This window comes from Poromitra crassiceps (assembly GCF_964638095.1).
Source record: "Poromitra crassiceps genome assembly, chromosome: 1".
Taxonomy (NCBI): Eukaryota; Metazoa; Chordata; class Actinopteri; order Beryciformes; family Melamphaidae; genus Poromitra; species Poromitra crassiceps.
This window is the reverse complement of record NC_139623.1, coordinates 28,624,546-28,768,724: the sequence shown is the minus strand read 5'-3', so window position 1 is coordinate 28,768,724 and position 144,179 is coordinate 28,624,546. Positions and strand designations below refer to the sequence as shown.

The window sequence follows — 144,179 nt, the reverse complement described above, 5'->3', positions numbered from 1 at the left end:
CAGGGGTGGCCAAACTACGGCCCGCGGGCCAACTGCAACCCGCTGCCCGTTTTTAAGTGGCCCGCCATGCTAAAAACGTTTTTCTGTTTTTCTGTTTAAAAGTTTAAAACGGAAAACGAAAACGAAAAAACGAAAACGGGAAAAAAAACGGAAAAACAAAAAAATAAAGAAAAAGAAACGGAAAAACAAAAACAAATACTGAATGAATGTTTAATACTAATGTTATGTTAAATTATCTGTCTCAACCTGTTGGCACAGGAAAAGAAAATTTTAAAACATACAGAATACCCATTGTAATAGGTGAGCACATCCATAAACTATGTGTCATATATTTATTTAGGTAGAAATAAATTTTTTGATGGCACAAGGGTTTTCTGGTCCAATTCTTTTTGCCACAAAAACTGTCGCGCTTAATATTGTAATATTGTCCTCATATTTTTTCTGTATGCGGCCCACAACCAAAAAAGTTTGACCAACCCTGCTTTATATTGTCCATATTTCAGTGAATCAATTTGTGTATTAACCACTAGAAAAGTGTTGCAGTAAGTGCACTTAATAATATACTGTATATATATTTTTTCCGTCTCAGATTTAGTTTGCCATGATATCCTTGTAGAAGACTTGCACTGTTCAGCAGTGAAAGATTCCTTCAGTTTGAGATGGGTATTGAACCTAAAGCCTAAACGGTTCAATACAAATATGCGTATTGTTACAGCCCTATAGATTGACATGCTGGTACGGAGCGGAGCGGCGGTGGTACAGTGGAGATGGCGCCCGGCCGGGCTGCCACTGCTGTCCTTCACACAGCAGTCTCTACGGTGCTTAACATTGTTACTGTCCTCCTGTCACCACGGCAACCAGCCTGGCCACATCCTCAGCAATGCTTTTGTTTAGGCATTTATTGACTCTGTGTGTGTGTGTGTGTGTGTGTGTGTGTGTGTGTGTGTGTGTGTGTGTGTGTGTGTGTGTGTGTGTGTGTGTGTGTGTGTGTGTGTGTGTGTGTGTGTGTGTGTGTGTGTGTGTGTGTGTGAGAGAGAGAGAGAGAGACAGAGAGAGAGAAGGGATGCTTGTTGTTTAGAATGTATATCCCACACAGCAGAGTCAATCACTACGATCCACATGTCAATAAGGACACAGCGTGGCCTTTAAGTGAATGAATATCCCCAAATTCATTAGTCTACATCCTATCAGGCATCAATGTTATTACACACCTCTCCATCACCCTTGTCCCCCTATTCTATTCCCGCTTTGCTTCCAGTGTCGTTGACTGCCCCCCCTTCCCCCCCAGGATTTAGCCGCATCCTGCCTCTACTGACTGAAGGTTTAATAACACTAAAAGGTTCACCGCCCCCCACACCTTTCTCCCCCCCCCCCCCCCAGTAACCTCGCTTATTACTGAAATCATCAGGTTTGAGATCACTGCAGCTCTCATAACTTGCAGTACCTTTCTACCTGTCCAGCCAGATAAACTGTAAAGCTCTGCTTTGAGATTCATATTCATATATGGGGCGGCTGTAGCTCAGGAGGTAGAGCGGGTCGTCCACTAATCACTTTGGATACAAGAGGTCGGTGGTTCAATCCCTGCCTCCTCCAGTTTGTATGTCGAAGTGTCCTTGGGCAAGATACTGAACCCCAAATTGCTCCCAATGGCTGCGCCAGCACCCTGCGTGGTAGCTTGCTGCCATCGGTGTATGAATGGGTGAATGTACCTACTCATAGCGGTTTGGATCAAAGCGCTATATAAATGCAGGCAATTTACCATTTACCATAATATGAAGAATTCACATGGTACCATATGAAGAATTCACAATTCCGTGCAAATTAGCATCACAGTAATAAGAGTTGCAGTGAAAATCTGTGCAGAGTTGGATGATAAATTCACTCTGGTCAGGAGTTGTATTCTGTCATATCATGGAACTGAGCAGGTTAAATATCTATAATTTATCAGATGGAACTCCAGAGTACTCCAGAATGCAACCTACCCTCTCAGAGAGAGCTGTATCGTTTATCACTATTGAATAATAGATGTTTAACCAGGTTTTGAATGTGTGCAGCTAAAAGCACTGCATTGTATCCCTGCAATACAATACCTATGCATTATGTGCTGCATGAAAAGCTGTGTTTCATGCTGTTGTGTAATGTAGAGTGTTATGACCAGTGAAACCCAGAGCATCAAGTGCCCACAGTATTTTTTTCTTCCCACTAATCTATTTTTCCACTGATCCACCAGCGAGTTACTGTAAAGTGACAGTAATCCTAACTGTTGCCAAAAAAACTGATCCTGAAAGAATGGAAGTCCCCTTCTTCACCTTCTTTCCAATTGTGGTTGATGGACATGATCTCTGTTATAAGGATGGAGAGGCAGTTTGGGAACCGTTTCTAGCCTACCTCGACGAGGTTGGGGATGATGGGTGACTTACCCGGCTGGTTTCTATTGGACGCCTCGTGTGGGACCCTATAATGCACAACACCTCTTACAAGCACATCGGCACCCTACTGTATATGGACGGTAGTACATTGTAATGGCTGTTGATATTATATGTTTTTCTTTGCTTTTCTTTTCCTTTCCTGTGTCTGAGCTTGTCTGTTTGTTTTGTTCATGTATATTGAAAAAAGTAAAATGAAAAAAATATATATTAAAAAAAAAGTGACAGTAATCCTAAACAGCATATGGAAAGCTACTTGTTTTGATCCCACTTTCCAGACAGCTGGCTGGCCTGAGGTTCCCTCCATCAGACTAGCAGACTACAGTCCTGCTGGACTGGTCTTCTCTTTATCGATTGATTGGGTGCCCCTCCGTTCTGCACCACTCCGTCCCAGGTTGGAAAGTGACTGTCTGGTAGGAACATAAGCCATAGCATAAGCCTTCATCAAAGCCAACCACTGGCCAAATCAAATGGGGTGTTGATATTTACGCTTTTTGTCAATGTTTGGGTTTGATCCAAGCCAGAGCCAGCTTGAAGTGTGCACACAGTGGATTATGGCACCAAGGCAATTAGTAGCATACTAGTAATACCAGAAGTAGCAGCCAGTAGTGTTCAAATTCTTTAACTCCTCCCTCTCAGCTTCAGTCACTCTTAGTCACTCAGTAATATAGCCTTGGACTCTCTCCACCCATCCACAAATCTAAAACTGACTTTGATAATGAATATCTGATTGTGCAATAAAACTCAATGTGCAATAACTGCTTAATACTGCAATTTGGGCAATAATCAAATAACTGTTACTGTTACTGTTACTGTCACCTAATGCACCACTGCTGTATACAGTATAAGAAAATATGATGTACCTGTACAGTATATAATATTACGTACCTCACATATCTCACTTTTTACTAAATTGGACTTGATAAGGATTGTAGGAGAAGGCACATCAATTGTGACACTTTATTGTATATAGCTAAGTAACTTCTATTTTATTGTTTTATGGTATATTCCTATGCCTCTTATAATGTTTCGATGTTTATATTTTCCAATGAGTGTGAGCAAATGTAGCATGACTCAAATTCCCCTCGGGGGAATAAAGTTATTCTGATTCTGATTATTAGTAAATGGATGGTAAATGGACTGCATTTATATCGCGCTTTTATCTAAAGCGCTTTACAATGTGCCTACATTCACCAATTCACACACCGAGGGCGGCCAGCTGCCATGCAGGGTGCTGGCACAGCCATCGGGAGCAATTTGGGGTTCAGTGTCTTGCCCAAGGACACTTCGACATGCGGACTGGAGGAGCCGGGGATCGAACCACCGACCTTCTGGTTAGTGGACAACTCGCTCTACCTCCTGAGCCACAGCCACCACATATTAGTAATAGTGTAACGGCCAGCGGGTAGTGCTGTGAAGTAAACCTCACTCTCCGAGACCTCGAGGCCATCTAGCGACAGATGCTAGAGCTCATGGGCTTTAGCCTCCTTGTCGAGCGTCTGCCTCCCATGCCGGAGGTTCCTGGTTCGATCCCCAGCTGTGAGGGGACGACACAACGCTGGTTACAATAGCAGCAGCAGTCGTAGTTATAGCAGTGTTAGTAGGAGAAGAAGCAGTATTTATTTCGTATGTGTCTGGTATAAAACACCTAGTGATATATGTACTATGACCTATACACCTAGTGATATAGTAATGTCACATTTGCACAATTTACATCATGGAAGGAAAAAAAAGTTGAAATGCCAGCAGCACACAGTCAGTAACACTGGATTTACGCTCATGTACTGTATGTAAAACACTGTACAGCAGAAATGATGTCAGTTTTTGCATAATAATTTATTCACGTTTTTTTTCCCTTTTCCCTTTTTCTCTCACATATATATTATTATTGCTGCAATTCTGGAGCCTTTCAGGTATTCACTCCCCATATTCCTATAATGGGGTGCTATGTTCATATCTCATATATCATTTTTCATCTTAATGCATGCTGAGTATTACATTTCACAGGAGCAGGATGCAAATAAATAAAACAGTCTCTTTTTTAAGGTACATGTCATAATCTATCCATTCTAGTAATGCTTCAGTAACATGCCTTTTTCAAAGTCCATAGGGGGAAAACACTTTTGGAACATATAGTCTCCATTAGAGGACGAAGGCTTAACAAAGAGCACGCTAATAATACATAATTTGTTAAAGCTGGCAATCTATGATTAATCTTCAGCACCACCCAAATCCCCCTCCCCCCTCCATGTAAAACCCACCATACCGCATAGGGAAAAGGCTAAGTGTAATTATTACATTTCATCTATGTACAGTAACTTTGAAATATGGCACCAATTTTTCTTGCGAAGAAAAAAAGCTTGTGGTTGTACATGAAAATATTTGTGAATATAGTACTCTTTCCTGTTTAATGGAAACAAGGAAAATCTATAAGGAATTCCATTCATCCTTTCAGACAAGCCAAAGTGGGAAGCGGGAACACTAGCACACATTTCTCAAATGCTTTCAATGGATTCAGAGAGTAAACAGCATGCCTTGCAGGCATTGGGAGTATCGTGGTGTGTAACATACTGTTTTGAAGGTGAACCTTCTGACTGGCTTTTCTGTGGTAGCATAGCAACAATCGCTTGGTTGCCAACTTGCAAGCGAGTGCTCCGGGGCAATGTGGATTCTCGAAGTCTCCAGTCTGATCGTCGCCTAATGCGGCAAATAGGTGGAATAGCCCAATTTTTTTTAGGGAAAGTCTGGCATTGGGGACAGCAAATTGGCATTCCAGTTTATGCCCATGTATAGTTTTAGTGCTGTCTTTACATTGTAGCTGTTTAAGTTTCTTAGAAGGTGATTTACAAAGGTGCTTGTCCCTTGTTTGCCCTCTGAGTAAATTTACCTGCAAAATATGAACATATCAGAAAATAAGATGTTCATTCCCTCAACAGCTCAAATTAGCTTAGCATTCCATTTTCTGACTCAAGTCAGACATAGGCTTATTTTCCCACACACACACACATGCGCATGCATGCACACGCTTAAGCTCTTGCATATGCACACACACTTGGAAAATGAGGGGATTATTTTTGAGCTACAGCAAAGGCAAACGATGAAAGACTTTAGATATGTCAACCTCAGAGCTAGCCTTACAGTACAGTATTTCAATATTATTCATAATTACTCCATTTTATCTCTGTGTTTTATATCTGTTGTGTTCTCATTGAAGGCACCTAGTGTCACCTAGGCAGAGCAGAACTCCCCGTCAAGTTTTCTTACAGCAACACAGTTGCCTCTTTAGGAAGGTTATTCTTGTTTCTTGAAGTGTCAAAAACACTCATTTGTGAGTTGATGCTTCATCACAGAGTGTCTCTATGCTCCTGAATAATGTTGCAGTGGTGAGTTTAGGTTCGTGCCCTAACGATAGGGGGTTCTGGGCCAGGGAAAAGCTCTTCTCCAGAGATGGAGAGTTCTGGGAGCCCCCAGGCAGAGGAGCCTCTGTCAGACGTAGGCTGACTCGCTAGACTGGGTCCTGCCCAGGTTGGGGGCCTGGGACAGGTGTGACACATCCTTCTTGCGAACTTCGCAGATGGACTTCCTGCGGGCCTGCACCCCTCGAACGGCCGTCTTTATTTTCCTCCAGCCCAGGTGGTTGAGCTCGGCCAGGTTGAGCAGCACGCAGATGCCACTCACGGCGAACATAAAGACCAGAAACACAGTCTTTTCTGTGGGCCGGGACACATAGCACTCCACCTCCTTCACACAGGGGTAGCGATCGCACTCGAACATCCCCGGCACATTGAAGCCATACAGGAAGTACTGGCCGGCCAAGAAGCCGATCTCCAGCACGTTTCGGAACACGACCTGGATGACATAGAAGCGGGAGATGCCCGCCTGAGATTCGCCACCCCGCCGCACCTTAGCGCGCGAGGTGTGCGTGAGTCCCAAGGCGCGAGGCTGGTTCGGCATCTCCTTCTCGTAGTCGTGATCCTCTTTGCTGTCGGGGTTTGTCACCAGGTTGCCGTTGATGTAGCGCAACTTGCGGGCGTGACCGTGGTCATGGCCACCATGGCGCCCGTGACCGTGACCTTGTTCCATGTAGGGATGCAGGAAAGAGTAGCTGCGGTCACGCTGCTTGGCAGACTGGTGAACCGAGTATGTGATGAAGCACAGGCTGGGCGTGCACACCAAGATGATCTGGAAGACCCAGTAGCGGATGTGCGATATAGGAAAGGCCTTGTCGTAGCATGCCTGGTTACAACCAGGCTGCATAGTGTTACATATGAACATTATCTGTTCGTCCTCATATACTTTTTCGCCCACGATGCCTACTATTAGAATACGGAAAATCACCACCACTGTCAGCAGGATCCTGCAGAGAGACAGGAGGAGAGGGAGAGGGGAGAAGGGGTTAGGGAGGGGAGGAGGTGAAAGAGAGAAAGACATCTTGTCAGTTTATGCAGAAGCATTGCACAAAGAATTTTGACAAAATAATATAATTGACTGCAAGTCTCAGTTGAACAAACCCTGACTGGTGTTTCAATGTTTTTGTATCTTTGTGTGTCTGAGAGTATTGGTTCTTCTGAGGCTAAAGGACATGGCTTATGTAGGCTACACCTTGTACACTATGTACAATACATACACTATATACATACACAATGTGTGTATATCTTATGTAGGCTACACCTTGTACACTCAACCACAATGGGAGCAATAGCGGTTCTCAGGCCAAGGACGTATTTATCAGATGTGTGTCTGTGCGTGCGTGCGTGCGTGTTATCAGTCATCTGCTGCGGCAGAGTGCGGCGCTGTAGAAGGGTGGAGTTGTTGCGCTCCAGATAGCACGCACACATGAGCTCACTCATCATGAGCGGCTACAAAAAAGGAGTGGTTGTCAGGAGATAACGGTGATTTAACAGCTTGTCTTCACTACTGAGCTGAAATGGAGCCGCCCATTAACATCAGCCCAACTGTATGTGTGTGTGATGCATGCTAATGTCACTTTATCTTATTTGATCCAGTGTACAGTCTGCATCACTACATGAGAGAGAAAGGTGAGCAGAGCGGTGCGGTGCAGGTGGGATGTTATCGCTCCAAAGATCCCGTCAAGTAGAAGACTTTATATGAAGCAGAATATAGTGAATCATCTATTATATTGCCTAAGTCAAAAATTCACTGTTAGTATTTTCCAATAATAATTTCACCCATTCTTCATTCTTCTTCATAAATCAGTGCATTGTTGCACATCATTTTCTAACGCATATTGAAACATTATGACTTTTGTAAATGATTGGCGCTTCTGTCACTACAGGCTGTACAGTTTAATACTAATCAGTGGGATTTTGCTAAATATGTCGACAGCACACATGGCCTGTTTTCTCAATCTCTCTCTCTCTCCCTCCCTCTCTCTCTCTTAACTGGGTGGTCAAGAGAGGGAAGAGCAAGGCATTATTATATGGGTCAGTTGTTAGGAGGCACAATGTCAGCGTTGCCAGGCGAGATTTTAGGGGTGTGCCTGCACTCTGTGTGCTTGGTCAAAAGGGACCGTCAGGGAACGCTGCAGCCATTGGCCTTAATACCGGCAAAATGGCGGTGGCTCCTGTCCCAAGGGTCATAGAGGGTGGGTGCTTATTATTAACGACCTAGCGCTGTCGTCATGGCTGCTAGCTATGGCCATCATTAGCGCGGCGCTGCAGTATCAGTGCAGGGAAGAGAGGCCAGTGGCGGGCGGACGGGGAGAGCAGAGCAGCTGTTTGTCAAGGTTGCTGAGAGACTGCTGTAGTGTGCTACACCGTTATCTTCTGCTGTCGATCCAGCCCGGGCACTGCGGAGCGAGGCTGGGGGGGCTTTGCAGCTGCAGCGTCAGCGTTTTGTGATGAGCGAGGAGAGCCTGCACATCATGGGGCTCCCTCCCTGGTATTTATGCCACAATGCAGTGGCTCTGTGGGGGGGCTGTGAAGCATTGGCCTCGTGTGTGGGAGGAGCCAATTATGAGGAGACGCATCACAACACTGGGCCACCTAAAGCAACCCGAAGGGACAGAGAAGAGGGAGGGAGGGAGCCCCCCCCCCGAGGGAGCTACTAGCACAACTGCTCTGACATCATGGCACTGTTGGACAAGCTAAGGGGAACGGCACTGAAGTCAGGGTTTGGGCCGCTGGTGGCCTCAACCCGCCACAGGGGAGGAGGCAAGCCTCATTGGTTTCCATTTGTGAGAGCTTAGGCCTTGACAGGACACTGGCAGCTACAATACAGTATGGACCTTTGCCAGTCCAACCCTGAACTTCTGGACTCTCTGAGGTTTCCGGTTACGTTATGGCAAGAGTTTCTACTGTACATGAACACTTTGCCATCACAGGAGTTTTTGTGATTTCTCTGAGACTGTTACATGTACAGTATGTACTTGTTACATGTGCAGTATGTACTTGTTACATGTACAGTATGTACTTGTTACATGTGCAGTATGTACTTGTTACATGTACAGTATGTACTTGTTACATGTACAGTATGTACTTGTTACATGTGCAGTATGTACTTGTTACATGTGCAGTATGTACTTGTTACATGTACAGTATGTACTTGTTACATGTGCAGTATGTACTTGTTACATGTGCAGTATGTACTTGTTACATGTACAGTATGTACTTGTTACATGTGCAGTATGTACTTGTAATGCTGAATGAACCCTTTTGGGGGGGATCTGTTTTCTCTTTGGATGTTTTGTCTTGTGGGGGAAATAGTGGCTACTGTATGTGTGAGTATGAGTATGTCTTTTTTAACAAGTTTTCTGTGCTTAATAAAGTACATAAAAGCTATCCTGTTTTTTCAGTCCAGATGTCAAAGGAGATCCCGGTGTGTCTTTACATGATCTCTATATCTCCACACTCTTCCTGGCCAGTTACCACAGCAACCAGTGAGAGGTGAGGATCCGGAAAAGCGTGCAGGGAGGCAAGGAGCTGGAGAAATAGACGTATGGAAGAAACAACTCAAAGGTGTGATGAATGTTTAAACAACTGAAATTGTCTTTCCTCTGGGAGAGTCTGGGACCGTGGAGAAAACCCCCCCCCCAAATGTATCTGATTGGGAAGAGGAGACAGCGCATGAAAATAGAGTGCCAGACATCTCAAGAGAGAAGGGTGATGGTAGAAGTGACGGAGAGACATGTGTTAGCGTGGAAGTGTCTTAAAATAGAGCCGCATGCTGCTACTGCAGGACTGTTACTGCACCACCAGCAAATGCATGCGTGTGAGTCTTTGTGCGGGGAAGACAGGAGGAGAGAGAGAGAGAGACAGAGAGAGACAGGGAGGGGAAAGCCAGCCATGTGTATGCCTTGTGCAAGATGGCAAACGCGTGGGGCCGTCTGTGCTTGGAGCCGCTGCAAGTGTGTACACTACAAACAAAGCTCTGTTTCACAAATGAAATGCAGGTCATGTATGTGCTGTACATACAGACATGTAGTCACACTCTAAAACCATGATGTGCTGTACATACAGACATGTAGTCACACTCTAAAACCATGTGTGTGCATGTTGAGGACTGTGTGCCAGATGTGCTTTGCTGCTCTGGTGGTTGAGCCGCAGCTCAATTGACTGAAGGGCTCCTATTGATGTTTCTCTGCAGTAAAAAGAGCCATTTGACTGATACTGCTTATTGAGATGCAGCTCTTTGGCAGACACTGCTTACTGAGATCAACTGAGTTCAACTAGAATAAGAAACATCAAACTATGGCAAAGCTTCTCGTCATGTCCAGTCTCAGTGTGTCTGCAGCTCTGAATGCTAATGTTAACTGGTTATTATAATCAAGAAGTATCAAATTGCATCATGCACACTGAGTAAGACATTCATATTTTATTATTAGAGGGAATGATCAATGTTATGGAATCTCTGCAAGACATTCACACGTCTCTAACTTCCTGCTGTTCTATGACTCCTCATTTATCACTGAACACTGTCTGTTTGACTGTCTCTGTCTGTCTGTCTGTCTGTCTGTTTGTCTCTGTCTGTCTGTCTATTTGTCTCTGTCTGTCTGTCTGTTTGTCTCTGTCTGTCTGCCTGTCTGTTTGTCTCTGTCTGTCTGTCTGTCTGTCTCTGTCTGTCTGTCTGACTGTCTGTCTATTTGTCTCTGTCTGTCTGTCTCTGTCTGTCTGTCTGTCTGTCTGTCTGTCTGTCTGTCTGTCTGTCTTTCTCTGTCTGTCTGTCAGACTGTCTGTCTCTGACTGTCTGTCTCTGTCTGTTTGTCTGTCTGTCTGTCTCTCTGTCTGTCTGTCTATCTGTCTGTCTGTCTGTCTGTCTGTCTTGGTAAGTCCAACTCTATACCAGTGGTTCTCAACATGGGGTCTGGCGGGAAGCCACTAGGGGTTCTTGAGGGGGTTCCCAGAAAATTGATGAAATAAACTTCTGCATTATTCCATTTATAAGAAGTTAACGCAATTGGAAAATGTAGAAGACTATTTTGATCATAGTCTCACTGTTTCACTCTCTACCTACAATATAGATAGTCATGGAATTGTGGACAAAATCATATCTGCCAAAAACAGTATTCTCGCATTTGGGTCTGAGAGAGAAACTCGAATCAAATAGGGGCCCATGACACTATATGGACTAAATAACAGGTCCTCGATATGAAAAAGATTGAGAATCACTGCTCTATGCATCAGTCTGTGACTGCAGTGCTGCAGTTGACTTGGTGCAGTATGATCCCCTGCTGTCACCACCAGTGTTGGGCAAGTTACTTTCAAAATGTAATATACTACATATTACTAGTTACTTTCATTTGAAAGTAATAAGTTACTTTACAATATTACTGTCTGTGTAGAGTAACTCGTTACTCGTTAAACTACTTCTGCATTACTTTCACCAAAACAACAGCAGCAGCAGAATGACATCGCCGCCTCGGAACATCCCAAAAAATCTTTTCAACCGCCTTGAAGTCAGTGCAAACAATCCAAAATTCGAAATGTTATTCTTTTCCTTTGTTATTGTCATCTATAGTGGTTATTTTTATAAAAAGACAGAGTTTGATTAGGAAATGATTGTATCTTTTTTAAATATGTGCTTTGATTAAAAAAAATGTAACTCAATTTGTAACTTGAGTTACTTGACAAAGTAACTGGTATAATATTACTGAAATCCTATACATGTAAGTAATAAGTTATATTACTGAGTTACTGCTAAAAGTAATGTATTACATGTAATATGTTACTTTTGTAATGAGTTACTTCCAACACTGGTCACCACTAGTGATTGTAATAAAGAGACAAAAACATATAAGTATAATATTACCAACACAGTTAGAATATTCTGACCTTTAGTGGACTTGTGAAATATTTACTTTAGACAGACTTTTCCCATCCACAGCATTTATTCAGTCTGTTGGGCAGTTTGGATATGTTTTAAAGAATTCCAAGACACTGCAAGTATGGTGTGTTGTGGTGAGTGTGTGTGTGTGTGTATCTATCTATGTGTGTGTGTGTGTGTGTGTGTGTGTGTGTGTGTGTGTGTGTGTGTGTGTGTGTGTGTGTGTGTGTACGCACACTTGGGTGTGTGTGTATGTGTGTGTGTGTGTGTGTGTGTGTGTGTGTGTGTGTGTGTGTGTGTGGTGTGTGTGTGCGCGTATGTGTGTGCGCGTATGTGTGTGTGTGTGTGTGTGTGTGTTCTACTGCTGGGTAACAGGATAATCAGCACGGAGCAGATTGCTGCATTAGCAGAAAGCAGTGAAAGAAGGTTATCTGCAAACATCAGTGTTTTAGGTCCTGCAGAGTAACAAGCCCATACTGAGGAAGGAGAACTGCAAGGGTCTATAACCGGCAGAATATTCAATAACCAGCGTAAATGATCAAAAAGATTTTAGAATTGTTAGGATCTCAAACCCAAAGGCAGAATATGCAAATAAGGCCACTTGAGTCTATATACAAGGAAACAGGCACCAAACCACCAAACTCCTTTGTAGCATAGACTACAGATTCCTCACTTCAAGGCTCCCATCAGTCACTCTGCTCACTGCTCATCTCCTCAGCTGGCCTCTTTCTGAAGGGCGTCCTAGAGAAGCTAAGGGTGTTCACCACACCTTTGGAGATGTTCCAGATCCCTAAATACTGTACTGAGGGCTTTAATAGAATTGCTGCATTTGAATGAAGGTGGATCAGTCTTTATCCGTGAATAGGCTCATATGCTCCATCTTGGAAACTCTTTGTCCGATTTTGAAAAACATTGGCTGGATGATGTGTCTTGATATTGAGATCCAGCATTTTCATTATAGAAATTTACAAAGAGATTAAGTGATGGTACTTCACTGCATGGCATGTGAATATACAAACAGTATATACGGTAAGCCAAAGTGGAAGTGCTTGATATTGTTAGTTGTGTATGCACACTACTTGATTTAGACTACCAATTTTTCACACATTACATAAATATATTTCATTTGATGACTACATTATTTCAATTTTTGTATGTACTGGATGTAATCGACTTGCATGGACTGGAGCTTCTCATAGAGTCCACACACATTTTTTAAATAAATGGGCACATTTGTGGGTAACACTTTATAATAATATAATGTTATTTAGTTTAACTGATCCATGTGCTGCTGTTTGACCGCTAAGTTCCAGAGTATAGTTAGTGTACTGGTACTTCCTCTGTAGCTGATGTGTTGGCTGGACATGCAGGCCCTGGCTCTCCCCGAGGCTTTCACACACACGCATGCACGCACGCATGCACGCACGCATGCACGCACGCACGCACGCACACACACACACACACACACACACACACACACACACACACGCACGCACGCACGCACGCACGCACGCACACACACACACGCACACACACACACACACACACACACACACACACACACACACACACACACACACACAGAGGCTAGCAGATATTTAAATGTCTATTGCAGTCCAGTCACCAGAATAAACTGTTGGCATGTTACGTTTCTGCAAGCCACAGGTACGCTGAATCTCAACATTTGTGAAATAGATGTTATCGCTTTCATATCAGCATTTCTAGATAGGCTATGTGTAACCTTATAGCCTAGACCTCTAGCGTGTAAATCAGTGGTTCTCAAACGCTTTCACGTCAAGGACCCCTAAACTGAGATCAATTAGATCACGGACCCCCATTTGATAAGATTTTGTCCAAGGGTTCCCCATTTGCTAAGCCATGACCAAAGTAGTCATACATTCTGTCATTGTGTTACTTGGAATTATATGTAGTAAAAAGCATTCCGCTTTTTGCTGGGGACCTCCTCAAGGACCTCTGGAGACCCCCAAACCACTGGTAAACCATTGTATTTGGGCTGAGACAGATCAAACTTATGATAATAGTTGACCAGCTTTGATTAGCAAATTAAATGTCAGAAACTTTTCAGATCGCCTGTATGAACTGGAATCAATACATTTTGTTAAATGGATAGTTCGGTTTGTTTGAAGTGGGGTCCTATTACTGCAGGTACTCGCATACAGTCAGTGTACTGGGTAAAGCACTCTGGACGCATTGCGCACCAAGATAGGAAAACTGCACTCGAGCTGTGGCAGGCACAGCCACAGAGCTGTCTGCTGAGTGTGAAGGGGGCCATGAGGAAAACATAAAAAAAAAAAAAAAAAAAAACATAAAATGCTTCCATACTGCTCACCTGGCATAATCAAAGTCTCCAAGTTGACTTGAAAAGATGTCATTTACAGCCTGTTTTTAGCTGAAATCTTCACTGTACCCTAGTTGTTGTACTTTCAGCCGCTGGCTCTAGTGCAGATTTCAGCTAAAAACAGGATGTAAATGACATCTTTTCAAGTCAACTTGGCATCTCAGGGCTCGTGGAGACTTTGATTACACCAGGTGAGCAGTATGGAAGCATTTTATGTATTTTTTCTGTTGTTTTTTTCTGTTTTTGCTCACGGCCCCTTCACACTCAGCAGACTGAGTCTGCACTCTGTGCCTGCCGTGGCTGGAGTGCAGCTCTCCTATCTCTGTGCACGATGCGTCCAGAGTGCTTTACCCAGTACACTGACTGTACCTCTAGGACCCCACTTCAAACAAACCAAACTATCCCTTTAACTATATGCCTGTGGACTATTAATGTGTTCAACTTGATTTCTTCCTCAAGCAAAATATTGTAACAAATAGGCCTCTTCGCCACAGATGAACTGATTACATGCCTATTGCCTAGCCACCATACATGACAATAATGCAGTCTGCACAGCCTTACTCCAACCCATTTGTCTTTCAGCCATCCAGAATTACCTTAATTTAACTCATCAATTTCATATACTGTATTATAAAATCCTACTATTAAATGAGGAAAACTCTGTCTGTCTGTGTGTCTGTCTGTCTGTCTGTCTGTCTGTCTGTCTGTCTGTCTGCTTCCATTTATCTCCCCAATGGGTTGCCCAATCAATCTGAAACTGCACATGGCCATTGAGCACTGGCATAGGCAGGGACTGAGAAAGCTGATTTTTCCATTTTCCCAAATTTAAGTTGTTTATTAGCATTTGTGGCAAGTCTGCACATAGTTGTGGTGCGTGCATCCCTGGGTATAGACTAGTTCATAAGTAAGTCTAAATTCAAGCTACCTAAGACAAATATTATGCAAAGGTTCTTGTATCTAAAATATTTTGAAAGTTAAGAACCTTCAAATGACTGATATCAGCATTTCCCCTGGTTCTTGCAGCGCATTTTGCTGAGTGCATCAATATACGATTTCAAAATATTCCATAAATAACATGGTGGGAGGTTATTCAATATTAGGAGCAATGACAGTTCCTTATTTATTTTCTTTATTTATTCAGTTTATTTGATATGGACAGTACATATGAATAAGCATTACTATAAATATGCCAGAGTTCGTCAAAATGCTTGTTTTCATCTACATGTAGTAGTTCATGAACATGTAGTTCCCTTAGTGATCAACACATTTGACATAGGGGGAAAACAGAGACAGGTTTTTGAGTTTAAGACAAGAGAAAGATCTGCATCAAGGTTCTGCACACACACAGTCACGTTGTAATGTACCGTAGTCTATCTCATAGCAATTCTTGTTATCTGTGGATCTTGATTCTTGAATTACACTTGGCGGAATTGTATTGTCCAATGTGAAATGGAGGATTCAAGTTTTATGTGAATGGAAAAACTATTTTCTTCCACCCAGTGCAAATGGTTATATTGTGAAGCGGGACATTGACAGAGGCTCATTCTATCACTGGCTAAATGTCATGGGTCATGGGTCGAGCAGTACCCAATGCTCCGTACCCCAGCTTGCCCAAATCAAACCACATTATGTCTGGAACCTATTTTAGCTCATGTCACAAATGTACCTTCACTTGAAGAAAGAAGTTACTGTATGAGACGCACCAGACTTTCAACTAACTCCATTATTAGACGCTCAGAGCAACTGCTCCCTTCATCCTTTGTTTTTTATTATTATTATTATTATTATTATTATTTTACTTATCTGGGGGGGGTTTATCCCATTTTCTCCCCAATTGTACTTCGCCAATTATTCCCCCTGCTGCCCCAGTCGCTGCTCCACCCTCTGCCGATCTGGGGAGAGCCGAAACTAGCACCATGCTTCCTCCGATACATGAGCAGTAGCCAGCCGCTTCTTTTCACCTGACAGCTGGAGCCTCACTGGTAGGATGTAGCACGTGGGAGGATCACACTACTCCAACCAGTTCCCTTCCCTCTGAACAGGCGCCCCGACTGACCAGAGGAGGCGCTAGTACAGCGACCAGGACAAATACCCTCAAACCGGCTTCCCTCCTGCAGACACAAGCCAATTGTGCCTGTATGGATGCCCGACCAAGCCGGAGGTAACACGAAGATGCAAACCTGTGCCCCTCCCTTCGTCCTTTCTGAAATCGACGCCATGGGAGTGTGACAATGACACAAAATGGTGACGAATGGGCGTAAGTGTTTGCTTCCGATGCCAGAGACCGGGTTTTGCTTCCCGGAGTGTTTGAATCAACCGTAAGTCACATGTAACCAGGGCCCGAAATTAACAACTGCCAAGCGCCGTCGGCGACCAGATTTTATGTTTGACGGGTGACGCTCAGGGGTCTACCCGCCACGTGGCGGGTCCCAAAATAGTCATCATGTAAAAATTAAAACTGTATGTTTTGGTGTGCAGCCAGCTAACATGAGTGCTTTGTGAGATTGTCTCTAGTTTTCTGGCTGGGCGGGGTCCTTCGGGCTAGCACTGTTTAACACAGGGATCAACTCACACCGGCACGCGCCATGAGAACAAACGCACCCAGCAGCACACAGTGACAGACGTGAGTTGCGGACGTGAAAGACGCCGTCTTATAAATATGAAACCTCTACACTTCTTTCCTAATTTTCAACCCAGTGTGAGTAACTTTACTGTTCAAGTGAATTCAAGTCGTTTAATTTGTTTATAACGTTATGAAGTAGCAGCTGTCACGCTGTCACACAGCTCTCTTGACAAGCTCAGTGAGCTTGCAGGCAAGTCCACTAACATTATGGTGAGCCCACCTATAATTCACATTTCGTGGCAAATAATATCTGCACGTCGGAATGAGAAAAGTTGGATGAAAATTGACGATCAGGACGACAGATGAGGAGATTTTGTCAGGAGTTTATAAGCCTGCAAGAAAGATTACTATGACCCGTGGAGCGGACGGTGCTGAGCTGAGAGTCCTTTCAACCCAAGGTGAGTAGCCTACAACTATATAGCGTTGATGTTTGTTGTTCCTGGATCTGTCTGAACACCCTCCCCGGACTTTAGAAACTTTGATTATGATCGATAAGGCCTGGTTTGGGTCCCTCACATATCCAAGACAACAGCGCTATCCGAGCGTCGGGATCACCAGGCGTAAGGTAGATAAGCTATATTTCAACGATCATCAGCCTGCTCTTCCTGTAACCTTTGTTTCATTTTCATGTTACGGATATTGGTATAGTAGTAGATACCCCTAGACGCGAGTTTATTATTATTATCCATGACACCGCCTAACCCAAACCATTTCTCTAACCTTAACCTTAAGTTGTTTTAGTTGCCTAACCATAACCGTAACACAAATTTTGCTTCCGGTCTCGTGGCATCGAAAAATGACGAAAAAGGGTATTCAGTGCGTTAGAAAGTTATGCCAATGGGTTGGGACAAAGTGGCAGAATTGACGGCCTGGAATGAGAATGGGTTGCTTTCCCTCAACCTCAGATTTCCTATACTTCCCACAATGCCTTCCTGGACTTGCAGTTGAGTTGAAGTTGCATTCAGCTGTTGGTTAGGCTACATGTTGCTGGAGAAAGCAGAGCAAGATCACGAGTTTTTCCCAGTAAGAAAAACTTAGTGAAAAGTTTTTTTTTTTTTTTAGCAATTTGAGACGAATACTAAAAAATAGATCAGTGGTTCTCAAAGTTGGGTCCAGGGACCACCAGGGGTCCTTGAGAGGGTTTGAGGCAGTCTCCATAGCAAATTCATGAATTGTTAAACTTCAGCATTAACCTTGATTGACAAACAGACAAGGAACCTATAAAGAAGGAAAAGACTTCACTCACATCACAGTGTTCGAATTTTGCAATCTGTGGAAGCATTTTTCAATCAAAGGTGAAACAACTCACATACTGTATTATGGTTTATAGTGGGACTTTCCATGCCTGCCCCATTCACTTTCAATACTGTCCCCAAAGTCTACCCCCAATGTAAAATGTGAACGCTTTGATGAGAGTGATGTCTCTTCCTTCAATATAGGTTACTTGAGCCCTTTTCCCACATGCGCTTTGTACCGCAAAATGACCGGAACGTGGTCTAATGCCTGCAAGTGAGAAAGACGCCGTGCCGGTATAAGCGCGACCCCGTCGTCCCCGACATTTCACCACTTTCGACCAAGTCAGAAGAGCGGTATGATCTTAAGGGGACGCAAGTGGAAACGGGTGCAGTCATTTTCCGCGACAGCGGTCCTTCAATCATGGGCGAGGAGTAGCCTACACACGTTGCTTAATGTTCCAGCGGGCATAATCTAATCATTCGCGCACATTAAAGCAAACTGGCGAAATGATCTTGTGATAGCCTAATAAGAGCAGTATGTCAGCTTGCTGATTTCCCGAAGGCAACCCCGGACACATCAAACGAAGCCAGTCTGCTTTCTCTACATACAAGCGTTGAGCAGCTTGCAAGCCTTTCTCGCTGTGTCTGTCTGTGGCTGCTGCTCTCGAGCAGACAGGGGAGGGGGTAAATCGGCTGTGTTTATTACGCTGGCGGCTTGACGTTGCTCTTAAGTCAAACGAGTGTGATTTATTGTGTGACAACTGACAAGCGAACTTATTTCGAGTTTTGCCGACCCCCCAAATAAGCTCCCCCTTCCCCCCGCCCCCCCCCCCAACATACAGGTAAATTCGCTGATAGATTCCCACATGCGCGAGCCGAAGTGTGAAGGGAAATGTCCGATATTGACTTACAGGTAATTTTCCGGTATGCATGTGGGAAAAGGGCTTGGCACACAGAGAGGAAGCAAACTTTTGCATATCTGATCAACTATATCATATATCATCTTATTTTTGAGGGCTTTAAAGCACAAAGGACAGATGAATAGATCTGCCGGGGCTATTTTTTTTTTTTTAGATCCGGGGATATTCATAAAACATTAGGGGCTGAAGCCCCAAATGCCCAGGCCTAACGGTGCCCATGCACCTCAGAGGTAAAGCAAAGAAATTTTGTGCCAGTCTGCCAGATCTATATAACTTCACCTTTCCAGCAATCAAATGTTTCTCCAGTATTAATATGGGATCTCCTTTTAACTTTGAGTTTTGTCCACTCAATTTGCTCTCCTAACTCACGTGTGTTCTTTGTTCTGCTGACATGGATATTTAGTGGCCAGAGAGAAAAACAACCTGGAACAGCTCTGTGATGTGTTTGTACGTTCTTCTACGTACTTGAAAGCCATGTGATATGTGTTATTGTTGTTGTACGGGGACACACTGGCGCTTTAGTGGCCAAAAATGTTCATCTTTATTAATGTATTGTGTAGAGTGAATGTGATGAAGCTAGATGGAAAACTGTTGCTGCACTTGTAAATACAATGGATTATTAAAGCTAGAGTGCGTAACTTTTGTACAGTAGTGCAAAAGCTTTGTCTCCCCCTTCTGTGGCTTCTAGCAGAGATAGTATGTGGTGTCGGGAAAATCACTTCCTGACCGTTTCCTTTGCTCTTGTCAGGCAAAACTGGAAACAGCTATCAACGTGCTGTTTAAACACTCTGAGCAATAAAATACCACAAGTCTTCTTTATAGCATTCATGTTGTTTCCACATTACCATTTAAAAGGTCATGAAAACACAGAGGAAGAACGACTTCCCAACTGGGACAATCCGAGCAGCACATGAATGCAGCATTTGTTTAGTCTATGCCGTAGCCTACTCCGTCAGGGCTGTAAAAGAGTGGATAAATAGTTTTGAACATCACACAGCCCCCGTGAAATGACTCATTTCACTTCACAATTTGATACATTCGGTCCAATATCTTTTGGAAAGTCTAGAAGAGCCGCCCGACTGAATTATTTACCCCGTTCAAGTTAGCAGAAGGCTAACCGAAAATTAGCAGGCTAGGCCGGGCGGAAGGCTCTGGTGTGCAGCGTGGACAACAACAGATTGAAAGCTCCGGTCCAACTGTGGAATACAGGGAGAGTTATCTGGCGGCGATAGGCTTATTCAGCATTGTGGGAACTTGTTTGGCAATGGCTTATGTAACAGACGTTCATTCAGTGATACTCAACCCGAGGCTCTAGAGCCACATGCAGCTCCTTTATGGCTAGTTGTGGTTTTTTAAGTAAATATATAAATACAAATTAAATAAAGGCAGGAAAGGGACTTTTTGGGATTGTGGCTCTTGCAAAAAAAGAATTGTCAATGTGGCTCCTGAGTAGGGCAAGGTTACGTACCACTGATTTATATGTAAAGTTATGCATTCTAGCTTTAAAGAAACAGGAGTCTCAGCGTCCTTGTGTGCAATTTCTGTCATTCTCCACCTGTCCACCAGATGCCCTCCAACTGTCCTCCCTTATGTGCTCCTTCCCACACCTGCCCTGCATCAACCCTCATTAGCCCTGCCCTGCTCTCTGTCTTCTCCCCAGCCAATCAGCTCTCCCTGTTTCTCCCCACTCACCAGCTGTCTCTTGTTTAGTTTACTTCAGTAATATGCCTCAGCTACCCTTTTTTGTTTGTTGGTTTGTTTGTCGTTGCTAGTTAGTCTTTGGGTGCATTCGTAAATCCAATCTGATGCGCCAGACTGAAATGAGAGCACGGATCTATGGTACATTACAACAGCCCTCCCAATTTGGGGAACTCCAAGATGTCTATGGTCATTTTGATGAGATATTTTCAGTATAAATAATGCCGAAACAATAATGAATAAATATAACCAGCCATTTTGGAGGTACAGTACCTTTGCAGTAGCTGCTCCCTCTCAGAACTACATTGAATAAGCTATTTGTTTCAGTCTCTGCAAACGGTCTATGGGTCTAACTGGACCAGGGATGATATATCAGCCGTATATCGATATCGGCCCATTATTGGCCTTAGTGGCCTATCAGCAAAAAAGGTGGCATTCACTGATTGCAGTGGCAGATATTTATCAGTTGGGTCACATAATTGATGCCTGGCTACCTACTCATACACCTATAAGTACTCATACACCTATAAGTACTCGTACACCTGTAAGTACTGAAAAACTCTTCTCATTGAGAAGTTAGGTAAAAGGCTTTAAAACAGGGCAGTTTATAATGAAGATTTCTTTGTTTCCATGTCACAAAAGGGGTAATGATTTTTTTTAATATGTTGGTATGGTATCGGCTATCAGCTAAAATGTTTTTTACATCTGTATCATCCCAGATTTTTGCAATCAGGGCATCCCTACATGGGACATCATACTATAGCAATCCAATGCAGACTTGAACCTATACCTGCCTTGGAAACTTCCAGTTTAGATTTGGACATCCTGGGTTGCATAGAAAACATCTAGTTGTCACTAAAATATTGCTGGATCCAACAGCAAAGTACCCTGAAACATGTAAAGCCACCAGCCTCTCTGGTCCTGTGTAAGAACACAGATTTCTTACAGCTTCTGCAGATGTTCTGGCAAGTTATTCATGTGTCTGCCTATGTCACGGTGCCTGGTTGTCACTGAATTTTCTACTTATAACTTTTTTCCATAGCTGCTAGTTTCTGTAAACTGTAATACACTATGAGTTGAAATTGAGACATTTAATTCTGTCAAACCATTAGGGATTAACACCAGGATTTTTCACGCATCATCCTTTTTGCTCCATCTTCCTGCAGGCAGAGACTTTGGGTACACTGTAAAATAAGTTATTGTCTAAATCGATGCAGTGCAATTTCAAAACAGCCCACTCTGAAAATAAAAAGCTAATTGATGCACAGTTGCCACACTATAAAGGAGAAAATGGCACTGCAGGTACAAAAAACACAAGCAGTAGACTAGTGTATGTAGTAGGTACTGTACTTCCCTCACTCACATAACAAGCTTGTATATATATTAGGCCTCTCATTTTGCAGTCATGCACCACAATTATGAAAGTACTACTCACTGCAATTAAATGCACTTAAGCCCTGGCTATTTATGAGCTTGTTACTGCAATAGATGTGTTGGCCTACTTTCTCTTCAAGTTCCCAGTCATTTTGCTTCATCTTTATCTTTCTTTGCCCATTATGACATTTCTATATCAATTCACATTTGGCTTGCCAATACATGCTTCAGTGTTCATTGCACCATATACATTTCATCAACACTCATTTCTATCCATCCATGTTTACTCGCATCCCAATTGATCTCAAAAACCTCTGTTGCCTAAATGAATAATAGCTGGTAGTGAATGAAAGCCGAGATCAGCTTTGCTGGCAAATGTCCCTCTCCAGCAGTTACATCAATAGCATTCAACATCAGGGATTGCTGCATACCGCTAAATGAACTAATGACATCTCAAGATGTGCAGAAAAATGGTTGAATCTGAAAGAAAGCCTGGCCGAACAGGAGGATGGATTACTAACTCTGTCAACAGTGGAGATTTATAGCGTGCATTATGTATTGCTATACAACACAACCTTTTAACAGCCTTCCCAGGGATATCTTTTTTTCTCCTCACAGCAAACTGTGATCAAGAGGAGAAGGAGAAGTAGGGTGTCCTTGTCAAAGTAGGGTACCTCTTTCTTGTGGATATCCTGACCTGTTTTTACTGTAAGAGAAGTGGAGGGTGAGCAAAAATCGTCCAAAAAGCACATTGGTGAGCACATTCTAGGAGGGAATTGTTTGAAGGGCAAACGGGCCGGTTTCAAGATCTCCTCCATCTGTACACATTCCTGCTATTAGAGCAAGCTAGGATGTCGAGATTTGGTTTGACCAAACTTTATAAGACCCATCCACTTCAAGTGTTAACATTGGTTTGTTTTGTTTTTGTTATTTCAAATAGCTGAATGCTAAATCCTCTGCAAATAGCAATAACTTATTTATAGGCTACTGTACATCTCATACTTCAGTTGTTACTTTACAGTGGGCGGTCAAATCTTTATTAATATTTAATGAATGACTTAACTGAGGGGTGCAACTTACAATAAGAGGCCAAATACCCTTTATTGAGATTGTACTCTATGCATCATTTATTAAGTATTTATAATGCTCAAGTAGCGAGTGATAGAACTTAAATGATATATAAAGCTATTATAGCCATACCTATTATATATAAGTAAAAGGAATATAGATTTTCCCATCTACATATTTTTAATAGACACCAAAATGATGCATGTTTAAAAAAAAAATTAAAATGCGTACTTTGATTGAAAGGCAATAATATAACAGGTAATGCATTAAAAAGTCCATGACTTCCCTTTTATGTGCGAGTTTATTTGCCTCAACAATAGAGACCTCCCACTTGTTTATTCAGCCAAAGCTGCATTGCTGTGTTTGCACAGATAGTGAAGATTGCATGTAATTTCTCTCACAGTGTCTCCTCTGTCAATAAACAGCTAAGTCCATTACATTAAAATGAATGTCAAATAAAAATGTAATAGGTCTTGAAAAATCTGCTTATTATATATTATTAAAATGCCTTATCACATGTGCGTGCGCGTGTATGTTGTGCACATGCACGTACAGGTTTCCTCAGCAGCGGGGTCAGTCAGTTCTGACACAGATTCTGCCGGTACTGAGCCTCTGCAGTGGGAAAACTTTCCTCCTTCTCCTCCCTCTCTGCCCTCTTCTCCACTTTGTACCATTTTTGTTCCACCTCTGCAGCTTATATCCTCTCCTCTCTGTCCCTCCATCCTGAAATCTTTAGCATTTTATCTTTCTTAGATCACTCTTGTCCTCCATTATCTCTGCATCTGCTTTCGCTCTGCTTGTCCCTGGCACTGACCTCCCTACAGCATTGCAGTGTAGAAATAGATGCATCAACACACTTCCTTCCTTCCTTCCTTGCTTCCTTCCTAGTTAGACACTGCAAGGTGTCTAACTCTCAGATGCTCATGGCTTCATCCTCTTCATCCTATCAGAATAACATTTTGTATGGCAGACTGCAACCACAGTTGTATAGTATGTGTTCTTGTACATACCGGTAGATCACACACATGCACACATGTACATGTACAAGTACACAGACACACACGTGCACGTGCACACACACACACGCACACTCAAACAAGCAAATTATGTAGTATTTCATTTTAGGATATAATTCAGTCAAAGTAAGATGTAAACAATCATGTCACCTCAAGAATAATGTACCAAGAAAAGTGATCACTTTCTGTCCCCATTAGGAAAAGGGTTTTTAGGACTTGTAGAAAATTCTGATTTGTCCAACTAAAACTGATGTTTTAGGCAGGCTGAGAAGTAAAGCAAACATGTAACCCACTTTTTCTGAAGAAATGACAGTGACATCTCAGATGACAAAGAGCCGACATGGTCCAACCCAGCCCTGCACCTGCACAAAGCACTGCATGCACCAGGGAGGTTGCAGTGATAAAACCTCCTGAATGGAGGAAAGACTAGAGAGGAGCCCCAACGATCTTCAGACACAGAAATAGCCCAAAGCAATATCCAAGATATGGCAATCCCATAGAAATTAAACCTCAGAAAGGGCCTTCCATATTTGGACAAATCTCTATTTCAGGCAGGGTTGCATACAAACAGTCATTTGCTGCACTAGATGAAGCCGGTCTTATTCATGTGTAGGTACTAGGTAGGGAGCATTTACTGGACATAAAGTGCCCAAATACTGGCATAGAAAGCACATTTTTGTTGTGTAACACCAAGGTGCTTTGCTCTAAAAGCCAGTCAACACACTATTTACATAATATGAATATGATTCATTTGCAATTATTATTAAGCTAATCATTTGATCCAGATACAGCACTGCAATACATCCAGAAGGTGGCTTGATCCTCCTACACATCCTAGGACCTGGTGCTTCACTTCTTCTGTGCGCTTATACAAAGTGCATGGCATCAGAATAAACTTGATTTTGATGTCCTCCTAATACTGTACCTAAATGACAGTGGATGTTATTGAAAACCTCCCTGGGATTAGAAAGATGGTTGTTTTGTTACTCGATGGTGTTTGTCTGTTGTTAGTGGTGATGTATGCCTAGCTAGGCTAATAGCACGAGTTGTGGCATGTCAACATCGAGGGCAGAAACAATTAGTTAATCAGCCTAATTAACACACAGAATGAGAGTTAGTATTTGGGTAATGTGGACACTACAGCCTGTGCTGCACAGTGACCTAGCTAATGTGCACAGCCCCAGGGTTAGCCTATAACAGCTGTGACTATAACCAAGCTTTGACTTTAATTTCCATCACTGACTAATCATGTTTACAGTTGTAAACAGTTGTAAATGTGCCAAAGTAGAGGTAAGGCTTAGTCTATAGAAAGAGGAGAAAACGTATGCCTATGAATGAGTCATTGTATATCAAAGAGCATCTTTGAGATAATTTTTCTGACCACTAGAGGGTGATGAAACGGCAACATATTTGTAAACACAGTAGCCACCGTGACATCACCCATTGGTTTGTGGACTCCGTTTTGTAGCCTCCAATTTGACATTTTGACCGTCGCCATCTTGGTTATTTGGAGCCAAAAGCAGCTAGCGCAAGACCGGGTTTCCCACAGAGCCGTCTGCTATTATTTGTCCGCGATAGGCGAGCTACACAATGACTGAACTAGTGACCTGTAAATCATGCCCCAACACAGTCTGCTTTATCATCTATTTTACTCTAAATTGGAATTTACAAAATGAACATCATGCTATATTGAAGAAGACTTGAAATTAGCGATTGAGATCATAAACTCATTAGGAAAGCATTTACTGAGGTTTAGAAGTAGGGTAATTTCCCCATTGACTTTCATGCAATTGGACAATTTTTGGAGCCAGTGGTGCTGGCCATTCAAAATAATGCAGGTAAGGGACTTCCGCATTGGCTTCACTTTTCAGAATCAGAGGTTGCTCCTTGTATGGAGGCCTACTAAAGGTCTCATTATGCTTTCCGCATCAGCGAGGAATGCGAGTGTCCGCGCGGAAAAGTGACGTCAAATCAGCAGACACGCCCCTCCGCAAGGCTCCGTGCGGACGGTTTTCGACCGGCCGTGCGCACGCCAAATTTTGTAACTACGCGGATGCGGACGGGCGGACAAAGTGGAGTTTTCAAGACTCGCGCTCAATTCCGCCTGCAGAAACCCACACAGAGTATACAAGCTCCACACGTTTCCTCGTCGGATTCCGTGTCTCTCATTTGTCATTTCCGTGCGGCCGGCCAAAGCGTCAAGCATAATCCAGGCTTAAGGACAAATAAGGCAGCCTGGTTCACAATGGATGGAGTGATATCACTGATGACATCACAATTGCTTGAGTGACATCACTGATGACATCACAATTGCTTGAGTGACATCACTGATGACATCACAAATTGCTCACATAGACCGTGACATCGGGGAGAACGGTGGATGGAAAAATCCAGAAGAAGGCGGTAATGCAACATAAAGGATGTCAACTGCCATAAAACACCACAGAAGAAGAAGAAGGAAGTCGTTGAGCAGTGAGGGGGGCGGCGCGCTGGCACTAGGGCCGAGAGGTCCGGGAACACGGCGGTCGAAGAGGAGAGCAAGGCGGCTGGAGGGAGGAACATTGAGGAGGGGGCGGACTCCGAGTCTGGAATTTGTGTAATATTCTGCGAGAGGCAGAAATGTCCCGTGAGGCATCTAGTCTGCCGGAAAGCCATTAGAAGAAGAAGTCTGATTACAAGAAATCGGCTCGAACCAGAGAAACTCCGGTTGAGGCAAAGCTAAACACATGAATTGGCATGAGTTTGGTCACACCAAAAAAAGTGTGCCCCCATGGCACATCCTCTCCAGAGTCTCCACCCTAGAAACGAGTTAGTTTGCGATTCTGCCATTACGAGCACCACTTTTAAACAGCAAGGGAGGAGCAAAACTAGTTAAAAAAATGCTAAACTTAATCCCGGAGCTGAAGTTGACAGCAAAGCTTAAAAGAGGCAAAAACAGCAGCACAGCTGGCTGCTGTGTGGATATTGGCTTATCAATGAAATCTCACAATTTCTGGCGTGGTTACAAGGTAATATTGCTTATTGCAGGTTTAAGAAACATTGCTCTCTCTTAGACTTTGGCCTACAGCACTGTCTAAAAGGCTCTCATCACACACAAACTCCAATTAGGATTTGGATTAAAGTCTCCATCTCTGTTTTATTGTTACAGCTAAAAAACAACATTTATCTCATTGTGGAAAAATCAGATCCAGATCACCACCAAACTCTGAATAATCGCTCCTTGGCCCAAGGTCTATCAGTCCACCAAATTTAATGTAAATCCACTCATGAATTTTTTAGATATCCTGCTGAAACAAACTAGTTAACATGAATGCATCGGTATTAAAATAAATCCATGAAAAAACACCTTGCCCAATGCTTTTGATGCATATACCTGTAGTGATTATATAGCAGATGTTTCTTGGCTCACATAGAATAGACAAACAGAAGAGATTGAGGGGAAACTCATTGGAAAGCAGCTCATGTTACAGCTAATGCCTATGGGGCCAACTAGAGAGCCTGGTAGGACAAACAAAGTCTGCGAGAAGCCAAAACACATAGGGATCATTTACCGAGCCGTTCAGCGCACAGCAGTACATATGATACATACATAGATGTCCTGTGGGCATCATACAAACTACTGCCTCTCCGGAGGGCAATCACTCAATCTCCAGTTCAAGTCACAAATTAACTCGTCTAACATTGTTATTTTGGAGGTTGAATGTTTTGGAACAAGTAAGAGATACAGACTAGTCTAACCTACACAATAAGATTAAGAGAAGATAGAAAATGCATTAGGCCAAGTTTAGCCTGTGAAGCATTGTGAGTTTTATTCTATTTTCGGGATCTGGGGAACCCTTTTTTTGCTGGGCCTGTGAAATGCATGATCAACCAAATGAGTTAGCATTACATGAGTGTAGGCCTATTCATTCTCCTGCAGACAAATGGAATGCCGCCTCTGTGCCTCTGACAAATTGTTCATTCACTGATTCGTACGACGATTCATCTTCTGTATTCTTCTTTTTTGTGCTGACATGGTGTTAAGGATTCCAGCTGCCAGGCCTGGATTTGATGTGTGGGAAGCATGCGTTACTGCGTGCAGGTTTCACCCCATCCAAAGAGTATAGCGGGTGATTTCACTGATTAGCCCAGCTTCAGCCAGAGAGGAGGAACTCCCCACTCAAATCAGTCAAATCACCCTCTTGCCTCTGAAAGTAGCAACTGAAATGTACTTTTACACCTATCCTGTGTTGACTTAGTATTATATTTCTCTGTATAATGTAACTCACACCTTCACTGCCACTCTAATACAGATCATTGCCATATGATGATACATACATTGCTCTACACAATTTCTTTAAATTGAAGGATGTACAGTAGCATAATGGTTGCATGTACACACAGTGCACAGTGTGCTCGGTGAAAGCCCTATGCCCTTTAGTCCTTTACTGTAACTCACACCCCTGCAATAACATAAGGGGGGGGGCACTTGGATGGGGGAGAAGGTTAGGCCTGCCCTTGTTGTGGACTACCTGTCGTCTGGGTTAATGAGCACAGCAGTGCAGCATAGCCTCCATTCTCAGACTCAACTGTGCAGCCAAATTCCATGTCTGCCTTTGTTTCTCTGAAATCTAACCTTCAAATTATAAATTTGGTCATCCACGTGTTCCCCAGGCTGAACCAGATTGATTCCTCCCTGCTGTGTAACTATACAGCATTTGTTTCCCAATGTATTTTTTTTTTTACTTTAATCTGTGGAAAATAGCACCTTTCAATTTGATTAATCACACAGAGTTGTTGGAGCATATTTTTCACACGCCAGATTACAGTATGTCCCCAAAGCATGTCTCCACTGCTAGTTTATATGTCCCCAAAGCATGTCTCCACTGCTAGTTTATATGTCCCCAAAGCATGTCTCCACTGCTAGTCTATATGTCCCCAAGCATGTCTCCACTGCTAGTCTATATGTCCCCAAAGCACGTCTCCACTGCTAGTCTATATGTCCACAAAGCATGTCTCCACTGCTAGTCTATATGTCCCCAAAGCATGTCTCCACTGCTAATCTATATGTCCCCAAAGCATGTCTCCACTGCTAGTCTATATGTCCACAAAGCATGTCTCCACTGCTAGTCTATATGTCCACAAAGCATGTCTCCACTGCTAGTCTATATGTCCCCAAAGCATGTCTCCACTGCTAGTCTATATGTCCCCAAAGCATGTCGCCACTGCTAGTCTATATGTCCACAAAGCATGTCTCCACTGCTAGTCTATGTGTCCCCAAAGCATGTATCCACTGCTGGTCTTTATGTCCCCAAAGCATGTCTCCACTGCTAGTCTATATGTCCCCAAAGCATGTCTCCACTGCTAGTCTATATGTCCCCAAAGCATGTCTCCACTGCTAGTCTATATGTCCCCAAAGCATGTCTCCACTGCTAGTCTATATGTCCCCAAAGCATGTCTCCACTGCTAATCTATATGTCCCCAAAGCATGTCTCCACTGCTAGTCTATATGTCCCCAAAGCATCTCTCCACTGCTAGTCTATATGTCCACAAAGCATGTCTCCACTGCTAGTCTATATGTGTCCAAAGCATGTCTCCACTGCTAATCTATATGTCCACAAAGCATGTCGCCACTGCTAGTCTATATGTGTCCAAAGCATGTCTCCACTGCTAGTCTATATGTCCACAAAGCATGTCTCCACTGCTAGTCTATATGTCCACAAAGCATGTCTCCACTGCTAGTCTAGGCTACAAGCTCGTCTGTTCACACACAAATTATGAGAAGTGATTTATTCAGACTTTCACCAAGATTCAGAAAAATGTCTGTCGCGAGGGGCACGAATTAACTTGATTTTTCATCTGTCTCTCGCCGGTTCAGAGTGAGTTCAGAGCCATTTCCTCCAATTTGATGTGAGCTTCTACACCTGCTTTCTCATCATCCTTTAAATCCTCTGCACCTCTGCTCTCCTCTCACTCCCACTCCCCTCTCCTCCTTATGTCCTATTGGTCTGCGGCCAGTAGCATCAAGCTGTATCTATCAATAGCTGGGCTATTAGGTAGTATCAACAGCAGGACCCTATGTGAATTAACCATAATGCCCAGTAAAGCCTACTATTGATTATGTGCAATTAGTTTATCCCTTAATTAATGATGGGTGTGGAGAGAGTGGGGGGTTGAGCAAAGGATGGGGGAGCAAGAAAGACTATGGAGGACAGTGGAGCATAGGGGGCCGCTGAGACAAGCCTGAGGAAAGGGGGGTGTCCTCAGGGAGACCAACCAGTGAGATAACATACAGTACAGTATACTGTACCACACACTTAGAAACAAAGACACCCGGGTCATGCAAAAAAAGAACGCAGACACAAAACAGGGAAAAAAGTCTCACCTCCCAATAACGGTGGAATGGTGCTGGACAGCCCCCTCCAGCAGCCGCTCCAAAATGGTCCACACCATGATTATGTGCAATTAGTTTATCCCTTAACTAATGATGGGTGTGGAGAGTAAGGGTGAGGAGAGTGTGGAGGGTTGAGGAAGGGATTGGGGTGGGGGTGGGTGGTTGGGTTGGTGGGGGAGGGGGGTCGGGGGAGGGGGTGGGGGGGGGCAGGAAAGACTATGAGGACAGTGGAGCAGAGGGGGCCGCTGGGACAAGCCTGAAGAATGGGGGGTGTCCTCAGGGATATGGAGGACCGTAACTGCAATAAATGAATAAATAAATAAATCACTCAATAAATAAATAAATGAAATAATAAAGAAAGAAATGTAGAAATAAAAGGCTAAATTATCAAATAAATGTGCAGGTTAATTTCAAAATAAATAAATATGCACAGAAATAGAATTACTTATTTTTGCATTAATTTAATTATTTCCCAATTTATTATTTTCTCTTTACATTTATTTCTGTTTTTATTTATTTCCCTATTTATTTATGCATTCATTTATTTGTTTGTTTATTTATTTATTTGTTTATGTTTTTATTTGTGTGTTTTTTATGTATTTCTTCACCCATATGTTAATGAGGGGGCATACCTAGATGCCAAAGTGCAGCCTTCCAGAAATGACAAGGAGAAGCTATACGTGACTAGCAATGGATGTACACTGGCAGACAATATAGCGAGCGATGTACGAGTTTTGGTGATGTGGCTGAAAATGCTTGTCCGAACTTCATGCTATTTCAAGTGGAGTGTGGAGGCACAGTTAGACAATTTTAGAGTGATCCGATTCCGAACTACAGACACCTGTATAGGAACATAATAGGACTGGAACTGTACTGTTCCAACTGTACACTTCCGGTCTTTGTGTAAGGGCCTGACACTTTGCAATCTCGTCACAGTGTGTGGTATGTGGGTTTGATTGCTAATGCCTGAAAATGTCAAGACATGCCCCCCATTAACATATGGGTGAAGAAATACAGCAATAAATAAAAACAGAAATGAATAAATAGGGAAATAAATAAGAAAATAATGAATTGGGAAATAATTAAATATCAAAATAAATGAATACAAAAATAAGTAATTTGTCAAATAAATAAATCGACAATTTATAATTTTTTCTATTTCTGTGCATATTTATTTATTTTCAAATTAACCTGCACATTTAGTTGATAATTGCACCCTTTATTTCTAAATTCCTTTCTTTATTATTTCATCTATTTATTTATTGAGTCGTTTATTTAAAGAATAAATTGGGAAAGAATTAAATATCAAAATTAATGAATACAAAAATAAGTAATTTGTCAAATAAATAATGTATTTTTTCTCTATTTCTGTGCATATTTATTTATTTCCAAATTAATCTGCACATTTATTTGATAATTGCACCTTTTATTTAAAATTTTCTTCCATTATTATTTCATGTATTTACTTATTGAGTCATTTATTTATTTATTTATTCATTCATTTATTTATTTTTAACTTGGCAGTTACGGTCCCCCATTCTATGAGACCAACCACTGAGAGAACATACAGTACATTATACCACACACATACAAATAAAGACACCCAGGTCATGAAAAAAGAACACAGACACAAAACAGGAGTCTTACCTCCCAATCATGGTGGAATGCTGCTGGACAGCTGCTTCCAGCAGCCGCTCCAAAATGGTCCACTCTCCCATGGTGATGGAAAGGTGGCAGAACTGTCAGAAGAAGAAACGGTACTCGACTAGGGGGGGAACCTGGCCATCTCCTTCCTCCCGGGACGGGTGGACGTCCGGGCCAGCGTGGCGAGGGTCCACCCGGCCCTTGTCCCGCACCGGCTCCTCTTGACCTCTACACGTTGACCCGTCCGTAGATGTGTGTGCAAATGTGTGTCTTCTTCTTCCTGGCAGAGGAGAGAGAGAGGTGCTAAAGCTGAATGCCTCTTCCCCCCCGCCCCCCCACCCCACCTCCCCCTTTTTCTTTCAGTATCTCCCCTTTACCCCCCTCCCCTGTGCAGTGATGCTTGTCCCCCCCCCCCCCCCGCCGCACCACTCTGTTCTGCGCTATAGCATATGCTATAGCTCACTGTATGACAGCCATGATCACCCCCCTCTCTCTTCTCTTCTCTTCTCTTCTCTTTGCTTCCTCTCTTCCTTTCTGTGTCCCTGTCTGCGTCCTCCACCCTACCCCCAGGGCGCTCCTTGCACCTCAGATGCACTCCTCCCTGCCATCGTCGGCGCAGCCTCTCGTCGCTGCATCGTGCAGAATCCCCTCGGCACCTTTACTCCTCTAACCCAAACACAAGCACACACGCTGCATACAGTTGATCCTCCAACACAACTGAGCGCCACAGCTCTCAATCCCCCACTGTCTCTCCCCCACTTCCTTCTACAGAGGACTGCAGATCCACACCGCCGCGTCCTGCCTGCCCAATGTCATTTTAAAGATAGGAGGAATGGTCACTCCTGCAGCTCCGAGCACTATAAGAACCCATCAAAACCTACGTGTGCACACACACACACACACACACACACACACACACACACACACACACACACACACACACACTGTCACCCAGTCCCTCAGTAATAAATCAGCTGCCTTGCTGCATCCAGCGGGGGTGAACCGCAGCAGCGTGCTGCTACAGACCTGCCGTCCTGTATTTGTCCCTCTGGCTAATTTCAGCACAGTCCAACGCCCGGAGTCATGTCTGCCTGCCGCAGAGAGCGGGGAGGAAAAGCTGTCCTGTGAAGCCTATTTCTGGGCTCCATCATCTGGCATCACCCCCTCTCTCTCTCTACCTTGTTCTCCTACTCCCTGCACTCTTCCTCCTTCCCCCTTTCCTCACGTTTGTGTGCAGAGCTAGGTCTGGCCACTCTCACTATACTGTACCTATAGGTCCTCGCTCTGCTTTGTGTTCTCCCCTCTCTCTCTCTCTCTCTCTCTCTCTCTCTCTCCTCTCTCGCTCATGCAATCCTCTGTCACACTCTGTAAGCATGCAACACCCCCCCCCCCCCCTCCTCTCTCTCTATCTCCCTCCCTCCTTTCCCCTCTGGTAAATGTGCTTGGATTGCTACCCCGATCGCTGCTTCACTTATGCTTGCAAGAATGCCTCCCCTCTGTAGTATGCTGCTGTGCGCCTGTTCTGTTCCTGCCTGATGTTCCACAGAGAGGAGCGAGTGGAGATCATCACCGTGCCTCTATACTGTCCTTCTCTCTGAAATCCTTTGTTTCTCTCTGGCGTTCTCCCTATTTCTCTCTTTCCTTTTTCTCACTCTCTGTTACACATGCAGCCTATGCTCCTCCTTTTCTCCATCCTACTGTACATCGGCTTGACAGGGCTATACATCTCTGCCTGACCCAACCCATGTGCCTTTACTGTGTTTTCACTCTTCTCATTCTGTCCATTTCCTCTCCTCCATTGCACCCCTTCTTGCTCTCTTTGCCTCAGGAGAGATGAGCACCGGATTGTACTTTGCTGTGACATTGAACGCCGCATTCATTAGATTGATATTAAGGTGGTGTGTAATATAGTCTCCCTCTAAAACACACAGACAGACATATGCAAAGAGCATCATTAAATGCATGTTTTCACATGCTTGCATACCTGCACTAGGCAAATATACTGTAGGAAACCTGAAATGGGTGTGCGTATCTTTATAAGACATGAGATGAGGGTAAGAGAAATAAAAAAATAGAGAAGAAATTGAGGAGTTTTGAATAGGTGAGTCAGACCCAAAGCTTTCCCATCTAGCAGATTGAGTCTGTCAAAGTACATGATGTAATGGCAGAATATGACGTGGGACCAGCAGCACACCAGACTGCAGTCATGGCTTGAGGTGACACATTCCCAGTTCCACATCTGTCCTTGTTACTTTCCTTCTGTTCTGACATGATCTTCTAGTCATCGGTTTGTTGGTTCTAGAATGACGCGTGCCTGTGGGATGCTAAATCACTAACATCCTCACATCCAATGCTGCTGTTTGTCTTAACAAATCAGCCAAGGCACTCAATTAGTGGAGAGGAGAGCCAGTTCACAATCCCAGCCCTTACACAGCAAACCTCCACACAGTGAATTAGTGATTGATCTACCGCGTTGTACGTGTGTGCGTGCACACGTGCAAACACCCTATTCTTGTGTGGGTGTGTGTTTAAGAGGGAGAGAGAGAGCGCTAGGGAGCGCGAAAGAGAATTGTGTTAATTCAGCATCTTCAGCTGGGGACTCAGGGGTCTCTCCCTTACCAAGGACATAATGGTGTAGGAGTGAGGGGAGGGGGGGGGGGAGTGTAGCAGGGGCCAGGCGTGGGTTAGAAACAGAGCTTCAGGGTGGGAATGGGGGGGGTTTAGAATAGGAGATGTCATCTAACTGTAATAACAACTGTAAACCACGATTTAACTGTAATAACAACTGTAAACCACTCTAATTTCTCCAATCGTAAAAAAAAAAAAAAAAAAAGTCTGTAAAAAAAAAAGAAAGAAACAGAGCTTCAGAAGCACTGCTGGCATCGGCCGGCTGGGGCTCCAAGGAGAGTTCAGGAGTCAGGACTGGATGGCATGAGAGAGAGAGAGAGAGAGAGAGAGAGAGAGAGAGAGAGAGAGAGAGAGCGAGCGCAGGTGTGTTATCAGTGACCTAGAACAGCCAGCTTAAGCATGCATAAACACACATACTGTACACACACGGTCATACTAAATCACCATATATACATACCTACATGGATGATAACACAAATGGCATTATTCAAATTAAAAATAACCTCAGTGCAATTGTTAGGGCCCAAAGGTAGGAAAAATACCAAATGTGCCCATTGAACAGTACATATTTTTGCATGTGAATTAGTAAAAGAGCGGCAAATCTGCAAAGTCTGATAATGCTTCTTCTAGGAATACAATCCTATAGAGATAGCTTTTAGGAACATGTCCTATAGAGATAGCTTTTAGGAATATGTCCTATAGAGATAGCTTTTAGGAATATATCCTATAGAGATAGCTTTTAGGAATATGTCCTATAGAGATAGCTTTTAGGAATATGTCCTATAGAGATAGCTTTTAGGAATATGTCCTATAGAGATAGCTTTTAGGAATATATCCTATAGAGATAGCTTTTAGGAATATATCCTATAGAGATAGCTTTTAGGAATATGTCCTATAGAGATAGCTTTTAGGAATATGTCCTATAGAGATAACTTTTAGGAATATATCCTATAGAGATAGCTTTTAGGAATATGTCCTATAGAGATAGCTTTTAGGAATATGTCCTATAGAGATAGCTTTTAGGAATATATCCTATAGAGATAGCTTTTAGGAATATGTCCTATAGAGATAGCTTTTAGGAATATGTCCTATAGAGATAGCTTTTAGGAATATATCCTATAGAGATAGCTTTTAGGAATATATCCTATAGAGATAGCTTTTAGGAATATGTCCTATAGAGAAAGCTTTTAGGAATATGTCCTATAGAGAAAGCTTTTAAAACATATACAAGAGTGAAGTTAGTTTATCCTTGCAACAACAGCGCCTGATATAAGATGTAAATGAGAGAGGATCATTAATAAATAATAATGGGAGTATGAATAAGATGAGTCGCTGCTAGAGTATTCAGATGAAAGCGAGCAGAAAGCTCCACCCCCAGCTTTGTGGAGGCCCTCAGTATTAAGATACTTTTTCAATTCACAATATAAGACAGAATTATTTATTATATTTCATCATTATCATTTTTACTAGAGTAAGCCAAGTCCAAGCAAAATCAATATTGAAACAAATATATAAAACAATGTGTATTAAGTATAGAAAATATTGTATTCTCACTTGATCCATGTTTTAAAAGGTTTTTCTTTGTCTCCTCCCTTCATCAACATTGCCCTTGAAGATCAAAATGGAAGTAAGTAGTTGGTGAAATCAATAAGGGATCATCGCTTTCACTTGAATCCACTTGGCCCGTCTATTTCATGAGAGAGTGTTTCTGATAGGCTGATTGATGTTTTCCCTTGATACCTTCTACTTTGGATGTGAAGTAGCACAGTGGCTGTGAGTTTAAGGTATCTCTCTGCTTTAGTTTGAACATGTAAGACGCTTTTATCCCAAGCAACTTACAATAGCAACTGTGCAACACAGTCTACGTCAGCTAAGACTTTTTATTAAAATGAATAGAGTAGCATTTGTAGAAAGTTGTTTTAAGAAGGAGGTAGCATAGGGAACTACAGGAATGAGTCCGGAAGTATACTTCCGTATAGTAAGTATATAAGTATCAGAGATGCTCACGTCATTTTTTGTCCAAGTCCAAGTCAAGTCTCAAGTCTTTGGTCACAAGTCCAAGTCAAGTCTCAAGTCTTTGAGGGGCAAGTCCAAGTCAAGTCTCAAGTCCCTATGGATGAGCATTCTATCACCTGTTCCATGCCATCCAGTGTGCTTAGAACACTGCATAGCTACATGTAAAACGTATTCCATAAACAAAGCATACATGTACTGTATTATCCTCACTCCTTATCTATTAGAAAACAGCGGCAGCAATGATTAGAGATGACATTAGTAGACATTTCCTTAATTTTAATGCACCAATTTTTTTTTAATAAATAATAATAAAGATTGTTCACAAGTCCCAAACCTTCAAGTTCAAGAAGTCAAGTCTCAAGTCACTGTGTGGGTGGCTTAAGTGTGACTCAAGTCCAAGTCTCAAGTCCAAGTCCCCATCTCTGATAAGTATACTTCCGAAGTAGACTTCCAGATGTGTGAGAGGAAAAGTCTATGGGATTTAACATGGGGGTTTTGCTTAAATGCATAAAATAAGGTGTGTGGTTAACAAAGTGTTATGGGAGTCACGCGAATTTGGGTTCAGCATGATAATCTTCACAAAATAAAATAACTTTTATGACTTTTGGAACATAAACATGATTTTTTTTTACGCTTCAAAAGGCATAAACGTGATTAACGTTTGTGAAGATTATCCTTCTGAATCCAATTCAGATGACCACAGACCTTATTTTATGCATTTAAGTGAAATCCCTATTCTAAAACCCCATAGACTTTTCCACTGACGAACCAAATGGCGGCTCGAGCAATTGTCTTTAAGATTAGTTGAGGTGTCTATCTGTGGCGGTGGTGGTGTCCGTCACAATTTATGACAGAAATAATGTCACTCAACTGATCGATAATATTGTATTATACTATAGTATACTATATTTGATTATATTCTAAGCTATAGCCTATAGGTATAGCCTTTTGTGCAATTATATTGTATAATTGTAGAGTATTATATATAATATTGTATTGTATTATACTGTATTATATTATATTGTAAGGCTAGCTTGTTTGGGTGCGGACGTGTCCTGGACTGTGTCCGAGGGCCCGCTCCGATCTCCCAGCCCGGCCCTCGTCGCCGCAGTACGGACGTGTCCTGGACTGTGTCCCAGGTCCCGCTCCGAGTTACTGGCTTGACCCCCTGTGCTCGTTTGCGGATGCTGGCCTGTTCCTCCTGTGGCGTTGAGCTGCACGTGGAGGATGGCCATGAGATGTGCCCCAGCTGCCTCGGGGTGGGTCACCTCCGGGAGGCCCTCTCTGACCCCTGCATCAATTGTAGCATCCCGCCCCTCCGCGTAAGGGAGGAGCGGTTGCGTGAGGTGGAAGGCTGGTTGTTTGGTCACCGCCCACCCGTGGTCAGCAGCCCTAGGCGGTCTCCCCGCAAGCGGCGCCAGGAGGAGCGCGAGGTGGAGGACCGCCGCGTGGAGCGCGTCCTACCGGCCTTGGCTGAGGTGACCCTCCCACCATCGGGGGTCTGCACTAGGTCCGCCGCTGCCGCTAAGAAGCGCAAGAGCAGGACGCAGGTAAAGAACCGTAGTCCGCGGAAGAAGGCGAGGAGGAATATGACGACCCCGGGGAGGATTGTTCCCCGGAGCGGTCGGTCTTGGCGGTTAGACCGGGAAGCACGGAGGCCAGGGACGGCTCAGAGACTTCCCTCAGGAGTTCGGCGGGCACCGAGCGGGGGGTCGGTGCCCAGCCGCTGCGGGCAATACTGCGGGCAGCCCTGGCTAGGGTCGGGCTGGACGACGCGCCGGCGGTTCAGCCGAGCAACCCACTCCTTAGGCCCTTTGAGGTCCCGCCTTTCTGGAGGCACTGAAGAGCTGCTGGGCAGACACGGAGACGCAGGGTCGCCATGCGAAGGATGGCAGGACCCTGGCCTCCATGCGGGACGCGGCTGTACATGGTCTGGCCCGCGTGCCCCCGGTGGACCATTGCATAGCGTCGCTGGTCCTCTTGCCGGACGCCGCGCTGAGGGACAAGGCCAAGTGTCCCAGCGAACAGTGCCGGGTCACAGATGACCTGCTAGTGAAGGTGTATGAGGCGGCTGCTCAGGTGGCTCGGATGGGCAACTCCCTCTCCGTGCTCCTTGTCGCCCAGTCCCAGATGATGCAGGCGACACATCAGGGGGCGGAGTTGGGACACACACATGAGGCGGCCCTGCAGGCCTTCGGGTTCATTCAAGATTCAAGATTCAAGATTTTTATTGTCACTCCGTAGTACAAGTATCACGTGTGAAATTCTTGTGCTGTGGACTCCGTTTACAACATAGCTGACAAACATGAGGAAAAGTGAATCATTGAAGTGGAAAACCACAAAATAATATATGACACGACACATCCTTTTTACAAGGACAACACCAAGCAAGTCCACCCCTCCTCTGCTTCTCCAGTTGGGAACAATGATCTTCTGCCTGTTTGTTGTTGTATTTATCCCACATACAAATTGTCTCGCTCGATTTCACCGCGAGAACGTGTCGGTCTCGTCACTCTAGCTGTCTGGCGGAGCGGAGCCGTGACGTGCTCTGCATGCAGCCGGTTAGTGTTGGCAGAGCACAGAGCACGGAGCAAAACCGGAGCACAGCCGCAACGCAAATGCAACCAGTGCAATCCCGGCGTGAGAGGTCGGGGCCGGCAGTGGGCAGATTCACACATCAGCACCTGGCCTATTGGGCTGCCCATTCACAAGACCCATGGGTCTTGGACACCATGTCCAAAGGCTACAGGCTGCAGTTCCACCGCCGGCCCCCACCACCTTCCGGGGTCAGGATGACCTTCGTCACGGACCCCGCGAAGGCGCAAGCTTTGTCACAGGAGATAGTCAAACTCCTGGACAAAGGGGCTATCACTCTACTGAACCCACGTACATAGAGCGATGGGTTCTACTCCAATTATTTCCTAATACCGAAAAAGGACGGGTCGCTCAGGCCCATCCTAGACCTAAGGGAGCTGAACATACATATGAAGGTCCTCCCGTTCCGGATGCTGCGGATGGCAGACGTCCTCCAGGCCACTCCCGGAGAGTGGTTCACCTCCGTCGACCTCAAGGATGCCTACTTCCATGTCCCCATCCTCCCGGGGCATCGGAAGTTCCTCCGCTTTGCCTTTCAAGGCCGGGCGTACGAGTTCGCCGTCCTGCCATTCGGCCTGTCCCTGGCCCCTCACATCTTTACAAGATGCATGTATGAGGGCGGCCTTGACGGCACTCTGCCTGACAGGGCTGAAGGTCCTGCCTTACCCCGACGACTGGCTGATCTGCGGCCCCTCCCGCACAGAGGCGGAGCGCACAACGTCCAGAGTCTCTGCCCATATCGAGGCACTGAGCATGTCCGTGAATTGGGAAAAGAGCTCGCTGCGGCCGTCCCAACAGACCACCTTCATCGGGTTAGCCCTAGATTCTGTGGCAATGCGGGCGCCCCCAATGGCAGAACGAGTGGAGAGGATCCAGGGCCTGCTCCAGTCTTTCGTCCTGGGTGCAAGCGTGACGGTCCGGACGTGGCTCAGGCTACTAGGGATGCTGACAGCGGCCGCAGCAATCACACCCCTGGGGCTGCTGCATCTGTGCCCTCTACAGATATGGTTCAGCAGCCTCCATATGGATCCTCGACTTCACAGGTGGGTCAAAGTCAGAGTCGCACACAAATCTCTTATCCATCTCCGCCGCTGGCGGGACAGCACGTTCCTGCTGCACGGGGTGCCTCTCGGCTCGGTCCCAGCGCGGCGGGAGGCTGTGACGACGGATGCCTCGCCCCAGGGTTGGGGGGCGGTATGGCAAAGGAGGTCGGTCCAGGGGGTGTGGTGCCCTCGGTGGAGGGGGCAGCACATCAATGTCCTCGAACTGCGGACGATTGACTTGGTGCTGAAGCACTTATTGCCTTCTCTCAGGGGCAAGCATGTGTTGGTGCGCACGGACAACACCTCGGCGGTATTCCACGTCAACTGTTACGGGGGGACCAGGTCTCTGGCCTCCTTGAGGGAAGCCCAGAGGCTGTGGATGTGGGCCCATCCGCGAGTGGCCTCCCTGAGAGCGATGCACCTCCCAGGCAGTGCGAACTCGGTGGCGGACTACCTTTTGCGCCAGAAGCTGCCTCTGGGTGAATGGAGGTTGCACCCTCAGGTGGTGCAGCTGGTTTGGGATCGGTCAAGAGAGGCCCGGGTGGATCTGTTCGCCTCAGAGTCCACAACTCACTGTCTGTGGTGGTTCTCCCTAGCGGAGGCCAGCGCCCCACTGGGTATGGACGCTCTCGCCAACGCTTGGCTGAGCGGTCTGCTATATGCATTCCCTCCGATCCCCCTGATAGGGCTCACGCATCACAGGGTGAGGTCGTCGGGTCACAGGGTTCTCCTGGTGGCCCCCAAGTGGCCAGCCAGGCTGTGGTTCCCGGCACTCCTTGGGCTGTTGGACGGGGAACCATGGCAGCTCCCAACGAGGGTGGACCTCCTGTCCCAGCTCGACGGGGAGGTTTGGCATCCGTGTCCGGCCCACCTTCAACTCTGGGTGTGGCCGTTGAAGGGGACCGGGCGCTCCTGACGGGCCTTGGACCCTCTGTGTGCGAGACGTTGCGTAATGCGAGGGCCCCTTCCACCAGGGCGGTGTACGGCAACTGTTGGGCGGCATTCTCCTCGTGGTGCAGGGACGGGGCATTGGACCCGGTCTCCTGCCCTGTACAGGAGATCCTGCGGTATTTGCAGGAGCTGTTTGATGCTGGCCGGGCTGCCTCGACCTTGAAGGTGTATGTGGCAGCTATCTCCCTCAGTCACGCCTATGTGGAGGGTGTGCCAGTGGGTCGGCAGTATTGGGTGACGCAGTTCCTGCGGGGTGCCACGAGGCTGCTGCCCCCCAGGGAACACCGGGCGGCAGCATGGGACCTGCCGCTGGTCCTGCGGGCCCTGAGCGGGCCACCCTTTGAGCCCATGGCGGGGATGGCCTTAAAGGCCGGCTTTTCCGTGGGGGATATGAATATATATTAAATCTCACGCCCCTAAGGTTTTCGAATCCGTTGAAATTTTTGAAATTGGAGGTTTACTCACAGAGATATCAACCGAAATCCACTCTGTGTGTGTGGGGGGGGAGGTGCGGGTGCGGGGACTCGAAATACTACATTTCCCACAATGCACTGGGCTCGCGTGGCCTTCGTTTCCATGCCCACCCCTCAAGCATTTGGCTGATATCAAACTCCAGTAGGTGGCGGTAATGCACATATATGTTTGCCAACCGCCATAAAACTCAAAGAAGAAGAAGAAGAAGGCTTCGACAATAAAACATACAGAGAAGAAGAAATAAATCGAAAATAAAATTGCCCCCAAATTGCACCAATTTAAACGGTAGTATATATGTCGGGAGATGTCTTCATAAAAAAAAATTCATGCATTTTAAGGCATTTTCGTAGGAGTTACGCGCATCTGATGTTGTAACTATTTTCTGTAAAAATGTGTAAAAACGGGTACATTGCTCAGCGTTGATTTCGTTACTTCAACCCACCTACTACTAGATGTAAAATTTTACGAGCTTTCCAATGCCGCCAGTCCCGTGTCTGTCCGTGCTTCCGTTCCCGAGATCGGTCTCTTTGCAAGGAACTATGGGAAGCTAATATTAGCTACAGCAGGCTATGCGGTTGAAAAAGATGGCTGCCTTTTCGTTTTTGTTGAAGACCTCTGAAGGGGCGTGGAGGACCTCTAGAGGCGGGACCATGGCTCACAACAGTTGTAGTTCATAGGTGCACGACTTCCGCAAGGCGGACTTGGGCCAGATGACGCGAAACGCGTCGGCTGGCCCAAAAAATTTGTGAGATGCTTGATATCTCTGGGAGTGAAGCTCCAATTTCAAAAATTTCAACGGATTCGAAAACCTTAGGGCCGTGAGATTTAATATATATTCATATTCCCCACGGTAAAGCCTTCCTTTAAGGGCAGTGTCGATAAAAACTGCGTTTCTGCTGGCAGTTACGACGGCCAAATGGGTGGGGGAGCTCCACGCTCTTTCCATTAGCCCGACATGCCTTCGGCGGAAGGCGGATGGCTCGGGGGTGACTCTGTGGCCGAATGTGGCGTTCCTGCCCAAGGTCTTGTCCCCGACACATATTAACCAGGCCATAGAGCTGGAGGCGTATCATCCTTCCCCGGCCGGCTCTCAGCCAGGGGAGAGCGACACTTCGCTATGTCCCGTCCGGGTGTTACGGCTTTATATCGAGGCGAGCATCAGACGCTCAGAGCAGCTTTTTGTCTGCTATGGCGGGAAGAACAGGGGACAGGCTCTGTCCAAACAGAGGCTGTCCCACTGGATTGTGGACGCGATTAAGCAGGGCTATGACGTTGCAGGGAAGCCTGCGCCCTCTGACATTGTGTGTCATTCGACCAGGAGTGTGGCCACGTCCTGGGCTGCGATGAGGGGAGTGTCCCTGGCGGAGATCTGTGCGGCGGCTTCATGGACAGCACCCTGCACATTCTCCAGATTCTACCACATCAACGTGGCCTCGGGGTCCACACTGGCGGCGGCAGTCCTGCCATTGGCGGCGATGGACCAGTAGGTGAGTAGGTTCCTCGTGACGCCGCAGGTATAAGTCATCCACAGTTAGTAACTGCCACTTGCAGTCAGGAAGGAATGAAAAAGAACGTAATTTACGGAGGTAACTATGGTTCTGTGAATTCCTGGATGACTGCCAGTCATGCCGGTCACTCGGAACCTTCGGTGCGAGAAGATTCTGAGATGACTTATGGTGGGTCACGGCGCACCTTTATAGACGCGCAGGGACCCCACGTCACATACATGACTATGTTGGTCTGTCGCGGAGCGCGAGATCATTATTCACAGTTAGTAACTGCCACTGGCAGTCATCCAGGAATTCACAGAACCATAGTTACCTCCGTAACTTACGTTTGTTTGGGAAGAGAGAGACTTAAGGGCTATGGTCAGAAATCAATGTTATGGTATTTTGTATCTGTGATGTGGGAGATTAAATGAGAATCTATTAGAAAGTAGTCTATTCTGCTGTAGGATTTGTGGACATGGGAGTAAAACGAGTATTCTTTATCAGTAGGGTGATGAACCCTCCAAACATCCTCTAAGCTCCTGAATTTAATCAAATTATTTAGGACCTGCACTGATTAAATATTTGTGGGCGGGCGTGGGGATAGTCTATCTAAATTCGGGTCAAAGTAACAGTTTGGGTCACCTCCAATTATTATTTGAATTATTGGTGTCAGGGAGTACGTCAAAAACTTTCTTGAAATATTTGGCTCGTCTACATTTGGACCGTAAATATTGAGTAGGGTTGTCCATCACGATTTATAACAGAAATGATGTCACTCAACTGATGATATGCAATTGCCCAACTGTGATGTCACTCAGGCAGAAGTGATGTCACTCGAGCAACTGTGATCTTATACTAAGCAGCCGATTCTATAAGTGACTTCTATAAGTGACTTTGTGTGATACTGCTGAGATGTGTGTGGGGGAGTTCTGGCGAGATGTGTGTGGGGGAGATTTGTGTGTTGTGTGTATGTGTGCGGGGGACAATTGTTCATGGCGAAAGTTCCTGAGATTTGGCTATGGATCCAGGCGACAAGGAAGAGGGTGTGTGTATGAAGTGATGTCACTCAACTGGAAGTGATGTCACGCAATTGCTCGACTGTGATGTCATCAGTGATGTCACTCGAGCAATTGTCTTCTTCTTTAGTTAAAATTGGTTAAGTGGTGTCTGTCTGTGGCGGTGTCCATCACAATTTATGACAGAAATGATGTCACTCAACTGAAATGATGTCACGCAATTGCCCAACTGTGATGTCACTCAAGCAAGCTTCAAGGACCAGAAAAGCTGCTGAGACCACGCTCCTGAGAAAAGGGCTATGACTAGCATATGAACTGCACCGCTTACTTCAGCACCTGGGTGTGATTTTTTTAAAGAAGGATGGTTAGTTCAAGGTGTGAAATGGTGCGTATTTAGACTCTGCAGATAGATGGGCAGTGATTTTGCCCTTCTGACAGAAGGGGGAGATCTCATTCCACCATTGTGGCGCCAGGGACTGAGAAGAGTTGCGACCGGGATGAGCGACTTTTGAGACCACGTAGTGATGTACGGGCCAGGCGATCTGCAAGGGTGGAGGAGCGAAGGGGGCGGTGTGAGGTTTGGAACCTCACCATAGATTGCAGATGGGTATGGGCAGTCTGGTGTACTGCCCTGTAGGCGAGTGCCAGTGGGCTGGGACTACTTCAACAGTCACAACTTCTCCAGGGCAACCCGGTTATGGGGCGGCATTAGCTCAGGAGGTAGAGCTGTCGCCTGGGAATCGGAAGGTTCCCGGCTCAAGGCTGGCTCCTCCCGGCAGTGTGCCGAAGTGTCCTTGAGCAAGACACTGAACCCTTAACTGCTTCCGACGAGCAGTTAGCGCCTTGCATGGTTGCAGACGCCATCGGTGTGTGAATGGGTGAATGTGAGGTATTCATGTAAAAGCGTTTTGGGTAGTCGATAGACTACACACTTATGTGCTCTATAAATACAGTCCATTTACCATTTAACGCTGTGTACAGGTGTTTCAAACACGCTACTAAAACATGCTAAATATGTCTGACTATGAAAGCAATGAATATATGCCGTTTACACCAGATTCGAGGGGATGTCTTTATGAACCTGAATACACAGATGAGCATAGGCGATTGTACGTTGGTGCACCAGATGCACGTGCAACCCCTAGTGGCCAGATTATTTTTTATTGCCGAGTTTTGCAACCCCGCCGAGAATTGCATCCCCACCTTCGGGGAGCATATTGTAATGATTTATACAGAAACTTAACTGTTTAAAAATTATATAATTGTCTGGGTAGACGTGATCTCCAAGCCAGGGGGTCTGTCCTGGGTCATGGAGACCGACTTTGATACATTAGATCCGCGTGGAGGTGACTTCCATGCTTGGGGCTCTCTTCTGGCTCATGGAAGCCGACTTTGGTGCCTAAAATCCGTGTACAGAGGACCTCGAGACCTGGGGATCTCTCCTGGCTTTATGGAGGGGGGTGCAAATCTCGGCAGTTTGTATCTGCCGAGATTTGCATCCCTGTTTTTAAGTTAAAACAGTCCCAATTCTCGGCGGGGGTGCAAAACTCGGCATGACACCGGCTCACCCTACAGGTGACACAGCCTCCTGCCTGGGGTGCCAGTTCGGCTAGGGCGCTCTGTAGCCCTCACAAAACAACAACAAACAAACAAACAAAAATCGCTGGTGTGCGCCCAGGCGCCCCCTCCTTTTCCCGCACCAATGCTGCAGAATGCTGCATCGGATTTTGTCGAACTTCCTTCCAGTCTGAAGGTTTTTTCCCAACTTCCTTGTGCATGTTCTGGGGGTGTAACGTACAGACTGTATAGCTGCATTCGCCGGATGTAGATGAGACAGTCTGTTTTAAGAGACTAGTGCTGACGTGACGTGGAAGCCTATGCGACAGTGTGTAGTTCTGGATTAGCTTAGCTCGAGCTTTTTACTTCTAAGGCTCGCATTTACGCTACAAAACTCATGAAAGTGGTCCTCATGTGTGAAGATTATCCGAGTGAACTCTGGTTCGCGTTTGATTAATCTTGCGTTGCCCAGAGACCTTATTTGAAGCATCGCGGCAAAAACCCATTCAAAAATCCCATAGACAGAAACAGTGAAGAACCAGGAAGTCCGGGACTTCCGTGTTCCGACTACAAAAATACGTCATCCCTGCGGCTCTCTATTGGGTGAGGGTGCACTCAATCGGCTTCAAGGGCCCCAAACACCAGCAAACATGGGAGGGTCGTCACACTACACCTTACCAATATATAGGCTGTCCTATTATGTAGCCCCGCCCACTTGACCCAGTTGTGTTATGACTTCCTGTTCAAAACACCCATTTGTTTTACCTCTGTCACAGGAAGTGTAAACACAATAGGAAGTAACTGGCTGACCCCTGTGTTGGAACGTGTGCATACACAAGGTTCAGATTTGGCTTTGGGAATTGATGGTGCATTGCATACCAAAAAATGTATTGCAAGTACCAAATAATTTACATAAAATGATCATGTACAAAGCACAATTATCATTGTCTGTTCTCAATATCATTAGGTACTTGGTGGGGTTGTGGCATATGGCATATGGCATTACTGTATACATATGAAATATGAGACTGAACAAATGGGAAAACATTTGTGCAGTTATTGAATGCATTTCGCAGGAATGCACTAGACGTACAGTAATGCATATGAGCACACAAGGAGAAGCAATCAGCAGGTTCCATTTCAACGCATACACATTTATTTTATTTTACTTCCATCAGAGTAAGGTGTTAAGTCAGTGGTTTCATTTCTACATTTGAAAGAAAGCATATGTACACATTAAATTCAATCACATTATCCTGAATACAAATCCAATGCACTCTCAATCATATTCATCCAGTAGAGTCTACTGGATGAATGAGTAGACCAGGCTACATCAAGAGATTTGGCTGTACAACTTTACAATGACGAAATGAACATGGCTTGGAATATCAAATACAATTATAGCTGCTGCGCAGCAATGGGTCGTGGCCGGGCAAGTCTCAAGGCTTTGAGCCTTGAGCCTTGAGCCTTGAAATCAGCTCAGAAGTGTCAAGTGTCAATACAAGAAGGAAGGTTGGCCATAATGACAATGAATCAGCACTTCCTGCCGCCCTTCAAAATAAAACAATTTAGAAGGTACAGGTACTGAATGCTGCTATAGCGCCCCCTAAAGGCGAAATGACACAATATTTATCCTATAGGCTCAGAGTACATCCTTCCACACCTGGACCAAGGTTGGTTAGGATCGCACGTTGTGTTCTAGAGTTATGGTGATTCTTGTGAAATTGGCCCCACCCACAGAAGTTTGGAAGTCGAAATACAGCTAATTTACTGCAAGATTTTTCGAAACCCCATGCAAGTCAATGGGGGAAAAAAATATTATGACATCACAATTGCTCGAGTGACATTAGTGATGGCATCACAATGGCTTGACTGACTGATGACATCACAAATACAACCTAATTGCCAAAGGTAATTAAGGTAATTAAGCTATACACGGGGCCAGAATTCAACGTTTTGATGCGCTGTGGGCTCAATTTTTGACCGATCGAAAATCTGGTTTGATACTTTTGTGTAGAACAGTCTAACGATGCAGATACTGAAGTTTGGTGTCGTTTGAAGAAGAAATGTGGGAGGAGTAGGGTTTAATTCGTTTTTGCAGTTTTTGCAGTTTTGCGGTCTTTAAACTTCATAATTGGCCATAGGTTGCATTGTACAAAAGTTTCCCCTCATTTAGGCGCACATTTCGGTGAAAGTTGCAAAGCCGTAGCACGTATGCCTGATTTCTTATGAATTTTTTAAGTTTTAAACTTTAGACGGTCGCTGTCGTGCCACCGTTAGGACTATTGGCCCCAAATTTGTGTCAAAGACATTTGGCATGGGACTGGACCTTTGTGCAAAGTTTGGTTAGTTTTCATCCATGGGAAGTCGAACTTCCCGGGAGGAAGAAAAAAAATAATAATAATAATAATACAGGCAAATACAATAAGTGGCCCTGCCGCTTCGCTGGCCCGGCCACTAATTAAATAAACTCAATGCAGTCAGGGAGAAAGGAAAAGGGGAACCTCATCAGTGCAGACAGAAAATGAACTGAACTCAGGACACTCAAGTGCACCTGTGCCAGCTGCCCAATTAGCACACCTGTGTCTGCTTCCAGGGAGCTCCTGTGCTCCCAATCCAGCAGTCGTGACCACCTGTGCTTTGTTTTCTGTTCTTGTTTTGAGCATTTCTTTTTGGAGGGTATGTGTCTAAAGGTTTATGAGCAGAAGATGACCGGGAGTTGAGATAGGCTACAATATCTCTGTCAAAATTTTCTGTTTTGATGAGAAAATAAGATAATAATTATAGCTGCTGCGCAGCAATGGGTCGTGGCCGGGAAAGTCTCAAGGCTTTGAGCTAGAGGTCTTCGGGTATGCCCGACCCCCCGAATACCCGAGGTTCCGACTCGGACCCGGCCTGGTCTGGGTCCATTCAAAAGAAGTGCCAAACCGCTTGACCAAACCCTTAGAAAAGTCATAGCACACCTGTCCTCAATAAGCTGCATGTTTTGAGTTCGGGCATGTCTATGTGGCGCAGAAATTGTGGGAGTTATTACGCGCCAAAAAAGTGGCTGCTGCGCAGCAATGGGTCGTGGCTGGGCAAGTCTCAAGGCTTTGAGCTATTATGACATCACAATTGCTTGAGTGACATCAGTGATGGCATCACAATTGCTTGACTGACTGATGACATCACAAATACAACCTAATTGCCATAGGTAATTAAGGTAATTAGGCTATACACGGGGCCAGAATTCAACGTTTTGATGCATTGTGAGCTCAATTTTTGACCGATTGAAAATCTGTTTCGATACTTTTGTGTAGAACAGTCTAACGATGCAGATGCTGAAGTTTGGTGTCGTTTGAAGAAAAAATGTGGGAGGAGTAGGGTTTAATTCGTTTTTGCAGTTTTTGCAGTTTTGCGATCTTTAGACTTCATAATTGGCCATAGGTTGCATTGTACAAAAGTTTCCCCTCATTTAGGCGCACATTTCGGTGAAAGCTGCAAAGCCGTAGCACGTATGCCTGATTTCTTATGAATTTTTTAAGTTTTAAACTTTAGACGGTCGCTGTAGTGCCACCGTTAGGACTATTGGCCCCAAATTTGTGTCAAAAACGTTTGGCATGGGACTGGACCTTTGTGCAAAGTTTGGTTAGTTTTCATCCATGGGAAGTCGAACTTCCCGGGAGGAAGAAGAATAATACAGGCAAATACAATAAGTGGCCCTGCCGCTTCGCTGGCCCGGCCACTAATAATAATAATAATAATAATAATAAAAAAGTTATGAGAATATCATTGCACCTAACACTATTTTTTACAATTTTTATTATTATTTTGATATGACTTCCTGGAAGTTTCCCTGCATCACCGCATGTTAAATCGGATGTGGATTTAGTAAATCCACATATAGCATCTGCGGCGACATGTTACCTGGGAAAGGAGCCACGAGCATAGAGAGGCCAATCAAACTGTAGCTACAGGAAGAGTAATAATTAGTGGCCGGGCCAGCGAAGCGGCCAGGCCACTTCTTGTATTTGCCATTATTCTTCTTGCTCCCGGGAAGTTCGACTTCCCATGGATGAAAACTAACCAAACTTTGCACAAAGGTCCAGTCCCATGCCAAACGTCTTTGACACAAATTTGGGGCCAATAGTCCTAACGGTGGCACTACAGCGACCGTCTAAAGTTTAAAACTTAAAAAATTCATAAAAAATCAGGCATACGTGCTACGGCTTTGCAACTTAGGTGCAACAACCTATGGCCAATTATGAAGTCTAAAGACCGCAAAACTGCAAAAACGAATTAAACCCTACTCCTCCCACATTTCTTCTTCAAACGACACCAAACTTCAGCATCTGCATCGTTAGACTGTTCTACACAAAAGTATCAAACCAGATTTTCGATCGGTCAAAAATTTAGCCCACGGTGCATCAAAACGTTGAATTCTGGCCCCGTGTATAGCCTAATTACCTTAATTACCTTTGGCAATTAGGTTGTATTTGTGATGTCATCAGTCAGTCAAGCAATTGTGATGCCATCACTGATGTCACTCGAGCAATTGTGATGTCATAATAGCTTAAAGCCTTGAGACTTGCCCAGCCACGACCCATTGCTGCGCAGCAGCCACTTTTTTGGCGCGTAATAACCCCCACAATTTCTGCGCCACATAGACATGTCTGAACTCAAAACATGCGGCTTATTGAGGACAGGTGTGCTATGACTTTTCTAAGGGTTTGGTCAAGCGGTTTGGCACTTCTTTTGAATGGACCCAGACCCGGCCGGGTCCGGGTCGGAACCTCGGGTATTCGGGGGGTCGGGCATACCCGAAGACCTCTAGCTCAAAGCCTTGAGACTTGCCCGGCCACGACCCATTGCTGCGCAGCAGCTATAATTATTATTATGATACTAGGCATGTCGCGCGCTACGCGCGCTCAATTCCTGGGCTCGCCCACTATGCGGGCTCGCTAGCCTGCAACTCGCCAAGCTGGCCCTGCAGCTCGCATACGCAGCTCGTCACTCAAATGAATAACTCATTAACTCAAATCAACTCTCAATAACTGTCAAACTATTCATCATTCATCTAGTTTGACAGTTATTGAGAGTTGATTTGAGTTAATGAGTTATTAATTTGAGTTAGTGTGGACCAGTGATGTCACTGGTCCACACTTTAACACTCAATAACTGTCAAATTAAATGACAGACTTCAAAACCGTTTACAGTTTTCTGATATACTACTGATGTTCTAATGATACAAAGCTGGTTGAAAATGGGCGGAGTGTTCCTTTAAGTTTACATCATGCCGACATCAGTCTTATGACATCACTGATGACATCATCAGTGATGTCACAATGCCTCCTATGACATCATCACTGGGACAAAATTTAAACGTTGCCCACTTGCTCCCTTTTATAATAAGATAATTGTAAACCTATGGCCAAATCATGGGAGGTGTGATGTTTTTGGTAATGGAGTGAATACGCCCTCTTGTGGGGATATTAGGATATAACACGTTAGGCATGCTTCTCTGCTGCCTGGCGTGCTGTACTCGTACTGCCATACCATACGTCTCACTAAAAAAAGCTAATGTAGTCTTATCTCAATCAAAACCTGTCATTTTGTTACATTCGTGTGTGTCGCCCTGCCACTAGGCTATTAAATCGCCGTGGTTTATAGAATTAATTACTATGCTATGCTATTCTTCCTCACCTGTGGAGGGCAGCAGCATGTCTGACTTGCGTCTAGTGAGTGTCAAATTTCATTTGAAGAAGAGTGGCCCAGGGCAGGCTAGAGTGACAGTACAGCAACTTAGCTGCAGTAGTTATCCAAAAGTGTTTGAACGCTTCAAGGAGCGTTTGTGGACTACGATCCATCGTCAGATTGCCTTTATAGATACTTGGCAACCCGGCAACGTTACGGATCCCAGACCTTTGCTATTTGACAAGAACTGGTTAGCTAGCGTTAGCTGGCTAGCTAGTGAGCTCACGGAAAGTAACGTCAAGGCTTGTTTTAGTTATGTCTGCGGCCGGAGACTTCGGGAACCCTCTAAGGAAATTTAAATTGGTCTTTCTTGGAGAACAGAGTGGTAAGTTTGACGGTAATTTATGTCTCTCGGATGCCGAATCTGAAATGCTGAATTTGATATGTTCCTGTCGGGTGATTAACGTTAACCAGCTAGCTAGCTAGCTGCGTAACGTTAAACTTCAATGGCATTCCGACAACGTCAGCGAGTGCAAGCTACATGTTTAGCTACATGTAACAACTACTTGGACACACTTGGGAACCCCGTTTCCACATAGAAAACAGTGTTATTTGTGTTAGCTTTAACGTAGTAATCATAATCATATTTTTAAATAATTTGCTATTTTGGCCATGTAGCCGACAGGTGACAGTATTTGTGTAGTTCGGCTTCCTCATTCAGAGGATTTAGCGTTAGGATTATGCCATCAATCTCGGTTAAAGTCCATAAATAACGTGGCCTACTGCACTGATTACAGGCACCATAAAGGACTTTGCCTAGGGGACTGTGGAGAAGGGATGTATCCCCTTTACAAAGCTGCTGGGTGGCATTCCTACACTATGCCTTGTCATTTTCCCTTTTCCAGCCAAACTGAAGCGTTTCTGCTTGCTGATGAGGGGAGGGCATGGGGAGCAGTTGCTTGGCTGTATAATAAGAAATTCTGTAGTATATTGACCCATATTTAAAATGTATTTACTTCTATGTTAGGTGGAGTTATTCACTGTTAGCTGTGTGTTCATTTGTTTTTTGTTTTTGTTTTAGCGCGGGGGGGGGGGTTATTAGATAGGACAGGGGGGGACAGGAAAGGTGGGGAGAGAGAGGGGATGCCATGCGGCAAAGGACCACCGGTCGGATCGGATTTGAACCTAGGTCGGGAAAGTGTCAGGTTTAACTGATGATAAACTGCATTACTGTGGAGAATGGGTGTGACAACAAAGTGCTATTTGTTACGGGGCTGGTTGCATCATAGTCAAACAATATTCTCCCAGACTTTGTTAGTTTGAAGGTGTTGCCTTGCCTCATTTACCAGTAATTAATATTCATTTACATATTGGGAACGTTTAAACCCATAGCTACAACTAGCTTCAAGAGTGTTTGTCAGACAGTCTGGGTCAGTTGCGGTTCCCTGTAGCTTTGTAAACACAGCAGTGCAGTTTGGCCATGTCATCATCACTTAGTTGCAATACAATGTAACTGATAATGTAACTTAAGCTCAGCAAAACAATCCTAGGCTGGAGGGAGGGCCAGGCTAAGGCTAGGCCCTGCCAGGCTGCTTAAAGAGCCTGTATGATGAGAGCATTTGTACTGTGGTCTTAATCGATAAGCAGAAAGGCATGTTTTTATGATCAATACCATGGTTCAGCAAGATTATTTTTTTTACCCTTCCTCAGTCGTCCAGGGTTGCTCTGGAAAGTATGCAGGGTTAGCATGGTTACAGGTAGTTGACTTGACTACTGTAGTACTGTAGGTCCTTAAAAAAGGGTCTCACAACCTTGCTGTCTGCACTTAGCCTAATGTTGCTTATTATTGTTTGTGGCTTGATGGATCTTACAATACGTCATTCTTTGTCACTGTGGTGTGTGCCTACATTTCATATTGCCAGCAAGGTCATAAATGAGGCAAACATACAAGGTGTCTAAATGATGCTGTCGGGAAAGTAAGTAATATGCAACTTGGCAGAGATTGACTACTAACCCCAGCATCCCATCTAGATGTGACTAGATAGGAGGAAGAGGGAGGGATCACCTCAGTGGGAGGGATACACACTGGCTACGCTATTTTGGATTATGTTGAACAACTGTGCTTACAGTTCACTTCAACAAACTCCCTGTCTGTGAATGTTGATATGATTAATTTCTTCCTTCACATTTATTCACTTATTGTGAATCAAGTCTCATATTCGGCCTGTGGTACTGTTTGCTTCATATTGAATTTATTTTCTATTAACATGTCAAATATTGCCAAATCTACTCAATGATGGTTATTTTGAACATCAACCTATTATTACCCTACAGTTGAGATGTGTGATGGTTGCACTTGTCTTACTGGTTGTTTGTTTTTGTTTTCTCCCAGTGGGAAAGACTTCGCTGATTACCAGGTTCATGTATGACAGCTTTGACAACACTTATCAGGTGAGACTCACATCACCCCACGTTTTAACCCTCATTAATTTATCTGAATACTGTTCCTGTCACTCTCAGATGTTAACTGACTGAAAAAGGTTATGCACTATCTCTTAACTATTTTATTTGATACTCATTTTCAGGCCACAATAGGAATAGATTTCTTGTCGAAAACCATGTACCTTGAAGACAGAACAGTAAGTTTTATCTTTTACTCCTACTGCTTTTTAATCAATCCCTCATGATTGTTGTTCAATCTTTTCCAGTTGGTAGAACGATATTTCTTCAGTGATGTTCTTTCTTACACACAGACACACTCACACACAAGTTTGTGCCGTCTTCTAACTGTGGAGCACCCGGGCCATCTTCCCTTGTTTCTTTCCTCAACATAAATGTTCTTCCTTCTCTTTTCTCCTCCTCCATCTAATTCACTTCATTCCTATGTTGAAATTAAACACCTTACTTGATCAAGAGAGGAGGGTTGATGACAAGTGAAGGGCGATTTAGTTTTTTCTTTTTTGTTTAGTTTCCCCTCACCCAGGCGCAGGCAGTTCACTCTCTGATGGTCATTCACTACCTGCATGCCATGCACCTGTCTGCTCTCTCTCGCTCTCTCGCTCTGTCTCCCTCTTTCCCATTTGTGTGACTTCAGTCCACTCTATTTTTGATTTTCCTCACTATAATTTTTCTAATTTCTGACATTGGTTCTTCTCATTTTCTTGTCATCCCCCTGCTTTTTTTCTGTTCCTCTTCTTTTATTTCTCCCATCCCCCTCCACAGATCAGGTTGCAGCTGTGGGACACGGCGGGGCAGGAGCGTTTCCGTAGCCTCATCCCAAGTTACATCCGAGACTCTGCTGCTGCTGTCGTCGTGTACGACATCACAAGTAGGTAGACGGACCCACGCAGTCACGCACTCTTACCTGCTCTTCCCACGATAAAGGTGCCATCTTTGTCTTGTCCTCTGTCACATATATTTTCTGGTGATTTTTGAGAAAGAAATGACAGATAAAATCCACTTCTCTTGAACTACTAAAATGCTAACTACGGCTAACAAATGTTGGTTGCATACTGTGATGGGCATGTTTTCACATGCTGTTTTGGAGAGTTTGCAGAGCAGACTGGTGCACAGCAACTCTGACATTTTCAAAATAATTTTGTGTTTTTGACATCTCAAATATGGCATTTTGTGAGCCTGAACCAATCCACTTTTTACAATTGTGTCAACATTACAACAGACAGAAAGATATGTCAATGACAACGACATTTTCATTGATAAGTGATGACAGGCCGAGTTGAGGCACACACACCGCGCTCATTTGAGCTGCCAGCGTCTTTCTGCAATTTATTCTCTATGTAAGGACGCGCTAGCGTGATCCTCTTTCAAGGAACGCACCTGGCGTTTAAACGCTGGTGGGCTCTTCTCCTCCCAGAGGGATCTTCAACCTCCGCTGCTCCCAGAATTGGCAATAATCTGGCTTTCATGTTCACAGTGAACAACAAACAGACGAAACCAGCTGGCTACCATCCGTGTGATCGTTAGGGCTGTCACTTTTCATTCGAAATTCGAATGCAACTTCGAATGTGGGGGAGGGGTTCGTGTTCGATATGTAAATTGACTGTTCGATTTTTTTTTTTTTTTTTTTTTTTATGAACCAAAATTAACCAACTGCTGCTTGCTGGTAATGTTAATCCCATGTCAGAAAAAGTCTCTAGATTTGTCGCGTTAGTCTCTTCTGAGAAAGATTGACTCCAGGGTCTGAAAAGTTGTCTCGAGTTGGATGCAGCCAAGTTTGTGAGGCAGTGTTGTGACTGTGAGCGTCCAAGCTAACACGTCGGACTGATGCCCGGTGGCCTGGCCTGAATTTTTTTTTTTTTTTTTTTTTATTAACCAAAAAACTTCGAATATATTCGAACGAATTTCGGGCAATTAAAGTTCGTTCGAACTTTATTTTGGGAAAAAGTGACAGCCCTAGTGATCGTTGTGTCCTAAACCGTACTGCACGCGACTGCAGGGGCAAACAAAACAAAGCACACAAAAAACGCTCCGTGCACTGTGTTTTGTTCACAATGGAAGCGCTCTCAACATGATTTCCATAGCATTCTTACTGAAAAAAGCGTGTTTGGTGTGAACGCCGCCTTAACATTTCTGCTGGCAAACAGTGAGGAGGACCTGGCCTTCACCTTTCCCTTGCTTGTGGTTAGAACTCAATTTGTTTCAACCTATTATAATTGTCTTTCTGCCTGTGAGGCTGCAGCTTTAGGACAATGTCGCCGTTTTGGGACACTCTTACCCCTATGGCTATCATAGTACTTGATTCATATGTGAGTGCAGTCCCTGCCCCCCCCCCCCCCCACTACCATCTTCCCTTTTGAAAAGTTTCTGAAGAAGTAAAAAAAAAAAAAAAAAAAACTAGAATATCTACATTTCCTACTGAAAATGTAATTGTGCTTGCTGTCCTCGCCATGCACCGCCTGCCTTGCAAGGTCCCTGCCCATGCAATTAGGGGGACTAAGTAGTTATGGGCGGACCTATGTGAGTAGCAGCGGGGAGGAGTGTAGGAGCCAAGGAATCCAGGGGTTGAGAATTTCGATTGTAGATGTTCAGAAGTTATGGGCCAAAACGTGAAGAGGACTGTTATAGCACCACCATCAGGTCAATAGGAGTATTTTTTTTAGATCACAACAATGAATAAAAGTGGGGCGAGCCAAGGAAACCAGAGAAAAAATCATTTTGATTATAGAAGCTACGGTTATAAAGTTATGGACCAAAATGTAAAGATGGCTGTTATAGCGCCACCGTCAGGTCAATTGGTGTAATTTTTTAGGCCAGAGTAGAAGAGTACTCTATGAACATATGGACCAAATTTGGGAACAGTCGCTCTTATGGTTTGTGAGCTACAGCTACTTGATGTTGCTACAGCGCCCGCTATAGGCGAAATGACACAATATTTTTCCAATCAGCTCAAAGCTATTTTCACACATGAACTCCGGATCAGGGGAGGGTTGCTCCCCACTGAGCCTGCCCCGGATGATACGTGAAGTGTACCCTTTCACACATGAGGCATGTTGCATTCTCACATGAGTAGCACCTTCACAGAGTTTGTAAAGTAGAGAGGGGGCGGGGGTGGGGGAATTTGGGCATGACCACACAATGGGGAGTTGTGAAAACTAAAAATACATAATGGGCGATAACTGCCTAACGTTCACGGCATATAATCGTTTGCGCATAACGTTAGTAATTAATTAAACAACCCTACAACTCACGCCCAGATGCATCGATTTCCTCGAGTCGCAAGCACTACAAACAAAACAGGTCTTTGCCATGTTCAGTCCTAAAATGCATCAAAGCTACTAGAATTATACAGAATACAGGAAGCTAGCGTTTTTACCTTCAAAATAAAACAAATGTTGTATTACTTAGTAACAAAAAATCAGAATGTCGACTCACTACGGGTTAAAATTGACTTTTCGAAGGGAGCAGATATTCTTCCAGTTTATCTCCGTTCTGTATCTTTCGAAACACACACAAAAAAACATTACACGTGCATTTACTTTATTTAATTGCCATTATTGCGAAGGTTATACCCGGAAGTTTTCGTTTTATACTGCCTGACTTGACGCTACTTGGAATTTGCGGTTCTGCCATTGAATCTTCACAAACGCTGTGTAAACGTTAAATCAAAGACATGAACGCAACCAGATCCAGATAGCCTACCTAGCGATGTCCAATACTGGGAAGCGGGACGACCCTCGCGTCCAAAAATGCTTATTAAATGTGTGTGCTGTGTGAAGCAGACATGAAATCAGATCAGAGCCATGAGCCTTTCAATCCAGCAATCCAGCAACTTGTTGGCTGTCGCACACGGAGCAGGTTTGAGCTTCATTTGGAAATCAAATGGCATGTGTTTTTTGCTCGCTCATTCACATCGACTATTTATATAATAATAATCTGTCACGATGTCTCTGTCCTCATGCACTCACGAGCTGACTACTTCACGGAGCTCTGGAGGGGGGGGGGACAATCCGCTCCTGCGACTACGGCTGGGGCTACACTTCCCTCCGGATAGGAGGAGGCTCCGCGGGAGCGCGCATGAGCCACATGCACACATTCACACATGACAGCCATCCGCATGGCCTCTAGATAACTCCTGAATTCCAAACATGTGTGAAAGCAGCTCAAGAGTACATCCCTACACACCTGTACGAAGTTTGGTTCGCATCGGACGTTGTGTTCCGGAGTTATGGTGATTTTTGTGAAATAGGCCCCACCCACAGAACTTTGGAAGTCAATTATATCGCAACGGTGTGTTTTTTTCAAAAACCGCAAAATCAGACTTGTGCAGGACAGTACCCACATGATGTCTGCTTTGGTTTGGTGAAGATTTCAAGGAGGAATCGCAAAAAAACTGTTTTGGACAAAATTCAAAATGGGCGGAAAATCTAGTCCGACGGAAATGGGCGTGGCCTAAATCAGTAGATGCGGAAGGACCCAAGGAATCCAGGGAAAAAATAAGTTTGATTGGGGACTCTACGGTCCAAAAGTTATGGACCAAAACGTAAAGAGGGCTGTTATAGCGCCACCATCAGGTCAATTCGTGTAATTTTTGGGGGGATAGTAAAAGGCCCTTCTGTGAATTTCCCTACCAAGTTTACGTCCCAGCAGCTACCCACGGTCAGCCCTCTTAAGTGCCTTTTAAACATGTTATCTTGATCATGTCCTGCTAGAGAGAACAGGATATTTTCAGGTTTTGCCTTTCTAAACATGAGGGGTCTTTGTTAAGAAACAACTGGATATGAGCCGTTTTTTCTGCCAGTGGGCGGCGGGGGGGGGGGGGGGGGGGGCACGGTAGCATCTATCAAAAACAAGAAATGTGATAGGAAACAGCTTTAGCGAATTTGTAACCAAACAAAAACAAATCAAGTCATATCTGGTGGTTTTAGTACACATGTTATTTATTTTTGCCTTAGAAGTCGTTAAATTATTTCCATGTGTTAAGTGCTTGTTATGTCCTGTAGTGTTGAATGTCCCTCGCGCACACACGCGCTCATACACGCACACACTCATTCATTCCATTTTGCCTCACTCTAAGGACCACAATGGAAATAAGCCCTCGGGCTTTGTTGTGTTTTATTCCTTTTGTCTCTAATGATATGGTTGTACCCTGTATTTCTCATGTTCGTTGATTCAATAAAGTATTCAATCAATCAATCAATCAATCTGACTAGTTTTAAATTTATTTCTCCCCACAAAAGTTTGATAGCCTATCAGTCAGTCAGCTCCTATCCTCTCCACAGTGTGGATGCAGTCACACAACACTGCCTGCTTGACAAATCTGGAGACTTCAAAAAACATGTTTTAACGGAGTCCATTGACAACGAGGGGTGGCAATGTGCCAAAAATGCCTTTGTAAAGCCGCACAGTCAAAATAGTGGTCGGACTGTCGTCAATCACTGTGTGTCAATCCGCAGACAAACAGGCAGATAGAGCGGCACGCATTACGCAAAAAGTGTCAGAATCTCGGCTGCTCTTTGTGATAGTTGTTTCATTTGCTTCAGTCATCCTGCTGCCTCGTATTCTCAGGAGAGCGCGTTTCTGCTCCACTTTTCTTCCCCGCTGCCTCTCTGCAGTCAAGCCAGCCCTCACCTCGGAAAGCACGGTCATTCTAGCCCCCACTTAACAATTCAAGCCGTTTTTGCAACACTTGAGGAAACCGTGAGTTTGCTCTTTGATATAAGCGATTGCCCGAACGATTCATTAATTAATAAACTAGCGAACGTGAAGTGAGTCACGAAGAGCCACACCTGCCCACTACGGATATGCGGATAATAACCTGCCAGCTGTTTAACATGAGCTGCGATTGCGTGGAAGCGGATCTTATACCGGCGGTCGAGGTAGATAAGATACGGAGTCGCGGGAGTGCGCATAGGCCGGCTAATTGTTGTTTAACATGCAGGCCAACCGGCTAGGTGCAGGTTATAATACGGATTCCACTGCATGTTAAGAAGTGGCTTTAGGGAAAGACAGGGTCACTCAATCCGCTGCTCCGGAACTACTCTGCCGGGACCGGGAGGCTCTGGCACGTGGAGGGACTGGGCTCTGTGGGTTGCTCCCTGTCCGGGCTCCTCCTACGTCTCACCAGGTCCAGGACCTGTGCGTTGCACCAGACTCCCCTGCTCCAAACATTTCATTCTGGTAAGATATTTCTTGGGCCGTGGTGGTACTGCAGGCTCCACTTGCGGCTTGAATGGCCCTCCTAAAAGGCCTCTCGTGGATTTGTTTGGCTTCTTCCTCACGGAAGACACAGGCTGGGGCGCTGGGGTGCCTGGAGTTTACAGGCACCTGGAGAAACCCAGATCCCACGTGAGAATCTTATTTGCTGACTTCTCCTCAGCCTTCAACAAGATGCAGCCTCACATCTTGATTGAGCGTCTTGCCTCTCATTTTAATTTGCCCGATCAGCTTTTATTGTTACTTTTGGACTTTTTAACGAACAGAATCCAGCAGGTTTTAGTGAATGGACACATGTCCAATTTATTGTTTTCAAGTACTGGCTCGGCCCAGGGTTGTGTTCTTTCTGCCCTGCTTTTTATTTTGTTCACAGACCTCTGCAGGTCCTTCCAGGAGGGCAGCTTCCTTGTGAAGTACTCTGATGTCACTGCCCTCCTGTCTCTTCTTGAGGGCTCAGAGTCTGATCATGGAGATGCCCTTCCTGCCTTTGTCAAATGGTGCAATGACAACTTCCTTGATCTTAATGTGGCCAAGACCAAGGAGTTAATTATTGACTTTAGGAAAAACTGTGACAAACCAAAAGCTAGCATCATACATGGTGTGGATGTTGAAATCGTAGAGACATACAAATATCTAGGAACTGTTCGACTCTCAACTCAAGTTCGAGGCGAACACAGAGTCTATTGTCAAGCGTGGTCAGCAAAGAATCCACTTAATGCGAAAACTCAGTTCCTTTCATGTCTGTGACACCATTCTTTGTAAAAAAAAAAATACCAATCTTTTATTGAAAGTCTTTTAACTTTTTCATTTATTTGCTGGTTCAACGTGTTGTCTGTGAAGGACAGGAATAGCCTAAACGCTATAGTCAAGGTCTGCTCCAGGATTATTGGAGTCCAGCAGAATAACCTGTGCTCCATCTGGGAGAAACGTGTGGTACAGAAGGCAAAAAAGATCATCAGACAATCTAGCCACATTTTGTCCAGTGAATTTGCTCTGATGCCCTCAGGCCGGCGCTACTATGCGCCCCCTAGGAGAACTAACCGGTACTCCAAGTCTTTCTTCCCTTCAGCTGTCAGGCTGTTAAACACAGAGTACCTAGTCATTTTAAATGAATGCCTTCACTTATATGAACAGGCTGTACATATCCTGTCTGTGACGAACAGGTTAGGCTCATTCATACATATATAGATATATATCTTTTATTTCTTATACATGTTCTCATGTCTTTACATATAGAAATATATGTATACTTTTTATTTCTTGTTCATGTTTATATGAGGCTGATCTGTTATCTCTGACATTATTTGTTTATGTTATGTCACGCTGTTACGTTACGTCCTGTCATGTCTGAAGTTTGTAGCTCGCTGTGAGCTTTTGAAGGTGTTGGGTAGGCTGTGAAACTGAATTGAAGGTGTTGGGTAGGCTGTGAAACTGAATTGAAGGTGTTGGGTAGGCTGTGCAACTGAATTGAAGGTGTTGGGTAGGCTGTGCAACTGAATTGAAGGTGTTGGGTAGGCTGTGAAACTGAATTGAAGGTGTTGGGTAGGCTGTGCAACTGAATTGAAGGTGTTGGGTAGGCTGTGAAACTGAATTGAAGGTGTTGGGTAGGCTGTGAAACTGAATTGAAGGTGTTGGGTAGGCTGTGAAACTGAATTGAAGGTGTTGGGTAGGCTGTGAAACTGAATTGAAGGTGTTGGGTAGGCTGTGAAACTGAATTGAAGGTGTTGGGTAGGCTGTGAAACTGAATTGCTCTTCTGGGATAAATAAAGTTGTCTGAATCTGAATCTGAATAACCCATACTGATCCCGGGTGCCGTCTACATTCCAGCTGTCAACTGTCTCTCCAGTGGTCACCAATCTATTCCTGGTTGTCACGTAGTCTATTCCTAGGAGTCACTGGCTAGGCCAGGCTAACTATAAAGAAAAAAAACATCACATGGATGCAACTGGGACGTATCATCAGTGATGTACAAGTTAATGGTAAAAAAAAACTTGCGCTTAATCGCGAATAGCCACTTGACCAAACCCTTAGAAAAGTCATACAGTAGCAACCCTTTACTCAATGAGCCGCACGTTTTGAGTTCTGGCATGTCTATGTGGTGTGAAAACTGTGGGAGTTATTACATCTGAAAAAAAGGCAGATATATACAGTATATATATATATATATATATATATATATATATATATATATATATATATATATATATATATATATATATATATAAATAATAAGTATGTCGGACTTTAAGATTGTGCCTTGCTTTTCAGCAAGCTTCACAGGAGCATTGACATCGATAAAAACATAGCTCAAAAGATGAACATTTGTGGATCTTCTCACATTTCAACATCAGACTTTTTCTAATGAGGCCTTTCTGTCAAGAGGTCATCGCTCCATCTAAGACCACAGAAACAGTCAAAAATTTTAGTATTTTATTTGAAGTCCTGGGGGTTTGAACTGTCTAGAGTTCTGGTTGTCACTCTGAACAACAGGTGGTCATGATTGGCTTCAAGGTCCGAGCAGGCCCAGACCAAACTCTAGACCTGAGATGATCACAGAGAGTTAGTCTGTGGCTGTGAGATCATCCCCAAATCACAATCGCATGAGCCAGACAGGCACTCAACTTGACAATGACTTCAAGTTAAACACCTGTTAACTCTGTTGTTTTAGGCACGGATGCAGTAATAATGTAATTCTTACAATATAATTAGCTAACTCTAATAGTCATGTGTTCAGCAGCTCCACTGTTATTTCCCTTTTTATTTTTCTATGCAGATGAAACAGTGCAAGTTACGATTTAACCAAATAATGTAATAACCCACTTTGTATCATTAATAATCTCAGTAATATAAGCACATTTCCTCAGAGATCTCCCATTTCCTCCTCTGGCAAAGCGCTCTGTTGTGACGCATTTTATGTCACAACGGAGCTGCGGTAATCTACTGGTGAGGCAGAATCTGCTCCGAAGGCGGCTGTTATAGTTTACTTTTTATTTTTTAAGTATGTGCACATCCATGGAGAATCGCATGGAGAGCCTTAACAAGCCTTAATGCCTTGCAGCTGGTGGGGACGGAGTTTCTGCAGGCAGCAGCAGGAGCATTTTTCTCAGTGAGGTAAACGGAAAGAGAAGGTAAAACACTGCACATGTGCTTACGTTACCGAGATTATATCTGATACAAAGTGGGTTGATTACCGGTAAAGCCATCCTTTAAACTGGTAACCATTCTCACCTCAAAACATTTAATTACAGGCCCCAGTTCCGTACAGTACCGGTCCAGTCAGTACAGACCTTTGTCTTGTGTTTTAAGTTGCTTTTCCAATTGAAAAAAATCCTGCTTACAACCCCCCCATCCCCCCATCGTCATCCCTCTTCTTGTTTCAGATGTCAACTCCTTCCAGCAAACCACAAAATGGATTGACGATGTGAGAACGGAGAGAGGAAGTGATGTCATCATCATGTTGGTGGGAAACAAGACAGACCTTGCAGACAAAAGGTAGTCTGTTCTTGTCTCTGTCTCTGCAGAAGTGGTGCTGGGCTCTCTCCGTGGGAGCATACTAATGAAGTCATTGATTGTTACCCGCTGGCCGGTCAATACTCCGCACCTCAGCGCCTCCTGAGGCAGCGTGAGCTCGGTCAATACTCTGCTCCTCAGTGCCTCCTGAGGCAGCATGAGCTCAGTGCCACAATCTACGCCCTTTGTGGAGCTGTGATTTACCAAGCTTTCTTACATAACCGATGCCCCTCTTCCTCTCCCTTTCTCCCCACATTGTTTAAATCTATAGACAGGGTTCCTACGCAGTATGGGAACAGTATGGAACTTCATTTTAGTATTTTCCAGGTCTGGAAAAGTATGGAAACAGGAAAAGAGAGTATGGAAAAAATATGTGTTTCCAGACTATATTGTGACTATCACTGACTATTCGGTTTTCTAAAATATAAAATTCAGAATACTTTTTTTTATTAAAAAATAATACAAGTAAGTGTTTTTTAATGGCGTTTGCAGCAGACAGCCAGCACAGGCAAAATCGGGGCCTCACATTCACGTTAGGGGTGGGCGATATGGCGAAAATATCATATCATAGATTCATATGATTTTTTTCAGGCAGGATCATGATCCACGATCTTATCACGATTCTTTTTCCTATTGGTTTTTAAGACTATTTTGCAAGTTACTGAACAGTACAAGTACATCCACACTAATTTCAGGGTTCGTACGGTCATGAAAAACCTGGAAAAGTCCAATTTAAAATACAATTCCCAGGCCCTGGAAAAGTTGTAGAAAAAGTTTGGGAAAAGTCATGGAAATTTGTTTCATAAATATTTTTTACACTGTTTACAATAATTCATGTTTGGGGTTCCCAAACTTTTTCATCTTGGGACCCAAAAGATAAATTGTGTGTCTCCCTGGGACCCAAACAAACAATACTCTAATGAGTTGCCATGACGACTAGTTGGCGACCCACCCCCCACACGTCCACGACCCAAATTGGGTACCGACCCATAGTTTGGGAAACACGAAGAAATAACGATCACAAGCAGGCATGCGCTCAATAACGTTAGCTGAAAACTAGTTTGGTGGTGGCCTGACCGACACAGGAGGCAGGCAGACTAGCCGCTTGGTTCATGGAGAAATAGGCTGCATCATGCTTACATCATGTCATGGGCAACTGCAACAGAGCGCCCGGGCCAAGCAAAATGCAGGTTGTGTTGGCGCAAAACAATCAATATTTTCAACATGAGAGAGGCGCAGCATTAACGAGCCACGCTCGTTAATATTATTATTATTATTTAACTCGTTCAAAGATGCTAGCCTGCTACGTTAAGTGTGTGTGTCTGTGTTCACATCACAAGTCAAACCAACTCCGCCTCTGTGTTGTGAAAGGCGGGGGGACTTTGGAGTCGTCTTTACATAGAAATGCAACTGATAGAATGTGCACTGTATGTAGCGCAATTCTAACGATCAATTCTAATCGTTAACAATCTAAGATCGTCATATCGCCCACCTCTACTTCACGTGGGTGTGACCCACCTATTTAATTCAAGGTACTCCGCTGCAGTATGAACAAATTGGTTGCATTTGCCCACAACATCCCTGAATTATTATTTGACTTTATTTATAGTTATTTGTTAAAGTGTTTACAAGTAAGTTTTATGTTTACTCAATCTAACAGCCAATGAAGCAAAGTCAATGGGCTTTACTTTTCTTTTCTAGTTCTCTATTAAATTGTACATGAATATCCCTTCTGTATAAGAGGTTGGAGGTACATTATGTTACTGTACTGTAGTAAGAGGTTGGAGGTATACATTATGTTACTGTACTGTAGTAAGAGGTTGGAGGTATACATTATGTTACTGTACTGTAGTAAGAGGTTGGAGGTATACATTATGTTACTGTACTGTAGTAAGAGGTTGGAGGTATACATTATGTTACTGTACTGTAGTAAGAGGTTGGAGGTATACATTATGTTACTGTACTGTAGTAAGAGGTTGGAGGTATACATTATGTTACTGTACTGTAGTAAGAGGTTGGAGGTAGGGGTGCACCGATCACGTTTTTTGCCACCGATTGCCGATCGCCTATGGGAAATATCTGCCCAACCGATGGCTGCATTCCGAGGACAAATATGGTCTGAAAAATCTACAGAGAACACTGGAAATTTGAGTATGGAAAAGTATGGAATTTTGAAAAGGAAAATGTATAGAGACCCTGTGTAGAGACTTAAAATCTTAGATTAAGCTGACAAGTAAAGTGGTGTGGTTCAGCAGTGAGGTGTGATAATATGATCTCAAAGTGTCTTGTGATCCATTCTATCCAACTGTGTAATGCAGTAATCTGTGCATTGTCTTTCACTGTGCTTCTAACCTCTTTATCTGCCGCAGGCAAGTATCTATTGAAGAGGGTGAGCGGAAAGCCAAAGAACTAAATGTAATGTTTATTGAGACTAGCGCTAAAGCGGGCTACAACGTAAAGCAGGTAAGCGTGCGTGTGAGTCGTGCTCTCCAGTCTTGCTGCAGATGCTGCCGCCTGGGCTCGCCTCCAGAGGGCGCCCATTACAAACAGAGGCCAGAGGCTAATGACAGATTTGTCCTACTCTGTTTTCATGTAAAAGTTCATTGGAGCATTCTCCTGTCCAAAACAGACATTGATTGAGTACATTGATGTCATTGTTCCTTTTAAGGTCCAAGTTGCGAGCCTTAGGACAAGAGCAAAGGTGGCAGTAGCAGAAGGAAGGGGCACGACTTGTTCATCCACTTCAACACACTCACACTGTTTTTTGTTTGTGTTGTTTTCTCGTCTTCTTGTGGGCGTGTGTGTCCTGCGTGGTGATGGTGTGTGGGCGTGTGTGTGGGCGTGTGTGTGTCCTGCGTGGTGATGCGTGGCTCATCACAGACAGATAACCACTGAGGAGGGCGAACAAAGAGCGAAAGACATGAATGTTCTGTTTATTGAAACGAGTGCAAAGACAGGCTACAATGTCAAACAGGTAGAGCGTGCACGTTTGTGTATGTGGTGTCCGTGTGCGTTTGTGTATGTGGTGTGCGTGTGCGTTTGTGTATGTGGTGTGCGTGTGCGTTTGTGTATGTGGTGTGTGTGTTTACAGTGCTCATGCTCTCTGCTGACAGCTTCCATCTCACACGCGTGTGCTTTGAACGTCGGCTTCCTCTGGACTAAGTGGGGTTTGTGGATTTGTTTAAAGACTCTCCCCCACCGGTCTTCAGTAATGATCTGTATTGGCCATCCTTTGATCTCCAAGCTCTAGTGGTGGGTCAGGGGTTTGCAAACCCACACTCCTCGCCCCCAGGATTCATTTGCTAATCTTATTGATTGGCGCAGTATCAGTGATTATTCTGTTGCGAAATCTGCATGTTATCAACTTTAAGTCTAGGGGACGCTTTTCACTATTTAGATGGGGATTGGCATGTAAAGCATCATCATACAGGCAAATACTGTTTGTTTGAATTCATATGAATTCATCAGTCATTTTTGATCAAGCAAGCTCTATCAATGGAAGGTCTCAGTAAGGCACAATCACATGCTCGATTCAAGCCACTTATATGATGCCGTAGCAGCCTGTGCACATTCTGCTGAACTCAAATCAATGGCAGGGGAAATGCATTGGGCTCCTTCCTCTGTGGGAGCATAATGCTGAATGTTGTGGTGAGAATGTGAACGCGCACAAGCCTGATTTCCTCTGGTTGTTTCTGTGCGGTTGGGAATGTGTTTGATGGGCTTCTCTTTTTCCCTGCAGCTGTTCCGGCGTGTGGCAGCCGCCCTGCCTGGCATGGACACCACACAGGACAAGAGCAGAGAAGACAGTATCCTTGCTCTACACGTCACATGTTGTCTGACCTCATGGATTATTACATGCAACTTGCCAGGCAGCCTATATACTGAGCTCCATGTGTTTGGACTGTAACTCACTGGATAACATCTTAATCTGTCTGTCTGAGTTGTTAGAGACCATGAACACAGGTAGTTGTTATAGCTGTTTATCCGATGTGGTTAAATCTATTTGGTTTGTCAAAGATCACTGTGTATGTGTACAGAAATTCAGAAAGGACATGGTCACAAAGTCTCACCATTTTTACAGGTTGTCTGAATGAAGCTTCAGTCAAATTACGATAAACCAAAATGCCTTTGATGATAACGCACAGACGCTCTCACAGTCCTAGAGTAGATGAGTGCAAGGAAATCTCATAGAACTCAATATAATTAGACCAATTGATATCAATTACAATTTATGTGTCCCTCTGTCTTACAAATGAATGTGCTACCTTTCCCCTATTCCTCTCACTGGCAAATGATTGTAAATGCACCAACATGTGTGTGTGGAAATGTGATCATAAGCTGTATAGGTATTCTATTCAAGTGTGAAATGATGCAGGAAAGAGACATCAAAAGATCATCTTCTGTCAAAGAATTCCATTTGTTTTTAAATCAAATGAGTCCCAAGGGATTTGTTTGCTATATGAGGTCACACTACACAAAGGCAGAAACAAGTGTTTGTGCTGGTATAGTAAAACATTGTCTTCATCTATCACTCCAAGCACTTACAAAAGCAAAGTGATATGTGACCTTTTAAGTCTGAACCATGTTCCAAATCCATTGTCTTCTATTGAAAATACATTGGAAAGTTTTTGTGTGTTAACTTGTAAGCCTAGAAAAGAAAATCTATTTTCCAATTTGATAGAATTTTCTAACATTTTCACAACATTGAATGCACATTTGAGAATTGCATTTCCCGATCTCTGAGGTTGCTCCTTAACTCCTACCCCCTTCAGTGATCGACATAAAACTGGAGAAGCCGGCAGAACAGCCCGCCAGCGAAGGAGGCTGCTCCTGCTAATACCGGCCTCTTTCATCACTCAATATTTCCCTTACTGGCTTCTTCTCAAACCCTTTTCTGTACTGTGCCCTTCACTCTGCCGGCTCTTCCCCCAGCCTGAATCTGTACTGTGCCCTTCACTCTGCCGGCTCTTCCCCCAGCCTGAATCTGTACTGTGCCCTTCACTCTGCCGGCTCTTCCCCCAGCCTGAATGAGAACACTACATCCGTTGTCCTTGCCGTTGTGGAAATCCACTCACTCATTAGGACGCCCTGAAAGTCATAAAATTCACTTAGGTATAGTATTCGTGTTTTACACACAATACATTGGTAATGACTCATGACCTCGTTGGGAGATGGTATTCACAGCTTGAGCTCAGCCTTCTTTCCTGAACTCTTATCAATATTTCAAATGGGTGAAGATGGTGGCAGGAGAAAAGCGTCATATGAGTCACATTGCTGCACATTGTAGCTGAATACAACTTTGGACCTGGGTTTGAAAATGAAAGCAAGCGATGATATCACTATGGATACCTGGGCCAGGAAAACGTGTGGTTCATGAAGTCAAATCAGGGTCTGCTGAAAAGTGAAAATGTTCAAACAAAGTTGCAATTGCTTTAAGCTTAAGGAGCACAATGTACAGTAGATGTACATTTGTTAATAGACAATACATAATTTCTGCTGTTGTAATGAAATGGCAAGTATTCATTAATGAATGGTTATTTTCAGCAAACGCTCTCCCTTTTGACTGTATAGGGAATAGTTACTATTCAATAGTACAGTATGTGGTAAAGGTTAGAAAGTTGTGTTGAAATGAATGAACATGATGTAAAAGAGCTGAATTTGGACTTGTAGACTACTCGCACAATGCAACTGAGGTTTGAGGTGGCAACAGAGAGCTTATTTTAAAGCAACTAGCTTCCCAGGGCGTGTTCCTCGCAGCAGAGCCACAGCTCTCCCACTGTGTACCAGCATGACGCAATAGAGCTCAACTGTCGTGACGTTTCTTGCCCCAGAAGTGAATTCCCCATTCATTTTCTCCATAGACATTTAGAAAAATCCTTAATAACGAGTTTTAATGCTTGAACCAAGACCACTAGTCTTCCAGAGAATCATGAGTGACCATAAAACATTTCACTTTCAGCAAAAACAAAAAATAAAAGCAGGCGGGGGGATGTTCGATCTTTTTTCCTGAATTTATTTTTTGTTTTGCTCAAAGTGAAATGTTTTCTGGTCACTCACGATTCTCTGGAAGACTGGTTGGTTGACTGATTGCTGATTGCTTGGTTCAAGCCTTAAAACTTGTTATATATATGGATTTTTTGACGTGTATGGAGAAAATGAATGGGGAATTCACTTCTGGGGCAAGAAACGTCACATGACTGTTGAGCTCTATGACTCAACAGCCTGAAACCACACCAACACACACCACTGCTTGGCAACTGCCAGGCAACAACACGACACCTACAAGGGCAACACTATCCCGACAACACTATCCACATCGCCGTCCTCTTACCTCTTTACACTTGTCCTTAGAGATGAGTAAGCTACCTTTACCTTGGCTGCCATTTTCTATTAACTTTTTTTGGGGGAGGGGGTAGATATTTACTTTTTTTTTCTCAAGACTATAATTATCATGGAGACAATAAATATTGCTTTGATGATTAGTGTGAGGAGAATATTTTCATATATTGAGTCATGATCATTACAAAAACAGCATAAACAGTAGACATGCCTTTTGGAGTTTATAGAGGGCTTCCTTGGCGTTGGGTTCACCTAGTTTTGTTTAAGTTTGGTATTGAGTTTTACCAACGTTTTGTCTGCTTGTTTGTTTTTTCTTTGATCTTTTGTTAGTGATTACTCTACATGTGTATTTAATCCACAATGACGTAATATTTATTTCTACTGGATTCATGTTTTCTTTTTTTTATGGCTGTTAATATCTTGTCTTATGGGATGAATCCTTGCTAATTAAATGTGCATCCATCTGGAGCACCTTTTAATATAATCCACACCAGGGAGCCCCTTCACCTCTCAATGCCCATTTGATGACACTGTACAGTGCAATTTCTCTGTGTGTGTGTGTGTGTATCCATCAGTTTTTATTGCATCGTACTCCTTAACGTTTATGTCTGGAATGGTTTCAAATGGAAGAATAAAAGCACAGTTGTCACTGCTGCTGGAGGTCATCAGTGTCTTATTGGCAGCTCTGTTTCAGTCAGAAACAAGACCGTAAGAGATGTCCTGGTTTACCAGTTCCCTGTTCTGTGGCGTACACCTCATAATGTACTTTTGATTGGTTTAGTATTCAGGAGTTTTCAAAGTCTGAGACTGTGGGCCTCCCCTCAGACAAAAAAGGAGCCCCCCCCCCCCAAGCTCAATTCCTGGATGCCTAAGGGATCATGATTATGTTCATCCCATAGACATGATAAGCCAAGATAGCCTGATATTGCTGTTTGGCACTTGAGACTACACCAAATAGGCTACATAAAAATGTCTGTCTGAAGCATTATTTGTTCTGACTGCATGGGAAAGTGGGGAAAACTGTCAAATTCCCCAAAACTAGGCAACTCTGAACTACTAGCAATCTGCAGCTCACCCACTGCGCAACACATTATGCAGCGTGGCCTGCAATAGCTTCACCCAGGAAGGATGATATCACGGATGACGTCATCACTGAAAGGACGGATCAGCGTGACGTCACTTGTCACCGTTTTTTTTACTCTGGGCTGGAACTCTCGCGGCAACTGTTGCCCCTGGCAACCTGTTTAATGCTCCTGATCGGGTGCTCCTTGGCAACGCAACCACAATGCTGCCTTGTGTTTGATTCTGTTAAAGAGAAGTTTACAAAAGCTTACTCAAATTGAGGACAGAGACATCTTACCTTTGATTTGTGAAGTTTAGTAGCTTTAATTCCATAATGGCTATAGATTACTACACAGCACTGGAAATAAACAGAAACGCAGCTGACGCAGATATCAAAAAGGCGTAAGTTGAGCCTAGCTAACGTCAACGTAGTGTGTCATTGACATTGCTGGTAATTTGAGCTTTGTGCACATAGCCCATTTATTGTGACTTGTAGCCTAACTATTTTCCAAAACAATGTAGATATCGACGTCTTGCGCTGAAGCATCATCCAAACAAGACCGGCAATCCTGGAAGCGCCGAGAAGTTCAGTCAACTGGCTGAAGCTTATGATGTGCTGAGCGACCGTAAGTCAAGAAAACCTTGAAAAGTTTGTTTTATTGCATTATTGAATGACTCAGTGGTGGTATAATCAATCATTGTGCCAGCAAATAAATGTCTCCAGTAGCCTATAACAGACTTGTGTGGCGGCAGCACCCTTCTCTCTCTCACACACACACACACACACACACTTTATTATTTATTTGTTTGTTTCCATCCCAAACACAACTTTTATTTTTTCATTTCACTTCCCAACAAAATAACAGACAGCTCAGCATCTTAACAGCAACTAGTGTTTGGTCATCTCTGACAGCAGTGTGCCACTTGTTTATAATTGAACTGTATAACTGTATTTTATGACAGCTCGAAAAAAAGCAATTTATGACAAGTTTGGAGAGGAGGGTCTAAAAGAAGGCATCCCATCGGAGTTTGGGGGAAATGGAGCTTGGTCATCTGGATCTGTCTACCATGGGAACCCAGACAAAACATTCAGACAGTTTTTTGGAGGTGACAACCCATTTGCAGGTATGAAAAACAGGCTAGACAGAAGCCTACGCTAGGCTATAGTTGTACAATTACACACATGTTGGTTTTCAGATTTCACATAACAGAATAATGATCTTTTCCCCCTTATTTTTATTTTTTACAAGACTTCTATATGAATGATGGGAATGAAGTGCCAGTTGGGTTTGGTGGCCTGCAAGGCAGAGGGGTGAAAACTCAAGATTCTCCTATAGAGAGAGATCTGCACTTGGCCCTGGATGACCTCTACCATGGATGCACCAAAAAGATCAAGATATCCCGTAGGGTAAGAGCTATGGAGGATAGCCATCCTTATCCTTGTTGAAATGCACCACTCTTGATTGCATTTGTTCAGACCAATTAACCAATTAATCAATAAACCGGCTCCTGAGAACAGCAGGGTCAGTGTACCATTTGAGTCCACTTGCCCTAACAGCCCACACCTGCTGTTCCAAACATGTGACCCCTGAATTAGAGCTACACTATATAATCCTTGTATGTCTTGTAGGCTATGTATTGTAACAAAAAGAAGAAAAAAGTTATACAGTACATTGACCTGTTTGTAAGTAGTTAGACCACATTAAACCCATGCTGGGGGGGGGGGGGGGGGGGGGAGGATTCATTTGGCTTCTTTTTAGAATGTCACATTCACATTTCACTGCCCCATTCGCTCATTTTGCTGAACAGGTGATGAATGAGGATGGATATACATCCAGCATTAAAGACAAGATACTGACTATTGTTGTGAAGCCTGGATGGAATGAAGGCACAAGTATAACTTTCCCCAAGGAGGGGGATCAGGTAAGAGAGCTATCCAATACAACACTAATGTAGAGGAGACTTGGGTCAGTTGTAGCAAGGGTCACTTAGACTTTCCCCAGTTTTACCCATAACTGTTAGCCCCCCCCCCCCCCCCCCCCCCCCTCCCCAATGTGGTCTAGATTAGAACAATCACAATGAATCAAAATCACCAATGGCATGGCTTGACATATCTCATGTGTTGTGGCTAGCCAGCAGTAAGGGAGGAAGCATAACAGCAATACAATAAGAACCCCAGACAGATCAGTTGTGTAGCAGAGCAAAAATATATTGAAAAATATATACAAAGTGTCCACACACGTCTGTCAAACTGGACCCTAGACCCAGCTCACTAACCAGCAGAAAGGAACAAAAACATGCGGCCTGAAGGGTCGGAATGGAGCACCTACAGGTTCTAGCCAGTGGTGTCCAATCATGAGGCATGAAGTCTGCAGGTTTTGCAGCAACTGAGTTCACCCATTAACACACCTTTAGGCAGAGACGGAGCAAGTAATTAGCTAATCAAATTGTGCAAGGGACTTGACCTATTGCCTCTGTGTCTTCCACTGTCCTGCCACTTGCTGTGTGGGAGTGCCTCAGCCGCTGCTTGTTAATCTGTCACATTTGCCTTTGTGGTCCAATAGAGAGCCAAAGGGAACGTCACTTCCTGCCTTTCTCCCTGTACCAGCGTCAGAAAAAATACAACGGTGGTGAACGGAGAGATACGTTACTTTGATGATTTTTTGATTGAATTGTGCCACGGGGATGTTAAATGAATGTATAGGCATGTTCAATTCTGTCAATTCAAAAGATAACTGTCAAGAAAGTCGCAGTTTGTCCTGACACTGAAACGTAAGGTTTAGTTTTGTGAATCAACTAGCCTACATCTCGTGTCGCCCATTATACATCACACCATCAACAACACTGGCGGGAGAGACGTCACTTATGCGACTGGTTGTGCGTAGTCTTTCTGATTTATAACTAATAGTGCCACAGTTTTGCCACAAACTGCGACTTTCTCGACTTGCAGTTATCTCTTACATTGACAAACATGACGTGTGTGTTCTCCCGTGGCACAATTCAAACGGGATCAAAAAGTTAGGGTATCGCTCCATTCACCACCAAGCAGGAAGTGACGTTCACTTTGGCTCTCTATGGGCTGCAGGGCTTGAATTGGACAGTAGCCTGTGGCGCTGTCATTGGTGCTGATTAACCAAACCCACTCTGGCCTCCTGGATCACTCTTTGCGTCTCTGCTCTCCATAATATACTGTAGTTACACATTCAACTGTCAATGTGCTGTAAGCTGTAGTAGGGGGAAGTGTAGCAAGTGCCCAGTATAGCATTTGTCAGAGCACCATGAGGAAGTTATGAAGGAGAAAGGAGAAACATGAAATAAATAATGAGAATTGGAGAACCTGAATTTGAGAAGTGTCAGAATGTGCATCTGTTTGTGCAGACATTGTAATAGTGCAAAAATAATTGGATAATAAACAACATAATAAGAGGCAGTGACAGTAGTGAGATTTGCAGGCACTTCTATTGGATTGTGAGGAGGAGTCCAGAGATTCTTCATTGCAGGTTTAGTGTTTGGAGGAATGTTCATTTTTGTTGTTATTTTTTCTGTGTCAGCAAGATTGAATCAATACGTTTGCAACAGACCGTTGAATTCTACTCCTTCAAAATAATTGCTCCAAGTCATATTTGAATTATATTTCAACAATAAATATTTGAGATGGTATTAATGAAGCATGACTGGATATTGATCTGCGCTGCTGCCCACAGAATGCAAGACTGGACACTTTTTATTTGCTGGACTATATGAGATAATGGGGAGGGGAATATACATGGGTGTGTAAAGAATATTTTTGGCAATCAGTGTTTCATTTTTCATAATTCAGTTTTATTTTATTTATTTTTTATTTTTTGAGTCATGCTTTTCCAGTAGATCACCTCATCACACAAAGTAGATCTCATTCCAATCCATTCTCTGTATGAAATAACCATGTAGTTGTGAGGGAATTAACTGGTCTCAGTCTACATCTAGCTGTTTAATCAAACAAATATTTTTGTTTGATCCGTAGAATTAAAATTCTCTTGTGTGTATAATTCAGTGTGGTCACTTTTTAACAAGCTATCGATACATGTAACCATTTAACAAGCAGTAATATAGACCCATTCAATCTAGAACAATAACTACTATATCAATAAACTATTGAGATACATTGTTTCATTCCTTTTATTCATTCATTTCAAAGCCCTACTTTAGGGGACAGAGCATGGCTACTTTGTGATTATTTCCCTGTGTTTTCCTTGTAGGGACCAAACAGCATCCCTGCAGACATTGTGTTTGTAGTGCGACAGAAGAGTCATGCCTGGTTTGTGAGACAACAGAATGACCTGGTGCACAAAGCCCAGATCTCTCTGGAGATGGTGAGTCAGGTTAATGTCTCCATCCACAATATAACTGCTCATTGGTTCATCATGTTTCTTGGTGTGTGTTTTTTATCCATCAAGAGATGCTTTTAGTAGAATAGACATGTATTATTCCCTTCCCCTCAGGCCTTGACTGGGTTCTCTGTGGATGTGGAGACACTAGATGGCAGGCTACTCAACATTCCCATCAATGACATTGTGCAGTGAGTGCTTTGCTATGTTTGGGGGGAAAGGGGAGGTTCAAATACAGGTCAAATTACATTACTCTATTATATGTTTCAATCTGATTAATTTGGCATTAATCACATAGCTACTATGAATAACCCAAAAGAAAACAGATCAGTAGATGTCTCATACAGCTGTGGCACGCAGTTATGGTCTCATACAGCTGTGGCATGTAGTTGAGCAAATTCATTTGCACTCTAATAAAGTGATTTGATGAATCCAGAACAGTGAACAGTGATTGTGAATATACTTTGGAATTAAAATAGACTAATTTACATCAGTGGGGTGAAAATCCCCTAGATTACAGGCTATGATCATAATGAGCTCAAACACTTTCTAAATAGTCCACTTAAATTGGGATATTTCTAACCATTTGTCTAACTCAAGTGAATCACACATGATGATGTATTCTGGGTTTGCACATTACCTTGAATCACCTATTTGTCTCTATGTTGTCACACCGCACCCAGCCCCACCTACAGTAAAGTGGTGACTGGAGAGGGAATGCCTCTGTCCCAGGAGCCTTCCCAGAGAGGAAACCTCATCATCACGTTTGACACCCAGTTCCCCCAGAAGCTCTCTGCTGAGAAGAAGCGTCTGATCAAACAAGCTCTATCTCACTCAACAAACAACCACAGCCCGATGTAAAATGCCAGCTATTTGTTTTTTATGTTTATCACAGACAAACATTTTATAAATCTGGCTGTTTTATAACTTGAGATTTAATAAAGTTACATTTATCATTGACGGTCATTGACACAATTTATTGTGGAACATTTATTACAGTAAATTGAGTCAAGTGAGTTGAAAGATAAATTTGGCAACAAAAGGTAAACAAACAAACCAACCAAAAAGAGAGTATACAAATGTAATACAGCATCATCCTTCTGCCACAGAATAACGATTACGGTGTCGTTTCTCTGCTGTGTTGTGCCGCCATCATGGCTCGTTTCAGCTGCTCATATGTGACAAACATCACCACATTCCAGGAGCCCAGGCGTAAGAAAGATGGCATGAACCTTAAGAGTAAGAAAATAGAGATTATATAATATTGCAATCCATTCAAATTGATCATTCAAATAGCCTACTTGTTTTGTTTATACATGTATACATTTCTGATGTATGACCTCAGTTGCTTCAATAAAGTGCATCAGATCATTGCTTATACCCCTTATAAAAGGCAAGTGGTCCCTCTTTGGTCACCATGGCAACCGCACAATTGAGGACACTGCTGTACTGGCCGAGGGCAGAGTTCATATATCTTGTCTTGACCACATCAACCGGAGAGGCAATCACTGTTGTGCATAAGCCTGCACCAAAGGCTGATATGAAGTGGCAGGGCAGAGTATCTGTAGAGTGTAGAGGAAAGTTATTGAGTGTCTTGAGCTTCACTAGTCCAAGGAGATGGTCATGGTCCCTGCACTGCATACAGACATAATCTTACAGTATAGCCTACTGAAGCTATTGTTTCACCTGTCATGAGAGCCGACTTCAGAAGCGCATCCTTAATGAAGTCATATGTCACCAGTTCACTGCAGTTAACAATTGCATTGCGCGCAATGTTCGGAGCAGTACCTGCAAGGCAGAGGCATATTAGGGCATAAGCAGAACAAGTCTAATTGATAAGACTTGCTCGTAGAGCTGCATGCTAATCTCAAGCCGGAGCTACCTTTCCACAGGCCAGCCAGGCCTTCTTCCTTAGCAATGGTCTTGTAAGCATCGATGGTGCTGCAGTAGCATCTGACAGGCCCAGCAGACCTAGCCTGGGCCTGGAAGCGGACTTTCACCACGTCTGTCGGTTGAGCAAAAGCAACCGCCATGGCCCCAGTGGTGCCTCCCGCCAGCAGCCGACTGCCGATCCCGACATCTGAACCAGAGGGGAGGGAGATGTTAAACCTGATCGGTGCGGGTCGGGACACCCTCACCTGGATAAACAATGAAATACTGTAGTAGTTTGTAGCAGTGTTGTAGTCGAGTTGGACTCGAGTCCGAGTCCTGGACTCATTTTCAGGAGTCGTGACTCGACTTGAACTTGAGTACTGATGACTCGGACTTGGAATTGGACTCGAGCACTCATGCATTCGGACTTGAAAGTTGGAGTTTTTGTAACAGACCATAATAATTTGGCATAAGATATTGATAGCTATATTAATACCGTGACATTCAAGTAAGTGCAAGGGCAGGCACATGTGTTCATCTACATATGGATTCACGCTCATGTTCTTTAACTCCGGACTCGGACTTGGATTCGGACTCAGGTAAATTGGACTTGGTCTCAGACTCGAACACTGAGGACTCGAGATATAGTGACTTGACTACAACACTGGTTTGACTACAACACTGGTGGTTACACTCACGGTCGGAGCCTTTAGTGTAGAACTGTTTCACAGAGTCGTAGAGACCAATGCGGACAGAGGCAAATGTCATCTGCCTCTGGAGTCCTGCCACCAGGCCATTGTACAGGCTCCTGGCCCCCTCTGTACGCACCATGGTGCTGATGGTGCCAAACACTCCCCGATACTTCACGACAGCACCGCGCCCTGCAGCTGCACAGCCACGGCGGCTGGCCTCCCCCTGGATCTGTGCAGGAGAAAAAGAAAAGAGCGCTATGGGAAGACCTGAGTTGAATTGAATTGAATTGAATATAAAATGGAAAGTGGAAAATTGTCTTCGGCTCACCATACACAAAAAATCAACAACACAGGAAGCCAGGCAATTAGTAAGACAAAAAATATAAACTGACATAGACAGGGTATAAGATTACACATTAACAACAGTTCATGTCTGTGGTTTAGTCTTGTTGGTCACTTTGTAGAGTTGAGGATACTAATGGCGCTTGGGATTAATGTCTTCTTGAATTAATGTTTAGTTGCCAGGGGGACCCTATAGCGCCTCCCAGAGCTCAAAGGCTCAAACTAGCTAAATAAAGGATGGGAGCTGTCTGCCAAGATACTGAAGAGTAGAGTCAGGGCTTTTGGGGTTTACCCAATACTTTGCTTGCCATTGACGCAATCCGAGAAATTTTATTCCTAAATCTACAGTTTAGGTGACCAAACCAAGCAGGAAAATGAAAAGTTAAAACAATTAAAGGTCCCAATTCGTGCAGCTGTAACCTCTTAAAAACGTGTGTCTCTGGTCCATAAAACATGATTCTGGATTAATTTGTCGAAAATATAGCAACCCCGTTTGTTGTGACGGAGTTCTCACTTCCTCATCTCGTCGCTTCCCAAGAACGGTCTGTTTCTATAATATTGTAGTGAATCAGTGTTACACATACAGTGGTGAGCAATGGTAGTGTCTCGAATACAGATAGGAACTGATGTGTGGGAGTGTTACTGGGGAACACTATGCTTGTGGGAGACTTCCGGGGGAGACTGAGCATGCGCGGGCAGTCTCCGGATACCGCCTAGAGAGAAGCTGCTAGCTATGAGTGTGACAACCGCCGAGAGTTGTAAATATGACTAACTGTGAATAAAGAACCCTGTACCAGCAAGAAGCCTCTGCCTCATCAATGCCAGGAACACTACAATATATTCAGAACTAACAGTTCCCATTGGCCGCTGAGGGAGAGCCCGCCCCAGGCTCCCAGCGGCCAATCAGATTAGCGTCTGTGGACCAGCACGCTAGGTTGCGAGTTATCGTTAACTTAACGGTTCTACGCTAAAGAGGACATCTCAAAATGCCTAGACTTACCGAATGCACCTCTGCAGTTGCTGGATCAATGTACAGTTGGCGTCGCTCCAGCTAGAAGTGTTAATTTTGTGGCTATAGACAAAATGGTGCAGGTAGCTTGTGTGAGAGAGACCCGCGCAGTATGCGTGAGGAAGCTCGTGACGTCCCAATTCCCCTCTGGGCAAACGAAGCGTTTGGGGGTGTGGCTTGGAGGAGACTGCAGGGGGAAGCTGGATAGGGACAAATCCAACTGTGGCAGTTCTGAGCTTGTGACCACTCATTACAGGGAGGGCTGACAGCAGTATGCATTTACAAGTAAAAACAGCTTTTGCACAGAATGGGACCTTTAAATGAAAGTGTAGCTTCTTCAAGATTACAGGCAGGCAAGTAAAGAAAAATATATACATAAAATGTTTAAAAGATACCCTCTGGATTTATACAACCAACTATATTCTATGTATGCTTTCATAAAGAGTTAGATTTGTTGATGGAAAATACCCTGTTTGGAATGTTCTTAACTCACAATAACAATATAGTTCTATTTCAAGTCAAGTCAAGTCAAATTTTATTTATATAGCACCTTTCATACACAAGGCAATTCAAGGTGCTTTACAAAAAATAATCGAAAAAACAAGCAGCAAAGCAATGCACATATAAAAAAACACATAAAAAACACAGCCGACAGTTTTAGTTAAAATATATACTCAAATTAACAAACATGAAACATTATTTCTGTTTTAAATAAGTTACAAGGCACTCTTCAGTATTATTATTACATGTACAGTCCATTTGTTGGAAATGTACAGGAATCTTTTTTTTAAATTACAGGCCGAGAGAGGCAGTAGTTTAGTAGCAGTTAAAAGCAAGAGTAAACATAAAGGTCTTTAGCTTGGATTTAAAAATAGGCAGAGTAGGGGCAGATCTAATGTGTTCAGGGAGTTTGTTCCAGTTATGAGAGGCATAGTGGGAGAACGCGGCTTCACCATGTTTTGATTTGGTCCTCGGGACAATTAGTAGACCAGTGCCTGAAGATCTCAGGGATCTGGATGGTTCATAGTGTAGAAGCATTTCAGAGATGTAGTGTGGGCCTGACCCATTGAGAGATTTGTAAACTATTAGCAGAATTTTAAAGTCTATTCTAAGATTTACTGGCAGCCAATGCAGGGATTTGAGAACTGGTGTAATGTGTTCAGCTTTCTTGGTTCTTGTTAGAACTCTAGCAGCCGCATTCTGAATGAGCTGTAGTTGTTTAATAGCTTTTTTGGGAAGACCATTGAAAAGACTGTTGCAGTAGTCTAGCCTGCTAGAAATGAAAGCATGAATTAGTTTTTCAAGATCTTGTTTGGACATATAGCCTCTAATCCTTGCTATATTTTTTAGATGATAGAAGGCAGATTTTCTTATAAGCTTGATGTGGGAGTTGAAATTTAGATCAGAGTCAATAATAATGCCAAGATTTTTTACCTGGTCCTTTGGCTTCAAAGATAGGGATTCGAGGTGAGCAGTAACTTTGAGCCTATCTTCTTTTTTGACCTTCGCTGGAACAGCCAGGTGGATGCCATAACATCAAATGCAAATAGGAAATTGTTCTTCTTGAAGCGCCTCAGGCGTTTTTCTGTCTCCACTGATGACCTTCTAACCATATACCTTGGATATGTACGACCTTTACTGGAGTATGCTGCCCCCATCTGGAATGCTGGCATCACACAAGCTCTTTCATCCCAATTGGAGCGGGTACAGAAGAGGGCCTGTCGCATCATCCTCGGCCCCAACTATGACCACTACTCAACCGCCCTGTTAAAGCTAGGGCTCACTGACCTGGCTTCCCGACGTGAGCAGATCTGTCTGTCATTTGCCCAAAACCTCCAAACCTCCCAATTCGCCAACTGGCTACCCCCAACACGTCTGCAGATCTCTGGCCGTATAACCCGGAACTGTCATAAACTGAACAATCCCCTCACAAAAACACGCCGCCATCAGAACTCTCCCATACCATATCTGACTAGACTCCTGAACCAACATATTATCCCATAACATGTCCTGTTGATTTAGTTTGCTCTTGTCAATGCTTGAAGTCCCATTTTAGTTATGTGCTGTTTTGAATTTTTAACTTGTGTCGATGTCTGCTTTTTAACCTGTAAATTGGTAATTAATTCAGCCTACGGACTGCTATATGCCAATAAAGTACTACTACTACTTTTTTGCCGAAGACAATTATCTCTGTTTTGTCTTTATTAAGTTGGAGAAAATTCTGGCACATCCAATCATTAATTTGCGCAAGGCACTGACACAGTGTCTCTATGGGGGCATAGTCATCCGATGAGAGGGCTATGTAGAGTTGGGTGTCATCTGCATAGCTATGATAAGCTATTTTGTTTTTTTGCATAATTAGGCCCAGAGAGAGCATATAAAGGTTAAACAGGACAGGACCTAAAATTGATCCTTGGGGTACCCCACATGTCATTTTGGTTTGGTCAGATGTGTAGTTGCCAATGGAGACAAAGTAGTTCCTGTCTTGCAGATAAGATCTGAACCACTCTAGGACCGTGCCGGAAAGCCCGACCCAGTTTTCCAGTCTGTCCAATAGAATTTCGTGGTCAACCGTATCAAAGGCAGCGCTGAGGTCTAGTAACATTAAGATTGAGATTTTACCTGAATCAGTGTTCATTCGGATGTCATTTATAACTCTGATAAGCGCAGTTTCGGTGCTATGATGGGGTCGGAAGCCTGATTGGAAGGGATCTAGGAGATCATTGGAGGATAGAAAGGTATTGAGTTGTTGGTAGACAGTTTTTTCGAGTATTTTGCTAATAAAGGGAAGATTTGATATTGGTCTGTAATTGCTGATTATAGAGGGGTTGAGGCTACGCTTCTTTAGCAAGGGCTTAACAACTGCAGTTTTTAGAGATTTTGGAAAAATGCCTGTAAGAAGAGAGGTATTAATTATCTTCAGTATGTCGGTCGCCAGGCAACTGTAGACATTTTTTAGAAAGCTTGTTGGCAGGGTGTCTAGGCAACACGATGAGGATTTAAGGCCTCGTATCGTTTCTTCTAGTTTCTTGTGGTCAATGACATTGAACTGAGTCATGTTAATTAAGCACCTATTCTGTGGGTGCGGCGGAGCCACATTTGTTCTTGATGTGGAAATAGTTAGTCTGATATTTATAATTTTATCCCTAAAGAAGGTCGCAAATTCATTGCATTTGACATTGGATAGAAGATCAGGGGCAATTTGTGGGGGGGGGTTTGTCAGCCTGTCAACAGTGGCAAAAAGAGTGCGAGCATCATTGGTGTTTTTGCTGATAATGTCGGAGAAGAAGAATTTTCTGGAATTTTTTAGTTCCTGGTTGTAGGAGTGAAGACTATTTTTATAGATGTCATAATCGATGTGAAGTTTAGTTTTCCGCCATTTGCGCTCGGCTTTCCTACAATCTCTTTTTTTGTTATTTACAGAGGGAGCGTTTCTCCATGGTGCTTTTTTCTTACCGGAGATTAGTTTAGATCTAATGGGAGCTACAGCATCAATAGCCTTTAGGGTTTTAGAATTGAAGTTATCTAGGAGATCATTGACAGAGGCTGAGGAGAGGGAAGGGGCCAGCGAGAAAGCCTCCATGAACCGTGTGCTAGTGCTCTCGTTGATGTGACGCTTTTTGATGGTTTTTGACCGAGTAAGAGCGATAGGGGTGACCTTGAGTTCAAGAAAGATACAGAGATGGTCGGACAGAGCAACATCACTAGCTGAAAGAAACGATGAATCAAAGCCCTTGGTGATAAATAAGTCTAGGGTATGGCCTCGATTGTGAGTGGGCCCAGAGACATGTTGTAACAGGTCAAAAGTGTCAAGGAGGTTATTCAATTCTTTGGCATTATTATCATTGGGGTTGTCAATATGAATATTAAAATCTCCTGCAATAGTTAAACAGTCGTGTTCTATGGAGATTATAGAAAGGAGTTCTGAAAATTCATCAAAAAAACTACTAGAGTACTTAGGTGGTCTGTATATAATCAGTAGTAAAATAGAGGGAGAGCACTTCAGAACAGCGGCCAGATATTCAAACGATGAAAAGTCACCAAACGATACCTGCTTACATTGAAAAACATCAGAGAAAATAATAGCTATTCATTTAATTGTTTATACACATTCACATAAATATTTGACTTCCTTGAAAATAATATATGTGTGGTGGCCTGGGAGAACCCTTCAGATGTCGCTGCTACACATTGTTGGCAATGAGCCAAAGAAGGTCGGAAAAGAGTTCTGCAGGTATTTTGAGATTTTGAGTGTTTTGTTTACTTTCATCGTAGTACATTATGGTGAATAATTATTTTCATAAAACAAAAGGGAAAGTATTTATTTTTATGGTTTTGGTGAAGTGCCACTGTTAATAGAATGTCGTGGAATGTTTAAAGCATTTTTCTTTTACTTTTAGATGCATAAGAGATTAAAATACTCATAACTTTTGATCTGAGAGATAGTCATTCCAAAAGTTATATAGGGGAAAGTTTCTAATTTGTGGAAATATCAAAAAAATAATATCTCGAATTCCCACCATGTGAAGGGTTTTTGCAGGCCACCATACGTGAAACTCCTTGACAAATACTGTCAGCTCTGATAATCAAAGTAAAAAAAATCTTCCATTACAATAAATCCCTATGTGAACAAAGCAAGACGCAGGACAGCAGTGTTTCAGCAGGGGCCCAGGGGCGTCACAACAATAGGTTTCAGTAGACAAATAGCAAGCTTATTCGGATTTGATTGAAATTTGCCATTATACTGAATCTAAGAAAGAGCTAATGCAGCCTCATGAGTAAACAACACATTTTACTACAGGTAATATGATAAATACAATTACCGGGGGATAATGGGAAGAATCACATTTTGCTTGTGTAGATAAACCAACACACAAAATGTCTAAAGCCCTTACCTGCAGTCGCACTTTGGCTGTGTCCAAGGGGAAGGTGAGCAGGTCAGCGATGCAGGCTGCGGTCCCAGCACCTACAAACTTCACAGCTGCTGTTGGGGGAACATCTGCAGGTCCAAATCCAACCATTTTTAAGATTTTTTGGAATATGAGGTTTGAAGAGTGGTGGACACAGGGCAAGGAAATCTGAAAATAGAACCACAACATGTTATGTTACAAAACTGATTTGATGAAAATACTTGTGATGGCATAATGATATTCCATCTGATCAAAATTTGTCCAAACCTACAAAGTGGAGATGAGATAATCATCACATTCAACCACAACCAAACCCTTTGTATGGATCTTTTTTCATGATCCTATAGGCCTCTCTTTTATTTAAATGATGACATTAATGAAGCCTCCAGTGTGGTGTGTTCAGCAGCTCATTGCACCACCAGACTAACCAGAAGTGACATACAGTACTAAAGTAGAACTTTTAGTGACACTGAATGAAAATAAACTATAGCCTAATAGTACAAATAATAATAATAATAATACTAGAAACTGTTATTAATTCTTACCGTTAATGGAGCAATTTAGGACAGAAACATTAGAGATCAGGATTATCTAAAGGTGTCCCTCTGGCTGAATTTAAATAGGTTTCCTTGTTCTTCCATAGAAAAATGGTCAAAATTGATATGCCTTAAAAACATACTCCAAATTCTGAAAAAGAAAGAACAAGATCAAATGAGGCAAGGCAGTGGAACAAAAGTAACAGCAACAAAACCAACATCCAAGAACAATTTTAAAAGCAAATGCAGGCGTGTGGGTGTACCGTCAATTAAATCGTAGGAGTAATTCAGTTGGGTAAAAAAAAATCCTCTCCAAGTGACGCTACCCTGTTTAAATAAGTAAATTAATTTGTGGAGGAACCTGAACTGATGACTGGGCAGGATACAATGTTGTGGGGAAGAAATAGAGGCTGCTTCTTATACTGCTAGTGCTATCACAGTGTTGTTATGTAATGGTGTGGCAGCTGTGGGCTGGTGGGGCCCCACACTGCATGAAGGTGCCTGCAAGTCACACTAGGATACTATTGTAAACATATAGAAACATGCTATGGTTCTATTTGTCAACAGTAACAATTTCATAGCATATTAGCCTTCTGCAATTCTGTCTTATGTTGACTTCATAATCAATCCTCCCTGCTTTGTGGGATGAAAAAACAACACCCAACCATGGTGTGCAGCATAACTCTTCTATTCATAGTCCTTTGAAGTGAACAGAAGATAAAGTCTAAACTCTGACAGTGTTCAGGCCTCTGTGTCTGGCCTTAGAACTACAATGGTGTGTCAGCACAGACTTAAAAATACTGTGTTGGGATTGATTAGACTGCTAAGTGAGAAGCCATATCAAAGGGGCTAAAATAATATGGTGACAATAAATAATGTGGTGAAAATAAACTTTTGCAACAGAAAATTTGATTTTTCTCACTTCCTAAAACTCATTTGGTGAATTCAGTTATCTGTTTAAGTCTGCACTTTGTGTGTTTAGTACATTGCTGAGTCATGATGAAAAACCCAGAGCATAGGGTACATCCCCCTCAAAATGACATCCATATGTTCAGACCCAGAGTCTCACTGCTTTTTCCTTTACAGTTTTGTTGTCCTCAGCCTGTAGTTCCTGCCCTGGTTTATGTGCTTATTGAGTTGGTATTAGCAATAGCAAAATATGGTGATGTTAACTGTTCTCTGTATTGCAAAGCACTATATTGGGAAAGTATTGTGAATTGTGAGTTCTCTGTGTACAGTTGTTTAAAACACAATATCAACCTCTCAATCCTTATTCTTATCCTGAAGCAAAGTAAATTCTGAAACAGTAGGCCAGTGGTGTATTATTGGGGATGTTATTATCATGTTGTTATACATGGACCCTTCAAGTGAACCATATTGGATAGTTGGATATTGGATATAGTTCACCATTTGATTTATTTTTATTAGATTTATTTTTTTTATTTATTGTCGCAAATTTGACAACAAATTTTGGACATATTCTGAATCCAGCCACAAACTTGTTTTACCTGTGTGACATTAAGGAGCGTCTCACTGAACCTAAATATGAAACAGCAGGATCTGAAACAAGTGATTTGGAATATGCATGACCCAATGAAAGCCTTCCAAACAAAATTGTGCTAATTGAAAAGCCAAATGCCAGAGGAAAACCGTGCTCTGTTCCCACCTTGTCAGTCAGGGGCACTTGCTCACCACACAGACTTTAGCAGACCTGGAGGTTCAGAAGTGCACAATCTCAAAGGTTCTGAAAAAACAAGGAAAATCTGGAGGGCAAATGCAGCTATTTATACCTTCAAAGCCCTCCATAGCCTGGCCCCCCCTTATCTGACTGACCTCCTTCTCCCCCATTGCCCTAACCGAACCCTCTGATCCTCATCCACTGTTCCTCTCACCGTTCCACCATCCAAACTGAAAAGCTTTGGAGATCGAGCATTCTCAAGAGCTGCACCCCATCTCTGGAATTCCCTCCCCCAGCCTATCAGAGACTCACCTTCACTCCCCACTTTTAAATCCCGACTCAAAACCTACCTGTTCTCCCAAGCTTACAACCCCCCCTACCCTTAACCACCTCTTCCTACCTCGCCTCCTCCCCTTTGTCCCCTTCCCTCTCTTCTGTCTGGCCCTTGTCCCTCCCACACTCTCCCTCCCTCCCATCTGTTTCCATATATCCCTGATCTATGTCTTAATTGTTACTTGTATCTGTTTCCTGTTGTGATCTTGTTTTCTATGTAATCATACTGTGTCAGCGTCTTTGGGTCATTGAAAAGCACTTTATAAATAAAATGAATTATTATTAGTATTACTATTATATGAAAATTAGGGATTTAACATGACAATTTGACAATGCATCTTTGGACAAACTTTCCAAACATGATTTAGTTCACATTGAAGCATGTAGCTACTGTAGGTAAGCTGAGGGATCAGGGATGCAACATGTTCAAACTATTTTGAGTATTCTCCAAAGCTTTTCATGTGACACTCAGACGTCAGTCTTAAATAGAGCTGCCAAGCAGTGTTTCCACTGCGCCTGTGAGAATGTGACATAATATGAGTGACAGGAGCTGCATGGGAATGTTCAAAGAGAAGCTTTTGATTTTCATAAGGACACATGACCTGTCATGACACTGTGGAAGTTATGACTTACTGTATGTGTATTCATATTTCTTTCAACAAATTAATTGACTGACCATTTCATTCAGGACAGTAGACTTCAAATGTGTATTTAGTTGAGCACAAATTAATCTTCAGGTAAAATGATTTGATTGGCCATATGTCTGTCTATATGACCCATATAACTAACATACACAGTCTGCCTCACAGGCGTCAGTCACTGGCTGGTATGTGTGATGTACAAGTTGTTCTTTCTGATGCGTTAAAACAAGAATACTGAATGTCCCACTTAACTCCCAGCATGCCCCACTTTCTGAAAAGAGCACTATTTTAGAAAGTAATCTTATTTAGCCTACTGCTCCACTAACACACTTGAGTGGCCCCAATAATAATAATTATAATAATAATAATAATTATTATAATTATTAATATTGTTGTTGTTGTTGTTGTTGTTGTTGTTGTTGTTGTTGTTGTTGTTGTTGTTGTATTTTATCACAGTGTTCAAACCCTAATTCAATGTTCACTAATAAGAAACAATTAGTCATGGTAAATTGCTTTTGACTTCATCAATAGACGAATTAGAAAGATTACCATTTTATTCCCATTTACACTTACATTATGATTGCATACAACATACTCACTTGACTTATTGACCAGCAATAAACCATACTTTCATATTGATGAATAAACAGCTATGTAAACATACAGATTAACATAAAACCCCAATCACACGCATCACAAATCTGTAAACATATACAATCCACATAATAGAGGCAACAATGTGCTGCACAAAAGTGGTCATAATTCAAGTTCTTTGTTGCTAGACAAACTCTGTCTGCTTAAACAGAAAACCTTCCCTAAATCACAAATCACATTATTCCTATAATCTTACAGTCCAGTTTTTGTAAATGTGAATGCCATTCTCTGCAACTTAAATCCACTTCCACAACCAAATGAGCATTTTCGATAGAGATCCTTAGAATTATAAAAGATTAAAAAAATTATCTTTATCCTTATAACATCATTCTGGTATTGTCACGAGGCCCACAAAGTCAGTTTTGCATTCACTATGAATAGAAGGGCTACAGCATTGCCTCTTTCTGAAGAGTTCAGGAAGAGTTCAGGAATCAATGCCAAATTGTCCAAGATCATTGGAGTAAAAATTTCAAGCGGTGCAGCCGTTTCTATACGTGACATGTGTGTGTCCATCCTTTTGTAGCATGAATGGGCGGGGATAGGGAAGAGGGGCCGTAGCTAAGAATAGGAAGGTGGTAGAAAGTTAGGATTGAAGGGGTGGTTAGGGGGAGTGGCTAAAAGGATGTGGGAGGGGGGCAAGGAAGGGGCGGGGCTAGGAAACAAGGGCGGTTTCTCAATAAGGGTTCTTGTGTGTTCTTGCGTTCTTGTGAAACGTCATCAGTCGCAGCCCAAGTACTGTTCCAATGCAAAGTTCACATTTTGCCAAGAACGCTTAAAATTCCCGGATGTGCTCTCGACATGCCCACTTTACCGAGGATGCTCTGGTTGGTGACTTTTGTCAACTTGGCAAGGCACGTATCCCAGCATTCATTTCGGCATAAGCGGAGGCAGAACGCAGCAGAGAAGACGCCATAAGCTCCGGGAAGTTTTTTTACAATTTAAAGTTTTATTTCATCACTAAATTCATTTCTGGTGACTTTTGATGCCTACAAGCAGGGTCGTAGGTTTCAATAAGTGCCACTTTATGAACATTTATGGCGAAAAATGGCAAAAACGCTCCAGAGCACAATAGACCCTTCTCACGGGGGCCATTTTTGTCGAAAAGGCAGGGTAAACACAGGTGCAAGCAAAACACTAATGAGGGTTTCCAACTTCCATGATTGGAATTTGGAAACCCTCATTAGTGTTTTGCTTGCACCTGTGTTTATTCTGCCTTTTCGACACAAAATGGCCCCCGTGAAAAGGGTCTATTGGCTGCATCTACATCAGCTGAGCTTTTTATTTGTGTAGTACTGCAGGCGGCCTCTGCGCTGGTATTGTGCAATACCCTCAAGAACGCATCGTCTCAAACTGCCAACAGCATTATGTGTGCTTGTGACCTAGCAAGTTCATTCTTCAAAGAACGACTAGCAAGAACGTTTTCCCCAAGAACACAAGAACAAGAACACATTCTTGTTATTGAGAAACGGCCATGGTGTATGTTTGTAGCACAATGTCCGTTTGTAGCATGAGGGGATAGACCAATCCGGAGTAGCCTATGCAGAGGGGGGCGGGGCAGAATAACCCAACCTGTGTGACCTCACTGACCTGCACCGCTTACTTCAACACCTGGGTGTGATTTTTATTCCTTTAACCCCACCTTCATGCTTCCATCTTGGTAATGTACCCACAGGCCCTGAAGCTCTTTTGGGCCTCCAATTCTGAGTCTCATTTTTAGATTGAATCTGGTGGCATGGTAACCACTCTACACTGTGGTGAAGCTTGGGCCATTGTGCCTGGATGGAAGAGGTCAGAACGGAGACTCCCAGGACTGCTGTGCTCGGGTCACACCTCGTTTAATCTGTTCGTACGACACAAACATAACAATGTTCCAAGAGCCGAGTCGCAGGAAAGAGGGCATGAACCTGTAACAGACAAAATGCAAGATTAGTGGGTGGATTTCATTCTGATATGTGTAGAGAGCACATTAGTGTACCACTGATGATTGTGTGCTTACCCCTTATAGAAGGCAGTGGGCCCTTCATTGGTCAGCATGGTGACAACACAGTGTATAGCTCCACGGTACTGGCCTGCAGCTGAGTTCATGAAGCGGGTTTTGACCACATCCACAGGGGAAGCTACTACTGTGGTACAGAAACCTGCACTGAAGGCAGCCGTGAAGTGGCATGGCAAGTTATCTGCAGGTGGTTAGAGACATGACATCTGTCAGCAACAGCTTGTATATTAGTATTTCATATTGTAGATATTGAAATCCACTGTATAACATGCTCATTAGAATGACATTGCAAGTTTGTCTCACCTGTCATTAGGTCATACTTCAGAATGAGCTCTTTGATGATGTCATAGGTGACTAGCTCTGCACAGTTTACAATGGCATTGCGGGTGATATTGGGCATACAACCTACAACAGAAGCAGATGATGTTACTTCCAAACCAGTGGCCTGTGTTTTTTTAAGACAATCACTAAATGCTTATCTTGTTTAAATGTTTAGTCAAGTTTTACTCATTTTTAGTTTAGATACTCAAGTTTTAAGTGATGATGACACACACCTCTCCATAGACCCCGCACTCCTTCTTCACGGGCAATGGTCCGGTAGGCATCCATTGTGCTGTTGTATCTCCTCCCACCGTCAGCCACACGCACCTGGGCTTGGAAACGCACCTTGACCACATCTGTAGGTTGTGCAAAAGCCACAGCCATGGCTCCTGTGGTGCAGCCTGCCATGAGCCGAGTGATAATCCCTGCATCTGGAGAGCATGTACTGTATGAGTCATGATGAAGGAGCAACACATGCCAGTGACACAAACCATAGGTATACAGGTACTGTATATACAGTAGGCTAACACAGTATTATGCTATAAAACTCACTCTCAGAGCCTCGAGTGTAAAACTGCTTCATGGAGTCATAGAGACCAATGCGGACAGAGGCAAAGCTCATCTGCCTCTGGAGTCCTGCCACCAGGCCATTGTACAGGCTCCTGGCCCCCTCTGTACGCACCATGGTGCTGATGGTGCCAAACACTCCCCGATACTTCACTACTTTGGCCCCTTGCACTGCTTCAGACTCTCCTTGGATCTGTGCAACAGAACCATACATTCATTACAGGACGCTCAGCAGCAGGTTAGAAGAAGAATGTTCACCAGGACTTTTTTTTTAAAACCTATGTTTCACAGTTAAAATGTCCCACGCCTCTCAGTCCATTGTGTTGCTAACCTGTAGTCTGACTTTGGCTGTATCCAAAGGAAAGGTGACAAGATCGGCAATGCAACCTGCGGTGCCTGCACCGAAGAACTTGGTTGCAGCAGTGGGCGTCATGTCCGTGGGTTTTATGCCAACCATTGTTATGTCTGTGTTGGTATTATGCAGAATTCAGCTCTTAATGGTGCATCAACTAGAGGACCTTCAGTCTTTGCCTGGGAACCAGGTGTACTAAATCTGAAAATACAAAAGAAAATCTTTACTCAACTCATCCAGACAGGCAGGACGAAGAAAATTCAATGTTCACATTTGATAGTAACATAAAGTAATATTTTGGTTTGCTGTAATTACAATATCTTCAAATTTACTCAAATAAAAGGTAAAATATTTGAAGTGCTCGTGCTGTGCATTGTGCATACCTGTGAGTGAAAGTGGTAATCTGACTTTGGAAGTTGTTCTGTGGAAATGCTTTGGGACATAAACTCTGCTTGAACCAAGCAAGCCAGCATACAACTTGTACCTGAAAAAAATGAAGAATAATTCTATTGTAATTATGTTGAGGTTCATATGGTTCATCAATTGATGTATTGATATACTCTGATGCCTGCCACTATTCACCACAAGGAAGAAACACTAGTGTAAAAAACACATTGGCTGTATTTCCCTCTTATTAAAATAAGTTACATGAGTGGACTTTGAATCTGAAAATCCTATAAAAGGTGCACAAAAAAACAATCAATAAATAATCCTGACATAATGTAAGATAATGTTTACCTTATTAGTTCCCAATGAAATTATAATCCAGCACAATGGTAAATGTCCATTAATATTCCTTTGGCCAGTTAGTCCCTTTAGTGTCCGCAGCTCTTGCTGTGTGTTTACTGTTGCAATGCTAAAGAAGCTCGTCAATTTATAGGGACCTCGTGCACGTGGCTGTGAGGCAGCTTGACAAGTTGACAACAACAAGTTGAAGTTGTGCACATAGAGTACTCACTTGCTGTGTTTATCTCGTGTGTGTTGTGTGTGTGTGTGTGTGTGTGTGTGTGTGTGTGTGTGTGTGTGTGTGTGTGTGTGTGTGTGTGTGTGTGTGTGTGTGTGTGTGTGTGTGTGTGTGTGTGTACCGTCACAGGCGACACAGGCCGACACTTGAGCAGTTGTTGATATGCACTTGATATGCACTTACCAGTCAGTGGCCTGATCATGGAAACAGTGGAATGATGTTTACAGCTTTCAAAACAGTCTTATTTATTAGCTTGATTTAGAATCTATTAATTATGTCTGCAAGTAGTTGACAATAATATGATCAATCTCTTATTTTACATCGAGTTGTTGGAGCTTGGAATTTTTGGCTGACATTTCTGATACGCCAAGTCAAAAAGGAAAATGATATATTTTAGAATATTAGCAATATGCAAAATGTATGGCTCATACAATTTTATGATCTTCCATTTGTACCTCAACAAATGAGGAGTTCTCCAGCATTTCCCAAGTTCTCATTGAATGATAGCAAGTCCTGCACATGACCACATGATTACCACATGCACTTCCAATCACCCGCCCACCTCCATCCTCATGCCCATAAAGGCCAGCCTCATCTTCCTATTGGTTGATGTATATGGCCAATCAGACAGAGAGGCCTGTCTGAATGCCAGGGGTGTTTTCTCTGGGGTACTGGACTGACAGACATGGTGCTATGGTGTTGGATATTTTGCATTGTAGCCTTTCTTACTGCTAGTGTCTCACAACATGAGTGGAAAAGACTTGCCTCAGGAGCTTCAGGAGCCTCATCCTCCCCCTGCGTGTAATCAAGTTACCAAACATTCCAGGCAAGGCAGCCTCTCAACTAGTCCATATGCTGAACAAGGGTGGGTGGATGGACAGCGGATCTGTATGCAATCATTCAATGCATCAGCATCTGGTTGAGGAAACTTACAACACCAAGAGAAGGGACAGGATGGAGAATTGGGACTGGTGGAGTAGAGTGGGGAGAGCTTGTGGTAGGCAGAGGGCTTGTGGAGTCCTGAGTGTGCATGCTTCTTTACATGGGACTTTCCATGGGGGATCTGGGTCAAGCTTACAGTACGTCTAGTCACACGGTTGACTGTGCAAAACACTCTCCTCTAAACATCTAAAGTTTCACCTGCAGTTGTATGTCAGGATCTTCTGGTCTCTAAACTGCACTCCCAATTCTTTGATTCAGTTCCTCAAATGCACCTCCAATCCATTTTCCAGCTTGGCAACATACAGTAGACCTGCTGCCTTCATGTGTGTCACTGTGACGATAATAATTGAACACATTCATAGCTTTCATAACATACAGTAGACCTGCTGCCTTCATGTGTGTCACTGTGACGATAATAATCGAACACATTCATAGCTTTCATAACATACAGTAGACCTGCTGCCTTCATGTGTGTCACTGACGATAATAATCTAACACATTCAGAGCTTTCATATTGATTATTTCCCTCCACTTTCCCTTGTAGGCTACTAATCCAGCAAATAAGGAGCAGAGATCATTTGCTATGATGCTAGAATAGATCTATGATGCTAGAATATATTGTTGTTAGGGAGCCACAAATGTGCTGCTAATGGCCTTGACAGGTGTTTAAAATGGTTTATTATGGATCTGCAATTGCATAGCCTTCACACTGGGTTATACTGTGTCAACAATGCATTTCCTTAAGTGTTTTGATGACTTGTCTTAAATGCATCTTAGCTGCATTAAAAACCTGGATTTCTATGTTTTAACTCCGTCTGAATAACGTCTGAATGCCTACCCCAGGTGTAAAGCAGTTTTTTGTGAATTGAATGGCAGAGGCAGGAAAGGCTCAATCACGCCATGTTACTGGAGAGAGAGGGAGCCACTTCCACCTGTTGCTTTTTTCACCGCACCCCCGAGCTAAAAACAGTTTCAGACGAACACTGTGTGAGTGACCTTTGAGAGCACATTACCACCCCTGGTAAACAACTTGCTGCTCTGACTGCATCCAGCTGGTGCGACCTCTCCCCTAGTCTACCTCTCCCCCAACCCCTGGAAATGAAACTGAATCTAGGTACGGCGAGCTCCGGCGCTCTCCTGCACTTTGAGTACCACGAACCCCGACTCAGTGCTGTGAAACAGATAATCCCCATCACATTATAAATAAAATCAGCCAGTGCGTCACTCGAGGTTAGTAGAACACACATGTGCCATCAAGTCACATCATGTGCCATCAAGTCATATCATGTGCCATCAAGTCATATCATGTGCCATCAAGTCATATCATGTGCCATCAAGTCATATCATGTGCCATCAAGTCACAATGGCACACCTCGTCTGCTCCCTTACTCCCTTCATTGATAGGGCATATATGAACCCTTGTCTCATATTAATTTTGGTGTTTTAAACCACGTATTTTCTTAAGAAAAACAACTTTGATGTGAATTCAAATATCTGTGGGCTACAGACTAACATGGTAGGCCTAATATGCTATTTAATCCTGCAGTATGCTGTGCTTGCTAGATGCAGCTAGCTTTTTTTATGAACATCTCACCTCAGCCTCTGAATTTTGTTCCCAAACACTGAGCCAGCTTGGTTGTTGTGTTGCTGATGATGGTTCTATTCATCGTATTCCCATGATGTCACATGTACTACTGCATGGTCCCTACCAAAACGCTGCATGGCTGTGGCTGTCATGTGTCGTTTGATTATAATTTTGATTATAATAACCTGTTACTTTATTACAGCCACCTGTTATTTTCCTACCAAGAGGGCTGTTTGGTGATGTAACAGAATACTATGAAGACTGTCGCTGTCATTTGATCATAATCAGCTGTTAATTTATTAGTCACCTGTTATTTGCCTACCAAGATGGCCATGTGGTGATGTAACAGAAAACTATGAATAGCCAAAACATGCTGTGATTGCTGAATTAACACATTGTTGATTGAGTTCTCATGAGTGCTAACTCCCCCCTCTTCCCCCCCTCAAAATACAAAACAGCTGAACCTGACTCTACCTTTCACTGGGTTTTGGAATGGAGCATCTCCATTCAGTTTCCTCCCAGTATTACTTTGAACATCATCTTACCGAAAGAGCAGTATTTACTCTAGCAAACATGACTGTGGCAAACATGAACTCAATAAATAGTTCCATCATCATCATCATCATCATCATCATCTTCATCTTCATCATCATCATCATTTAAAGGGAGTAAGTGGGTTCTGTCTGTCTGTCTGTTTCTCTGTCTCTGTCTGCGATTTCTGTCCCACGTTTTTGGTCACATTGTGAGATTTGTGATGATTTTGGTCAGTAATGATGTCACTGATGGTGTCACAATGTCTATGACATCATCAGCGAATGTCTATGACATCTTCAGTGATGTATTCTTCTTCTGTGGTGTTTTATGGCAGTTGGCATCCTTTATGTTGCATTACCGCCTCCTTCTGGATTTATCCATCCACTGTTTCCTTACATTCTGTACAATCCTTCCTCTCCTCTTCCCGTCCCTACTTCTTCACGTCCCCTCCTCTTCTACTTTGACCTCTGCCTCATCTTTCTCATTTTACGCTTCAGCCTGTCTCTCGAGCACTCGATGTCATCAGTGATGGTCACATCACCTATGGTCACATCACCTATCCTGACATCATCAGTGATGCGAAATTGAGGCGCTGAGTGATGTCACTTCGAGCACTCCATGATGTGATCAGTAATGGTCACTCGAGCAATTGTGATCATCAGTGAGTGATGTCATCAGTGATGCAAAGCAATTATGCACTGCGCATGCCAGAGGCCACACAGCAGCAGCCGAGCTGTGTATGCGAGCCCAAGCAGTGGGCGAGCCTAGGGATCGAGTGCACATAGCGCGCAAGATTTCTAGGGATCGAGCGCGCGTAGACGCCATATCGCACAAAATTTCTAGTCTGTTAAAACTGCATTAAGCATAATTGGGTGCTTTGAGCCCAATACATTGGTATTTATAAAGAGCACTAATTACAACAGAAACAGAAAACAATGATATGAAGTCATCAGGAACAAATTGATTGACAAAGTCATGACAATTTGGAATGATATAATAAAGCACCATGAGATATGACAAAAAGTATACCTCTGGGGTACGTGGGTACCCCAGTCTGTGTTGATCAGATAAAGGGATATACTGTCATTTCTAATGTTGAAATTCCTTGTCGTATAAATAGGATGCACCTACATAGAAACCTGGCTTGGACATTGGAGGAAAGGGGCTTAGGTGAGAGTGGGTATAAAAGGGGGTTAGGTGAGAGTGGGTATATACTATGTCATCGGGGGTGTTATAGACACGTCCCATCATAAATATTTGATTGAATTAGGAACATCTGGAAAACACCCAGAAGGATCAGCAGTGGAGTTTGCTCTCTAAAAACCATGCCCTACATTCCCATCCATCACACCTCCACCTTCAATATACTGATGTTACACCTACCCTTCTTTTATACACACACCCTATAATTAATCAATTACACACTGACCATCAACCTATTTACATATTTTACAGCACAAGAATCTGCCTTAATGTATGTATCATTGAGTTGAAGGCACATTTCAACAGCGGCTAGTCCACAACACATTCACTGCAAAATGCCAGCTTTATTTAAAAAGCATTTCACCCCCTTAATGATGACAGAGATGAAAACACATCTTCTTTATCGTAATGTTTAAAGAACAATTTAATATGATCACATTGATCAGCGACCTTTATTTATTCTCCTCTGTGTGTCTTCACCTGTCACTGCGCCTCTCACATGTCTGTAGCCTACATCCAAATTAGCAAGTCTGCCAGTGTGGCCCGTCAGCTGTCATAACGTTCTCTTTATGTAAGTGCACTCAACTGCAGTTGTCTTCCCATGAACGAAAACGATCCACACTATGAGACTGAAGCCTACATAGCTTACCAGTGAACAACCATTCACATCATCTTAATCACATCGAGCGGCCTTCAAATCTGCACTAATAATAGCATCATTACAGTATAATACTGTAGTATGTGTGAATAAGTGAGAGAACGGGGGAGTGAGTATTGTCATCCGAAATGGGTGTAATGTCAAGTAGAGAACAACTTTATGCTATATGAGAACATGAAATATAACAGTATAGGCAATTATTTGATGCATCTTTTTCTTTAAGTTCCAAAGAACTTTCAAGGTACATCCACAGCAAAATATTTCTCAAGAGGTCATCAGAACTGGAATTAAGTCATATCAAGGCCACTTTGGCCTTTGATAAATACAAATGTATTGGACCATCGCAGTCAAAATGTAGGGCACCAAGGCCAAAACCTTTTCCTCAACAAAATGAATGTTCTAATAAAGAAATTAAATGTTGCAGTTTGCAGATTACTACTAGATGGTTCGATTAGACTTTCGCCCCTATACCCAGGTCGGATGACCGATTTGCACGTCAGGACCACTACGTTAAGATGGCTCAGACTGCAAAGTTAGTTAGATGTCCAGTAACACTTAGACACTATAACGTAAGTGTCCAGTAACACTTAGACACTATAACGTAAGTGTAACACAGTTAGTTAGATGTCCAGTAACACTTAGACACTATAACGTAAGTGTAACACAGTTAGTTAGATGTCCAGTAACACTTAGACACTATAACGTAAGTGGAACCCAGGTTATTCTCTCTATAGCTACAAATTACAGATGTCCCCTAAACGCCTCACAGGCATCGTCTGCCTATCAGTAGATACTACAATTTATCCAGGTTCCCTAAACGCCTCATATGCAGACTACTGCTACTGATAGTATTTTTGTTTATTTTCACATTTTAAATGAGGAAATCCACAACTTTATTTTAAGAGCACAATGGCCAGTTCAAAACAGGGCATACCAAACTGGCCTGCCTCCACAGCCCTCTGGCCTTTTGGCCTTGGTATAATTCCTGCCCTGGGTCATTTGGGCAGGGAGTACACTCTTAACTTATTAAATGGGAATTGAATTTAAAGTGTAGACTACTGCCACCCTGTGTTCAAACTGTGGAGTGGGATTTAGGGGGGTATTAGGGAATATTAAATTGTTCTTAAATGTGCTGTTGTCATCCAGTTTCCTTTCATCTGAGCAACGTCAACTGCAGCATATTCAATGGTGGGGAATTGTAACCTACATTGATTAGGCTACTGAAATGTCAAGTCTTTGTTGCTCCACAGCTATTTTCTCTATCTTTTCTCTGCTTTTCTCAGGCGTGTGTGTTATTCAAATAGATTCTATTAGCAGCACAACTAAATGCAGTGGTGCAATGGAGGGCTGAGAGTCTGCAGGCTAAAGAGGAATGCACCAAGTCATGTCACTGCTTCATTCTGGTTGAAAGAGTGGCATTTAGAGTGAGCACCTAGACATTTAGCTCGGTTGGTAGAGGAAAATGAACATGCCATGTACCTATGTTGTTAAATTAGGCCCCAGACACCAGCACCCTCTAGTGGTTCTCAAACATTTTAACATCAAGGACCCCATCAACTTTTTGGGGGTCCTTCTGTCACTTAAGGCCTGAAGCATGGCTGACCAATTTGGGGCCCGCGGGCCAAACTTGGCCCACACTCCGTTTGTTTTGGCCCTCCATGGTTTTGAAAGAAAGAAAAAACGTTGCCAATATTACCGTCTTTCAGAGGCTGTGGCGGGCTAATTTTTAAAGCTAGCTTGATGATACTTTTACCATATGAAACTAGAAGACCCATTTTAGATTTAGAATGTAAATTGTCTATAAAATAATAATAATTTAATGTAATTTCAGATCATATCAACATATTTTTGGCCCACGGCCATCCATCCAGATTACTTTTGGCCCTTCATTGCAAAGAATGTGAGCACCTCTGGCCTAAAGGGACACAAATGAGACCACTGACTCCCATTTGCTTAAGATTTTGTCCCAGGGTCACCATCTGATAAGATTTTAGCTTTTGTGATGACACTCCCACGCTCATGGCCCTGTCTTGCGGTAGCCTGGTGTTGGGGTCATTAGGCTGATTGGGTGCACCTGGGCCCGGTGCACTCATTGACTTAAGAAGACCTTTAGACCATGGTCTCTCTCGCTCCTCTTGTTCTGTTTAATGTAGTTTGTGTTGTGTGTCTTATTTATTTCCCCTTTAAGCCCATGGCACACCAATCAAACATTCTACAACAAACACAGATGTTTGTTTGGTGTGCCATGGCTGTCTCTGTCCTTGTTTGGAGATGTTTGGTCAGATTCAACATGTTCAATCCTTGTGTGTCTGTTTTAGCCCATGGCACATCAATCAAACATTCTACAGCAACTGCCAACATTTTTGTTGATAGTTGGTGGAGACTGTTTGATTGGTGTGCCATGAACTTTACTTTTAGTTATTAATAAATTGTTTTAACTTTGGTGTAAGACACCCCTCATGTGTTACTTCCTTGAGCCATGGGAGTCATACACCAAAGTAAGAGTTAAACAATCATTTGTTGACTAAAACTAGGGTGAAATAACAACATGAACGGAAATAGCATTATATTGTATATAACATTATACAAACTAACAGAACAAATGGAGAGAGACTGAATGGTCTGAAGGGCTTTTTAAGACCAATGAGTGCACCGGGCCCAGGTGCCCCAATGAGCCTAACGACCCCAACACCAGGCTCCTGCTAGACAGGAGGGGAGGTTCGTCATATTTTAGATGTTTTATTACAGGAAGTGTCTGAAAACTAAACTAAAAATAGCCATACATTCTGCCATTGTGTTGCTTATGGTTGGAATTCAAGTGAAAATAAATTATAGCCTACCCTTTTGCTAGGGACTCCCTGGAATGCCCTCAAGGACCCCTAGGGGTCCTTGGACCCCAGGACAGGAACCACTGCTCTACACAGCACCCATCAGTGCCACACTCACCTGTGACTTTTTCACAGCACCCACACTGCACTCGCACTTCTGAATAGCCCACAATATTTCAGCCCATAATATAATCTATACTCAACTTCAATCTGAACAACAGACTAATGGAACATCTGACTCTCAGCCTGCCCGCAGCCCCACAACAGACTTAAAATATGCAAAAAGAGATCAATTCTCCTATCATTATAATGTTATACGATTTAGATTATGGATGCCATCTTAGTTATGTGATTGATTTTTCATGGAAGTCCAGGGTGCTTTTCACAAAAGGAAATTGGTTGTTATTTAGGTTGCTTCATGAAGTTTTGTTTAGATCATGTAAGAAAATGTAGTAAATATGGTTTATTGGGGAGGGTGTGTGTCGTAGTAGAGATGGATTGTAAGTTTGTAGGCAGTTTTAGATGGCGGTAATATGCCAGCTTCAAAATGAAGAATGAAGAAGAGGCAGAAGCACATATGAGGCAGAAAGAAGGCAGCTGGTTCAAGAACTCTTTGGAACACACTAATGCACTATTTATAAAGTCAAATGCATTGAAACTGATGGATTTGATTGATTGGAAAACCGCACTAATTATGTTCAGCGAGGAACAATCTACTTCCTGGTAATATTCAAAAAATAGTAGTAATATAGAGTCCAGCGCGCTTCAGCCAGGTTTGGAATAAAGAGGGTCCTGGTGCTCAACAGTGGAGGACAATATGCATAAAATAATATTTTACCTGGGCACTTCACACAGACTACCCGAAGTAAAGACACCGGAGCACTCTTTTCCGTCTGCACGTTTTAATAGAAGGGGCTGACTGACGTTTCGACAGACAAGTCTGTCTTCCTCAGAGTCAAAAAGACTCTGAGGAAGACAGACTTGTCTGTCGAAACGTCAGTCAGCCCCTTCTATTAAAACGTGCAGACGGAAAAGAGTGCTCCGGTGTCTTTACTTCGGGTAGTCTGTGTGAAGTGCCCAGGTAAAATAATATTCAAAAAATGTTTGCAGACAGAGAAGGATGCTATGATTTAAGAGGTAAATATAATTTGAAACAGCCGTGTGCTCGCACTACTCTTAAGAGCATGTGTATTACAGTCTATGGGGTGACTCTTTGGAACAGACTGGATGACAGGATCAAAGAAAGTTCTAATATCTCCATTTTCAAATCTAATTTAAAAAAATATTTAATCAAGAAATACATTGAATCTTGAATCTTGAGTTACTCGGATTCTTCCTGTTTTTTGGCAATGTCCTTTTTTCTTCCTGGTAGAGTATTACTGTGTTATTGGTGGGTGTGTGTGCCTGGTCGGATGTGTATTCTGTACATTGATATACATATATGTATAAAAATTATTGTATGTGTAATGAAGTTATTATGCATATAATGTATAATATATGGTGTGCATGATGTATATTATATTATAATATACATTATGTAAAGAATTATTGTGCACATTGGATAAATTCTTAGATGCATTGGTTCAACACAAGTTAAGATCAAAGCATTGGGTTTTTGGGGTAATATTGGAATATATTATTAGGAATAAGTATTGATAGTGATATGTGGGTGGATTTATGACATTGTGTGTGTATGGGTAAGTTTGTGTACGTTTGTGTATATACATACATATATATGTATGTATGTATGTATGTATGTATGTATGTATGTATGTATGTATGTATGTATGTATGTATGTATGTATGTATATACATACATGTATACATGAGTGTGTGTGGAGGAGCGGGAGAGTTGGGATATGCATATAAAGGGATGTATGAATTTGTTTATGAATGATTTGGGGGCAGGACTCGATAAGCCTAGGCTTCTTCCTGCCCCTTTTCAAACAGTTCGCCTTTTTTATGTTTGAGTTTACGTATTTTCCCTTTGATGAAGTCTATTAGACTGTTATGTTTACTGTTTTTTTCACTTTATGTATTGTTTTAACTGTTTGAAATAAATCGTTTCAATCAATCAATCAATCAAAACTCGGAGAAGTTAAAGTAAACTTTGAGTTAATAGATATTTTTGCAAACGAACTCAGGAGATAAGTGTTATCGATTCCTTTTCCTATTTAGAATTTCATTGAGAAGATAATGGATGTTATTTTTCTTTGATTTTTTTCTTTTCTTTGCATTTTGTCTACACTCCATACCCGTTGGTGGCGGTAATGCACCAATTCGTTGTTTGCCAACCGCCAATAATTCTGACAAAAGAAGAAAGCAGAAGGACCCAGAATCGGCAGCATCACAAGAAGAAGAAGAAGAAGAAGAAGACGAGCGATATAACATTGCATTAGCTTAGACAAACGTCAACCAATCCCTGGCTAGCCTCGGTGCGGGAATCTAAGCGAATCTTATGCTGCGAAAGAGGGGGAGACCCTGTTAAATAGTTCTTAATAGAACACTATCACACATTTGACAACATGGAGAAACAGCTGCATTTAAATTTGTTAGCTTCTAGACCTCCAATGGCAGGTGGTTTGCAGTCGGGGTCCAAAATGAGAATGGGGTGAGTTAGCTAGCATTTTATTAGCATGTTGTCAACTCTGTCATAACATTACCTAACGTTACCTATACTTGAAACATTAGCTGACGTTAGGTTAGCTAGTTAGCCTAGCGTTTAGGTATTTATGACAGGATAATGAGCTCTAGCGTTATGTTACTTTAGCTTGGCTAGCTGTAGCCCCTGCAGCAGCAGTTTGAACATGTATAACGGATGCGTGTTATATGGCATTGAATAATGTGAACATGTAAATATGTCGGCATTTTATAACGCTATAAGCAAGCGATTACGTAGTCGTGTTGTAACAGCTACATTACGCAAGTTAAATCCAGTATTTCACTGCGCCGCGTAAAATCTGATCAGTAACTAGGATTTCAACTGGAAAGTGTAATCACTCAAAAAGACCAAAGGCAGTTCGTATAGACATCAACTTGCAGTGTACACAAATGAAAACCCTGAATCTGCAAAGCTAGGATAGATTTTGTGTGAACAGTTAAGTCTAGGCTGTGTGTCGTGCCCATAGTATAGAAAGAGAGCCAAGTTCCCTGCTGGTCTCCACTGCGCAGGCGGAGGGAGGACCTGGCAGTCAGCTCGTGTTTCTAGCTTGTCGTGATATGGTGCACAGAGCCAGGCTGTTGGCTTGTTTACATCAAGGTGGTGACAGCAGAAATCTGAGTCAGAATTGACTGTACTATCTTCTTGTCTGCTAACATGAAACACAAAAAAGTTTGCTGAATATGAATGAACATTTCCTGCTGTCATACTCTTGTCATGGATTTCTAAAACATACTGGTGGACCCATGGGAGTCGGACACCCTGATGTCATCATTGCTCGAGTGACATCACATCATTAGTAATTAGGGTAATTATCAGGTAATTATGGCAATTAGTCGTCCCTAATTACCCAATTAAAAAAAGAATGGTCACCTACTAACAGGGGTGCTCTTTACTTCCTGAAAGATTCAGCCCGAAAATGGCATAGCTGTGGCCGAACACAATTCTGCTCACAGACAGACACTTAGAATTCTTCTTATATGATTCTGCTTGCATTTACATTTTAATGCTTTCTAATAATTGAGACTGAGTCACAATTCTGGGTGTCCTGGCATTTGGTTGTCAGTCAGGTTTCAAATGTTCTCAGTTCACACTATTGAGAAGGGCCCCTAGAAGCCACAAGTAATGTACTGTATGTTGCCATTGACATACATGTAGAGTCACTCTCAGAAGATTCAATAGATGATTTCAAAAAGTGCCACTGAGACTTATAATGTACATCCTCATCAACTCATAAGAATAATATATTAACCTGACTATTAGACCATGAACCTTTTTCTTCTTTGGGTGCATTCGTAAATCCAATCTGATGCTCTACAGTCTACACTGAAAGGAGAGCGTGGCTGTTCAAAGAAGCAGTGCGCGCTCTTTCTGTATGAATTAATGAACGGGTCATAACTTTTAAAAATGCAGGGTCTTAGCCAGCGTTTAGCTGTTACACAGACAAACGGTTCACTCTTCTCTGCTCTCAGCTCTCCTTCCTTCACTTCATCTGTTTTTTTTTCTTTCTTTTGAACCATTTTAGCAGTTCATCTGCTCTTGGAGCTCTGGTGCTCCGGCTCCTCAGACGGAGTGCCCAGAGTGCGCTCTGCCACTCAGAGTGTGGTGCTCTGAATAACCAAATGCTGTATTCAACAGCGCTCCCAATTTATGAATGGTTCCGTTTGTGCCAGAGTGCGCTCTGGTGCTTGGAGTGGCATTTAAGAACGCACCATTTGATGTTGCAACACTTGACCATGTGTGACTGCAAAGATATCAGATTGGTACATGGTCCAACGACACCTCTGCACTGAAACACATTCCAGTAATTTACTCTATATCTTAGAATTGCATGCTGAGTGTGGATGTATTTTTAATCTTCCTGAGAGTGTTTTCATGCAGCCTTATGGGATCATAATACAGATACAGTTTGAGTTACTCTTTGCTTGTCTTCCCTTACATACAGACCTGGCCGGAAGAAAGATTTCACCCCTCTGCCCTGGAGTCATTATTTTGAAACAATGGAAGATGTTGAGGTGGAGAATGAAAACGGCAAAGACATATCCTTGATTGTTGCTTCTATTCACTAGCCTGGTAAACCAGCCCGTCACGTGAACTCACATTTAATTTGGTTCTGCGTGACGGTCTGGCCCCAAAGCCTATGGGGGGGTTTAGCAGAAGCTGCAGAGCGGAAGAGCCAATCAGCGACTGCGCTGTGATTGACAGCGCAAGTTGGCCAATCAGGAACGCTACTAGCACTGCACTAACAAAACAATAATGGCTGCCTCCTTGCTAGTTTAAACAGCCATAAAGTGCAGTTATTGCAGAAATAGACTCAATAACAACAATTAAACAAGTACAGGAGTATCGCCGCAACCGCGGAGTTTCTCGGAGGAAAACATGTTTTTGCCATTCTCCCGAGTGGATTTGCGTTTGACTGGATCCGACGCTGATTGGCTGAAGGAGTTCTCTGTCAAGGCAACTACGCCCGCCCATGCTAAGGACTGGGTGAAGAGTTGGGGCCAGACCGTCACGCAGAACCAAATTAAATGTGAGTTCACGTGACGGGCTGGTTTACCAGGCTATCTATTCACCGTTTGTCAACAGGAAATTGACCATTGATCATTAATAAGGTGGTGTAGCCTAAAGGTTAGGCACCAGCAAGAAAACCTTGGCAGGAAAGTGAATGATCTCAACAACTGCCCTTGAGCAAGGCATCTCTGATTGTGTCAGTGCAGCTGCCTAGTTGCCAACAGTAGAAGACTGGTTGTGCTGGGCAGCCCCCAGTAGTGTGAATGTGAATCGGGGTGTTGCTGAAGAAGAATGTGTGCTCAGCAAATATTCACTGGATTAGGGATGCACATTTTCCACAAATTCCGAAATCGATACGAGCAATCAATCGAGTAATTGTAATTAAAAATAAAAATAAATCCAAACCATACCAAATGTGTTTTTTCCTCAATAAAACCTTTATTTATACAGCAGCAACTTATTGTATATTTCTCACAGGATTGCATAGCATAGCCTACTACGCTATGAAACATAAAAACGTAGAGGCATAACTTTTAGACATGTCAACATTTGCCCAGAATTCCCGCCGCGGCCACTGCCTTGGTCCAACAGGGGCTCACTTACCGCAGATTGTTTATTTTTTCTGCTCGCAGTGCGTCGCAGCTAACGCTGATGCCGAGTTGCTCAGCTCCAGTCCAGGTGAGACTAGGATCCGAATGAACATTGTTCAAGTGATTGTTGTTGTACGTGCGTCGCAACTCTTCCTCTTCCTTGCTGATGGTGGGTTGCTCCAGGTTTGAGGAAGAGGAGCCAGCCAATTTATCCGAATGAACACCGTTCAAGTAGAGCATCTTATGACTTGTCTGAAAAGGGCTATAGTGATGTAGCCGAGTGTCCGGCTCCGCCTATTACTTACACTTTGTTAATAAAACAATAAACGAGAGACTCAGGCTGTAACGTTATAACACGCTTCCACATTTAGACAGCTAGCGCCTAGCGTTAGCACACTCATCAACACCGGCTCTCGTCAACAACATTCCTGTTCTACGGTAACTCTGAGGGGACATCCACAGAGCCTCGCATACGCACTGAACAGTCTGTTACAGTGATATAATTGCGCCCTCTGGAGGATCATTGAAAAATGATTTGAAAACACCAGAATGCAGTTGCTTTTTGTTTTGTTTTGATCGAGTACATTTTCACATGCTTGAGTAAATCCTTAACGAGCGAGTAATCAAGCTTCGATTAATTGTGTGCATCCCTACACTGAATATTTACATTTGAAAGTTTCTAAACTATCATCCACTATCATCCAAATCCAAGCCGCTTGGCTCAGTTTAAGACACTAGGGGCCCTATCTTCGCAAAAGTGGTAATTTAGCGTTTGCGCTCATTTAATGCCGTGCGCAATGCAAATTGAGAACGGGCACAAGCGCATGCCTGTTATAATTGCATGCATGTTATAATTGTACTGGGCATAGGCATGCCAAATGCCAAAGCAGGCGTTTCAGTGCTAAAATGTGGGCATTATCCTATCGTCAGCAGTGTGCAATTACTTTGCGCTAAGAGCTTTGAAAAGCACCTCTTAGGCGCTAAAACACTCGCTGCGCTTGACCGCACCATAATCTCCACGCTGCGCAGCGCAGAAACGTCATTACGCACGGACGTGCCACGCCAGGACATCAAATTCTGCTGCTAAAATTGGGTTATTCGGTGAGGCAATCAACTATAATTCACTGAGAAACTTGTATCACATCGCAAGGAGGGGTTATGGTAAATGAATTGAGAAAACTTGTACCAATAGGTTATTCACCTTCACCTGCTATAACCCGGAGGGTCGTTGGCAATGGCATCACAGCCGATCTGTCACATGCTCTCTCCATCTCTCTGTGTCCTCGGCTGGCAGCTCAGTGTTTCACCGAGTTTTAATTGAGTCCACTGTAAATCCTCCAATCTTTTCTTTTGTCTCCGCCGTTTCTCCACTGCAAACACGTTTCTATTGTCCCACACCAATCAACAAAATAACCAGAATTCCAAAAGACGATTCCAAAATTTGGCGGAGATTCAGAGGGAGTGGACTGAGGCTGGAGTCATAACTAAGAAGTAACTGCTGATTTTCTTCACACTATTCTAATTTCTTGAAATACTGTTTTGGGTGTTTTCTGGAGCTGTAGGCCAAAATTATGAAAAATTAAACGAATAAAGGCTAGAAATATTTCACTTTGTGTGTAATGAATCTATAATCTATGAAAGTTTCACTTTTTGAAAGGAATTATGGGAAAAAACTAACTTTTCCATGATATTCTAATTTTTGGAAAAGATCTGTATATACAGTCAATATCCCTATACCTATCCAAATTACGCATGGGGAGAATTACAGCATGCCTCACGCAAACTGTATTGCAGGGACTGCAAGACGGGAATCTGGTTTGATCTAATGCCCAGGCATTGCCAGGCCACACGTGAATAATTCTGGTGGTTAACACCGCCCAAATCCCGTTTGCGCAGTGCGTAAATGATTTGGCACGCCTCTAATCTGCGTTTGCGCCCATTGTTGTGACGAGATATGCTTCCCCACGAGTAATTGCATCACCACCATATTTTGTTGCTGTTTTAACTTAAAAACAGGGAGGTCACGTCTACCCAAACAATGGTGTAATTTTTAAACAGTTATGTTTCTGTATAAATCATTACAATATGCTCCCGTGAGGTGGGGATGCTGCCGGGCGGGGGTGCAAAACTCAGCATAACACCTGGACAGCGGACTGCAATCTTCCCTGCCTTAAGGCATGCGCAAACAGGTGTGCAAGCGTAAATAGGGGATATCGCCTGTACCAAGATAGGGCCCTAGTTCTCTCTATACCTGTGTCATATCTAATGTCAAAACAGTCTAAGGGGAATTTGAGAAAATTGTTTTGTATAAATCAAGTTTGTTTTTATTGAGCAGGATCTATTTTTAGTAAAATTAAGTAAAAGTTGTATTATTGTAAAAATGTAACCTTGACTATGAATCGCCACACAACTCCCACAATGCTCTTTTTGTATTCACAAAGCTCTACAGTGTATATGTCATCGCAGCTAATGTACTGTGGAATCAGACAGAATCTCTGCTTGTTTTAAATCCCTTGCAGTGTTTCCCCTAGAAAAATGTCAGGCCTGGAGGGATTTCGAAACGTACCCCGACCGCAACGGTGGGGGCCCTCGCTGGCGAAGCTAAACTTTTAGATAACCTGTTCGCATCTATGTTCGCAATGGCATCCCAAGTATCATCATACTATTATGGGATGTGATGCAAACAGTTGTATTATGGGATGTGTGTTTCCCAGGCAACGACACATGTTGATATGTTTTGGAACAGCACGCTGGCACAATGCTCCTAAAAGCAAAATGCGTATTGTTTTGAATGATTTGGCATCTTCTATTACTGTCAACACTGTCAACACCAGTATTGAGCAAACCTGATGAAGCTGCTACAGCGAAACGCGTCGTTTGCTGAATAAATCACAGTAAATTTACTTCAGTGTGCAGTGGTACTTTTTTGTTTTTGTACCAGTATTCTTGTATTGTAATAGTATGCCATAAAGGTTTATTAAAATTTTGGGGAGAGCAGAGGGAAAAAATCTGAAAAAAAAAAAAAAAATCTGTCTGGGCGTCGTTGGCCTGACCAGGCCTGTAGAATGGTAGGGGAAACACTGCCTTGTACTTGCATATGTTTCCTTGACTTGCCTGCACGTTTTCAGAACTTACTGCAGTGGCTCCCATGGTCCTGTGCTGCTGCTGCTCCATGGAGGAGGCCACTCCGCTCTCTCCTGGGCAGTGTTCACTGTGAGTCGAACTATTCTTATGTAAATCTATGATTCATACGAACATAGCACAAAATCCATTTCAATTCACAGCATATTTGATTTGTATTATTTGACGTTAATGGTTTCATGTATGCGTGTTTACAGGCCGTGATATTCAGCAGGATCAACTGCAGGGTGGTGGCTATGGACCTCCGAGCTCATGGTACATAGTAAAGGTGGTCAGAAAAGACAAAATGAGTACTCCAGTACCAGTAATGATAACTTATTGAAGTAAGATCGTAGTCAAATAGAAGTATTTAGTACCAGTAACGATATCTTATCTATCTATATACAGTATATAAAATGGGCAATAAAAGGGGGTCTGTTCTCTGTTTAAATTGTTGTCCCACTGATGATGACATAGTGATGTCATAAGAGCAAATTCATCTTATGACATCACTGATGATGTTATAGTGATGTCATAAGAGCAATGTCATAGGAGCTGATGATGTCATGGGCATTGTGACATCAGTGATGTCACTCAAGCAATTGTGGTTTTTGCTGACACTCGGGCAATTGTGACATCACTGATGATATCATAGATATTGTGACATCATTGATGTCATCAGTGAGTGTTGTCATCAGTGATGCAAAGTTGAGCAATTGTGCACTGCGCATGCCAATAGAGCAGGCGAGGCCACACAGCAGCTGAGCTGCAAGCTCGGCCCGAGCTGCGTATGCGAGCTGCAGGGCGCTAGCGTGCCAGCCTAGCCTAGCCTGGTACCCTAGGGCGAGCCCAGGAATTGAGCGCGCGAGATGCCTAGTTGAAGTAAGATTGCAGTCAAATAGAAGCATTGACTGTGCATCAGCCACATGCATGCTGGTTGTCGTTGGGCATCGCTCTACTGTAAGGTGTCTTTTGATATCAGCTACTCAGCATTTTTAATTTGCACATCGTGAGTCAAATTTGTGGAGGTGTCAAGTTGGTGCAAGTGGGCTACAGGAAAATGCAGCCTGATCTCAATTCTCAATATCTCAATTCCATTAGGTCCCCAAGTAATAGTAGGCATGACAAACCCTCTGCTCTAAACACTCCCTAATGTAATCACAATGGGAGATTTCTGCATTCTGGGGTCATTTCAATCTAGATTAAACATACAATTTGGTCATGTTGGAAGAAAAAAAGTGGTTGTGGTCGATAAATATTAGTCCTAAAAAATATATATATATTTTTTTTTTAGAGACCGAAATAAGTTAAATCGGACTCTGTTTAGAGGAGCAAACACAGCGTCTCAGCCTGCCTGGGGGGAAAACGGCACAGCGCTCCTCCTTGCCTTTAAGAGTAAATCCCTAACTGGGTTTTTATGCCTCCGCCGGCGCGGGCCGGAAGCATTATGGATTCGGGTTGTCTGTCCGTCCGTCCGATGTTCGTTAACGCGATATCTCAGGAATGCCTTGACGGAATTTCTTCCAATTTGGCTCAAACGTTGACTTGGACTCAAGGATGAACTGATTAGATTTTGATGGTCAAAGTTCAAGGTCACTGTGACCTCACGACTGCTCGTTAATGCGATATCTCAGGAATGCCTTGACGGAATTTCATCAAATTTGCCTCAAACGTCCACTTGGACTCAAGAATGAACTGATTAGATTTTGGTGGTTAAAGGTCAAAGTTCAAGGTCACTGTGACCTCACAACCCCCATTTCCAAGCTCTTTAACGTGATATCTCAGGAGAACGCCTTGACGGAATTTCTTCCAATTTGGCTCGAACGTCGACTTGGACTCATGGATGAACTAATTCGATTTTGGTGGTCAAATGACAAAGGTTAAGGTCACTGTGACCTCACAAACGCCATTTTCATGCTTGTTAACGTGATATCTCTCAGGAACGCCTTGATGGAATTTTTCATCTAATTTGCCTCAAACGTCCACTTGGACTCAAGGATGAACTGATTACATTTTGGTGGTCAAAGGTCAAGGAAATGCCTTGTTATCAACTGTTATTGCTAACAATGGCTAACAGTGAACTTCCCAGCTCCAGTTTTCTGCAAATGGAACGCTAACAAAACGGATGTGACGTCATTTAGCCTCCGCATCCCAGTTATTTTGCGATAAAAGAATGCACCATTAACCTCGAGTGCGCAACCAGATTAGAGTAGCTGGCAGTAGCAGAGCCGCAGTAGGCCTACAAACGCAACATCCTCTCCCCCTCTCTCTGCATAATCAAGTGGTTCAGTGGTTCTCAATGTGGGGTCCGGGGACCACCAGTCGTCCTTGAGAGGATTCCAGGATTCTCTGTTATCTCTCAACCTAATATATATGGAATTCTAGACAAAATCATATCTAGGCTATATCAATAAAAAAAATCTAATTTGCATCTAAGAGACCAAGGGGCCCTATCTTCCCAAAAGCGCTAATTTAGCGTTTGCCCTCGTTTAACGCCCTGCGCAATGCAAATTGGGGGCGGGCACAAGCGCATGCCTGTTATAATTGTACTGGGCATAGGCATGCCACATGCCAAAGCAGGCGTTTCAGCACTAAAATGTGGGGATAGATGGCATTATCCTATCGTCAGCAGCGCGCAATTACTTTGCACTAAGAGCTTTGAAAAGGACCTCTTACGCGCTATTTACCTCGCTGCGGTGGGAGTGCACCGTAATCTCCGCGCAGTGCAAAGTAAAATTCCTTTTGTATATGTCATCACGCACAGCCTTGCCACACCAGGACATCAAAGTATGCTGCTAAAATTGGGTATTAGCAGATAATTCAGTGAGGCAATCAACTATAACTCACTGAGAAACATTTATCACATCGCAAAGAGGGAAATGAATTGAGAAAACTTGTTGGACAATGGACATAGGCTATATACCTTCATAACCCCTTCATGTCCTCGCACGAGTGAGTACACTATTACGCATGGAGAGAATTACAGCATATTGCATGCCTCGCGCAAACAGCCATTGCGAGATGGGAATCTGATTGGTTTTGATTGACGTAATGCCCAGCATTGCCTGGCCACACCCGTGAGTAATTCTGGTAGTTAAGACCGCCCAAATCCCGTTTGCGCAGGCATTTTGGGGCGCAGATGATTTTGGCACAGCTCTAATTTGCGCCTGCGACATGTGCCGTGAACGTTTCTGCATCCCCGCCGAGAATTGCATCCCCAACATATTTCGGGGCTGTTTTAACTTAGAAATCAGGGAGGTCACATCTACCAGACAATTATATCACTTTTAAACAGTTACATTTCTGTATAAATCATTACAATTATGCTCCCGTGAGGTGGGGATGCTTTTCTTTATGCTGGGCGGGGGTGCAAAACTTGGCATAACACCTGGACAGCGGACTGCAATCTTCCCTGCTTTAAGGCACGTGCAAACAGGTGCGCAAATTGACATTATGCTCCTGTGAGGTGGGGATGCTTTGGGGATGCTTTTTTTGTGCTGGGCGGGGGTGCAAAACTCGGCATAACACCTGGACAGCGGACTGCAATCTTCCCTGCTTTAAGGCACGCGCAAACAGGTGCGCAAGCGCTAATAGGGGATATCGCCTGTACAAAGATAGGGCCCCAAATCTCATCATATGGGGGTCCATGGCCCCAATGTGAACTAAATTAGGGGTCCTTAATATGAAAAAGTTGAGAATGATTTACAGTAACACAATGTCATGGGTATTCCCCTTTCCTTTCTTTTATTTCTATTTATGATGAGGCAGGATTTGGTTGTCTGTATACATCATCACCTTTTTTTCTTGACCCCCCACACACACCCTCCCCAAAGTCACATCGTTAGACTGTTTTAAATACATTTTATTCTGCTCATCATGAAGATCTATATATATATATTTTTTTTTTTTTACAAAAAGTAGGCTGTACAAATGTTATAATGTAAGCTCACAGAATACACTTACTGTATGTATGACAATATAAATAGATGTACAAATAAGCAAATTGACTGGATAATCATACAGGACACTGTTCTGATACATTTCTTAATTAGCCTGGCTTTTGACTATCTGACACATTGTTTTATACATTTTTCCATCTATTGCTAAACATGGAGGAATTAATGTATGCACACTTGGAGGTGTGACCGATCTGACTTTGTCAATGTGAACTACAGTAAATGATCTTTGATTAAAACCCCACTCCATAACTGCAGTATTATGCTCTAGTAGCTGAACATGACTTTCATATGCATTTTGAGACTATATAGAGGTTCATGTTAAACAGAGCTGTATGTTTAGTAATCACAGGTTAGGAAAGCTGTAAAAGACCTATTTCCACCTATTTTCACAATTAAGGCTAAGTATCTGTGTAACTGGATCTGACATGTCTTGATAACTACAGTAAAACCTGGATTGAGGCTTTAATTTAAATGCTGGGTAATGCATACATTAACCATTTGATAGACAAATGTGGTCTAGACCAGGGTTTCTCAACTGGTGGGTGGGGACCCAAATGTGGATCGCGGGGCCATCACTGATGATGTCATAGGCACTGATGATTTAAAAAAGATCTCTGCACTACCAAGGTGCGTCAGAGAAGTAGGACAACTAGAAGAGGCAAGAAGCTTCCGCACACTGACTTCACTAAAGCAAGACTTTTCTATTCAAAATGCAACGTTTCGGTCAACCGACCTTCATCTGGCATATAACAAGACCGAGAAATAAGGCCTGTTTAAATAGGCAACATGAGTATAAAATCAGCCAATAGGAACAGGGCAATTATATAAATCAGGGGCACAAATCAGTGCCTATTATGCACTGTTCCTATTTTATACTCATGTTGCCTATTTAAACAGGCATTATTTCTCTGTCTTGTCATATGCCAGATGAAGGTCGGTTGACCGAAACATTGCATTTTGAATAAAAAAAAGTCTTGCTTTAGTGAAGTCAGTGTGCGGAAGCTTCTTGCCTCTTATAGGCACTGATTATGTCATAGGCATTGTGACATCATCAGTGATGTCATAGGCATTGTGACATCATCAGTGATGTCATAGGCATTGTGACCTCATCAGTGACAGTGATGTCATCAGTGATTAAGTTGAGCAATAGAGCATGCGAGGCCACGCAGCAGTCGTCAGGGCCGAAACCCGAAAAAATGCCTTCCTAACATGCCAATTACTTTGTTAGTTCTCTCATAATGTAATTCAACAAGCTTCAGGAGCCTTAAAGTCGAACTGAACCTGTTCGTCACGTGCATAATGAGTCTGTTTCAGTCTGAAAACATAGTTTGTCTAAGATGACAGGTTGAGAGGCGGGTCATAGTATCATGTCGATGATTTTATTTGACAATTCTGGGGACTGGATTGGGCTTTGGCCAATCCTGGCGTGTTCCGCCTCCAAATTGAGTGGGATTCAGTGTGTTGCGGCGCTCCCCTCGGGAAGAGCCTTTTGACGAGAGGAGCGGAGCTCAGCGACCCGCAGGCAACCAGCTGCCTTCGTGTTGCCGAGCGGAGAGTGCAGCAGGTTGGCCTGGAATCTCCGAAGTGCAACCCCTGACAACCAAGCTCTCAGATGCGCGCGCCATTATCGCTGCTGTAACGATACGATATCCCTGGAATGCGCGTTTTAACGAGCCAGTTACATTTCTTTGCATTCTTAGAGATTATACTGTTTTTTGTTCATGTTTCTAACAATTGGGCAAGTTAGTACGGTAGTTAGTTTATGGGATAGGAATTCTGCCAGATGACAGGCACTATAAGCACCATTTTCGACTTCATTTGGAAGAGAAAATTATCCAGAAATGAAGATTTGATTGACAGCTGCATTTTGTGATATGATTGGTTGAAATGGGGTAGAAATATGAGAGTACAAGGTGACGTCAGCAAACTGTAAATTACTGTTATCAATGAAATCTTGAAAAACGAACTTTTGATGTGAAAAAGTGTGAAAAACTAAAGAAATTAGATTGTTGTTGTTGTTGTTTTGCATACATTATTAAATAGGTGCACTGCATACCCAGGTATTTGAACTAAAAGAAAAGAAAAGTCATTCTTGGGTTCAGCTCGACTTTAAGTTTGTTATAAACACTCTGATTTAGCTTATTGCAATCATCTAGAGCAGTGAAATGAAGAGGTTGCCATTTAAGAGGTAACAAGGTAGCAAAGATTGGGTGCACATCCATGGCCTTAGATGGAGCAGTAAAATGCTTTTCTCTCTCTTCTGAAGGCGACACCCAAGTGAAAGATACTGAAGATCTCTCTGCAGACACAATGGCCAAGTAAGTTGTCTGGTCAGATATTCTTGCAATGCAACAGTGCGAACAATTAACTCATTGAGTGCCAACGACGTCGATCGACGTCAAAGTAAATAGTGACGTAGAGTGCCAATGACGTCGATCGACGTCAAATGCGTTTTTTGACGGTGGGACGTGGATCAAAGCCTCCTGCATCTCCTGTACAAATATTGTAGCTATTGAAGGTGTATAACCTATTTTACGGACTCATTAGGTGGCGACAGTGCTCTCCAGATTAGAGAAAGGTCCGGAAAACAGCAGGAAAAAGCCCTGTGATGAAAGAGAAACCGCTCATGCTGCAGCCAGAGCCATATAGATTGCTCTGGCTGCAGCTGACGTTGGCTGCGAACAGCAGTCAATCCGCTCCCACAACTGAGACCCTCTGCCTCTGTCTGTCTGTCTGCATAGTTTCTCCACACGATTAGCCGCCAGAAAAGCAGCACCCGACACTGAAAAGCCAAACCATTCTCAGCAGTCCGGTTTGGCTTTTCCGTGTCGCGCTGGGAGCCGGCGCACAAAAACGGAGCACTCCGAAAATAGACCTGGGTGCGTGAGGCTGTGTGTTAGTGTGGGGAGGAGTTTGCAGCTGAGGGGGGGAGAGGGGGGTGGAGCACGCAGGGCACCACACAACTACACCACGTCACTACATCAGAAAATATTAGCTAGAGTCAGTGAATGTGCTTGAAATGCTTCATTTCACAAAAGGCTGAATAACTCAGCTTCTAATTTGAAACGCCTGAAAACGCTGAAAACAACCTATCTTCTCCGGCTCATAACTAAAGAACGGAAAATGGTATCAATAAACTTTTTTTTGCTGATGATACAATAGAGTCTCCTTGTTCTTTGTACGTGTTCGGTGTTTACATAGTAATATCACACAATATTCTGTGGGCCTCGAGAAATCACTGAAAACACTCTGAAACTCTGGCACTGGGAGCGTCCGTTCTCCAAAAGTGGCTGGCACTCAATGAGTTAACAGACATGTTCTGTGATCAACATACTTACTTTCAACAACTTGATAGAAAAGGACAGGACACCGGAGAGGGCAGTGATGGACCTGCAGTGGAAGAGCCAAGAGTTAGGAGGAGGACTGACGGGCCCTACACACCGACCGCGATAAACTCGCATGTACTCGTACTCGCCCAGTCAGTCCTGCCCCGCTGCTACAGCGTGGTTGGCTGCTTTGCTGTATTTCCGTCTTCAATTGGTCGATTTCGAAATGCCCCTCCTTCCCTCGCTGCCATCTTGTCGCTCACCAGCTTGCAAAGCATGCTGGGATACCTGGCGTCAGGACATCGCAAGCGACAAGAGGAGGGGCCAAAACCGAAATAGACCAATTGAAGACGCAAATACAGCAAGGCAGCCAACCATGCTGCAGCAGCGGGGCAGGGCTTGACAGGGCGAGTGCGAGTACATGCGAGTTTATCGCGTATGCTCGCTTTTGGTGAGAAGGGGGTCTGAGTCAGCCAAGAGTTAGGAGGAGGACTGAGTCAGGCAAACAAACTTCTGCCACAACCTCCCACACAGAGACAGAGACCGTTTGCTCATGCATTATGTATAGAGGGAAAAGTAGATTTAGTGTTGCTTTCATAGTGTGTTCCAGTAGGAAGGGCAAGCATTCCATTACTTTGTGAGTTTAAAATGGACACCATTGTGTTTCAGCTTTGAATGTTATTCATATGTCATAAGAGAGTTTACTCTGGGTTGTTGTCGAACACTGTCTACTGTCTCCTACAGTCAGAGTGAGAGAAAGGAGTTTCCCCAATTTCAATATGTGATGGCACACAAGTGTACCACTGCACAAAGAATCGGAAAAGTGGAAATAAGGATTGTGACAAGACCAGGATGCTGTTCAGGCGATTTGACGATGACCACCATCAATTTGAGTCTCAGTCGACTTGTTGATATTTAAGAGAGTTAATACTCTTTCCCTTTCTTCCATAAGGGATATTGGCAAAGTGGTGGAGGCGCTGTATGGAGAGAGCCCTCCTCCAATCATGATTATTGGACACAGCATGGGCGGAGCCGTCGCAGTTCACACAGCCGCAGCCAATCATATACCATCCTTACTTGGCCTTTGTGTCATTGATGTTGTCGAGGGTAAGTGCTTCTGCTTTGTTGAAACGGCATGAGCCATTAATGTTGCTCAGTTTTAAGATGCTGAGTGGAGCTAGTAACATCACTTGACAAAATGACATTTAAAAAATAAACTGTCAAAATCGAATTAAATAATTGAAAATGATCAGATTAGTATTGTATTAATGTGTACATGATTCACATTTATTTTCTGTCATTGTGATCAGGTACAGCAATGGATGCTTTGAACAGTATGCAGAATTTCCTCAGGAGTCGGCCAAAGACATTTAAATCTCTAGAGAATGCAATTGAGTGGAGGTAAAACATTTTCAAACGTAATACTGCTCCTCTTAGAGTAAATATGATTGGGTAAAATGATATCCTCCTGCAATTTTATCGATGTTGCCCTGGAAAAGTCCTAAAACTAGTAGGATACCTGATGTGTGTATTCTTCCATTTTGGGTAAGTTTTGGCTTGAAATGGATGTCTTGATTGTAACATTTCTCCATTTGGAAAGCTTTTGGGCTAGCAAGATTCCACTTCCCTTGTTTGAAATGTACCCAAAGTTTCAGCATGGAGGAACATGTTCATAAGTGACCATAAGTATTCCTTCCCTTAGTGTGAAGAGCGGTCAGATCCGAAACATAGAGTCGGCGCGGGTGTCCATGGGCGGTCAGGTGAAGAAGTAAGTCTGGTCTGTTTTTCTAGTCCGTACATATCAAATGCCGTGCCACTGTGCAGGGCAGCTGTACGTACTGTATATGACTTTCTTCTGTCCTCACATTGACAGAAGGGAGGAACCCCTCCGCAGTCCAGGTGTCTCTAACAGCATTATAGAAGGCATTATAGAAGAGGAAGAGGAGGAAGAAGCAGACGATGAATCCAACAATAAAAGAATGAAAGAAGACGACCACGAGGTATCGCTTCTGTCTCGCTTTGTCTCTCTATTTGTCTCACTCATATATAAAGTCTGTGTCTGTTTGTGTTGGATTGGTGTTGAAAAGTACATTTACAGGTTGCCATTTCTCCTTCCATATAGATGAGGAAGGAGAGCGTCTTTACCTGGAGGGTGGATTTGTCAAAGACAGAAAAATACTGGGACGGCTGGTTCAGAGGCCTGTCAGCCCTCTTCCTCAGCTGCCCAGTGCCAAAACTACTACTGCTTGCAGGTTAGATCTTTCAAATGACCAATTTCTCAATGGATATTCTATTCATTATATAAAAACAAAAATGTCTTATCCTGTATATATTGCATATAGAACATGGATAGACAGGTTTGATGGGGTCCAAACAACTATATGGCCACCAATTGAATAATGTTCATTCAATAGCCGAAAACTTACCAATGTGGCAATTTGTTAAGATCCTCACAGTGGAGGGTTTTCACGCTCCTACTACTACTAAGAATAAAAACTGATAGCTTAATTTCTTTCCAACTATGTATGACATCTATGTCATTGACTGTACCTTTACATCACTGACTTGTCCTATTGTGATTTTCTGCCTCTGTAGGAGTCGACAGGCTTGACAAAGACCTTACAATCGGACAGATGCAAGGTGAGGAGCACAAATGAAGATTGTACATGTACTGTATACGTACTTTTTGTTCTTCCCCTTTCCTGTCATACTGTCTGCAACACTGTAGAGCCCGCAGTCACGTCCATCATCTCACCTGTCTGTCCACAGGGAAGTTTCAGATGCAGGTCCTGCCTCAGTGTGGTCATGCTGTCCATGAGGATGTACCTGAAAAAGTATGTGTCGCTCACATTAACATACGCTGTGGCTGTCTGTATGTGTTTTACCAAGATCAGAATTGTCAGAATTACTACAGAGAACAAATAGGATCGGATGCAATTGTTTTAGATCAAACTAGAAGCAAAGACTCCTCAAACGGAGACATTGGATATCATATTGTTGCAGCAATTGTGAAATGGCATTGCACTGATTTGCTTGCATGTTGTTTTATTTGTCAGATTTAGAAAAAAACTTTTTGCATTCCAATATCTCAGTTTGAGGAGATTTGTATTATTCCATTGATGGGCAATGTTGTTGGGATTTATTTTTTTTAACGCACAAAAAAGCCAGAATTCTCAGATTAAATTCAGAAATCTGAGAAATAGTCAGCATTCAGATTTTAATGTCAGAATTCTGAGGAAAAAAAGTCAGCATGCTGTTACATGTGACATCACTAATGATGTCACTGATGATGTCACTGATGTACCGGAATTTGAATGTCCGTGGTCCCTAGATTTTTGTGATGTCAAAGTGGGGTCACAAGCCAAAAAAGTTTGGGAACCCCTGATCTAGGTGGTGCGCTCTTTTAACTCCAACTTATCTCATCTGTCACCAGGTAGCAGATGCTCTAGCATCATTTTTGGTCCGGCACAAATTCACTGAATTTAAGGAGGGATACCTGTGGTAAGAGAAGCTCCTCTAAAAGAATTTGGTTATCATGCTACATGTGTTAAGTGGTTTTCATTTATAAAATCTATGGCATAATCATTTCATTAGGCATACTGTAGTGCTACAGTCGAACAGCACATTGTGAATCATAGCAAATTTACATTGTTTTCTTTTACGAGGTGAATCGATGATAAATAGCAGAAACATAGAATATATAGTATTATGTCTGATTATTTTGTGCACTATTCTTTTACAGCTAATTTCCAGTTTCCAGTCTCAATTTAGCCAGCAGCCATAGAGGAAATGTCAAGATTCATGAACATCATCATCTTACAACTTAACAGCAAATTGGGGAAAATATAACAAACCGCTTTTATATTATTATTATTATTATTATTATTATTATTATTATTATTATTATTATTATTATTATTATTATTATTATTATTATGTTGCTTTATTCATCTTGTAGTTATGCCTTCCAGCTTTGCCTTATTTTTATTATTCTTTTAGAACACTGGGATTTGGTTTACTTGTCCTTGACAAAATTGTCTTTTCTTTTCTTTTTTTATCTTCAAAATGTACAGTAATGCTGTCCTTCTTTCATGTTCATATTTTGGGTGAGTGCGTCATCTTGTGATATGTATTTATAAGCTTTGGATTCAAAGAATGATTAAAAATGAATAAAGAAAACATGTCATCCATGCTTTTTGTTTGTTGGCCATGTGTATTAAAAGGACATCATGATTATTTTGAATTTGGTAATTTATTTAACAAGAGATATACTTTAATGGCAGCTAAGGTGAGAAGATTCATAGTTAAGGTACAATTTTCACAAGACCATCCTAAATTAACTTATGGATGGAGGCAGCAAGAGCTTGTAGAACTATATCAAGAACATGTTGGGAAGCTAACATTAACACTGCAAACCCAGTGGCCCACGCACCATGCTGGAGAAAAGCAGCAAACTTGAGCTTTTCCTTTTGTTCTGGCCAAATGTTCCCTGGCTCAAAGCCCAAGCCAGTGATGCAGAACTAAAGGCAGCCTCTATCTAGTCATGTGTAACTAGTACAGTGAGGAGGAATGCTAAAGTTAGTGGATTTTACATGGTCACAAGATTAACATAATACCAATTCCTCAAGCTAAGCAAGATTTTGATGTAAAAACTCAGAAGAGCATCCCATCCCTCCTGATTGAGACCCAGTAGCCTCGCCCCATTTACTCAAATGAAACTGGTGTTCTGTTCACTTCTCTCTTCACACTTTTTTTTGGCAAGTTGCCTTGTGCAGCTTTAGATTTCTTTACAGTCGTACAGTATACTACACCAAGGAAACCATAATTTATACACTGCTCTAATATATATATGTGTGTGCGTGCGTGTGTGTGTGTGTGTGTGTATAGGGGAAAGTTGTCTACACATGAATGCATTTCTAATATTCAGTATATTTGGGGAGTGTCATGCACTACTACCACTAACCCATTAACTGTATGTAGTATTTTGACTTCATATCAACAGCTGAGGGTTAAAACCTCTCTCTCTCGGATATATAGCCTACTATATTGGAAATCATATTTTTTTCCAGATTTTTTTTTTCCATTTAGGCTACACTTAGAAAAATGAAGCTGTATTAATCAAATAACTTGTAAAGATGATCTTGACTTGAAAAGATTATATAGGCTACCAGGGAGTAGGAACAAAACACAAACATGGTCGCAATTATCTGACATCAAAAGTTTTCCTAAACTTCATGACAAAGGTGACATGTTTTTGTCTGTGAGGCCCCCAAATGCGCTTTAGGCGAACTGGGCGTGGCGCAGTCCCAGAATGGGCGAGAATGGGCGTTTCGGCCTTAAATACTGGCCTAATGATATCTTCCCACCTGGCGTAAATTTAGCGCTTTGCGCTTTTGAAAACCAGGCCTATTCAGTGTGCCAGTTGCGCGGAGCGCTCCTCTGCCTCTCCTCTGTCACCCTTCTCTGTGTCACTCCCTCTCTCTTGCATGCTCATCAGTCTGACAGGCACAATACGACTCTCTCTCTCTGACTCCCTCGCTCAGACAGACACAACACACATCTGATAGAAAAAAGAAGTTGTAAGTTCACTGCCTGGCATGTGAAATCTCCCAGCATGCATTGGGCTAATCCATTTCGCTAATAAATAGCAACCAAATGAGCCGAAATAGATATAAAGGTAGATCTAAATAATGTGTAATGGTAACACAACCTGCAATTGTAGAACATTTCAATATTGGACCAAATAATGTGTAATGGTAACACAACCTGCAATTGTAGAACATTTCAATATTGGACCAAATAAAACATCGAAATGAAAACACCACCCTATGTGAAACATATATGTCATATATATATGATATATATATATCCCTTGTAGATTTAACGTGATTTAGATGAGTGACAGTGTAACGCGGTCCTACTGTCATGTCCTACTGTGATGTCCGCTCCAATAAATTGGCTCTACTTCACATTTTAGTTTTACAATAAAAACACATTTATGCAATGACTTTACATAATGTAGGCTATATTTATGTGCATCATCCTACCTGTGCAGCAGGGGAGAAGAAAAGGTAGCAAAACGATATCATTCTGGACAAACTTTCACCAATCTAATTAATCTCATCATATGGATAGGCTATATTTTTCTAGCTGATGCGTTTAGAACATTCTTTTCACTTTGCTCTTGCTATAGTGTAGTGTATTTACATGCTTGCAGTATTTAAACTGCAGTTAGATTGGTTTGAGAATAATATGGAATAATAGCCTATATATGGAGACAGACAAGAGGGGATAAAAGGGAGGGGGGGAGATCAGAGCCCTCGGCTTTTCTGAAGCCGGACTGGATCGCTCCGTGGAATTGGAGCTGAAAAGTGAAGCATGTAATTCTTTACTGCACTTACCCAATGAGCAGAGAGTGCATAATTTTACGCTTAAAAGGCGTGGTTGTAATGCTTAAAGGCTGCGTGTAGCGCCAACACCAAGATATCGAGTGGGCTGGGCGCTCAGCCCAGTTTACAGGCTGATGCAACGATAGGGGCCATGGTGTTGGGTCTGGACCAAAGACATTGTTAAGTTTGTGTTTGTTTGAGTTTTGAGTTATTACATTTTCAAAAATCCATGACAGGTAGTTTCAGTAAACGCATCACAACTAGAGTTTTGAAGGCATTTTGAAGCATTTTATTAGCTAGTGCTCAATTTCACTATCTTCTCTTCAGTGTATCACAGTAACAAACAAATAAGAGTAGGCCTAAATATGAGCAGCTGTCTACGCATGACTGACTTTCCTTTTAATCAAACCTCCAAAAGCTAGCATTGGCCTGTTTAGGTATCACGATCGGCAATCCATGGCTGGGCTACAGGATAGGCTAATTCCAGCATACACACAACTTTCCCTCTCTGCTTCCAACATTACTGTTTTTTTATTTATTTTTTATTTCGTTTTATTTTACTTTTGGACCTAGGAGGGGTTCGATGTAGAATGGGACCAGTGAAAGCAATAAATTCCAATGCAAAGATTGTCCCAGGTAGCCTCTCCAACCCACTTGACTGTCTTTGGACTATGGGAGGAAACCCACTCAAACCCAGAACATACACACAGAAAGGACATGGGTTGAAATATGTCAATATGGTATGTAATTTCAATCAATGTATAGCATTTCTGTTAATTTATACAAATTACTTTTATGCATCCACCGTGGCCGGAGGCATTATATTTTTGGGTTGTCAGTCACGTATGAACTAGTCTCGCTAGCCAGTCTCTCTTCCTTTCCGTCAGAGAGTCTGGTGCTGTGGAAACAGGCAACAGGGATCAGCCCGCCCCTGCTCTAAAGCTGCTCTCCCATTCGAGCGGCTGTTTCGGTGGCAGCAGGATATCCGCTCCCCCGCTTGCAAGCTCTGTCACGCTCTGTTCATTGGCTCCGACCATGTCAATCAGAGCGGCTTCCGCTCCCATGTGTGTCGCTGTAATGCTGCCGCCGAACGCTAACTAGCTAGCGTAGAAAGCTAACGGCAGAAACCTACAGGCTAACTCGTTGCTACACACTGAAAATGGCAAGTTTTGAAGAAAATTTGGATTGTGCAATAAAGAAGGCCTGCTCGGCACAAGTTCCACCCCGAAACTATTTTCCAAGGGCACTAACGCTAAGCACCGCCCAAGACGAGGCTGATTGGTTAACCCAAACAGAGCATTTTTTTTCGCAATCCTACAATGGAAACCTGCGACGCCAGACTCTCTGACGGAAAGGAAGAGAGGCTGGCTAGCGAGACTACGTATGAACTGATTCGATTTTGGTGGTCAAAGGTCAAAGTTCAAGGTCACTGTGACCTCACGACCACCCATTTCATACAATACCTCAGGAACGCCTTGAGGGAATTTCTTCAAATCTGGCTCAAATCCACTTGGACTCAACAACAAAGTTCAAGGTCATTGTGACCCTATCCATCTGGGGGCCCTAAGCAGGATATAGATTAGGGGCGCTGAAAGTACTTTTAAGTAGGGGGTGCTGTAAGGAGGGGATTCTCGGTGCTGTGGGCAGCATCGAAGAAAATTTGACGTTTTTTGGACTTTTAGCCATATTTAGAGGAATATTTAAAACAAACAAACGTGACGATGATGACGCTCATTTGTAGCCCTATCAGTGTCAAGCAAGCATGTGGAACCCAGCAGCCATAGGGGTTGCCAGGTCAGTTAAACCAGGGGTTCCCAACCTTTTTTGTGCCAAGGACCGGTAGATACATGCAGGACCGGTTGTCAATTTTAATGGTTTTAGTTATATATTTACTCACCAGGTGGCGACAAAAGGTAAATAACAGCCTTTTGTGTTGTACTGTATGTAGCCTACTGTATTTATATTTTTGTTTGAACTACAAACATAAATAGACGTCAACCTATGTTTTAACTACCACACACAGCCTATAATATTATAGCCTATGTTTATAAAAAAAAAAATAGGGGGGCCCTGGCAACTCCCGGGGCTCTAGGCAGCCGCTTAGTTCGCATATAGGGCGGGCCGGCCCTGATTGTGACCTCATGTTCGTTAACGCGATATCTCAGGATATCGCGTGATGGAATTTCTTCAAATTTGGTTCAAACATCCACTTGGATAGGAATTTATTAGATTTTGGTGGTCAAAGGTCAAAGTTCAAGGTCACTGACCGCATTCCAGGAGCGGGGCTAGGTAAAAGGAGCCATAGCTAGGGATAGGAGGGTCGTATAGAGAGTCGGGGTTTCGGGGGGGTAGGGGGAGTGGCTGGTGGCATGTGGGTGGTTTAGGGGTAGGGGTAGTCTCGCTTGCCAGAAGATCTCTGTTTCCCGCTGTACCAGCGCAGGAGAGAGTCTGGCTTCTCTTACTCTCACTCTGGTATAGCAGAAAAAATGCTCCCTTATCTTTACAACCATCCACCAAAAGCACCAAGCCAGGCCTGCTTTATTGCACAATCCAAATCTTCGTCAAACTTGCCATTTTCCCCTTCACTCCGACTGAAATGGTCGGAGCCAATGGCAGAGCTTGCAGGGAGCGACTGAAATGGTCGGCAGTGCTTGGCACCAATGGCAGAGCTTATCCCTGCAGCCTGCTTCTAGTGAATCAGACTAGGGTAGGGGGGTAGGGGTAGGACAAACATTTTCCATGTTGAAAATGATTAGCCGTGTTGTTGAAGTACCCCCAATTTAGTATTGCCTAAAATGCCATAACGCTGAATGGCCAGACCACTGCGCGTGGGCTTCAAGGTTGTGCGTTATGAGTCTGGACGATGATGGAGATGATGTAGACTGCAACTTGACCGGTTGGCGGAGGCATACAACCGCGAGGCGGTTATTTCTAGTTCTTTTCAGTTTTCATTCAAACTTACTTGAGCACATTGTTATTTTTGTCACACACACACATATATGTATATATATGTATATATATATATAGATATATAGATATATATATATATATAGATATACTGTATATAGATAGATAGATGGATAGATAGATAGATAGATACTGTAGATAGATAGATAGATAGATAGATAGATAGATAGATAGATAGATAGATAGATAGATAGATAGATAGATAGATGTGTGTTTTTAAGATAGCAAGGTTGTGAAATGCATAAAAACTTATGTACATTATTTTCTATAGACGGTTTTAACTTGACAACAAAAACATTCTAAATTGAACCCCCGCTCACTTCCTGTTGCAGTGTTTGCTATGGACATAAAAGAAAAAAAAACATTAAAGTGCAGGATTGACCATTCCGTGAAAACCGTCTATACAGCTGAGCAGCGAAAACAAAAGTAACGATGTCGAGTGAATATTTCTGCAGTTTGCCGAATGCTGAGAAAAAGGAAGTGCTGTGGGGTTGCGCTCTGGTGAAAACCGTCTATAGATTTGTCTTCTTCTTTTGGTAAATGGTTGTTGTTTAACAGTGTTTAAAAGTTGCAACAAATAAAAAGTCAACAAAGAGATTCCAAATGAAGAATACAATGAATTTGGGTGTTTAATATTGTTATCAACCATCTCTTTTTTAGCACAGTCAATCTCAAATCTTTACTCCTTCCAATAAGCTGTCTATCCAACATCAACCACTGCTGTGCTGTGATTGGTGAAGTCCTACGCAGCAAGCTCCTGACCAGTATGCAAGTATTCTACTATTCCTCATTAGCTCTGCATGTTTTGTTTTTGACTACAGAATTGTTATATACGTACTTGAAATAGTGGTTGGCTTTTGGATTGTGTAACTACTTTTTCAATGTTTTTAACTGTGACTGTGCTTCAGGCAAACATGCTTATTTAAGTTTTTTCTTTCTTTCTTCACAACAATCTCATCCTGAAAAGGTTTCATGCATCCGGATTAGTCATTAATTTGTATTTATTTGTACTTTGTATAACATTTCTACTGTTTATTAGGAAGTAGTCTGCTGTATCTGTGTTGTGCCATGCCTTCATGGATGTATAAGTTGTAGCCATGAATGAGACATCAGGACTAACCCTCCTGAAGCCTGTTAGAGCTGTGCTTTCTCTGACGCCGTGTCTACTCGTCCTGTATGTAAATGGAGTCATGCTGTTTACATTTACTTAGTGATGGGTTTGGTTGCAAGCCTCATCACAAAAGTTGCACCCCTCAACCTCGCTGTGATGTCTCTGGAGAGCTATATTGCCATTTGCTTCCCACTGAGGCATGCTGAGATTGCCACCAAAAGCAGGACAAGCGTGGCCATCTCTGTCATATGGATAGTGAGCTCTTTCGACTCACTCAGCCAACTGTTTGTATATGTTAGTCTTGAGAACAAAAGTTTCACCATGCTGACATTCTGCATCAGATACTCAGTCCTACGACTAGAGATTTATACACCTATAAACAAGACCTTCACCATTGTGTATTTTGTGTTGGTTGGTGTCATTATCATTTACATATACATTGCCATCATGGTTACAGTAAGTTTGGCCTCATCTAATGTGCCTACAGCCAATAAGGCCCACAAGACGGTGCTGCTGATGCATCTTCTTCAGTTCTGCCTGTGTCTGAGCTCCACTCTGTTTCACACGTTAAGCTCTATTGCACACTGGAACATGGATCCTGTGAAGGCCTCACATGTTCAATATGTCCTGTTTATAGGCATTATCATTTTCCCCAGGTGTTTGAGTCGTCTCATATATGGCCTCAGAGATCACACCTTCAGACATGTCTTCAATACCTATTTCACCTTGGGCCTCAGAAATTCAGTAAAGCCATTTGATAAGACATGACATTTCAAATCGTATACACCCTTCTTTTTATTCCCTGTTTTTAATTGCCTATGATCACTATGCATTACCTGATCCTATGTTTTATGTCTCATTGTGTTTGTTTCATTTTGTTTGTTTTTCTTGTTTTGTTTATACTGTATTGTAAGCTTTGATATAATTGTAAATATTAGTGTAATTTCTTAGGTAAGAGACCTTGTATAAGCCCACTATGGTTTCTTGTGTCTACCATCGTTTTGACCATTTATTTCCTTTCTTTTGTTGTTGATTTTTTATGTGCAAATAAATACATAAATAAATCATATGCTGCTATTTTGCTCTTGAGAAGATGCCAACATTCAACTTAGATTTGCAGTAGGCTTTGTACAGTAGTGTGTTATGTGTGTTAATGTGTTATAATGTTGAATATCTATTTACAAGAAGATTCTAAAATGGCATTTTAAATAGTCAATTGTTTTATCTTTTTTCAGATGCTATAGTCATATGCTAAATTTGCACCACATGACTTATTGCACATTTTGTTATGCAAAATGATGCAGCGAATTGGTATTTTCTGAGTAGAATGCAAATATAAACACTCGTTCATTGTTTAGTTGCCGGTCAGAGCTATATTTTCAATAACATAACCAGGCTGGCTGATATTGTCCCTTCAATAGATTTTATTTGTTTTGTAAGTTAAAGCATAGCTCTAATTTAGAGATCATGACTAGCTTTGAATGTATGCTTGCATGGCAGCAGGATGGCATTTTGTCAGAGACACTAAATGCTGCAGCGTTTCAACCATGACGTTATCTCTTATATGAAGGCAGCACTTAGTGAAATGTGTTGCAACAGAAGACAGTAATCTACTGTATGTGTATACCATGGTAAACTATTCAGAAACAAAAATATAAACACAACACATTTTTTTTTCTTCAAATTTTTCATTAGTTAAAATAAAAGATCTAAGATTTTTTCGGTGCACACAAAAGGCTTGCAGGTATTTATTTCTATTTCTCTCTCTCACTAGTGGACCCGTGCGAGTTAGTTACAATGAATAGGCCCTAATTACCTACAAAAAAAATCTGGCTCCGTTATGTCACCCGCAGGGGTGCTCTTTATGCTTCCTGAAAGATTCAGCCCGATCGCACGTAAAATGGCATAGCTGTGGCCGAACACAATTCTGCTCACACACGCACGCATGCACACACACACACACACACAGACACTTTGCATTCTGCGCGCGCGCGCGCGCACACACACACACACACACACACACTTTGCATTATGATTCGTTGTGTTCTCCGTTGCCAAGATAATCCATCTACCTGACAGGTTACATTACTTTGCCTGCCTGTTAGGTTTCTTGTTGGGCTCTTTTTGTGCAGAGCAAATTCCCTGAGAGGGGCAATAAAGGTTTCATTCATTATTCATTTTTTGGAAATCAGCCATGGAACATTATAGTTCTTATTATAGTCCTTCCCATTTTTATCCCCCATTAGTGCTAATTTAAAGTCCCTGGAAACCAGAAATATTTTTTTATTATTTAGCATTTTGAGTTCATCACATCACAGGAACCTATGTTAATAAGCCACCAGCCAACTTTGAACGATGATGAACGTCGCAAAGTACATAAATTTAGGTTTGACAGTCATGACAAAAGTCATGAGAATCAATTCGATTTTAGACTTTTCTCCCGCTGACTGTGTGGGGGTGTCCCGTGTGTGTGTGTGCAGGACTGCAGGTCTCCTCCGAGAGAGAGAGAGAGAGAGCGAGAGAGAGACTACACCGCCCTCTCCCACCTGGAGGGGAAGGACACCTATGTGAGAATGCTGTTCGTGGACTACAGCTCAGCATTCAACACCATAGTACCCTCCAGGCTGGTAAGCAAACTCAAGGATCTGGGACTAAGCACAGCAATGTGTGACTGGATCCTGGACTTTCTAACAGACCGCCGCCAGGTGGTGAGAGTGGGCAACCTCACCTCCTCCCCATAGTCAGGGATCCACAGGCCCAAAAGCTCAAGAAAATGGGTTGAACCTGACATGGCATGCTATACTTTTTGTTTCTGTTTTATCTCTTCATTTGGACATTAAGGTCCACTGAATGAGAGGTCTGCTCTGCCGGAAACCTCGCGAAAAAAAGTTGTGGCCATTTTTGTATATGAAGCCTTTATTTTTTGACCGAAAAATGTGAAAGAGTTTTTTTTCCTCAAAGTCCTCAGTGGGTTGCGTAGGCTGTCAATAAATTCATCCCAGGTACACAGAACATGTGTGTTGACAACACCAAGTTAAGAAATACACTTACAAAACCTTTCCAAATGATTTATAGCCATTTTCTATTACAAAAAAGCACTCGTTTTTTTAATTTTCTCCATTATTTTCATCTTTACTTTGTTAGTAAGCAATTATATCCTGAAATATGACATCAGCCAATGTGTCATTCTTTTCAGCCGATATTTTAGTCATTCCACACTAAAGATTATTCAAATCAACCCAAAATCAATGGATCTGTGGTGATTTTATTACCTTTATGCTCGAAATTCCTGGAGACATGTTTTTAGTTTTAACAAAACCCTGTACCCCAAAGACAATACTTGTAACACAAGAAATTCAAAACAACAAAATGATTTTAATCACAAAATGTACACTGGATGACAAGCCAAGAAAACAATTATTGTTATACAGCTTTGGATAGATTGTGACCAGTATCTAGAAAACATTAAATTAAACATTAGCTGAACAAAATTATTGAACACAACACATTAAAAAAAGAAAGAAAAAAGACTGGCAACAAGGTCTATAATATAACAAAATTACCTTTGCAATGAACAAAATAACTCAATCACTGTCACTGTCTTCAAGTGTGAGCAGTGCATCCAAATTACCACTGAAGTCACTCCTCTCATACAGTGACACCATGTACCGCCTAGCCGCTGTCACAACATCTTTAACATCCAGGCTTTCCCCAGGGTTACCGTATCTGCACAGGGGCAGAAGGTCTTCCAGGTGATCAACGGCAGTTTTGTAGGCGTGCTTTTTTCCTCTTCTGTAGAGATATCTCACTGTGTCACATCCAGTCAGTAGGTGCTGAGGAGCATGGAGGAAAGATCTGCAACTTGAACATCATAGTTCACTGCCAGGGCGTTTGCAATTGCATGAGCAGGTAGATATCCATCTTCTTTACCCACAGCTCCTGCAGGCCATCCATGTGTGCAATGTAGTATATGCACATCATGATCACGTCTGTGTCAGTAGCCACCACTACAGCCCGTTTGTGGTGCAGATGTTGTAATGAGTATGCAATGTGGGCAAACATCCTGGTATCTGCCTCCTCATGCTTCTCACAGGATAGTTCTGGAAGCTCAACTTGACAATCTGCTTTTAACAGAACAGTGCGACCAGGATCACAGAAAATTACATGGATGGCCTGCAGGAGCTGTGGGTAAAGAAGATGCAATCGCAGACGCCCTGGCAGTGAACTATGATGTTCAAGCTGCAGATCTTTCCTCCATGCTCCTCAGCACCTAGTGCTCCGTAGTACAAGTATCACGTGTGAAATTCTTGTGCTGTAGGCTCCGTTACAACATAGTGCAAATAACAGTATAACAGTGCAAAAACAGGGCATATAGATGCAGTAAAACAAGAGAACAACAAGCAATAACAGTAAACTTTTCCTTTTCTTTTCTAGCGTAGACACCTTAAAACATAATTAAACATTCTGTTTGCACAGGTGCAAATAATAGGCATAATTATCATATGTAATGGTAGCAGCTGCTACATGATTGTTTATTTGTGTGTGTTAAGGAGTCTCGTGGCCTGCGGGAAGAAACTGTCCCTCAGGCGATTTGTTCGTGCTTTTGGGACCCTGTATCTCCTCCCTGAGTGTAACAGGGAGAACAGGCTGTTGTGGGGGTGGTTTGTGTCCTTGATGATCTTCAGGGACCTCCTGAGGCACCGCTGATTGTACAGTTCCTGCAGTTCTGGTAGCTCACATCCTGTTACGTGCTGGGCCACGCGCCTCACTCTTCTTAGCGCCCTGCGGTCCATGGTGGTACAGTTCCCGTACCAGGTGGTGAAGCAGCCAGTCAGCAGGCTTTCAATGGTGCCTCTGTAGAAGTCCCTAAGGATTTCTGGCCTTAGCCCAAATTTCTTCAGGCGTCTGAGTCCGTGTAGTCGCTGTTGGGCCTTTTTGACAACAGTGTCGGTGTGGCTGGCCCATGTCAGGTCCTGGTGGATGTTGACTCCCAGGTACTTGAAGCTGTCCACCTTTTCCACCACTGTGCCATTGATGGTGATTGGGGGGTGTGCGCCCCCCCCCCCCTCCTGTAGTTTACAATGATCTCCTTGGTCTTGGAGACATTTAGAGAGAGGTGGTTGTCCTGGCACCATTGTTCCAGGGCCTCCACCTCCTTTCTGTAGGCCGTCTCGTCGCTCCTGGAGATCAGCCCCACGACTGCTGTGTCGTCTGCAAACTTCACGATGGTGTTCGAGTTTGAGTCGCCACGCAGTCGTGGGTGTAGAGGTCGTACCAGAAGGGGCTGGAGACGCATCCCTGGGGCGCTCCTATGCTGATGGTCAGTGGGGAGGAGGTGAGGTTGCCCACTCTCACCACCTGGCGGCGGTCTGTCAGAAAGTCCAGGATCCAGTCACACATTGCTGTGTTTAGTCCCAGATCCTTGAGCTTGTGCTGTGACACAGTGAGCTATCTCTACAGCTAGCTCTACAGAAAAGGGAAAAAAGCACGCCTACAAAACTGCCGTTGATCACCTGGAAGACCTTCTGCCCCTGTGCAGATACGGTAACCCTGGGGAAAGCCTGGATGTTAAAGAAGATGTTGTGACAGCGGCTAGGCGGTACATGGTGTCACTGTATGAGAGGAGTTACTTCAGTGGTAATTTGGATGCACTGCGAGCCCATCTCTTTGGCAATATCAAAGGAGACATGCGTTGCCTTCCACCTACCGAAGATGCCTTCCAGTTACACCTTCGCCGAGCCCTGCATCAGTTGGCTGTATGCAAGCGAGCACATATGTCTCAACCAACCTACCCTGTTGCCACTGACTTCGGCAGAGAGCTTGTCAGTGGTAAGCTGATGGCAACCATGATGCTGAAGGAGGCAAAACCTGCAGAATTCAAACGCATCAAATACTGTCACTGCAAGAAAAGCATGTGTGCCCGAGGATGCTCTTGTGTGAGAGCCAATGTCAAGTGTGTCATCGCATGTCTCTGCACTGGGGACCCCAATAAATGTTCAAGGAATGAACTCACACTTGAAGACAGTGACAGTGATTGAGTTATTTTGTTCATTGCAAAGGTAATTTTATGTTATATTATAGACCTTGTTGCCAGTCTTTTTTCTTTCTTTTTTTAATGTGTTGAGTTCAATAATGTTGTTCAGCTAATGTTTAATTTAATGTTTTCTAGATACTGGTTACAATCTATCCAAATTAAGCTGTATAACAATAATTGTTTTGTTGGCTTGTCATCCAGTGTACATTTTGTGATTAAAATCATTTTGTTGTTTTCAATTTCTTGTGTTACAAGTATTGTCTTTGGGGTACAGGGTTTTGTTAAAACTAAAAACATGTCTCCAGGAATTTTGAGCATAAAGGTAATAGAATCACCACAGATCCATTGATTTTGGGTTGATTTGAATAATCTTTAGTGTGGAATGACTATAATATCGGCTGAAAAGAATGACACATTGGCTGATGTCATATTTCAGGATATAATTGCTTACTAACAAAGTAAAGATGAAAATAATGGAGAAAATTCAAAAAACGAGTGCTTTTTTGTAATAGAAAATGGCTATAAATCATTTGGAAAGGTTTTGTAAGTGTATTTCTTAACTTGGTGTTGTCAACACACATGTTCTGTGTACCTGGGATGAATTTATTGACAGCCTACGCAACCCACTGAGGACTTTGAGGAAAAAAAACATTTTTTTTCTTTCACATTTTTCGGTCAAAAAATAAAGGCTTCATATACAAAAATGGCCACAACTTTTTTTCGCGAGGTTTCCGGCAGAGCAGACCTCTCATTCAGTGGACCTTAAAGTCCAAATGAAGAGATAAAACACAAACAAAAAGTATAGCATGCCATGTCAGGTCCTCTCAAATTTTGGGTGACTGGATCCCTGACTACCACTGACCATCAGCATAGGAGCGCCACAGGGGTGCGTCTCCAGCCCCTTCCAAGGTTATTATAGTTAACGAAAACTAAAGAAAAAACGAAAACTATAATTGAAAAAACATGAAATAAACTGAAATAAAAATAAAAACTAAGCTTTACAAAAAAACGATAACTAACTGAAACGGTATTGTGTGTTTACAGTATTTCATACATAATAAGCCTATATTTTGACTGGAGATTACATCTATTTTCCTAGATCTATCATCTTTTATGACCCTTTTGAATCTCACCCCTGACAAACATCCCATATTACAAAAAAAGAGCAAAGGGGCAAAAAAAGACTAAAACTAACACTGAAACTAATAAAAACTAAACTAAAACTAAGCATTTTCAAAAAATAAAAACTAAACTAAACGATCAAACCCACCTTAAAAACTAATGAAAACTAAACTGAAATTGAAAACAAAAAGTAAAAACTAATAAAAATAAAAACTAATGAAAAAATCCAAAACTATTATAACCTTGGCCCCTTCTGGTATGACCTCTACACCCACGACTGCGTGGCGACTCAAACTTCGAACACCATCGTGAAGTTTGCAGACGACACAGCGGTCGTGGGGCGGGTCTCCAGGAGCGACGAGACGGACTACAGAAAGGAAGTGGAGGCCCTGGAACAATGGTGCCAGGACAACCACCTCTCTCTGAACGTCTCCATTTGAGCTTATTCAGGTAAGATATTAATAATGTAATGACACATTCAGCGATAAACTGTCTACAATGAAGACGTGTCAAATATGACAACGTGGTGTTGAGTATTTTAAGAGCACAGGTTTTTTTTTCATTTCCTGAAAAGTTGGCGATTTGGAGATAAGTGGCTTTCATTGCACAGCGACGAAATGCACGAAGCGAAATGTGGAAGTAGTTTGCTTTGATGTGCGCGAATGATTAGATGATGCAAGCTGGAAGTGAACGTTAAGTGTGTACACCTCGGCCATGATGAGAGAAGGACCGGTGTCGCGGAAAATGACTGGACCCGTTTCTCACTTCTGTGCCTATCGCGGCATACCGCTCTTCTGACTGGCTCGAAACTGGTGAAATCTCCGCGACGACGGGGTCGCGCTTATACCGGCACGACAACGTTCCCACATGCAGGCATTAGACCACGTTCCGGTCATTTAGCGGTACAAAGCGCATGTGGGAAAACGGCTTTGAAGACAAAGGAGATCATTGTAGACTACAGAAGGGGGGGGGGGGGCACACCCCCCAATCACCATCAACAGCACAGTGGTGGAAAGGGTGGACAGCTTCAAGTACCTGGGAGTCAATATCCACCAGGACCTGACATGGGCCAACCACACCGCCACTGTTGTCAAAAAGGCCCAACAGCGACTACACGGACTCAGGCGCCTGAAGAAATTCGGGCTAAGGCCAAAAATCCTCAGGGACTTCTACAGAGGCACCATTGAAAGCCTGCTGACTGGCTGCTTCACCACCTGGTACGGGAACTGTACCACCATGGACCGCAGGGCGCTAAGAAGGGTGAGGCGCGCGGCCCAGCACGTAACAGGATGTGAGCTGCCAGAACTGCAAGATCTGTACAACCAGTGGTGCCTCAGGAGGTCCCTGAAGATCATCAAAGACACAAACCACCCCCACAACAGTCTGTTCTCCCTGCTACCCTCAGGGAGGAGATACAGGGTCCCAAGAGCACGCACAAATCGCTTGAGGGACAGTTTCTTCTCGCAGGCCACGAGACTCCTTAACATATACAAATAGTGTAGTAGCCGTACTGTACCGCACTGCAGCTGCTACCATCACGTATGACTAATGTTCAATAGTATGTTTAATTAGGTGTATGCTATTTGCACCTAACAGAATGTTATGTTTAATTATGTTTAAAGTATGTTCATGCCATTTGCACATATGTGCAGTGAATACGCCACTGTCTGTGGCGTGTCTACTGCTTTATTGCTTGTTGCCTCTTGTTTTTATTTATTTATTTTTATTTTTTGCACTATGTTGTAATGGAGTCTACAGCACAAGAATTTCACACATGATACTTGTACTACGGAGTGACAATTAAAAAATAATAAAAAAAAGGAGAGAGAGAAGGAAAGAGAGATGGAGTCTGTGTGTGTGTGTGTGTGTGTGTGTGTGTGTGTGTGTGTGTGTGTGTGTGTGCGCGCGTGTGTGTGAGGAAGTGGAAACCCAGACCTTGTAGAAAAGTGGCAATTTTGGGGGTTTGGGTTGAAACTAATGTCTCCTACTTTCTGAGGCACACAATTACTCACATAAGACCCTAAATTTAATAGAAGGTTTTTGTGGATTTTGGTTTACAGGGACTTTCATTTATTTATCCTGGTTGCTCTGCCGATCTGGGGGGAGAGCCGCAAACTGGCTCCATGCTTCCTCCGAGACATGGGCAGCAGCCGCTTCTTTTCACTTGACAGGAGAAGCTTCACCGGTAGGACATAGCACGTGGGAGGATCACACTATTCCAACGAGTTCCCCTCCCTCCAAACAGAATGACCAGAGGAGGCACCAATTCAGCGACCAGGATATTGCATGTTTTTGGTGAGGGGTTCCTATATGAAGGAAACCCCCAGGGGGCACGGGGAGAACATGCAAACTCCACACAGAAAGGCCCTTTTTGATGACCCCACTTGGGGGGTGGGCACTCGAGGACATGCGGACGGGCACGCACTCTTTCAGCGCTCACAGCGTCCCAGGTGGGAATCGAACCCAGGACCTTCTAGCTGCGACAGCTACCACTGCGCCACCGTGCCCCCACATGGAACATTATAAAACGTTGACCCCCAGAAATGACATAGGACCTTCTAGGATCACAACCAGGGTGGACAACCTGCTCAACTAGCTACTGGAAAGCTACAGACAGCGGAAAATTGTAAATCACAGCAACAACAAAAGATTTGCATTCAGGTGAATAGCGCAATTTTTTTTAAATAATAGAGATATCACCATGAAACTTCCCCAGTTGATTACTATACCATCCCAGTCATAGCAATGCAGTCAGAATATTAAATCTAAGAAAATTCTACCATCTTTATTTTGGTCATAAAGCTCAATGCCATCTCCTTGCATATCTGGAATACCTTATTGCAGGGGTGTCAAACATACGGCCCAGGGGCCAGAACCGGGCTGGCCCGCCAAAGGTTCCAATCCGGCCCACTGGATAACTTTGTAAAGTGTGAAAATTGCACTGAGAAGTCTTTCAATTCAATCCAATGTGATGCACTGAAGGCTAAGAGGTACCAGGTTTCAGGAGCAAGTTAAATATTAAGTAGCCTATTCATGTTTTCTGTATTCATCACTAATCAACTATTTTCATTACCCTTAAATATAGAGAATTGCACAGTTGCCCCTCAATTGTAATGCACAGTTACAGACAGAGCTGTAAATTAAGCAACTCAGATATTATTCTTTAGGTCTTAACCATGTAACCCCGCTTCCTTGAAGGCAGCGATCAAGTATACAGCAAAGTATAGGAAAGAGGCCTTCATCGATCCATACATAAAACTGTTTTACAGTCGCAGCCAAAGGTTAAATGAACACTTAGGAGAGACATCAGGGAAAGTCATGACATTTTAGGTTCAAAATAGGTCTACATGTTTTAAGAAGAATCTCTACAAACTCTCCCTGAATCTGTAAGGAAATAGTTCACCCTTTTAGCCAGCAGATGGCACCTTATGTTTATAAGTAGCACTACATAGAGCTTAACTGTATCTACGGCTGCATCCCTTCTTCTATAGCAGTGGTGCTCAAAGTGGGGGGTTTTCAGGGGGTTCCCCGGCAAAAAGGGGGATCATTTATTTTCACTATAATTCCATCCATAAGTAACACAATGACAGAATGTATGACTATTTTGGTCATGGGTTTCATACACTTTCTATAATAACATCTAAAAGCAAAATCGTATCAGATGGGGGACCCTGGGACAAAATCTTAATCTCAAATGGGGGCCCATGGTATAATTTGTGTCCGTTTAGGGGGTCCTTGATGTGAGAAGGTTCGAGAACCACTGGTCTATAGGATGTAAGCATGCAGGCCGCAGGAAATATATGAATATGAGGTCATTGAAAATAGTGATGTTCAAAAGAATTGTTAATATTGGCGCTCACACTTTTAAGAAACATTTGTGTGTGCAAAAATGTAATTCCTCCTCGCTCTGTTCTTGCTTGCGGTCCAGATGGACACTTGAGTATGAGAAAGGATAGAGAGAGAAAGAGAGACCAATTGATGTGGGTAAACAGGGGGGGAGGAGCTGACCCTCAGAATAAAAGAAGTCTCTGAGAGGGAGGTGGACTAATTTAACAGATCTTTACGTCGCCACAGTCCCAGAGCCCCTCTCAATACCTCCCCAGCCCTTGTGAAAGAGCCCTCAAGGCCTTGAACAACATTCCAGAGAGAGCAAGTACCTGGTGACAGAGCAGAGTTACAGGGAGAGCAGAAGAGAAAGTACCTGGTGACATAGAGCAGAGTTACAGGGAGAGCAGAGAGAGAAAGTACCTGGTGACAGAGCAGAGTTACAGGGAGAGTAGAAGAGAAAGTACCTGGTGACACAGAGCAGAGTTACAGGGAGAGCAGAAGAGAAAGTACCTGGTGACATAGAGCAGAGTTACAGGGAGAGCAGAGAGAGAAAGTACCTGGTGACAGAGCAGAGTTACAGGGAGAGCAGAAGAGAAAGTACCTGGTGACATAGAGCAGAGTTGCAGGGAGAGCAGAAGAGAAAGTACCTGGTGACACAGAGCAGAGTTACAGGGAGAGCAGAAGAGAAAGTACCTGGTGACATAGAGCAGAGTTACAGGGAGAGCAGAGAGAGAAAGTACCTGGTGACAGAGCAGAGTTACAGGGAGAGCAGAAGAGAAAGTACCTGGTGACATAGAGCAGAGTTACAGGGAGAGCAGAAGAGAAAGTACCTGGTGACACAGAGCAGAGTTACAGGGAGAGCAGAGAGAGAAAGTACCTGGTGACACAGAGCAGAGTTACAGGAAGAGCAGATAGAGAAAGTACCTGGTGACACAGAGCAGAGTTACAGGGAGAGCAGAGAGAGAAAGTACCTGGTGACACAGAGCAGAGTTACAGGGAGAGCAGAAGAGAAAGTACCTGGTGACACAGAGCAGAGTTACAGGGAGAGCAGAGAGAGAAAGTACCTGGTGACATAGAGCAGAGTTACAGGGAGAGCAGAAGAGAAAGTACCTGGTGACATAGAGCAGAGTTACAGGGAGAGCAGAGAGAGAAAGTACCTGGTGACACAGAGCAGAGTTACAGGGAGAGCAGAGAGAGAAAGTACCTGGTGACAGAGCAGAGTTACAGGGAGAGCAGAAGAGAAAGTACCTGGTGACATAGAGCAGAGTTACAGGGAGAGCAGAGAGAGAAAGTACCTGGTGACAGAGCAGAGTTACAGGGAGAGCAGAGAAAGTACCTGGTGACACAGAGCAGAGTTACAGGGAGAGCAGAAGAGAAAGTACCTGGTGACACAGAGCAGAGTTACAGGGAGAGCAGAAGAGAAAGTACCTGGTGACACAGAGCAGAGTTACAGGGAGAGCAGAAGAGAAAGTACCTGGTGACAGAGCAGAGTTACAGGGAGAGCAGAAGAGAAAGTACCTGGTGACATAGAGCAGAGTTACAGGGAGAGCAGAGAGAGAAAGTACCTGGTAGAGCAGAGTTACAGGGAGAGCAGAGAGAGAAAGTACCTGGTGACACAGAGCAGAGTTACAGGGAGAGCAGAAGAGAAAGTACCTGGTGACAGAGCAGAGTTACAGGGAGAGCAGAAGAGAAAGTACCTGGTGACATAGAGCAGAGTTACAGGGAGAGCAGAAGAGAAAGTACCTGGTGACACAGAGCAGAGTTACAGGGAGAGCAGAGAGAGAAAGTACCTGGTGACACAGAGCAGAGTTACAGGGAGAGCAGAAGAGAAAGTACCTGGTGACACAGAGCAGAGTTACAGGGAGAGCAGAGAGAGAAAGTACCTGGTGACACAGAGCAGAGTTACAGGGAGAGCAGAAGAGAAAGTACCTGGTGACACAGAGCAGAGTTACAGGGAGAGCAGAGAGAGAAAGTACCTGGTGACACAGAGCAGAGTTACAGGGAGAGCAGAGAGAGAAAGTACCTGGTGACAGAGCAGAGTTACAGGGAGAGCAGAAGAGAAAGTACCTGGTGACAGAGAGCAGAGTTACAGGGAGAGCAGAAGGGGACGGCTGTTGTCATGATCACAAAATCCTTCACATCCTCAGTCAAGAAAATGCTTGATGCCTTCACTGCAATGACGGCTAGACCTCGACAGTTAGGCCTTCTCTTAATTTGGATCAGATTCATACACACATCATCAGTGGTACTTTTGGTCCGGTAGGTTGTGTGTCACTTTTTCCATGACAGTGTTCTTAATATGCTATTTCTCTTACAGTGAGAGCATTGACTATGTCCAAAAACAAAACAAAATTCTATGCAAATATATCAAATATATGGACGAGCCTAGTATTAATATAAATACTATCAACTAAATGCAGACATCTGAGAGAAAGGAGTTCCTTACTATCTCACTACTGTATCTCTTCCCAGCGAGGCCAACCTTACTATCTCACTATGTCTTTGAATGTTTGATCAGATGTGGCACAGTAAATATACACAGTAAATATAAGCACATTAGGGAAAAGAAACCTAAGATGGACCTGTTTATAAAACATTTGACTGGGTTTGCTGATTTGGCAAGTACTGGAAATATGGATTTACTATATACTGTATTAGAAAGAATTACGAGGAAAAAATAATAAGCTCTTGAGGTAAGAAGGAAAGAAAATGTGAGACAAAGGACAGAAAAACAATCATGTACTGTATGTATTTTGTATAGCATTATATATATATATGTAGCCTATGTATGTATATATGTATAGCATTATATATATATATATATATATATATATGAACAAGACAGATGAACAGGCTCAGACACAAGACAAGAAAAAAACAACAACATACATACATTATCGGCATTGAACATTATAACTTGATGCTACCAGCCGTCTAAGTTGTCTATGTGCTTGTAAGAGACATGTGCATGGAATCCCAAGGAAGGGGTCCATAGGAAACCAACCGGGCGAGTCACCCACCGCCCCTAACATCAGTCATTCTGAATAGGCCAAAAATGGGTCCCATATAATCGAGAATCTTTCAAGCGAGTTGGCTCTCAGGAACCTGAGTCTCTCCATCTGTATAACAGAGATCATGTCCATCAGCCATACCCGGAAAGAAGGTGAAGAGGAGGACTTCCATTCCTTCAGAATGAGTCTTTTGGCGACAGTTGTCCCTTGTGTTAGGGATTGTTGCACAGCTGTAGGAAAGTTCAGAGAGGACTCCGAACAGCCGAAGATGGCGAGTTCTGCCTCCGATTGCAATGTTATGTTGTAGTAGGCCTTAGAGTACCAATCAAATATTTTGGCCCAGAATTCTGTTAGCAAAGGGCAGAACCAGAAGGCATGACATAGTGTGCCCTCTGAGATCTGACACCTGTCACATAATGGTGAGACAGAAGGGAAGATCCTGTGCAATTTATGAGTACTGAAGACGATGAGTGACTTTAAATTGGATCAGCTGGTGTCTGCTATTAACTGAACAGAGTTGTACCACAAGACAGACTTCTTTCCCATATAATGTCAGATAAATCAATACCAAGTTCCCCCTGCCACGCCTCTCTAATCCTCTCAGTAGAGGCCATGTTGCAGTTGTCAAACAGACATACAAATCTAGAGATGAGATGCTTGGAGTGAGGAGGGTTTAGCAAAACATCATAAGTAAAAAACATGAGTAAGCGGATGGAGGAAGGTTATCATGCTGATACGTAACAGTTGAGGCACCCATTTCTGTCTGGTGATGCCTGTTGTCTGAACTTCCTCTCTCAATCTTTAATCAGAGAACAATGAGAATACCCAATGCACCGATTTTACCCCATCCTATAGAGAGATTAAAAAAAATGCTCTAATGTGCGTGCGCGCGCACACACGCACACGCACACACACACACACACACACACACACACACACACATTTGCACACTATCAAGTTGGAGATGAATGGGATAGCAGGAGAATAGTTGTATCCCTTGTGGCTCTCCAGAGGACGGCAGTAAGACTCTAAATTGACTGACCCGGTTAGCTTTCTGTCAGCAGGAGGGGAGACCACCCCCCAACCCCCCTCCCTCGGCCCACCCATTTACTTAGCAAAGATTAACTTGCTTGACTGGCTGAACTATGGTGGGCAGCAACTCAGGGCAGGGACATAGTTGCACCAGACAGACACACACAACTGAAAATGAAAACTTCAGCAATGGCATTTAAGTGTCATATTCATATCAACTCTGGTTGATGTTGAACAAATCAATGTCAATTTTGTAGACATATATGCACCACCAGTGCAAGTGCATAACCGAATGACATTTTACAACTATGCACGCATCACAGCAAAACATTTGTTTTATAGTGATACCATAAAAGATCCAAAATACCATCAATCTATAAATGCATTACCACAGACACACTAAGCCCCCACAGACAGGAATATTATAGGAATAGATTTTCCATTAGGGAATCCATTTATTGAGCCCTGTCGGTCCTGAGCCCATACTGTGGTTTAGCTTTAAATAAAATAATGCATTAATACATGCACAATCTAATTGAGTGAGCAGACACCCAGCAGCCAAAGGCAACAAAGAATGAATACAGTGATGTGATGAGCACAATCTATGTAGGCTTTTCAACAGATGACGTAATGTGTACATCGGTGGATCATTCTTCCGGGGGTAGTTTGTATTCCAATCTGTATGGATGCCCGTTCGTTTGGATTGGCAGGTGAGCTCCCGTCTCCCTGCTCCGTGCTGAGTAATGGTACAGTCCGAATGCAGTTTGGAGTTGTTGCCGAGGAGGTTCCACTGTTTAGCACATACCGTTATGGGCACGCAGCTGTAGTGCGTTGGAAGACGGCACGGCTTTCAAAATGTTCCTGTCGTGTCGCTGGAATGACCCCGGCCACCAGGGCAAGACTGCGCTGTTTCACCTCTTGTTGTGCGGCATTTCAGGTAGGTTGCGCATTTAAGGTAGTTGTATTTGTTCTAAACAGAAGTTTTGTGAATGGGCTGAATGTCTCACGCGTCACGAAGTCTCAACGTAACGCTAATCTGCATGTTTGTTAAACTACCCCGATTCCTTAAAGTGAGGATAATTTTAATTTAGAAGTCAAAAACCGTGTTTGGGTTAGCAGATGTCATTTCAAGACCGAAGGAAACTTGCTAAGAAGTTGACTTCAATGCTCGGGAATGGAAGCTAGCTAGCGCCACACCACCGCAGATGATGGTGTGGTGTGACTCGCGGCTGCCATAGAAACACTCCCATGGAAACCGCTGAGGAGCAGAGGCACCGATATACAGTTATATATAACGTTAGCCAACCTACACTCGGGTCATTGCTGTTTTCAGTGGCAGCCATATTAGCTCCAGAAATGGGTTCTATTAAAGTAACACGGGCTTTTTAAATGTTGGGCAACTTACATTGGAGGGAACATGGTGCCCCGGAGTGCAGCCTGCGCTCATTAACCCACAATCAAGAGGTGGCACCACCGCGGGTCATACTAAAGACAAGTGCACCCCTGAAACATGCCCAACTTGGAGCCCAGTGTAGTTAGCAGCATAATGTCAAAAACCCAAAGAACAAGAATATAACCATTTAGTTGATTCTGTATAAACACAATTTTCCCCCATGATGATCCACACACTCTTTTATATAATTGATTCTTTTAAAATAGACCTGTGAAATTGCATTGTGTCACTCAGGGGTGTGAACTAAGGATCATAACCTTGACGTCTGGCAAAAAGGTCTTAAAAAGCCCAGTTTGTTAAAGTGAACAATATCTTTTCAGATCATGATGGTATCAGCCTTTTAATAAGCCTGACATTCATGGTAGGGCTGTGTGATATCCATAACATCACAGTGCAATTATTGCTGAATGTGATATGATGTGCTATACATGCACAGCACACAGCGCTTTCTCTCTCTCTCTCTCTCTCTCTCTCTCTCTCTCTCTCTGTCTGTCTGTCTGTCTGTCTGTCTGTCTCTCTCTCTCTCTCTCTCTCTCTCTCTCTCTCTCTCTCTCTCTCTCTCTCTCTCTCTCTCTCTGTCTGTCTGTCTGTCTCTCTCTCTCTTAATACATAAGGTAAGTGCTGAAACTTGTTTCATACCTGACAAGAATGAATGGCAGGAAACGACTTCTTCTGCAGGTTGGAAAATGAGCTGGGCTGACTGTGTGCAGAAGCCTCCAGGAATAATGTAGATGAGAGGGGCAACCTAGACGGTTGGAACAAACGATACTATGTATTTATGTGTGTATATATATATACACACACACACACACACACACACACACACACACACACACACACACACACAGCCATCCCTTCCACTTCTGCAAAAGATGCTATGGCTGTGTGGACCAAGAGGGGGGAGTTGCTGCAAAAAGGGAGTCATTCCACATTCACCCCAATGTTAAAATTCCCGACTTTACAGCAGAAATAAACATGTTTACAGCCTGATTCACAAAACTGTTTTGGTCTCACTCTCTGTAGCTAACACCTTTCATG

The 144,179-nt window shown here is 43.2% G+C and overlaps 6 protein-coding genes and 1 pseudogene across 10 annotated transcripts; 4 read left to right on the top strand and 3 right to left on the bottom strand.

Moving 5' to 3' along the window:
* Positions 1–5,912: 5,912 nt before the first annotated feature.
* LOC310782720 (gap junction delta-2 protein-like) lies at positions 5,913–32,092 on the bottom strand (the record flags this gene model as incomplete). The annotated part of the gene is made up of 2 exons (XM_083643449.1): positions 5,913–6,783; positions 32,022–32,092. 2 exons carry the CDS (start codon positions 32,090–32,092, stop codon positions 5,913–5,915), a joined length of 942 nt encoding a protein of 313 aa, XP_083499575.1.
* Positions 32,093–51,546: 19,454 nt separating this feature from the next.
* Positions 51,547–70,637, top strand: LOC310782748 (ras-related protein Rab-6A). Its single transcript, XM_083643483.1, has 8 exons — positions 51,547–51,846; positions 53,854–53,912; positions 54,047–54,100; positions 54,684–54,789; positions 63,515–63,626; positions 66,014–66,107; positions 67,384–67,450; positions 68,417–70,637. The coding sequence occupies exons 1-8, from the start codon at positions 51,777–51,779 to the stop codon at positions 68,479–68,481; spliced, it is 627 nt and encodes a 208-aa protein (XP_083499609.1). The 5' UTR covers positions 51,547–51,776; the 3' UTR covers positions 68,482–70,637.
* A 673-nt stretch (positions 70,638–71,310) lies between these two features.
* Positions 71,311–76,273, top strand: dnajb13 (DnaJ heat shock protein family (Hsp40) member B13; the record flags this gene model as incomplete). Its single annotated transcript, XM_083639211.1, has 8 exons — positions 71,311–71,447; positions 71,568–71,671; positions 72,009–72,170; positions 72,296–72,453; positions 72,855–72,968; positions 75,284–75,397; positions 75,527–75,603; positions 76,096–76,273. The coding sequence occupies exons 1-8, from the start codon at positions 71,380–71,382 to the stop codon at positions 76,271–76,273; spliced, it is 975 nt and encodes a 324-aa protein (XP_083495337.1). The 5' UTR covers positions 71,311–71,379.
* Positions 76,274–76,529: 256 nt separating this feature from the next.
* On the bottom strand, positions 76,530–84,348 carry LOC310778658 (dicarboxylate carrier UCP2-like; the record flags this gene model as incomplete). The annotated part of the gene is made up of 6 exons (XM_083639142.1): positions 76,530–76,644; positions 76,794–76,974; positions 77,099–77,200; positions 77,295–77,492; positions 77,983–78,205; positions 84,223–84,348. 6 exons carry the CDS (start codon positions 84,346–84,348, stop codon positions 76,530–76,532), a joined length of 945 nt encoding a protein of 314 aa, XP_083495268.1.
* A 5,520-nt stretch (positions 84,349–89,868) lies between these two features.
* Positions 89,869–91,730, bottom strand: LOC310782740 (dicarboxylate carrier UCP2-like; the record flags this gene model as incomplete). The annotated part of the gene is made up of 7 exons (XM_083643469.1): positions 91,699–91,730; positions 91,295–91,516; positions 90,949–91,156; positions 90,630–90,827; positions 90,379–90,480; positions 90,076–90,256; positions 89,869–89,983 (listed from the first exon to the last, which is right to left on the bottom strand). The coding sequence occupies exons 2-7, from the start codon at positions 91,418–91,420 to the stop codon at positions 89,869–89,871; spliced, it is 930 nt and encodes a 309-aa protein (XP_083499595.1). The 5' UTR covers positions 91,421–91,516; positions 91,699–91,730.
* A 10,694-nt stretch (positions 91,731–102,424) lies between these two features.
* On the top strand, positions 102,425–120,301 carry ppme1 (protein phosphatase methylesterase 1). Of its 4 annotated transcripts, none has more exons than XM_083643396.1 (14): positions 102,425–102,640; positions 104,634–104,727; positions 108,910–109,002; positions 109,128–109,185; positions 115,135–115,186; positions 117,147–117,301; positions 117,505–117,595; positions 117,897–117,962; positions 118,068–118,194; positions 118,317–118,446; positions 118,790–118,834; positions 118,964–119,028; positions 119,628–119,695; positions 119,937–120,301. In XM_083643396.1, the coding sequence occupies exons 1-14, from the start codon at positions 102,555–102,557 to the stop codon at positions 119,938–119,940; spliced, it is 1,134 nt and encodes a 377-aa protein (XP_083499522.1). In that variant the 5' UTR covers positions 102,425–102,554; the 3' UTR covers positions 119,941–120,301. The 4 variants fall into 4 exon arrangements, with proteins under 4 accessions (XP_083499522.1, XP_083499524.1, XP_083499523.1 ...); XM_083643399.1 differs by lacking the exon at positions 102,425–102,640 and adding an exon at positions 103,395–103,507; XM_083643398.1 differs by lacking the exon at positions 104,634–104,727 and having other exon boundaries at positions 108,918–109,002.
* Positions 120,302–126,647: 6,346 nt separating this feature from the next.
* On the top strand, positions 126,648–127,429 carry LOC310778558 (odorant receptor 131-2-like; annotated as a pseudogene). Its single transcript has one exon. The product of its transcript is annotated as an odorant receptor 131-2-like (transcript).
* The last annotated feature ends 16,750 nt before the right edge of the window (positions 127,430–144,179 follow it).

Excerpts from the sequence above, each read along its gene's own strand:
- LOC310782748 (XM_083643483.1), top strand. The coding sequence starts at position 51,777 with ATGTCTGCGGCCGGAGACTTCGGGAACCCTCTAAGGAAATTTAAATTG. Across the intron at positions 53,913-54,046 it reads GCTTTGACAACACTTATCAG|GCCACAATAGGAATAGATTT; the intron begins GTGAGACTCACA and ends ACTCATTTTCAG. Across the intron at positions 54,790-63,514 it reads CGTCGTGTACGACATCACAA|ATGTCAACTCCTTCCAGCAA; the intron begins GTAGGTAGACGG and ends TTCTTGTTTCAG.
- ppme1 (XM_083643396.1), top strand. The coding sequence starts at position 102,555 with ATGGAGAAACAGCTGCATTTAAATTTGTTAGCTTCTAGACCTCCAATG. Across the intron at positions 118,447-118,789 it reads AAAACTACTACTGCTTGCAG|GAGTCGACAGGCTTGACAAA; the intron begins GTTAGATCTTTC and ends CTGCCTCTGTAG. Across the intron at positions 119,029-119,627 it reads ATGAGGATGTACCTGAAAAA|GTAGCAGATGCTCTAGCATC; the intron begins GTATGTGTCGCT and ends ATCTGTCACCAG.